At 41.6% G+C, this 144179-nt stretch overlaps 1 protein-coding gene across 4 annotated transcripts; it reads right to left on the reverse strand.

Annotated features, from left to right (window-relative positions):
• Positions 1-15555: 15555 nt before the first annotated feature.
• Positions 15556-94257, reverse strand: FSTL1 (follistatin like 1). 4 transcript variants are annotated; one of them, XM_037836309.1, is made up of 11 exons: positions 94127-94257; positions 93816-93971; positions 34690-34794; positions 32338-32467; positions 31463-31495; positions 30024-30154; positions 25715-25833; positions 24210-24322; positions 23769-23879; positions 21235-21311; positions 15556-18288 (listed from the first exon to the last, which is right to left on the reverse strand). In XM_037836309.1, exons 1-11 carry the CDS (start codon positions 94127-94129, stop codon positions 18241-18243), a joined length of 1026 nt encoding a protein of 341 aa, XP_037692237.1. In that variant the 5' UTR covers positions 94130-94257; the 3' UTR covers positions 15556-18240. The 4 variants fall into 4 exon arrangements, with proteins under 4 accessions (XP_037692237.1, XP_037692231.1, XP_037692221.1 ...); XM_037836303.1 differs by lacking the exons at positions 15556-18288; positions 21235-21311 and having other exon boundaries at positions 21333-23879; positions 93915-93971; XM_037836293.1 differs by lacking the exons at positions 15556-18288; positions 21235-21311 and having other exon boundaries at positions 21333-23879.
• Positions 94258-144179: the final 49922 nt, after the last annotated feature.

A 144179-nucleotide genomic window follows, 5' to 3' on the forward strand; every position in this document is an offset into this window, starting at 1 on the left:
ACAATCAGTGGGTTAAAGAAGAAATAGCAAGAGAAATTGCTAAATATATAGAGACGAATGAAAATGAGAACACAACATACCAAAACCTATGGGATGCAGCAAAAGCAGTGCTAAGGGGGAAATTTATAGCACTAAACGCATATATTAAAAAGGAAGCAAGAGCCAAAATCAAAGAACTAATGGATCAACTGAAGAAGCTAGAAAATGAACAGCAAACCAATCCTAAACCAAGTACAAGAAAAGAAATAACAAGGATTAAAGCAGAAATAAATGACATAGAGAACAAAAAAACAATAGAAAGGATAAATATCACCAAAAGTTGGTTCTTTGAGAAGATCAACAAGATTGACAAGCCCCTAGCTAGACTGACAAAATCAAAAAGAGAGAAGACCCATATAAACAAAATAATGAATGAAAAAGGTGACATAACTGCAGATCCTGAAGAAATTAAAAAAATTATAAGAGGATATTATGAACAACTGTATGGCAACAAACTGGATAATGTAGAAGAAATGGACAATTTCCTGGAAACATATGAACAACCTAGACTGACCAGAGAAGAAATAGAAGACCTCAACCAACCCATCACAAGCAAAGAGATCCAATCAGTCATCAAAAATCTTCCCACAAATAAATGCCCAGGGCCAGATGGCTTCACAGGGGAATTCTACCAAACTTTCCAGAAAGAACTGACACCAATCTTACTCAAACTCTTTCAAAACATTGAAAAAAATGGAACACTACCTAATTCATTTTATGAAGCTAACATCAATCTAATACCAAAACCAGGCAAAGATGCTACAAAAAAGGAAAACTACCGGCCAATCTCCCTAATGAATATAGATGCAAAAATCCTCAACAAAATACTTGCAAATCGAATCCAAAGACACATTAAAAAAATCATACACCATGACCAAGTGGGGTTCATTCCAGGCATGCAAGGATGGTTCAACATAAGAAAAACAATCAATGTATTACAACACATTAAAAACTCGAAACGGAAAAATCAATTGATCATCTCAATAGATGCTGAAAAAGCATTTGACAAAATCCAACATCCGTTTTTGATAAAAACACTTCAAAAGGTAGGAATTGAAGGAAACTTCCTCAACATGATAAAGAGCATATATGAAAAACCCACAGCCAGCATAGTACTCAATAGTGAGAGGCTGAAAGCCTTCCCTCTAAGATCAGGAACAAGACAAGGATGCCCGCTGTCACCACTGTTATTCAACATTGTGCTGGAAGTGCTAGCCAGGGCAATCCGGCAAGACAAAGAAATAAAAGGCATCCAAATTGGAAAAGAAGAAGTAAAACTGTCATTGTTTGCAGATGATATGATCTTATATCTAGAAAACCCTGAGAAATCAACGATACACCTACTAGAGCTAATAAACAAATTTAGCAAAGTAGCGGGATACAAGATTAATGCACATAAGTCAGTAATGTTTCTATATGCTAGAAATGAACAAACTGAAGAGACACTCAAGAAAAAGATACCATTTTCAATAGCAACTAAAAAAATCAAGTACCTAGGAATAAACTTAACCAAAGATGTAAAAGACCTATACAAAGAAAACTACATAACTCTACTAAAAGAAATAGAAGGGGACCTTCAAAGATGGAAAAATATTCCATGTTCATGGATAGGAAGACTAAATGTCATTAAGATGTCAATTCTACCCAAACTCATCTACAGATTCAATGCAATCCCAATCAAAATTCCAACAACCTACTTTGCAGACTTGGAAAAGCTAGTTATCAAATTTATTTGGAAAGGGAAGATGCCTCGAATTGCTAAAGACACTTTAAAAAAGAAAAACGAAGTGGGAGGACTTACACTCCCTGACTTTGAAGCTTATTATAAAGCCACAGTTGCCAAAACAGCATGGTACTGGCACAAAGATAGACATATAGATCAATGGAATCGAATTGAGAATTCAGAGATAGACCCTCAGATCTATGGCCGACTGATCTTTGATAAGGCCCCCAAAGTCACCGAACTGAGCCATAATGGTCTTTTCAACAAATGGGGCTGGGAGAGTTGGATATCCATATCCAAAAGAATGAAAGAGGACCCCTACCTCACCCCCTACACAAAAATTAACTCAAAATGGACCAAAGATCTCAATATAAAAGAAAGTACCATTAAACTCCTAGAAGATAATGTAGGAAAACATCTTCAAGACCTTGTATTAGGAGGCCACTTCCTAGACTTTACACCCAAAGCACAAGCAACAAAAGAGAAAATAGATAAATGGGAACTCCTCAAGCTTAGAAGTTTCTGTACCTCAAAGGAATTTCTCAAAAAGGTAAAGAGGCAGCCAACTCAATGGGAAAAAATTTTTGGAAACCATGTATCTGACAAAAGACTGATATCTTGCATATACAAAGAAATCCTACAACTCAATGACAATAGTACAGACAGCCCAATTATAAAATGGGCAAAAGATATGAAAAGACAGTTCTCTGAAGAGGAAATACAAATGGCCAAGAAACACATGAAAAAATGTTCAGCTTCACTAGCTATTAGAGAGATGCAAATTAAGACCACAATGAGATACCATCTAACACCGGTTAGAATGGCTGCCATTAAACAAACAGGAAACTACAAATGCTGGAGGGGATGTGGAGAAATTGGAACTCTTATTCATTGTTGGTGGGACTGTATAATGGTTCAGCCACTCTGGAAGTCAGTCTGGCAGTTCCTTAGAAAACTAGAGATAGAGCTACCATTCGATCCAGCGATTGCACTTCTCGGGATATACCCGGAAGATCGGAAAGCAGTGACACGAACAGATATCTGCACGCCAATGTTCATAGCAGCATTATTCACAATTGCCAAGAGATGGAAACAACCCAAATGTCCATCAACAGATGAGTGGACAAATAAAATGTGGTATATACACACGATGGAATACTACGCGGCAGTAAGAAGGAACGATCTGGTGAAACATATGACAACATGGATGAACCTTGAAGACATAATGCTGAGCGAAATAAGCCAGGCACAAAAAGAGAAATATTATATGCTACCACTAATGTGAACTTTGAAAAATGTAAAACAAAGGGTTTATAATGTAGAATGTAGGGGAACTAGCAGTAGAGAGCAATTAAGGAAGGGGGAACAATAATCCAAGAAGAACAGATAAGCTATTTAACGTTCTGGGGATGCCCAGAAATGACTATGGTCTGTTAATTTCTGATGGATGTAGTAGGAACAAGTTCACTGAAATGTTGCTATAGTATGTAACTTTCTTGGGGTAAAGTAGGAACATGTTGGAAGTTAAGCAGTTATCTTAGGTTAGTTGTCTTTTTCTTACTCCCTTGCTATGGTCTCTTTGAAATGTTCTTTTATTGTATGTTTGTTTTCTTTTTAACTTTTTTTTTCATACAGTTGATTTGAAAAAAGAAGGGAAAGTTAAAAAAAAAAAAAAAAAGAAAAAAGACAAACAAGGAAAAAAAAAAAAAAAAAAAAAAAACGATGTAGTGCCCCCTTGAGGAGCCTGTGGAGAATGCAGGGGTATTCGCCTACCCCACCTCCATGGTTGCTAACATGACCACAGACATAGGGGACTGGTGGTTTGATGGGTTGAGCCCTCTACCGTAAGTTTTACCCTTGGGAAGACGGTTGCTGCAAAGGAGAGGCTAGGCCTCCCTGTATTTGTGCCTAAGAGTCTCCTCCTGAATGCCTCTTTGTTGCTCAGATGTGGCCCTCTCTCTCTGGCTAAGCCAACTTGAAAGGTGAAATCACTGCCCTCCCCCCTACGTGGGATCAGACACCCAGGGAAGTGAATCTCCCTGGCAACGTGGAATATGACTCCCGGGGAGGAATGTAGACCCGGCATCGTGGGATGGAGAACATCTTCTTGACCAAAAGGGGGATGTGAAAGGAAATGAAATAAGCTTCAGTGGCAGAGAGATTCCAAAATGAGCCGAGAGATCACTCTGGTGGGCACTCTTACGCACACTTTAGACAACCTTTTTTAGGTTCTAAAGAATTGGGGTAGCTGGTGGTGGATACCTGAAACTATTAAACTACAACCCAGAACCCATGAATCTCGAAGACAGTTGTATAAAAATGTAGCTTATGAGGGGTGACAGTGGGATTGGGAAAGCCATAAGGACCAAACTCCACTTTGTCTAGTTTATGGATGGATGTGTAGAAAAGTAGGGGAAGCAAACAAACAGACAAAGGTACCCAGTGTTCTTTTTTACTTCAATTGCTCTTTTTCACTCTAATTATTATTCTTGTTATTTTTGTGTGTGTGCTAATGAAGGTGTCAGGGATTGATTTAGGTGATGAATGTACAACTATGTAATGGTACTGTAAACAATCGAAAGTACAATTTGTTTTGTATGACTGCGTGGTATGTGAATGTATCTCAATAAAATGATGATTAAAAAAAAAAAAAAAAAAAAAAAATGCAAACTATTTCCCCTCCCCAATTAATGACACTGCATAATGTCTTACTTTCAGTGACTGGAGCTCCTGGGTTTCTCCTGGAAAAACAGGAGAATATTATTATAATTGTACTATTAGGGATCACTGGTTGTGTTGTACAGTCCTATGGTTTTTTTGAAAAAAATTTGTGCTAGTAACATACATACAACCTAAAATTTCCCCTTATAACTACACTCAGATATAATTCAGTGGTGTTAATTATATTCACAATGTTGTACTACCATTACTATCATCCATTACCAAAACTTTCTTAACACCTCAAACAGAAATTCTGAACCAATTAAGCATTAACTCCACATTCTCTACCTCCACCCTAGTCCCTGATAACCTGCATTCTAGTTTCTGACTCCATGAGTTTGCTTATTCTAACTACTCCATTATCAGTGAGATCATACAATGCTTGTTCTTTTGTGTCTGGCTTATTTTACTCAACATGAAGTCTTCAAGGCTGTCATGTGCATCAGGACTTCATTCCTTTTTACAGCTGAATAATCGTCCAAAGAATGCATATGGCACATTTTGTTTATCCATTCATCTGTTGATGGACACTTGGGTTGCTTCCATATTTTGGCAATTACGAATAATATTTCTATGAACATCAGCGTGCAAATATCCATTCAAGTCCCTGCTTCCAACTTTTGGGGGTACAGACCTAGAAGTGGGATTACTGGGTCACCCTTGACAAAATCAATTGGCCATAGATGTGAGGAGTTTATTTGTAAACTCTCAATTCAATTCCATTGGTCTATATGTCGGTCCTTTTGCCGTACCATGCTATTTTGATTACTGGAGTTATGTAATTAAATATTTTTTTCCTTAATTTTTTATTGTAGAATATAACATATATACATGGAAGTGATAACTCTCTAAGTGCAATTTAATAAGCAGTTAGAGAGCAAATTTCAAAGAATATCATAGGTCACAGTTCCACAGTTTCAGTCACTTCCCCATTGTGAAATATAACATACATACAAAAAGGCAATTTCTTTCAAAGTGTAATTTAACACGTAGTTATATAGGAAATTTCCAAAGTTGTTAGGAGTTACAGTACCATAGTTTCAGTTATTTCCTTATTGTGAAATATATATACAAGTTGATAGCTTTCAAATTACAATTTTTTTTTTTGCTTTTATCATTACATTTTCTACATTTGCCTTTTTTTTTTTTTAAGTTAAGAAAATATCTTTATTACAATTAAACACCCTGCCCTTGCCAGGGACTGCTTTTCACCATACCTCCCCATGTGGAAATAGAGCTTATATAGAAAAGCAATCCTCAAAGGTGGATTTCCATAAGAGATACTGACTCGGGAAGCCCAGAAGTCAGCATTTGTTTGTTTGTTTGTTTCTTTAATTCATTTTTATGAGATATATTCACATACCATGCAGTCATACAAAGCGTACATTCAGTTGTTCATCTACATTTGCCTTTTGATCCTGCAGGAGGTAAAGAGTAGAGTTACAAACCAAAATTACAATAGTACTGGCATTCGTATTTACCCACATCATTATCTTTACTGGAGCTCTTTATTTCTTCACTTGGCTTCAGTCGATTTAGTGTTCTTTCCTTTCAATCTGCGTAACTCCCTTTAGCATCTCTTGTAGGGCTGGTCTAGTGGTGACAAAGTCCCTCAGTTTTGGTTTATCTGGGAATGTCTTAATTCCTCCCCTATTTTTTTTTCTCCAGAACTTTTATCCCTCTATTTATTTTTTGCATTATACATTATATTCTTTTCTTGTGTGAACTTTAACATATGTACATAACTGATAACTTTGAAAGTACAATTTCACAAGTTGTTAGAGAGCAAATTTCAAAGAATGTCATGAGTCACAGTTCCACAACTTCAGCCATTTCCATTATTGTGAACTATAACATACATAGAGAAAGATGTCAACTCTCGATATGCAGTTCAGCAAGCAGTTAAATAGGTAATTTCAAAAGTTGTTATGAGTTACAGTTCCACAGTCTCAGTCCCTTTCCTATTATGCAATACAAGGTATATACAGAAAGGTGAAGACCTTCAAGGCACAATTCAATGAGCAGCTATGGAGAAAATACCAAAGGATGCTATAGGCTTCAGTTCTACCATGTCATTTACCTCCTTCTAGCCATTCCAACACCCTAGCATCCAAAAATATATATATAATTATACAAAGTTTCGGTATTCATAGACCTTTTGTCAAATCTCATCTTGTCTGTTGCTATCCCTTCCTCTCACTTAATCTCTTTCTCCATCTTCAAGGGTGTGCCGGTTTGAATGTATTGTGTCCCCCAAATGCCATTATCTTTGATGTAGTCTTGTGGGACAGACTTTTGGTGCTGATTAGATTTGCTTGGAATGTGCCCCACCCAGCTGTGGGTGGTGACTCTGGTGGGATAGTCCCATGGAGGCGTGGCCCTGCCCATTCAGGGCGGGCCTTGATCGGGGGAGCCATATAAACGTGCTGACTCAGAGAGACTGGACGGAGTGCAGCTGTGAGTGACGTTTTGAAGAAGAGCAAGCTTGCTAGAGAGGAATGTCCTGGGAGAAAGCCATTTTGAAACCAGAACTTTGGAGCAGACGCCAGCCACGTGCCTTCCCAGCTAACAGAGGTTTTCCGGACGCCATTTGCCATCCTCCAGTGAAGGTACCCGATTACTGATGTGTTACTTTGGATACTTTATGGCCTTAAGACTGTAACTGTATAGCCAAATAAACCCCCTTTTTATAAAAGCCAATCCATCTCTGGTGTTTTGCATTCCGCAGCATTAGCAAACTAGAACAAAGGGTGTCTATGTATTAAGTTTTAAAATTGGGAATTGTGAGCCCTCCACATTTGTCATCTTCTTTCAAGATAGTTTTGGCTGTTTGAGGCCCCTTACCCTTCCATATAAAATGATGATTGGCTTTTCCATTTCTGCAAAGGCGGCTGTTGAAATTCTGATTGGAATTGAGTTAAATCTATAAATCGCTTTAGGTAGAAGGGACATCTTAACAATACTTAGTCTTCCAATCCACGAATATGGAATGTCCTTCTATTTATTTAGGTATTCTTAGATATGTTTTAGCAATATTTTTTAGCTCCTGTGTATAAGTCCTTTGCATCCTTGATTAAATATTCCTAGATATTTTATTCATATAGTTGCTATTGTAAATGGAACTTTTGTCTTGATTTCCACTTCAGATTGTTCATTATTTGCATATCAAAAATTACTGATTTTTGCATGTTGATCTTGTACCCCACCACTCTGTGAATTCATTTATTAGCTCTAGAGGTTGTTGTAGATTTTTCAGGATTTTGTATATATATATATAGGATCATGTCATCTGCAAATAAAGTTTTACTTCTTCCTTCCCAATTTGGATGCCTTTTATTTCTTTTACTAGCTTAATTACTCTAGTGATAACTTCCAGTACAGTGTTGGATGACAGCTGTTAACAGTGGGCATCGTTGTCTTGTCCTGATCTTAGGGGGAAAGCTGATGTTAGCAGTGGGTTTTTCATATATGTCCTTTTTCATGTTTTGGAAATTTCCTTCTATTCCTAGTTTTCTAATTTTTTTTTTTTTTTTTTTTTTTTAAATCAAGAAGAGGGTGCTGGAATTTGTTTAAAAGCCTTTTCAGCATCAATTGAGGGCATCATGTGGGGTTTTTTTTCCTTTGGTCTATTAATGCGATGAATTACATTAATTGATTTTCTTATGTTAAGCCACTCGCATACCATGGATAAATCTCACTTGATTATGGCGTGTAATTATTTTAATGTACTGTTGAATTCTGTTTGCTAGTATTTTGTTGAGGATTGTTACATCTATATTCATAAGTCATATTGATCTGTAGTTTTCTTTTGTGTGGTATCTTTACCTGGCTTTGGGATGAGGATGATGTTGACCTTATAGAATGAATTAGGAAGTGTTCCCTTCCCTTCAATCTTTTGGAAGAGTTTGGGCAGGACTGGTGTTAATTCTTCTTGGAATATTTGGTAAACTTTACCTTTGAAGCCATGTGTTCCTGAGCTTTTCTTTGTTTTTGATTACCGATTCAATCTCTTTACTTGTAATTGGTCTGTTGAGATCTTTTATTTATTTATTTATTTTTAGCCAGGGGAGGTTGTTTATGTGTTTCTAGAAATTTGTCCTTTTCAAATAGGTTATATAATTTCTTGGCATACAGTTGCTCATAGTATCATCTTACAATCCTTTTTATTTCTGTGAAGTAGGTAATGTCCTCCTTTTCATTTCTGATTTTAGTTTTTGTGGTCTCATTTTTCCTTTGTTGATCTAGCTAAAGGTTCAACAATTTTATTGATCTTTTCAAAGAACCAATTTTTGTTCCATTGATTCTGCTTTTTTTAATTCTCTTTCATTTATCTCTGGGTTGATCTTTTATATTTCCTTCCTTCTGCTCATTTTAGGTTTGCACTGGACCTTTTTAGATCCAGTTGTGAAGCTGTGTCTCTGATTTGAGATTTCTTCTTTTTTAAATGTAGGCATTTAGAGCTACACATTTTCCTCTCAGCACTGCCTTGCTGCATTCCATAAGTTTTGGTTTTGTGTTTTCATTTTCATTCACCTCAAGATATTTCCCAATTTCCCTCTTGGTTTCTTCTCTGACCCATTGGTTTTTTTAAGAGTGCATTGTTTAACTTGCACTAATCTGTCAATTTTCTGTTTCTCCCTCTGTTATTGATTTCCAGCTTCATTTGGTTGTGGTCAGAGAAGATACATTTTATGATTTCAATATTTTTTAATCTATTGGAACTTGTTTTGTGACCTAAGATATGGTCTATCCTGGAGAGTGATCCATGTACACTAGGGAAGAATGTGCATTCTGCTGATGTTGGGTGAAGTGTTCTATGTATATCTGTTAGGTTTAGTTGGTTTCATGTATTGTTCCAGTCTTCTATTTCCTTACTGATCTTCTGTCTAGATGTTCTATTATTGAAAGTGATGTACTGAAGTTTCATACTATTAATACATAATTGTCTATTTCTTCCTTCGAATCTGTCAGTATTTGCCTCATATAATTTGTGACTCTCCATTAGTTGCATATATATTTATATTTTTTGTCTTCTTGTTACATTGTTCCCTTTTTCAGTACATAGTGACCTTCTTTGTCCCTCATAACAGTTTTTTACTTAAAGTCTATTTTATCTGATACTGTATAGCTCTGCCCAAGATCTCTTTTGGCTACTACTTGCACGGTACACTTATTTCTGTCCTTTCATTTTTAACCTACTAGTGCCTTTGAATTTAAGGTGAGTCTCTTGTAAACAGCATATAGTTAGGTTATGATTTTTTATCCATTCTGCCAATCTCTGCCTTTTGACTGGAGGGTGTAACCCATTTACATTTAAAGTAACTACCGATAATGCAGGACTTTTTTCTGCCATTTTGCTAATTGGCTTTGTAAGTCTCATACCTTTTTTGACCCTCAATTCTTCCTTTAATGCCTACTTTCATATTTATTTGATTTTTTTTGTATTATACCAATCTGAGTTCCTTCTCATTTCTTTCTGTATGTATTTTTCAGATATTTTCTTTGTAGTTACTATGGGGCTTTAATTTTGCATCCTAAATCTATAACAATCACTTTGATTTGATACCAAGTTAACTTCAATAGCATACAGATGCATTGTTCCTCTACTTCTTCATCCCCCTGCCATTTTATTGTACTTGTTACAAATTATATCTTTATGTATTATATGTCCAAAACCAAAAGTTTGTCATTACTTTTTAGCATTTTCATTTTAGAGCCGTAAGAAGTAAAAGTGGTGTTGTATACCAAATATACAATACGATAGTACTGGCATTTATAATTACCCATATGATACCTTTACCATATTTCTTTCTTTATGTCACTTTGATCTACTGTCTAGTGTCCTTTCCTTTAAATCTGAAGAACTCCCTTTAGTGCTGTTTGTAGGGCAAATGTAGTAGTGATGAGCTCCCTCTGCTTTTGTTTATCTGGAAATGTCTTAATCTCTTCTCATTTTTGAAAGACAGTCTCACTGGATACAAAATTCATGGTTGGCAATTGTTTTCCTTCATCACTTTAAATGTTTTGTTTCACTGCCTTCTTGCCTCCATGGCTTCTGCTGAGACATTGGCCCTTAATCATATTAAGGATCTCTTGTACACAATATATTGCTTTTTTCTTGCAGCTTCAGAATTCACTCCTTGTCCTTGGCATACAATTTGGCTGCTATGTGTCTGGGCATGGTTCTTTTCAAGTTTATCCTGTTTGGGGTTCTCTGGGCTTCTTGAATGTGCATCTTCTTGTCTTTTGTTACATGTGGGAAGGTTTTTTGTTTTGTTTTGTTTTTTACCATTATTTCTTTGAATATTCCTTCTGTCCCCTTCTGTCTCTCTTCTCTTTTTGGAACTCCCATAATATTTTGGCATGCTTGATGCTGTCCCTCAGGTCTCTTAGGCTCTGCTGTTTTTTGTTTTTTTTTTGTTTTGTTTTTGTTGTTGTTTTTAATTCTTTTTTCTTTTTGTTCCTCAGCCTGAATCATTTCAATTGTCTTGCCTTTGAGTTCTCTAATTCTTTCTTCTGTCTGCTGCAATCTGCTGTTGAAACCCTCTAGGGAATTATTCATTTCAGTTATTTCATCTTCATCATTGGTATTTCTATTTAATTCCTTTTAAAATTTCCATCTCTTTATTGAGATTCTCATATTGTTCACTCATTGTGTTCCTGATATCCTTTAGTTCTTTCTCTGTGTTTTGTCTCCTTCAGCATATTGATGATCATTTGTTAAAACATCTTTTTCTGGTATGTCCAAAGTTTAGTCTTTGTTAATGGTTTCTGGATTTTTAACTCGTTCCTTTGGATGGGCCATTATTTTCTGTTTCTTTATCTTGTAAACTCTTGTTGCATATTGTACATCTTAATATTTTGAAGTGTTAAGTCTGGGATTTAGTCCTTGGGCTGTTTGTTCCATAAGTTAGTATTCAGCTAGTGATGTGACAGAGATTTCTTTGAATGCCAGGTGCGAACAAAAACAAACCAAAGCAAAAAACAGTCTTTGCTTTGGCTGGTGGTCTGCTTGAGTTAATCCCTTCAATCAAGATTAACTTGAGGCAAATGTGAAGTGCAGGGTCCTCTCTGTCTTTTCTGAACCTATTTTGTCCTGGGTTTGTACTTGCTGGTGGCCTTAGGAATTCCCCCTCTACTCCTTAGGAAACAGACTTTCTCCCCTGCAGTGTACTCTAAGGTATGACTTAGAGCAGGTAATCCTTTGCCTCAGGCTACTTTGTCTTAATTGTTCCTTACACTGCTTTAGCTGTCTGTGAGCTGCTTCTGCCTACAGAGTAGGGTCTGGGAGGGCAAGCCAGAGATGCATGTCCTGGTCCTCTCTATCTGGATGCCACCAATGATTGACATGAATAAATAGGCGCCCTAGTATGCACATAAGGGTTACTCTGCTCCCTCCAGAACAGGGCCAAGGACCCACAATGGGAGCTCAGGCTGGCTCAGCAACACACTGAGGAGGGGGTGAGGGAGAGACCATGAATTCTACCGTTTTTAGAGCTGCAACCCTTTAACTTCTCTGGAGTTTTGTGGAAGTTGTCTGACAGTTTTTGCCAGTTGTTCAAGGATTCTGTAAAGAACGGCATCCTGGAGTGTCTTACATTGATATCTTGGTTGATTGTCTGGTTAAATATTTTACTATTTCATTAACTATCCCCTTTCTTATTTTTCTTGGCAATACACTCTTTGTACAGGTCTTAACTTCTCGAGTTTCTGCAAGTTTCTTAACTGACCTCAACAGGGCAGACAAGACCTGTATATTCCATTGACAATCATCTGGGCGCATTTCCTGTTCTTTTCTCCTAAATTTAACCTGTTTTCCAGCAAGTTATATTACGCCATTCTGAACATGGACGGTGGTTACTTCTCAGTTTTGTTCCCTCAATAGAATCACTTCCCATCTGAATTCTCTACACAGTATGCCTATGTGAACCCAACCTATTACCATTTTCCATCCCTGTGTATTTTTTTGTTAATGATGCCATGGGGAAACAGGAAAAATACACACACCCAGAGTTTCTCAAATGGGTTTTCTTTATGTTGGACTCACCCAGCTCAACATTCTTTTCTTTTTTCCTAATTCAATGCATTTTCTATGGGCCATCTTGTACCCACACAGGAATATCATCTGCATGCTATCTGTTCTCATTTCTCTGTATCCCAGATGTCTTCTAGAACCCTTTTACCCAACTTCTCATAAGACATCTCCATTTGGGTATCTCATGGCAACTCAGATTCAACCTACACAAAACTGACTTCATCATCTCCTATTCCTTCCTCTCATTTCCAGCCAAGTGGCTTCTCCTTCCCTCTTCCTAGTCTCAGGAAATGGCACCACTAACTAATCTAACAAGTTGTCCAAGAAAGAAACCTCGAGTTTCTGACCTTGACTGCTAACTTCTCCTTCACTCCCATAGCCAGTCAATGGCCACCTCCTGTCAATGTTACCTCCTTAACTTTCTGTCAATCTCCATTGTCATTATCTTAATTCAAATCACCATGATTTCTTGCCCATTTCTGAAAGAGCCTCCTAACTGATCTAATGCTAAATCTTGCCCGTCTATGCTGCATCTCAGATAAAGCATTCTTTTTTTTTTTTTTTTTTTTAAAGCATTCTTTCTTAAACTGAATCTGATCTTGCCTCTTTCTTGTCTTTAAACTTTCATTAGCTTCCCACTGCCCTGGTGATACAGTCTGCACATTTCACATACAAGTACCATCACTATGTCACATCGTCAACAACTACTTTTTATTGAGCAACTACTTTTTATTATTTTTCAAGGTCTTTACGTATTTATTTCATTTAATCTGCTCAGCAACATTATGACATATGATTATTACCTTTATTCTGTAGAAAAGGACAGCAGCAACAACTATGTGTTAACATACACTTAGTGCTTAGCACACTGCAGGCTCTTTCTAAACTCTTCATATATTTTTTCATTTAATCCCCATAACAGCACTAAGAAATACATATTATTATCTTCATTTTACAGATGAGTAAATTTAGGTGCAAAGAAACTAAGTAGTTTGCCCAAGGTACCCAACAATAAAGGACAGAATGCTATTCAGACCCGCAGATGAACTGAAAGCTTATTGACTCTCTCACATCCCCGAATCTCTGCATATGCAATTCCTTCTGTATGGACTTTGACCAGGCTAAATGTACTTGTTCAGATTTCAGTTCAGAAAAATCTTCCATGATTCCTAGACCCCTAGCCTGGTCTTGCTTCTGTAACTTGCTAGTATCTCATCTTTGTTATAGTATGATCACCAAATCTCACACAAACTGCTGATCTTTCTATCTTTCTAAGGGAAGAGACTTGATAACTCATATTTAGCCCCCTTCATAGTGGGAAGCTATGTACAAATCAGTTAGAAAAGGCCAACAACCAATAGACAAATGAGCAAAGGACATGAAAGAAAGGATGAGAATAAGCAAGAATTCATATTCTTTTCATATTCAATCTCAATCTCACCAGAGATTACATGGTTCATAGGACATTAACAGTTAAGACAACTCATCTTGACTTTTCATGAACAGTAAATACAGACCAAACCCAGTTAAGGTAGAAAAAAGCCTTCAATGTTTTCTCTTTAAAGGGATAGTTGCTAGAGCTGTAAAGGCTTGTTCTTATTAACTAAGTATACCTAAAAACCATAAAAGTATGTAAAAATGCAAACATTTTTCTTCCAAAACTCTGACTCTCAGTTCTATAAAAATATTTGTGCCCGGCAAAGTAGTATTCCCAAAAGGCAGTATTTACAGAAGCTGTGTCAGTCAATCCAGGTGTCATTACACTTATACCATCTGAGTATTAACTTTCCTTAAAGCACCTGAAAATGAGAATGATAGTTTATCATAAATAATAATTAACTATATACTTTAAGTGTGTATATGCCCATGTGTACTTGATCTCTTTGGAGTTGTTTGTCACAAGGTGTAGTTCAAAACTCAGACCTCTCAAAGCGCGCAAGCTAGAACACCAAAGAATTTTTTCTACTGGGGTATCCAAGGGTTCAGCCACCTGTTATTTACTCTAATTTTAAATAAAGTTATTATTCATCTTTATTGTTAATCATTTGCACTATAAACAAAACACATTTTATGATGAGTATCATTTTACTCCACTGTGGCCAAGGAGACACAATGGGAAATGGTTTGCATTCAATTGCACAACAGTAATGTTTGCAAATGGGTTAGCTTTTGATGTCAGGAAGACATAGATATTATGCAGAAAATACTGTCAAATTATACTCAGTAACATTTAATCACATTGTCCTAATGCCTTCAGGACAATGAGCTTTTCCCATCGAAAAGGGAAAATGTGATCCCTCTTAACACCCTGAGGGACAAGACAAGTGCTATGTCATTCTTTATTGTGTTTTGCTTTTGTTCATAGCTAATCACATTCTGACTGCTTTTAACCCAGACCCTGCTTTTAGGAAGACAGAATTATTGAGGGTGTGGAATGCATGACACCTATAAAAATGGAAAGCTGAAAGCAAGCATTTGTCATGGGTCTCCAAGATGGAGGAAAACGAGGGTCTTAACATCTCCAAATGTTTATCCCAACGGGGTATGTATCAGCTAAAAACCATTAAGGTTATCCGACCCATTGTTGGTAATGACTCCATGCTACCTGGGCCACTTTCTTAGGTTTTTTGGCTTCTCACAAGCCAGTCTCACCAGATGCCATTGTAATCTCATAAGGCCCAAGTCATTTCTTTAACCTCCTCCAATACAGAATGCTCCCTGCCTGCTCATCACCTTCCATGACAGATTTTCCATTAACTGTCCTTTAAAAGAAACTTGTTCTGACCTTCCATCCCAGGTGTGGACCATAGGTTTTTTTGTTTTTTTTTTAGGAGAAATTCTTCAGGCCCCTTTTAAGGCTCCTGAAACCCAAATCCATTCTTGTGCAGTAAAGGGTCAATGTTTCACAACTTTAACTGGCCTCATTGGGGGAAAGGAAACACATAAAACTATTATTTTAATTTCTTTATTTATCAATAGTATCCAAACAACAACAACAACCAAAAAACCAAAAAAAAAAAAAAAAAAAAAAAACCCAAAAAACAAACAAAACAAAAAAACCAACAAAAAACCAAAAGAATAAGAATCAAGAGTTACAAAAGCAAGTTAAATGCAATATGGAAGCCTACTAAATACAAATACATTTCATACATAGGCGACAGAAGCCTGTTTAACCATTTCTTGAAATCTGACTATTTAAAAAAAAATAGGTATAAAGGAAAGATGTTCAGACCTTGGTCCACACAGGCTTATTAGTAGGTGGAGGAGCCCTGCTTTTCAAAAACAGTATAGTCCAGAGTCAATGACATGTGGGAAGGTTTCCATGGACACTGGATCTCAAAAGACAGTGTAATATGTTTATAAAACCATACACACATACAGAGAAAGCCTGAGGCAGCTTGTAGTCTAAGCCCAGTACTTTCAGAGGGCTGGAGGAACTGGGCCCAATTTAATCCTGTTTATTTGCTCCATGCAAAGCTCTGTGCAAGACTTCCCAAACAAGGCTATTTAGCAGCTTTCCATGAATGGTACTGAGATTACATAATCCTACGGTGCAGACAACAGCTGCCCTATTTACGCAGAAGCAGCAGAGCTCAGGAGGAATGCAGATTTACTTTTAGGAATTCAGTGTTGCAGGGTGGGGATAGTGTTGGGTGGCAACCGCAGTCCTAAATGTGATTGGTGAAGAGACACTCTGCCTTTTCCCTTTAAACAAATTGGTGCTCCTGTTGTCTACCCCCATTGTGTCCAAAGGCTGGCAAAAGGTCTTTTGATTAAGGTGTGCTGCTCTGCATTTTCCCAGGCACTTGGACAGGGAGATACATTTCAGATTGCACAAGTGGGCTTCGAAGAGGGGTTTTAAGTGGGATGATACATAATTGCTCAGACTTCTAAACAAAAGGTTTCTAAACAAAATGGAAACCTATTTAGAAGTAATTCCAATTTAGGCGTTAACAATTTATCACCATGCAGAGCAACCTAAACAATCTCCCCCTGTTTTCTGTACATGAGATCATATGTCAAATTTTTAAAACTTTGTTATTCCAAATGCATCTTAAACATGGTGTGGGAATGGGATTTATAATCAGAGGTCAAAAGATGTAGGAACAACTGACTTCTTGCCAATTCACGGTTTTAAGATTCAATTTTCTTTTTTCTGTCTTGAAATTTGAAACCACTTTTTGTCCTTACCTCTAAAGCAAAAGCTATTTCTGTTTACAAGAAGAGGCTAAACATGAAAGGCAAAAGTGAAGACAAAATGGGGTGGTTCTCTTTCCCACTCTTCCTGGCCAGGCTTTATCCATGAGGGCTCTACATCACAGCACAACCTGCTGAGGTCATACAGACCAAGGTCAAATTTGATCATCTTGTGGTTTGACTGTCTGGCTTGTTACAATAACAAAGTTTCATTTATCCTAAGGAGAAGAGGAAAAATCACAAGAACCTGTTTTCCTCTGGACCGACCAATGACTAGAACTACAGAATGCCTGATTCATCAAATCTAAAGATTAATCAATTCCTACATGTTCACTGAGGAAACTGAGGCCCAGAAATGGGAAGAGATGGCCAAAGTCACTCTCCTAGTTAATGGTGAATCAGTAAGCACACTGGTAGACTGGGGTATCCTAAGCCCTCCTTAGCTGCACATGTCTCTCATCTCCACCTTTTTGGAATAATGACTCACACTGAACTTCTAGGCATACATGAACACAAATTAGCTTTTTGGATCTGAAAATTTTCTATGAAGAATGCTTCTCCCCCCGGCTTCTTTCTGAGGCATCCCCTGCTCCGCTGGCAGTGGTGACCCACTGGAAGGAAGCCAGGGGTAAAACTTGGGGCTGCATCTAATATGTAGCAAATGTGGGGGAGTCCAGGTTATAGGGATTCCTGCACAAGATGCATATCACATGAAGTACCCCAAACTCCTCTCACCTCTGAAATAGTGGGGCTACTGAAAAAAAAGTTACAAAAGCTTAGTTTCTAATAAAGAAAATAAAATATTAAAAGCCACAACAATGATATAATGATAATAATAAAAAATGAAGTTAACCTGCCAAAAAAGAAAGTGTTTTACAGAAAAATAGCACCTTTGGTAAAAAGTATTTTTATAAATTTGGTAAGGTCTCTAAGGGGATTGAAGTATACAAGTATCTGCATCATTTAGGGGGGGACGCTCCCAGAAACTCCATCCAAGCCTAAGGGACACTGGGAAACTAGCAGGATGGATGTGTAACTGGAGGCAGCGGGTGGGGCCATAAGGAGAGGCACAGATGCTGGAGATCTGTCATGCTGATGGCAAAGGGAAGTGACCAGGTGCAGAAGGCATTTCTCTCCATTGACCTTCCCAGGGACAGCCTGGGAAATTCTCTTTGGCATTGCCTGCACTCCCTGCAGCACATTTGTAGCTGCAGTGGACTCAAAAGAGGTTTTTGCACCTGGGTCTGCTCTTCTCCCAACCCTGATGCAGTTGCTTACTCCCCTCTAGCCCCAGACCACCACTTACACATTTTCTCTCAAAGCACTTCTAGAAATGAAGGCTATGGCCCTTCCCCTCTTAGTCAGCCATGCCCATTTCCTTTATTGCCCAAACAAATAAAATTCATTGCTACATAAGTAAAATACTGGTGATTTGGCAATTGTAGCAGACACTTGCATATACTGGATTCAGCGCGTGAGTAGAAGAGAAGGTGCTGGCTTCCAGACACCACTCCCGGATGCCTTCTCATTGTATCTCTTTGGTGCTCATCCTCTTGGTCTTTTCAGCTGTTTCCTTTGAGAAACAAAAGAAAATAAGCATCAGTAAAATATAAAAATTTTTTTGCATTTACCTGGTCCCCAAGACTTTATATTGCACAGACAGGTATGTGCTTATCATGCTGAATTTAGTTCTGTTTATTTGTCTGTCTTCTTCATGGACAATGGAACAACTTCAGGGCAAGGACCATGTCTTATTATTACTCCCCAGTGCTCAGCCAGCACATTGCTTGGCATGTAGGAGCTGTTAAGTGAATTAAGAGGTGACTGTATTGGAACTTCCATGAAACAAGCAGATCAGACATTATTATCCCTATTTTAAGGATGAAGAAAACGATACTAAGTGGAAGTGCTACAAGATATTCAGAATCTAAATCCAGAGAAGTGCTAAGAGCAATGAACTCTGAAGGCAGACGCCTGAGCTTGAATCATGACTGTGTTACATTCAGGGTGATCTTGGGCATATTGTAAACTCTTTTTGTTTCTCGGTGTCCTCAACTATAAAATATATAATAATAATAATATCACCTCTTACAATGGTGCCTGCTTTCTCCAAAGATATACAAATGGTCCATTAGTACATAAAAAGATGCTCAAATCAAAACCACAATGAAAACTACCTCACACCCACTAGAATGGCTAAAATAAAAATTATTGACAATACAAGTATTGGTAAGGAGATATTGGACTCCTAATACATTGCTGGTGGGAATTCTGGAAAACAGTCAGGAATTCCTCAAAAAGTAAAACTAGAGTTACCATAGGATCCAGCAACTCTACTGTTAGGTACATACCCAAAGAGATTGAAAACATATGCCCACACATGTGCACAACTGTCCATTGCAGCATTAATTATAATAGCCCCAAAGTGGAAATAACCCAAAGTCCAACAACCAATGAATGGCAACAAAATGTGGTATATTCGTGATGGAATATTATTCACCCATAAAAAAGGATGAAATACTGATGCATGCTATATCATGTATTAACCCTGAAAACATTATGCTGAGTGAAATAAGCTGGATACAGAGGACAAATATTGTCTGATTCTATTTATATGAAATGTCCAGAATAGGCAAACTAGAGACTCAGAAAATAGATTAGTGGTTGCTAGGGGCTGGGGGTGGGTGGGTAGGAAGAATGGGGAATGATGTTAATGGGTATGGAGTTTCTTCTTGGGGTAATGAAAAGGTTCTGGAATCAGACAGTGGTGACAGTTGCCCAAACTTTGTCGATGTGCTAAAAACCAGTGAATTTTATGGTATGTGAATTATACCTTAACAAAAAACAATTAAATAGGAAAAAAACACCACCATAATGCCTGGCATCTAGCATACACGTAGGTGCTACATCACAGCCCTGACCCTTAATGTTTCAGTGTGCAGCTGGCAGGACTTCTAACTGCCAGCACCTGCGTCTCCGCCTGAGGGCTTTTGCTGGCTGCTGGAGCCTGCTCCACTTCACTCGCAAATGCTGGCAGGCCAGAAATGCCAGCCTGGCAGCAGCTCTCAGCTAATGGCTCTGATGGGAGTTAGTGTATGAATACCCTGGCTCCCTTCCCCCTCAGGCACAGTAACCGTTCCCAGAGTTTCCCAGCAGAATTCAGCTCCCCTTGCTCAGGGTGGTAACTTGCCGGAATACACACTCTTTACTGCTTCCTTGCCTTCTTAGAATCACATCCCAACTCCCCTCTGGTGTTTCCTGGGATTGTCTCCCAAATAAACTATTTGCATGTGAATCCTTGCCTCGGGGTCTCCTTCTGAGGGAACTCACATAAAATAAAGACACTTTAGCCATTGTAAGTCACTTCCTGCTGTCTACTATAATAATTCCTCTACCTTAAAGGAAAGGAATTTCTATTAAGTTTTTCTTTCCCCCTTTTATGGGGTTGTATTCACCTGGAGACTCAAGACTGCCGAAATATGGAAAAACAAAATACACAGAGCTTCTGCTTAAAAAACTGACAATGGGTTTGCACAATATCAGTGCCAATGGCAAAATGCATATAAAGGACAATCAATAAATATGAGTAACATTACTTAGAATAATCAATACATGAGTAACTTATTATTTTAATTGTTAATAGTTATTTACACTTCTGTCAAATATTTCATGTCAATAGTTTAGCAGTTCTTATGACTATTATATTCCTTACAAACTGATATGTCAGAGAGAAGACTTATATTACTAGATCCAGTCTACAGACAGGTTATCTACAGCACAATATCCATTCTTAAAATAATGTGAAAAAGTCAGTGGAAAGATGAGTCCAGGAGTCCAGCACTTCCATGTTTTCTCCAGGTCCTTAGCATAAGATCTCAGCGCGTCATGATTCTTCCAGGAAACTTGTCCCCAAGGAGGCCCTCAACTTAATGACATAGAACTGAACAGAATTTTTATTTATTATCTTCTCAAAAGTCTCTAGGAAAGAGAACCACTAAGTTCCCTGTGGTTGACAATCCCAGGCTATTTTCTGGCCACCCTGGCATTTTACGCAAATCCCTTCTGCTGCAGTCAAAAATCTACAAGTTTCATGCATATGGAATACTAACCATGGTCTAGCCCTGTACTAGGACGGGGGATACAAAGGTGAGTAAGTCACAGAGCCTGTCCTCCAAGAGCTGGCAGTCTTTGGGGCTGGGCACTGGTCCTGACAGGAAACTAGCATTTTTTTAGACCTTGCCCACCTGCAGCCCACCACCTGGCTGATTCTTACTTATGCAGCAACTTGCCAAGTTGTAACCTACATCTGCTGGAGCCTGCCAGACCCCAGAGGACTCCATCAGGGAACTATCTATATCATGGTTTGATACTAATGGTGTGATGGTATCGTTCAGGACCTATTGTATCGAACAGAGCACATCTCCTTGGTCTCCTTGGGTACCAGGAGACCCTTCCCAAGTGGTGGAAGGGCCTGGGTGTCAGCAGCCATACCTGAACTAGCCTGGGGGCTGCCACTCACCTGGTGCTTTTGGAGCTCCTGCACGTATCTGGTCATCTCTTCCTCTGTCTGGGTCTGGAGGCCCTTCTGATTCTTTCCTGCAAAGGAACCAAGGTTCAGAGCAGTAGCAGCAGTGGGAAGTTAATTAGGCATTCCACCAAGATATGCCTTTTAGGTTTTCAATTTCCTGTGGAAGGAAAGGTGAATTACTGAGGCCCATGTTTCTCTGAATAGGAAGGCAGGGAGTGTCCCAGTGCAACTGATACCGCAGAGGTAACATCTGTGAACAAGATAATTTACCCCACCGCTCTCCTCTGGCCTGTTCCTAGTGTGTCATTTAACTGCCCCCAGTGCCTCCAGGCCAGGGCTGGCCCTGCAGAAAAAAACATACTGAAAACCTGGGTCCTGACCCAGGAAATTCCCCTGGGATGTGATTCTCAGCCATTTGCAAGGCCTCAAACATTACAGGGCCTAGAACATTTAAAACAATCAATTGTCTAGCTTCCACCCTCAGATTCTGACTTAATTGATGTGAGGTAGGGCTTGGGCTCTATTATTTTTTAGAGGCTCTTTTGAAGATTCTTATATGCAGCCAAGGTTGATAATCAATGGTTCCCAAACTTACATTGATATAAAAAAAAGTCACCTAGAATATATTTTAAAAACACAGGCTCCCATACTGCCTTTTTTCTTTTTTTGCAAATCCTGAACCAGTAGGTTGGGGATGAAACCCAGGAATCTCTATGTTTATCAAGCATAATTTTTATCATTAGAAAACACTGCGAAGAAATGCCTTCCTGACATTGGCATCAATCTGCCCCGCAGTTTTCCTTGGCTCTAGTGCCACCTGGTTGTACATCCTGATACACCCTTGTTTGCCCTATTTGGATTTGTGACCTGAGACCAGACTGCTAACGTTCAGCTACTGACCTGAAAACCCCTTGGAATGTTGCCTCTGTAACTTCCTCTCATATCCACAGCGTGCAACACCAAGACCTAGTCAGGCTCCCAGGGCACCACCATCTGGATTGCTCTTGATACCCACATACAGAGCTGAACAATCCAGGGAAGGAGGATGAGTGGTTCAGAGCTGTGGGGCTATGGAAATGCACATTGCTCCATGGGGGAGAGCATTTGGCTTTTGCCTGATGCATGGGATAAGGTTTACTACTCATTTATTTATAAACCAGACACCAATTGCCTATATCTTGAAAAGGGAGGGCTACCTTTACAAAGACAGAACAGGAGCAGTTAGGTGTTGAGAGCTACTGCAAGGAGTGTTGGGAAATCAGGCACCAGGCTTTGACATAACAGAAAGAGTACAGGATGCTTCCTAGTTCAAGCAGGCTGGCCCACTGTTTTGAGACATTTTCTGTTGGCTTCATTAGCTGCTGTGTCCTTGGCCTGGCTTCCCTGGCTTGGTCCTATCCTCCAGCAACTTCTAAACGGCCTCTTCCTGCTTCCTCACGTGTACCTGGAACTAGGTTGGCTTCCTATCTCCCTGTACTGAGCACAATCTTGCTCCTGGGCTGTGGGAGACTGGCAAGCCCCTGGTGAGTACTGAGTTCCATTTGTGTTGCTGTGTTCCTTGGGCTCCTTGCTTACAAGAACCTTTTCTTGGGTCCTTGATCTGTCTCCTAGTTAACATCTTACTGGATCTTCCTGAACATCCTGCTCTTTCTTGCCTCAGTTGACTTCTTAAAATATAAATTAATGTTCACCCTGTCTCTCGCATACCTTTTTGGCCTGCTCCCTTCTAATTGACCTTTCTCCACAAATCAAATATGACTCTCCATTCTAGACCTGGCTTCAACACTCTTCTCTGTCTTGCCTCCAATCTGAATGGTCTCCAGTTCTTTGCTGGGGCCCGACTTTGATTCAAGCATCTGTTCTGATCTCTGTCATCACTGTAGCCCCAGGAACCTGATAGGATCCTGAGGTTCCAACATACCCTCAGCCTCTCCACTGGCTCCCCAAATCCCCTCTGACACCTCTATTTCTGTAACCCACCCTTGTCCATGTCCCAACTGCCTCAACTTTCTTTTCTTTTTAGGATTACCCAATTTTGTTAGTTCAAAGAGGTTCTAAGAATATTTTTCCTTTTTCTGCTGGGTATGGCAAGGAAGAGTCACTTGGTCTTCCAATTGTATATTTTATATATAATATTTCCTAAGCTGTCATAAGGATTAAGCGGGTTAATATGCAAAGTGCTTAGAAAAGTGCCTGGCACACAGTCAGCACAAAGTAAGTGTTTGCTTTCATTGTTACCACTCCAATCTCAATCAACATTTTCTCTTGCCCTGGGACTTGGTCTTTCTCATGCCAAGGCTCTGGAGTAAGTTTTGAACTTAATGCATCTGCCATAAGTGCTTTGGCCTCCAGCTGTCCACTGGGAGCTCCGACATTACACGTTTGAGCCCATGACTTGCTCCCCGCGTCCTTCTTCCCAGCCACTGCACTCTTTTCCACCATGCCTGCCCTGGCTTCTCTCATGTTGATTCCATAAAGGACGTTCTCTCCGTGCTGTTCTTTTCTCTGCCGGAGGCACAGCTCACCATCACAGGTCATGGCCGTGCAGACCCAGTTTCCGCAGGCACAGACGCAGCGGTTACAGTCTACCTCGGTCTCAGCTCCATCTGCGTATGTCTCATCCTCCAGGGCACACTCTGTTGGGACCAGAAATAAGGGACAACAGTTTGGGTCTGAGGGTGGAACAGGGGGTCTGTGCTACAGTCTGTGCTCCTTACTCTTTTTTTCCAGACAAAATCTGCCTGTCCCTCAGAGGCACTGTATCTGAGCACACCCCACCAACAACCCAAAGGATTACAGATCCTATCCTCACTGAGGATATGAGGGCTGGGGCCAAGTATAGGGTTATGAAAGGGGATTTTCTCAGCAAGCTCTGCAGAGTACCACCAATCCTCTCTCTCATGGCCCACCTAATGTCTCCACCCCTACAAGCCCCTATTTCTTAGGTTAAGGTGAGGGAATCATACTCTTCTCCGGAGGGTTGAAAGACGGGTTGAGGCACTTCAGGAACTCTTGGAAGCTGAGTTTCCAGTCAGCATTTTCATCAGACAGTTCAATGAGAGCATCGATACAGAGTCCTCTGAAATGAAAGACCGGAGAAATGTGTCAGCAAGACCTTGGCTCTACTTCTGAAGCAAAGGAATTAAGCAACGGGATGCACTTGCTAGCTTATACACTGGAGCCTTTGTAGAAAGTCAAGAAAGTGATTGAGAAAGTTTCTCTCTACACTGACCTCCCACTACCATCATCCATCATGAACACTGGAAGTGTCCAACCTTTATTCTGTTATTCTGGATACTGGATCACTCAAATGTTCCTCCCAAGACAACTAACATTTGCTGAATGATTTTATTCACCTTGACTGATGTGTTCACTACCTGTACACCTTCCACTAACAACTGACTTTCCCCATTGTGTAAGTGTCAAGTCTACCAAACTAGGAACACCAAAATAGAAGAGATATGAAGACATGACATAAAAGGAATATGGGATTGGAAGGAATGTAGAGTCCAAGCAATTATCACCATTATGATCAATCTAGAAAGGGGCTAAAGAGATCTTTCAGGAACTGGGATCTCTTTGTTCTGTCCCTACTGCCTTGGCCTGGATTTGAGTGTGGCTTCCATCACTTACTACCTACATGGCCTTGAACTAGTTATTCAATCTTTCTGAGCCTGTTTCCTCATCTGTAAAATGAGGACAAGGAGCCCTCCTTCCCTGGGATGCTATAAGGATCAAACGCTGCAACTGTTAAAAAAAAAAAAACAATTTTTACAATTACTTTGGGTTATCAAAATAGGAAGGATTTGCAAATCTGATACTTAAAGTCATGGACTTACATTTTACAATAATCCTTTCAGGAGGTGGGCTCTGTGCTTTGATGTCTTTTGAACATAAAAGGTGCTTTCCCTATTTTTAATTTTTATCAATGTATTGGAACCACATCAGAAGTTTCTTAGGGAATTTTATTAATATTTAAAATTAATTAAATTTTATTCATTTTTATTAATAGTCACTCTAGAATAATATCAGAAAAGGGAAGGCACATACATACTCATATTTTAGCAATTAGGGCTCTCTATATGAAATAGCATCTTAAAATCAGAATTAAAGCTATTTTGGACCTAGAGTTAAATAAGTACATTAAGATAATTTGTTCAGAAAATTATCTCTAAAACATCAGTGCAACACTAAGAAATTAACTTTGCTCTCTCGTGACCTTGATAATTTACTTTAAAATTTCATTCTTTCTGCTTTTTAGAGTTTGGGCCAAAAACAATACTTGTTTAATCACTGATGTTCAATACATTAATTCACAATATGAACAGAAAAGGACAGAAGAGAACTCCTATTTTGTTTCTTACTTCACTTTGGCACTGCTAGGTCTTTTGCAGAGAGGAAGGGGTTCACACCCCCTCTTCTATCTGCCCCCCCCTTGTGGATTACTTCCTGACCCCCAGACCCCACCCACCTAAGCAGCTTGTTGTTCTCCTGGTCGGCATAGGTGGTGATGTTGATGGCTGTTTCATTCTGCTCCACAAATTTCAGGAATTCGCTGGAGTCCAAGCGAGAGTCACCATTATCAAAGTTCTAGAAAGAGGACGAAGTGAACTTTAAGGAAAGTTTTGTAGCACCCCAGTTCCATCACCTGCCCCTTGGCCTGACCTGCCTCTGGTTCATCTTACACTTGTCAGGTTCCAAGCTGCCCTGGTCTGGCCTCAGAGAACCACAGAGACAAAGGCTCAAATCCCCGGGACATCCAGAGAAGGTATCTGTGTCTCAAGATGAGAGCGTGAGAGTGCCTGGTCAGAGACCACCGCGGACTTTCCAAATGCAGGAGGGAAGCCTGAACAGAAGCCTGAGCTGCCCAAGAAGCCCGGAGTGTCCAAGCACGCATGGCCCCATCTCTGGCACTGTCCTGCAGACATCCTCAACTTTACTCTTGGATTCAGAGCAGCTACCACACCATGTTCTGAAGCTCTGATGAACATGTAATGGCAGAGTCTAAGGTTGCAAGCTGTGAATGAGAATCTCTGCAGTAGAGACCAGGATGTGCATTTTTAACAAGCACCTCAGAAACGATGCAGATGACAACCTCAGAGCTCACTTTAGGAATCAAAGAACCATTTCTCGCTGCTTGCCTTCCTGTCTCCCTGCCTTGCTCCCAGTGCCTAACTTTGACACTGACAGCCCTTACCAACCACATCAAGAAACCCTAGGCAAAGCCCCAAAATCAATAACCTGCACATGGAGGTAGCACAAAGCCCCCAAGACTCTGTCCTGTGCTGTAGGCCCCACTGGGGATGTGTGCATAGTCCTAAGATGACCCTGTGCAGGCTGTCCCCGGTGGGTGAGCCGATACTCCATGAATGTGAGGCGAGGCGGTAGTGAGCTTGGCTCTTGTTCCCTCTTTGGCCAGAAGCTAAACCAAGACCATAGCCATCCAGGACCATTCAAGATGCCCAGCCCCTATCTACCCTACCCTATCAACAGAAGGAGGATGCTAATTTCAAGGTTTTGATCAAGTTCCAAGTTGGATACTACTCCTCTCCTAATAGCACTAACAGCATTTTCCCTGTCAAATTTTTTCCCTAGGCTGTCTCATACTGCTATCCTGGAGAATGAGCAGCATTTCATGTCACTTTCAAAGTGGCTCCCCAGATGCTATAAGGGGTTATTCTGGAGAAAAATTCCATCCAGATTTCCCGTTAGAAGGGACTCTCTCCTTACATGTCTCACCTAAATTCCACTCTAACAGTGTACATTTTCCCAAGGCCTGTATGGCAGGCATTTATAAAACAACTGCAGAGGCCCTTGTTTAGTACTTATTTATCATTCTCATCCTAATTCCTAGGAACAGGTCTCAGATGTTCTCTATTTACTGTATGTTTACCTGAAGAAACTTCCCTAAGTGTCCACCTTGTGTGGTCTTGATTAATTAAAGGAGGGTAACTGACTAAGGAAGCTCATCCAGGTGCCATTATTAACAGCACAGGACTTTCTTGAGTTCAAGTGTTCCTCGGGCTGGGCAGCCCAGAGACCCCAACACCATTGGGCCCTGATGACAGAGTCAGTGCAGGGAGAAGAGTCTAGCAATATCCACAGGCCTAGTTCAGAGGGCACCAGTGAGCAGCTGGAATCTGGGATACGCAACTATAGCCCAGGCACCTTTCAAAGCCCACAGCAGCGCTGCATGCACACACTTCAAATTCAGTGGGACCAACAATCCAGGAAAGGCCTGGAGCTTACGCGAGGTCCCAGCCTGCATTCTCATAAATGAATTCTTTAACAAAATAAGGGCTCAAATGGGGCTCCAAAGGCCAGATCTGCATGTAGAATCTACAAGAGCACAGAGGTCAGGCACTTGCCCCAGAACCAGCCTGGAATGCCCAGACCTGCCTGTGATGTTATGATCTTGGACTATGAATTCACTTGGCCTCTGTACAGCCAACCAGTTACAAAGGCATTATGATTCTACTTACCAGCTCTGCATTTGAGGTAGCAACACTTTTCTTGCATGACATCATAGGGCTATGGAAAGGTAGGAAGGTGTGTGTTATAAAACCCATGCTGGGTCTTATTGTGTGTTTGGAGGCTTCCAGAGATGGGCTGAGCCAGGCTGGGCTCCACTCATGCAAAGCAGCTGGGGAAATGGGATGTGATGCCAGGAAAAGGGAGAAGTCTGGCTCCAGCTTCAGCCCTGGTCACCAGAGTCACACAGTGTATGTCTGACATGGCCATGAAGGACTCTTTCTTCCTGGGGTCTTCCCTTCTTTATTCTGTTATACTTTCATCTAAGAGATAGTGACTGAATCTCCAGTTGAGGTGAAAGTCATATTTTGGCCTTATCCAAATTTGGGTTAGATTTGCTTTTCTACTAATTTTGATGTAAGGAAATGAAAGCTGGGCCAGAGAACAATTCACTGTTCCAGGAACAGTCTCTTTGAGTGATCAGATCTCTTCCCGATAGCTGTTTCACATGGCGGGAGGGAGTCTTCCTTTGAAGACAGAACCATGTAGGCCCATGATAACCATCAAAGTAGAGAGTGAACCCTCCAGTTTTCTTCTGGAAGACACTGCCAGGGAGTCTGGGAAGAGCAAGCTTTGTGTTTGTCAGTCATTATAAGTTTTCCTAGTTTGAAGTGAGAATGCCATAGAGAAAAGCCACTTTCTAGAGGGGACTTGCAGCCTGTTAGAGTGAGTTACTGAAGGAGGAGGTGAAGATGTATTGACGGGGAGCATGGCCCAGGTACTTGGGAATTAAATCTAATAGCCTGTGTCAGTGATACCAGAGGCAAGTTGCCACCAAAAGGGCCACTACAAATGGATACAAGATCTCAAGTGTCCCCTCGAAAGAGTGGCCTGGGCTCCAGCACCCCTGCTATGATCGCCAAGACAAAGTCGCTGCTCACAACAGACCCTGCAGGGGACATTTCCTCAGCTTTTGAAAAATTATTTTCTTTATGTTACTTTCTGTTCCTGTCTGACTCTCAGTTTGGTAATATGAAGTGTTTTTCTGTGGAAAAGGAACCACGCCCTCCCCCCACCCCAACCCCTGCTCAAAGGCTCTGTAATGTGGGAGTGGTAGAGACAAGAGGACAGGGAAGGACTGAGTTTTCTCAGGCAGGTGTGACCTAGAAAACTTGGAATCCTGAGACACGCTTTCTGCCAGAGGAGAGAAATCTCTATCTAAGGACAATGAAACAAGCGAAGTCTTAACTGACCAAATACCCTTTTCCAACCTAACCCAGTATTTCTCCATCTGTGGGTCCATAATCAAGTGAGTTAGAAAGAGGAGTCCACAGACTAGAGTGGTGTTGACCATAGCTGGTGGCCTCAAAGCTGCCCAGATGCCTCTCACGTGTCTGGAGCTGCTCCTGGCCAGCTGGGTCCTGGGGCGTCAGGCACTGAAAGCGTGTGGGGGAGTGTGTGTCTACTGACAGGGGTCTGAGGTCATCTACCGAGAGATGTGTGTCTGTAAGTGAAGGGGACTTGGGTGTCCACGTGGGTATGTGGGTATCTGAGTGTGTGTCTGTGTGATGGCTGTGTCTCTGTGGGGGTGAGGGTGTCCTATGTGGGGTATGAATAGCTGTGATGTACAATATGTGTGCTCCTGTGTGTGTATGTTTATCTCCGTGTACAATGTACAGATGTGTGTGTCTGTGCTCTTGTCAATTGGCTGGCAGGTCTTCTAACAACTGTCTTAAGCTCCATGAAAGATCGTGATGCCACAATGGCCCTACCTATCTAAGTTGCTAGATACTATTTCCTCCTTCATCTCCCTTTTTGAAAGCAGCATCTTGCCTGCCCCAATTGGACTGATGTATCTCTTCAACTAAATACGATGGAGGCAGCAACAACTGGCTCATGAAGAATCTCTGGTCCAATGAAATGCCAGTCCACTGACTCATCTCTATTGAAGGGGAGCTCTGCAGGCCATGGATGTCAACCTGATGACTTACTGAAATGTCAAACTGGGTGGGAAAGAGCTGAAAGGGCTTGGGTCCAGGTGAGATTAGAAGGTATTTTCTATCAGCAGCTTTTATGGCTTTAACTGCCCAAAGGCAGCTGCAGGTGTAGTTAGGCCCCAGAGGCTCGAATGATCAAACTGGTCAGAAGGCAACAATGGTAGCTTCAGGGACCGATCTGTGCTGAGGGAATATTCAGGGGACTCGCAGTGTCTGAACTTCCCTGTGGCCTGGGAAGATGTGATCAAGCAATGGGAGGAAGAAATCCTCCTTTCTGGGGCTGGACAGTTTTGACCCCCAACTCTGAATTACCTTAAAGTACTTGTCTAGGATTTCACTGTAGTTGCTGCCTTTAGAGAACCAGCCATCCGGAACGATCTCGGCTTCCAGCCACTGGATGATTCGACGTCGGAGTTCATCGCGGTTGGACTGGTAGCAAACGACTGCAGGAGAGGGAAAGAGGTCAGCTGAGTGGTGAGAGGACCCCAATGTCACGAGCACCTATTGCAAGGGTCTCACTAACCCTTCATTGCACTCCAGGGAGATAAGATTATCACACATTTTACAGAGTTAAAGTAAACCCAGCCCAGAGAACACAAGTGGAACAAGTCTAACCCAGGATTCCAGCTCATGTCTCTATAAAATCTATCAAGATTGAGAAGATTGAAACTGAGGAATTAGGTTGCCTAGGTGAGAAAAATAAAGGACACTTACATTAACTTCAGGAAGCTGGAGATAAAAAAAAAATCAGTTCCTCAAAAGAACAGCTCTCTTGGCTCAAAGATGAGCTGAAATAATACACATGGCTAAATGAGACTATTACAACTCTTTATGCCACTGGATTTCTGCCTTTCTACATATAGCATTTTCCTCCCTCACCAACCGCGTCTATCAAACCTTTTTCCCACTTAAAATTTTACATCTGCATCATCCTTTATTACAAACAACAGAAAACTAGGCCATGTTTAAGCGCTGCTCTGCAGAACTGCTACAAGCCACACTGAAACGAAGGCTGGGCCTGCGAGTCAGGTGGATGGAGAAGCAGAGAAGTGAAAGCCTTGGCAGAAGGGAGTTCCTGGAAGAGAACACGTTGGCTGATGAAAAGGGCACTGGGCCAGGAGAATAAAAATCTGGGGACTCTTCTCCACTCGGCTCTTTCCCAGCTGTGTGATTTGGGGAAATTCACTTAACCCCATGAGCCTCAATTACCATATCTATAATATCTATATATTAATATAATATTGATATATTATGTATATTAGTAATAAAAATATATATAATATCTATAATAAAAGCTACCTCACAAGGTTGTTGTGAGGATCTATGGAAAAAGTACAAGGAGCCTGTCACTATAAACCACAACAGCATTTAAATTTTTATTAAGAGAAGGAGTCTCACTGGCATCTCCAATGATCTCCCGGTTCATACGGGGTTGTGCTTTCCAATTCTTCTGGCTCCGTTACAGCAACACGTCTTACAGGCTTTCCTGTCCTTGCAGTTCAATCACAACTCAGGAAAAATGGAAAACACAGCCAACATTCTGACCCCAGCAGCTGCTTCAATTGGCAGCACAAAGAAATGCAGTTTTGCAGCTTTTCTGAACTGTGCAGAGAAGTGACCAGTTCAGGGTTACAAGTTCTGATACACGGAAGATCCTTTGAGCTCTGGGAGGGATTACAGAATGCAAAATGTCCATCATGAAAAGAATTTTCTCCCTTAGGTGCAATTTGTTAGCAAAAACAGGCACTCACCTGGGCTGGCAGACGGACTTACGGGTTTCTTCTCTGTAAGACGAAAGGAGAAAATATGTAAACAGTGAAGAAAAAAGAAAATGTCTGGGTATTATACTAGGATTAAAACTGCCCAATTTGTAACTTTTTCATCATTTTGTCTTGAGCTGGTCTTCTCTCCTTCTTCTAGGGCTTCAGTATGGGGATCTTTTATTTCCTGATTTGTCTGACATTTTAGGCTGAGGGGTGGAAGGGTCACTGGGATTTTGTGAGTTCACATAAAGAATCATTATATAAGGACAGGGAAACAGAGTGGAGACCAACGCTGGGGAAACAGTTTCTTGTTTCTCCAGGAAAGTTCAAGGCTGAGAGAGGGTGGGTGGGGCAGGGGCTTGGCAGTGAACTTGTGTCTAATTAGCAACAAGCTCAGGGGGGCCGAAAAGGCTTGGGACCCCTTTCCTCTTATCCTAATGATAGTGGTTTAAGTTCAAAATAAACACATAATATTACCAGTGCTGAGTGGTGCCTAAATTTAAAAAAACATGGAAAAAGTGAAAATTACATGTTTTCTTAAAAGGTACAGAATTCATTTATGGACTTCCTTATTATTCTTGATTATTGATGTGGTCCCCTTTTCTACTATCCTGTTGCAAACAGTTCTGGAAGGCCTCTAGGAGTCTGACTGCTGGAAGCCCTGGGAAGAAGCCTGGGCCGCCCAGAGCAAACCTAGTATCTCATGAGCGACAAGAGGACGTATCTCCAAACAACCAGGTGGTCTCCATGACTTTGGGCTGCTGAGGTCAGGGTAGAAAGGACTCCAGGAGGCCGGGTTGCACTCTTCTGTTCCTTGGCTCCCCATGGCTGGGCTGCGATGCAGTGACGAGAGCACATCTTACCTTTGCAGTGTCCATCGTAATCAACCTGGATTTTGGATCCAGTGAGGCAGGCGTCTCGATGCAGCTCACAGTGGTTGAGGTAGGTCTTGCCGTTGCTGCCACACACAGGCCGCTTGTGAGGTTTGCATTGCTGAAAGAGACCCGCCGGGGATGTTCATGCAGTCACAGACGGCAAAACACACAGGCACACGGATACAGAGCCATCTGTGAGGGAGTCTCCACCAACAGAGACAGAGCCTCTGTTCCACCAGGGCATGGGGAACCATTGGGGAACAACCCCACCCCAGTGCCCCCTAGTTCCCCCAGAGCCCTCTGTGTTGATCACAGTACAGGATCATCTCTTCTACTCAGCGAAGAAACATACCCCCCCATCTCATCAAATTAGCAGGAAGGGTATTTAATTGGGAGTCAGGAATCTGGACCGTCTGCCACTGGGAAAAGTCTTTGGATGATCTAAGATCCCTTAAAATTCCAATGTTCTGTGACACAAAACAGCCAGAACTGAGAGCTGGGAATGTGAGGACTGAAAGACTGGCAAACAGACACACACACACACACAGACACACACACACACACAGACACACAGACACACACACACACACAGACACACACACACACAGACACACACTCCCTCTCCCTCTTTCTCTCTCTCTCTCCTGGAGCCTAACTATAGGGATCTTTGCTCCTTTGCTCTCACGCTTTTTTGAGGCCATTTTGTTTTCTTCCTATTCTCACAACTCCTGTTGTGAGGCTCAGGGTGAGGGGTAGGGGGTGCTTGGGTCTTTGTAAAGTAGAACAAAGAATCATTAGGGACAAGGAAATGGGATAAAGTTCACTTGGCAACTAGGTTCTGCCTTGGCTATTTCAAGTGCCAAGGTCACAGGCAAGCTCAGTTTCTTTAGACTTTTGTAATTTCTAAAAGGGAATGGGGGAAGTAATTTCAGCTCAGACCTAATAAAGAGACCGACACAAGAAAGAGCAATGGAAGGGTTTCCAATGGAAATGGAAAGGTTTTCTAGCCCAACCTCTCCAGTTTATAGATGACAATACTAAAGCCCAGGAAGACAAACTTTTATTCATTTAACCAATATTTATTATTGAGTGTCTACCATGTGCTGCATGCTGAGCACCCAGTGGAAACGGATTTGCTCAAAATCACACAACTCATATGCAGCTTAAAACTAAATGTCAGGTCTTCAGACCCCAAGCCCAGGCTCAGGCCACCCTAGTGGCCAGGTATACCTCTAGTGGGGTCCTCCCAGCAGGACCTGGTTCTCAGGTTTCTGGGCTAGAGGCTCTCTTTCTGTGGCAATGGATCAGGAGCCTTAACCTGAGAACTAAGATGAGAGTAATCATTTACAAAGAGATGTGTGCTTCTAGGCCATAGGTTAGTTTCACAGGAGGGGAAAAGGAATAAGCATATATCCAGGGTACTTATGAACCTATCAGAATCCTGCCTACAAAAGAGGCAAACAAGGGATTTCTCAAAAGCTCACATTACTTTTAAGTTTCATTTTTTAAAAACTTGCAAAACCTGTATTCTGTCTACTTTTTAAAATAAGGATGCATATCCTTTGACATGGCAAGCCTATTTATAGCAAGCAATCCTACAGAAATTAAAGCAACAGCATGTAAGGATTTTTTACATAAAGTGTGTTATTGTTTGCAGTGGTAGAAAAACATCCAAGAAATAACCTAATGTCCATCTATAGGAAAACAGTTGAATAAATAGGGTTCTTTTATATTGTTAAATATTATGCAGCTGTTAAAAAACGAGTTAGAACTATATGTACTGACCTGGAGGGTTATCCATGGTATATTAATGAGTGAAAAAAACGCATGTTACACATATCTATATATCTTACTGTGACCCCATTTTTGTAAAAATTAGAGAGAAATTACGTTTCTATTAGCATAGGGTAAAAAAAATATGTGAAACAATATATAACAAACTGTTTAATACTGGTTGCCTCAGACTAATGGGACTGGAGGGTTGTGGAGAAAGATTATTTATTTTATCCTTATAAATATCTGTACTATTTGACTTATATAAAACAATCGTTAATTTCGTAATTAAAAAAAATCTTATAAGGCAAAACATTTTAAAAACAAACAAACAAACAAAATACTCACATTCACATCTGATGTTTAACCCCTGGGATAAAAATTCCACGTGTCTTATGGTTGGTTTTACAGAAAGGGGGGTGGTGGTGCTGGGAAGCACACATGGAGGGTACTTGTGCTTTTACAAAGAGAATGAAACAGTTGGCATTGCCTTGCTGACTTACAGCTCCAGCAAGGTAAAGCTACCCGTGCTCTGCCATTGTCTGCTGTCCTTGACCTCCGGCTTACCTCAATGCAGAGGCAGGTGGGTTCTCCCTTTTCTGTGACCGCACACTCCCGGCCGGCTCCACAAAATACATTGGCACAGATCTTGGATTTGCTCCTGAGTTCTTCCTGAAACAAAATCATAAAGGAAACCATATCACTGAGATAAGCCCATCACAGATGAGCCAATGTTAGCGATTATCTTTCAGGCTTGGGCTGTGGCTTGAGGTCGTGGCTTGTGGTGGTTGAGAGGCTCTTGAAGAGCCAGAAGCTTTCCCCAGTAGCCTGTACCACACTCTCTGGCACTGTTCTAGCCCAGGTACAGGTAGCTCTGAGTCACTAAGATTGTTTCTTGAAGAGCAAGAGCTCCTTTTGCTGGCTTCCTTTCTTCTACTAACATTTACTGAGTGCCAATTATAGGCCAACACTTCACTAAAGGCTGGAGATATAAAGGCACAGTCTCTATCCACAAGAAATTCCATGTCTCTTAGAGGACACTCACAAATAAAGAGCAACATGGAAGTAATATGCAAATGCAACAACAGGAGCACCAAGGAGCCAGAAAGGAGGAAGGTGAGGATCAAATAAGACTTTCTAAAGATAAGATGCCTTAACTGTTTCTTAAAGGACAAGCAAGAGTAAGCCAGGCAGCAATGGAAACACCTGAGAGAAAGAACAGTATCTGAAGGACCAAAACTTCAGAGTGGTGTTCAAGGCAGCGTCATCTCAAAGGGCTACAGAAAGATAGTGGCTAAACCACTGGAAACATGCTGTTATTCACTCAGCCACCTGTCCACCTCTGCCTCTGGCTTTAAGACCCAAAGAGATAACCACCTGACAGTAGAATGATCCTCAAGCTACTTGCTGGACAGAATTCTTGTTCAGGTGTATGAACCAGCTAGGCAGAGAACGGTCTCAGTCTGAATATTTGTAAGCATATATTTGTAGGTGACACACTCATTCCCCCACATTAATTGGTGACAAAAAGCCAGCCCTGCCTCAATTGCCATTCAGTCTGCAGTAGTGGTGGTTAACAATGGAGAATGTGCATTTTCCAGCCCCCCTCCCAGACTGACTGAGCAGGCATAGTTACTGAAGGCCTACAGGCCCAAGCCCCAGGGCTGTCATTCACTGTGACAAAACCAACAAAGATGTCAGGAGCTGTGAGGATATCATGTGACTGGCTGTGGTAAAGGCAGGGATGGAGCCTAAGAGTCCCCCATCCAGGCCATGTCTACTATATTATACTAAGAACTCACACCCACAAAGCTTTTAACAGTAAAATTTTTGCAATCAGTAAATATTTTATATCCAGGATTAGCTCAAAAAAGCAAAAACAAAGTAGATGCTTGAGCACTGAGGACCTGTGTCCAATAAAGCTGGTCTGCTGCCACCTGGAGGCTGCTTTGGGAACTCCAGGTTATTATTTTCTCAAATAAGCCATCTTGTCTGTCATGCAGGGCTTCTATTGGTCTAAAAGCCAGCCCATGCTTACATTTCATTGGTTCACATGCTGTTGCTAAACCAATTCTTTTTTTGGATGTTGCTAAGGAAAATTCAATAAAGCTGGCAGGCAGGGAAGAAAAGAGGAAGTAATTCCCAGAAGGCTGGGGGACCGGAGAGCTGTTGTTTCCTAAACAGGGAGTAGAGATTAAAAATCAAGCATACTCTCCAGGCAGGGCCCTCCTGTGGAAACTGTGCCTGGCAATGTAAAGTAAGGTTAAAACGGCAGAGGAAAAGGCTATCGCTGATCTATATGAAAGTCTTAGATGAGATTATCTTTCCCCTCCCCTCCACGAAACAACATTCTAGGTGAGGTATACGGACAAATACAGAAATATACAGTGAAGAAAATTTTCTCCAGAAAGGATGCCTCTTTGTGCCATGTGAGCGTTTCACATGAATCACAGACACACAATTGCATGTAAGTGTTTGCTCATTTGCCTAAACTCTAAGCCACACAGCCTGCTGCTCCAGACACCATTTACTAGCTCTCTGACCAGAAACAGGTCATTTTAATTCTTTGAGCCTCAGTTTCTTCATCTGTAAAATAGAGGTAAATACCAGTCCTGCTCTGTGAAGATGAAATACTTGGAAGTGCATCATAAACTGTAAAGCAAGCTGTCAGTGAAAAGTGTTATTAATTTAACTGTCTTATACAGCTTCCTGCAGAGTAGCCTGTGGCACTTATAGTCTTTTTTCTTATGTTGCTGTTTTTAGTCAGAGTATTAAAAAAAAAGAAAAGCTTCATACTTATAAGTTGAATTCAACCCAAATCATTTTTCAGAAATGGTTGTCAAAAATCCATTTAAAGAAACAAAGACTTTTTTAACTTAAAATATAACTAATATGTGAATAGCACAATTAAAATTTAAAAAGTCTTTTGATACACAATTTTATCTTACTGTGTGAAGAAAACCCTGTAAGAACAGGTCTATTATTATTAACCCCACTTTACAGATAAGGAAATTGAAGATCAGTAAGGTCTGGCCCACAGTCCCAAAGTGAAAAATCAGAGGAAGTAGCAAGTGTTCAAAAAATGGATTGATAAATAGACACATAGATGGATAGATATAGATAGAATGATGTGGTAAATGTGCCAAAATGTTAAAATTGGTGCATCTGGGTATCTGGGACGTGGTAGGGGGAGGTTGGCATTCTATGTATGGGGGTTTGTATTATTTCTGTAACTGTCCTGTAAATTTGAAATTATTTTAAAATAAAGTTAAAAAAAGGTTAGAGGAGTTTAGAATCCCAACCCAGAGCTTCAGACAGTAGGTAATTAAGCTCCAATTTATAAATACCTGGCACCAGCTAAGTGATTTTTATTATACGTTATTGTACTTAAGCTCTACAACTCCATAAATTAGACATCATTATCTCCATTTTACAGATGAGAGAACTGAGCCTTAGAGTTTAAATAACTAAAGTGGAAGCGCTAGGAATCAACCCATTCTAAGGAAAAAATAGTTTTTTCAGATTTGATTTATTTTTATATCCAGATGATTTAAGGTAAGGAAAGTCCCCCAAAACATCAGCATTATGAGGGGTGAGATATGCATAATTAGGGAATGTCTGGAGAAAGTGGTGAAGAGTGGATCTGAGATTTAGATTTTAATTCCCAGGCTCTCACTTCTACTACTGACTTGCCAACACTGAAGGCAGGTACTAGCTATGAAACCTCAGTCTCCTCATGTGTAAAATGGGTACACCAATCCTTTACTGGGTTGTTTTGAGGATAAAATGAGATGTGTTGCCTGCAGCAGAGTACCTGCTGCACAGCAGAAGGTGGTTATAATTAAGAGTGTGCAATTCATTTTCAAACAAATTTTCCACTGGGGTGCTGCCTTGTCCCTGTTTTTCCCCTTTAAAAACCCTAACACTGGAATGATAATACTGGGAGCATGAGAACTGACTGAATGGGAAAAGCTCCCTAAGGCCCCAGTTTGAGAGAGAGGGTGAGCCCCTAGCTCCAGCAGCATTCTTCTTTGCAGGTGGCATGCCTGTCAATAGGTGGCAATCGCTCTCTGTCTCAGCAGAGCCCAGAGCCGCAATGCAGAAGTGCTGTCTCGGCTCCTGCAGCTCCACCCTCCCAGTGAGATGGGGTGGGGGAGGTGTGGGAAGAGGGCACCCCACAGGCACAGGCATCAGGTACTGGGAACTGGGGATTTGCTAACCTGGGAAACAGTGATATGCAGCCCTCAGCTCTCCCCAGTTCTTCCCATTCACAGGCATGCTTTAATACAGAAATCAACAAGGAAGATCTTCTCCAGAGAGGAGGCCTCTTTGTGCCACTGAAACCCCTTCTCCAAGCCCCGTCTTTATCTGGGAGTGGGAGTGGTAGTCTGCATCCTGCAGCTGCCAGTCAAGTTCCTTGGGGTGGTAGGTGGTGTTACCTGTCCCTGAGTGACGATTCTGAGTTGGGGATTAGAACGTCCGGAGAGGGGACGAACATGGCATGAAAATGCTCATGAGCCTGGGGGATGGCTGGGCCACCCGGGTGCAGAGGGTGGTGGGGGTGCTGGGGCAGCCTTGCCTGCTGATCTGAGGGCTGGCCAGGGATCTGATGGGCAGTGAGGGCCTTGGAAGGCTTGGGCTTTGGCAGGTGACATTATGAATGTGGGGCCTGAAATGCTCATTTGCATTGGGTCCACTCCAGCTCTGAAATTCTGACTCAAAGTGCAGCACCCTGTTAGGGCTGAGGCAGCAATTCAGTCAGGCTGACAAGGTTACAGGGCCCAGTGCTAATATGAATTACAGCACTTACCACTGAGTGAGGCTCTTCACAGATTCCTCTGTCCTCACAACCTCCATGCAAGTTTCTGTATTTTTAGTTCCATAGAACAGATAAGAAATCTGAGACTCAGAAAAGTGCCATTGTCTGAGACTCAGAAAAGTGCCATGCCATACAAAGGCCATAGAAGAGCTGAGTTGGGACTGGAACACAAGTCAGCCCAACTCCAGAGCCTTAGTGTTCCCGGAGTGGCAGGGAGAGGGCTGGCATGGGGGCACTCCCAGTTCTTGCAAATTAAATGGATTTGTTTGTTTTATCACTATAAACATTTTAGGAAATAGGTGCCAAGGCTGTATGAGAATTGCAACTCTGTATAGACAACCACATTAGCACATGGATATTCTTTAGGAATACGAGGTCAAAGGCAAGTCATTATTACATAAGTATGACCTTTTATATAATAAGTCTGAATGTCCCTGTGAGAGTGGGAGGGATTGAGTTGGGGGAGGGGGTGAGTTCTGGAAGTGTGGGCCCTCTGATATACAGACTAAAATCAACAGTGCTCCTGCCCCCAAATGGAGAAGCATCCAGTTTCCTGCTTTATCCTTCTGTATCATCTGCTTGGCTTGCCTCCGTGTTGTTTTCATTATGTGTTGCAAACCATGCTCTGAGAGTTTGGTCTCGTTAAATTTTCACAATGCAAACTCCCCTTGGTAAAGGGGACCAAGAACATTCGTGACTCTTACCAGGTAAAAATTTTCTCTCTGAGCAAGTATCAGCCATTACATGGTAATACTGTTACTTCATACTTGTACAGCAATCTCCATTAATCTATAATCTTTACTATCATTTTTGCTTCTCAAAACCTTTGAAGATAGGCAGGCAGGGGTTAACATTAACCCTAAGGCCCTTCCAGATTTAACATCCTAGGATGTAGAGGAAACAGTGGCTCCCAGCCACACCTGACTCGTCCAAGCTTTCCCAATGGCAGAGCTGTTTCTCAGCCCCAGGTCTCCAGCTTTAATTCCACTAAAACACTCAGCCTCTTTATGAATCAAAGCCAGGAAAGGTGTTGTCTCAGATCCAAGGTGCTGAGCAGATGGGAATTATTTTTGCAATCGAAAAAGATTCTTTGCAAGCAAATGACTAATAGACTGAAGACGAAACCACCAGAGAGATGATAGCGTGTCTGAGTTTCTGGGCCCACCAGCGTTAAGTCCAAACATAAAATACACTTTGAATGTTTAAAAAAAAAATCCTCTGAAGTAAAACAATTTCTGGAAGAACAGTGTGCTTTGGCAGGAGGGGATGCTTATAAGCAAAGCTATAAAACTGTCGGCTTAATATACCATCATCATTCCACCAAAGTGAACTGGCTTGGTTCTGTTCCCCTCCATCCTTTTTCTCCTTCCCGAATTTCTCTGTAAAAAACAGTCTTACTTTTGCCAAGGTGGAATTTGGCTCTACTTGCCATCATTCTGTGACAGAGCTACTTTGTTGACGTGAGAACTGCTTTCCTTGCGTTGCCAGAATTAGTCATGGAAACTTCACAGGAACACCCGGGCCCCTCAAGAAACACAGAACACCAGGGAGCTTAGGACAAAGGAATTCACTGAGCTAGGGAGAGCAGGGGGAGCTCTGGGGTGGGATGTGTAGCGTGGGATGCTGGCTGCTCCCAGGCAGCCGACCTGGAATGGAACCCAGTAGCACAGGCCTGGGAAACCCAAGGAGAAAGAGTAAAGCTGCTTTAGGACCTTGAAATCTACCCAGGGCGCTGATTTGACCTTGTTCAAGTCTCTCTGATTCCTTTTCTCTAAAAAGGAAGGTGTTGGTGAGCCCTCCATATTCTAGGGAAAGAGAAAGGAGTGGTGATTTCTAGCAGATGCTCTGCTGTGCTGGGCAGGAGGCATGGCTTTTGCAGAGAATGCCCCTCCCTTTAGTGCTCACAGATAATCCCTCATTTCAACATTAATGCAGCAGGGCCAGATCCAGGTTTTGTGGGGCCTGAGGCTTAAAAACTTGGGGATTCTCCTTAAGAAGAAGAATACACAATTTTGAATGCAGAATTGGGCACAGGGCCTTGAAAGTGGAGGGTCTGAAACTTAAGCTTAAACAACTTCACCATAAATCTGACTCTCTATCCACCCTATTATTTTTTCATAAACAAGATCTTTTCAATAATGGCTTCTGGGCCTTTCAACTATTAGTCAGACACTATTTAATATTTTATGTGCCTACAGCTTATCTCAGGAAGATGCTAAGCATCTTGCACATTTTGGCTTTCCACAGACCCACTGCAGTGTCCTAAGAAAATGCTCAATAAACATTTTTTACATTAAATGTCACTTGGGGTCTATTCAGGTCAGTGTCAGTGTCCAGGGGGATTCAGGATGTTTTGGGGAAGGCATGGCTGGGTTCCATGACATCAAAATAAGGGATACACCATCCCAAGAGGATTCGTTTAAAGATAAAAATATCTAGTATGAACCTGTCGTTCAAGAACTATTTAATCCTCTCTTGAATTAATTTCTATGTTCAGCCCATATCACAGTTTATGGGATAACAAGTTCCTGACATGTTTCTACTAATTTTGTGATGATGTGTGTGTGTGTCTGGAAATGTCTACTTTGAAATTTCAGTTGGGACAACATTGTTTGCCATAATCATATTACTTTACAGATTTTACAGATGTTTTCCTGTTCAGACTGGCCGTCTTCTTTCACCTTCCCAGCTGCTTATATGCCATCTCTGGAATGCCTCCTGTTCCATACACTTAGGACTTTCTTGAGGCGGTCCAGGCACAGTACAGCAAGCCAGATGCTTAGTCTCTTCTAGTCATGGCAGAAGTATAGCAGGCATTTATTAAGCACCTACAGATTTGGGAACATGTTGGGCCCTTTTATGCAGAATAAAATAGCCTATAAGGTCAGAGGTATCATCCCAGTGTGCAGCGAGGAGCCTGGGGCTCTGGAAGTTGGGCTGTGATTGGGGTAAGATTCAAACCCAGATGGGTCCTTCTCCAGAACCCGAGCAGGACCTTGTCCACAGGTCATGTCCAAGGTGACGAGGTGAGGTGTCTCCCTGGGAAGTTGCACACTGCCTCCCCAGCACAGGCAGAGTCCAACAGGGCTACCCAATAGGAAAGCAAGGTTTATCTGTGTTTCTCAGTGCCATCCTTGGGCGTTCCCAAGATTTCCTGTCAGTTTAAAAAAGAATGTTTTTTTAAGGCCCCTAGTTTCACAATTTCACCCTTCTGTTTCTTCAGAATGTTTGGCAGGATACCTTCTAATCCAGACCACTTATCTACCCTGCGATAGTCTGTTAGGTCTAAGCACAGTCTTAATTTTCTGCTCTCCAGCTGTCTGAGACTTGACTACCTCAAAGGACCACGTGGGGAACATGCTATTCCTCTACAGTCTTCTTCAGTATGGGCTAAGGCAAATAATTTAAACCCATAGAAACACAAATTTGATGAATGCTTATAACAAGTAAATAACAATGATAACAGTTTGTGATCAGCCCAGTGGCATAAATCCAAAAGGAGTATTGATAGGATGTGGCCCCTCCCTTCACTGAAGTTTCTCACCTAGTTGGGGTGATGAAACTAACATGGCTAGACCAATGCAGCCCTGAAGTAAATGAGGCTGACCCCAAGGGATGAGGCTTCATGGAAGAGAGGGGCCTTGAGCTGAACCCTGAAGAATGGAAAGTTAAGATCTGGATGGAAAACCTGTAGGTCTTGGAGCAGGAGAGTTTTAAGAACAACAATCTGACAGTGGTACGTAAGTAGAAATGGGTGAGGAGTAATTGGGGGAGCAAGGAAACCAGCTAGAAATGGCCGGGGTGGAAAGAGTCTCATGTAAAGTGGTGGTGGTGTGGGTGCAGAGACAGGAAGGAATCCAAGAGAAATTTCTAAAGAATGAGATATGGCCATGTGCTGGGTAGAGGAGAGGAAGGGGGGAATCCAGATTGCTCCCAAGAACAACTGGAAGGTCAGTGGTGTCTCTGTTGGAGACGGAGCCCTGGGAAGGCGGCTGAGTGTGGGTGGGGCAGATGATGAGTCAGTTATGGAAACGAGCCTAAGAGGACAGCAAAACATCCCACTGACAGTTGAAAATAAAGGACTCAGAAACGTCCATCTGGACATCATCCATGCAGGGGTGAGAAATGAGGCACGGGAAACAAATGAGCTTATGAGGAAAGGGCGGGAGTGGAGGGCTGAGAGCAGATGAGGAGAGGAAGGGAGGGGTTGAGCAGAGGGAAGAGCCGGAAGGGGAAAAGGCTGCCCCCAACCCACATGGGGTCTCTTTGCAAATCAGAAAAAGGCACCTCTCCTCTCCCACGCCTCCCCATAGATACAGACCTGGGCCAGGGTGAAGGGTTTGGTAAGCAGGGAACCCTCTATTCCCGTAGAATGCTACTTGTGTTTTTTATTCTAGTTGTGTTTGCCCTGCAAGAAAAAAAGGGAAGAAAAGAAGGAAGAGAAAGGCTAAAGGAAATTCACAAGATTCACAATTCTTTATTCTTGCCAAGAACCTGTCACTGAAGTATGTCCGGGTTGCCAGGGTTCACATTTACTCATCATTCATGCTCTAATTATTTCCATATGTAGTTCAAGGAAAATGGTTGATTAAAAGTTGGGTTTTTTAAAAAAACAAAACAAAAACAAAACAACAAAAAGCACAAGCACCTAAATCCCAAAGTCCTCAATTTAAAGAAGGGAAAACTCTAGGGCAGCTGTGGGAGAGTTCCTGCACATTCCTGCCTATCAATTCTTAGCAAGCCAACCCTCCACCTCCCCAAGCTCTTAAGCTCCGAACCAAGTAGGATTCACATTCTTTAGAATTGTAAGTGGAATGTAGGATTTATTCCCTTGATTTGGTGGAAGGCAGATGAAATATGGTTATAGCCTGATAGTTACCACGTTCTTTTGCCCTCGGCTCATTGAACATAGGTAGCCCCCGGCTAGTTCCTGATACCAGATATCTACTAGAGAAGGAGGCCACTGTGGCAGAGAACATGGGTAGCTTCCCTGAGCTGTGGAACAGTCCCCCCACCACATCTGCATGTCATTCCATTACCCAATCTGTACACAGCTCCCTGCAAAACTGAAAGCTAACCCACCATTCTCCAAGGTGATCGCACAACCTGGCACCAAGTTGGATGCCCAACACTGTCATCTCCTGACATCTACTTGGCCATATTTAACAAGGTCTTTGGCATGAGGCTCAGAGTCTTCTTTCTCTTCCCTGAGTAACTTGGCCTCAAGATCCTTGGTCTCCTCACCTCAAGTAACCTCCATCTTCCCTCCACTTCTCAGGTTCTCTGGCTCCAGGGAGCCTCCGGAGATGTCTGTGAATAGGAGGTAGCCACAGCAGATTTAAATCATGAGTAGACTAAAATGAAATATATAGGATTCTTGGGGTTCTCCATTTTGAAATGAGACTTTATTACCCTTTGAAAATGTCAGCACCATGAGGAACTGTTAGATGCTTCTCTAACTTGAAAAAAAGGACATCACCATCTGGGAAGTCTGATTTACTGTCTGGCTTGTCCAAATTCTTCCCTTTCTTCAAGGCTTAGCTCGTCACACGACTCCATCTCTGGGTATCTTTTCCTTTTGGTTTGTATGAACTCCTTACTTCTCTGAACAGGGTTTGATTCCCGTTTGTAGAAACTCATGTTGATCATGTTTTTCTTTAAATTTAATTGTTCATGTGGATTTTATCTTCCTAGCTGAACTACAAGCTCCTAGAGGACAAAGATTATGCTTTAGAGTTCTTTTGTAGATGCTAGCATAGCATCCTGCACCAGCTACTCAATCAACCTTTACTGAAGGCAGGAAAGGGTGGACTGAATCCCACTGCCCCGGGGATGTGGGGTAGGGGCAGTGCTAACTCCTTTCCTGGGGCTACTCCTTCCCCAAGAAGTGGTCATTTTGGGGAAATAGGCTCCAGACCATAAATATTCAGCCTGGAATTTCACTAATTAGAAATTGTCTTAAACCCAAAGAAAGACATTGGTGTGTGTGTGTCGGCAAGGGGGATGGGAGTAATGGGGGAGTTGGAATAGCTTTCAATCATTTCCTTTGCCACAATTAATGTATAACCTAGCTGAGACATGCTGAGAAAATGAGAATTTGGTGGAGGGGAAAAAAGGGTGGAAGATGAGGTAATGTGGGAATATGAGGTACCTCAAAGGAAGGCAAAATTGGGTGGGACTTCAGAGAGCAGTATGAGGCAGCCAAAGAGCAGCCTGACACCTCGGGGCCCAAACAAGGGAGAAACAGAGATGAAGAAAGTAAGTGCAAAGAGGCCAAGAAAAATTGTGAAAATGGGCTTGCTATCCAAGGCAGCTGTTTTTTGTTAACTCTTGTCAGGAACCCTGACCCCTACAGTGTCCCATGAGGTAGAAGAGAAGCAGGTTGGTCAGTTTCCCTTGACCAGAAAAAGAAGCTTCTTGCCTTGCCCTTACCTTATCATACCCCCAGAATATTCTGGGTGTTTCCATCCACTCCCCGCTAGGCTGACCTTGCAGTGGTCTGGAATGTACCGAAACCTGGGTTTCCAGGGAAGGGCAAGGCCTGAGGTGTGCTGAGATGGTTTATTCCCCCTGGGGTTGGGAGTCTTAGAAGGAACTGTGATGCCCAACCAAAAGCTGAGACCATTTGACGAAAGATTGAGGTGGGATGGGTATAGGAGGGAGGTCAGGGTTGACTGGAACAAAATGGCTCAGAAGACCCCACACAGCAAGTCAGCATGAGCCTCCACTTTAAAGACAGGAACAAAGCCCTGGGAATCCTTTGGGGGCAGTGTGGCTGCAAAGCAGCTGTCAAGTTTCCAACATCCCTGGTAATTATTCTCCAGCCCAAGGAATGCAGAAGGGGTTAAAACCCAGCAAGAAACTCTGGGCTAAATGAAGTCTCCATATGTGTGGCTTTGTAGGGTTCTAGGAGAGGCAGACAGATGTAATTAGAAGTTCCCAGACACTGGTTGCCATGGCAACTGCTGGCTGGGAGAAAAGTGGGGGAAAACCTGGAGTCCCAGGAATATAGTCTTCCAAGGAAATGCCAGCGGCAGGTGGTGTTTTCCACCCTCAGGCTTCACAGGCAGGGTGTGTTCCTAACTACCCCCACCACCCCACCCTGCAAATATACACCTGGAGCATTTCCACATGCAAATGAACGGCTTTTTTCTGGATAGCATCCAAAGAAGGAATTCGGGGGGAGTAGATTCTTGCAGGAGGGCTGGCAGGAGACACTGTTCTCTGGGCAGTCTCAGGTCCCAGAGACTTTCTGGATCTGAGTCTGAAGGACACTGAGGGAATCTGTGAGCTTCAATTGCCCATCACTATGGAGCCAGCTCCTTTATGAGGAGGGGGGAGGCACTGGATGGGTCCCACAGGATGAGCAGGAGTATGTGAACTTGAGCGAGGGAGTATCTGCTTTTAGCAGGACAGCCATATATATTTTATCATCCAAACTGGGCTCTTTTTCAGAGTAAAAGGAGAGCTTTTGAACAGAAACACTTGGACAACTGGCAGAAACTGGGCCACATGGTTGCCTTAATGATTATTTTTATTTTAGAGAATGGAAATTCTAACCTGGTGCCCAAGGATCCACAGAAACCCAGTTATAGATTTTGGGACTGGATTTTCAAGGGGGGCATATATATTCAGATACTCACAAACTGAAAACCTAACTCAATAACCCAGGAATGATTAGAAATCCAAAGAAATTATTACTCTGGGGATGGACTGCTTCTTGGAACCTTATCTCCTTTGATTCAAAAGCCACATTGAGATTTCCAAGGGGTTCTGCTACTGGGAAGCTGGAGAATATGGGCAGATGGGACCACCTTTGCTTCTGAATCTTGGTCATTACGAATCCTTCCAACTACTTCTCTAAACAGACCATCAGCCATTCATTTCATGTGTTGTCGTCCAAGGAGATAGTTTCTATGAAATGTTTATGGCAGTAATGTGGTCAGTGGAGTAGGCATTCCACAGCAGTGAGGCCTAATAAATTCCCCCCCAAATAGGGGAGGCTTCCAGGAGTGCATTCTTACACATGCTTTAACAACTGAAGTAAAACCAGTGGTTCAGGAATCCTGTGGTCATGAAACCCAGGGAAAGTGAGCTCAAAGGTCAGACCTCTCCTACGGAATGAGCAGAAATGGCTGTATTTTAGGCATAACATATCCAGCATAGAAATTACGAGCATGTGGTTCAGCCACAAGTTCAGTTACAAAACTGTAGGATGCTTAAAGGAAAAGGCCCACCCAGGGTGCATCCCTTAGTACTTTTTCAGAGACTTTGTGAATCACAGCCTTCTGGTAGGAGTTCCTGGCAGTTACTTGGCAACCATGGCTGGTAGTGACCCTCTTCTCTCAATCTTGAGTTAAGGTTGGGAATTGCTGGCACATACATGACTTATTTGCCTGCACTTTTACAGAGACAGGTCACAGAAAATGGGCACAAATCTCTGAGTGGAACTGAAACTTCTCCAAGATTTCTGGAGTGGCAACTAGAGGCTCCTTTGCATCAAATAACACCACCACTCTCAGCTGGGCACATGTGTCAGGAAGTTCTGGCCTCCCCTGCAGGTCCCCTGGATTTAATAGTCCAGTTTAGAGGAACATTAATCTTTCTGAAACAAATTAAGAGCTACATAAAACCATTCCCTCTGAAAAAGCAATGCTCCAAACAAATTAATCTGCATTTTCTTGTCATTCTCCAAAGTAGAATTGGACAAAACTTGTTTCCAGGCAAGTAAGCAACATATGGGACAAGCAAACAACAGAACACCAAACATCAGGCTGGATGCTGGGCTCTCAAGGAAGAATAAAGCACAGACCACATTCCCAAGAAGCTTACGTTTAGACGAGGAGATAGGGCATAAATACATGGAATTTTAAATAATAGAATGGCACAACCTATTAAGAGATAAGTCAAGGCAACGTATTGTCAAGTGCAACATATAGTTAAGCGACAAGTGTCTAGAGCAGCACTGTCCAGTAGAAATATGATGCAAATTTCACATGTACTTTAAAATTTTCTAGTAGCCACATTTTTAAAATTCAAAAGAAACAGGCAAAATTAATTTTAATAATCTATTTTATTTAAGCCAATACATCCAAAATACTATCATTTCAGCACGTAATCAATATTATTGAAACAGCTGACATTCTCTTTTTCTTCTAAGTCTTTGAAATCCAGCATATATTCTATACTTACAGCCCATCTTAATTGGACTGGCCACATTTCAAATGCTTAATAGCCACTTGTGGCTAGTGGGTAACCATACCGGACGATGCAGCTGTAAACAAAACGTTCTGAGTTTAGACATTACTGAGGTCTGGATCGAAGAGAAGATCTTTTAGAAGTGATACATATAATTCAATTCAACAGGTATTATCTGTACACAGGGCAAGGCAGCATGTTGGGCTGAATCTGGGACTTGGATACTTAAGCAATAAAGACCTAGTCCTTTGAAAATGGGCAGGGGTCATGGGCACTGCAGACACACTTCAACTTAATCCTGGCTCTGCTTTCAAGGCCCGTGGACAAGTCACTGTACTCTCTGGTCTCCCCTATAAGAAAGATAAATGTTTGCCACCTCCTGTCTTTAGGACTTTATATTTTAGCTTATACAATGACAAAGGCTAATTAAACTACATATATTGAGCCTTCTCCTAACCATTTAAATACTTTTTTGCATAAAAAACCGTGGACAAATTTGGCAGGATATGTCTTTTTCGAAACATTTAAAAAACTCTTCTTGGCTCAACTGCTACACTGTCTTGCCTCCAGCTTTTAATCTCTCTCTCTCTCACAGGCATGCAAACGCGCATGCACAATTTCAGTGCCTTGAGATTAAAGTCAATGAAAACATGCACATTCTATCCTTTTTGAGACATTCCTGCCTTGCATTCTTTCCTTGGAGCAATTGGGAAGTCACAGCTGGGGGAAAGGAGCTAGAAAACCTACTTGTGCTGGCCAATCAGGCCTTAGCTGACTGGAAGCCTACCAATGGGAGACTGCCAGGCGTTCTGTTCTATTGTGGCAAAACCCCCTATTTGTACAGAGACAAAAATCCTGTGAGACCCTCAAGCGGTCCAGCAATGCACAAAGACTTCCTTTTCTGTTCATTTTGTTTCTCCACAAGGACAGCATTAGAAATTCCACACAAAAACCTATTAACTTAGTTGCTAAGGACAGATGATCATTTGCAGCAAAAGCACTTGGAAAAATTATGTAGTGGTATAATTCTCAAAACTCTTTTATCCTTCATTTTTAACAGACTAACCACAGGAGAAATGTCACATGTCCAACTGACTCGGGTTGTGACAAAGGACCCCTCAACACCACTGCAAAGTGGAGCAATATGCTATGGTAAGTCAGGGAAGTTGGTCTATGGGTCAAGTGTAGGAACCAGCGTTTGGAGAGCAAGGTGGCAGATAAGTGTGGTGGGCTGCTCCCTGGGATCCCCCTAATGCTGATGACTGTGCCGTTGGTGGGACTTTCCCCAGGATAAGACTTCACCTCGGAGACTTTAACCTGTAAACCCAACAACATTGAGCACCTTTTCTTGTTATTTTCTTTGTTATTTGTTTTACTTACACTGGGCCTATCACAATTGTCATTCAAATGAAGAAGCAGAAAGGATGCCAAAAAGCAAAGGTCTGAGCAAAAGGTGCAGTCAGAAGACAAAGTGACCACTAGCTTTGAGGCAAAGAATCACCAACATAAAATTTAATTTATATTTTTATTTTATATTTCTTGGGACATTAGCTTCCTCTGGGAATGGTGCCCAGTTGTATCAAAATTGCTGATCTAGAAGGAAAGATCAGGTTAAATTCCAACTTAACCTGGAGCTGAGGGAATCAGAATCTAGGTGTCTGACTTAGCAAGCCCAGCATTACCATGTGGCCAAGGTTAAGCAAAACATTGATGGGCAAGTGCTGTCAACCACCTTCCCGGGTGTACAAGATAACTGCAGAATCTGGCACAGAGATAGGACACAAAGATTATAAGCAGACAACTACGGACCTTCTCAGGGATAACCATTTGGCCAATGGATTAATCAAACAACTATTTAGTGAACACCTACTATATGCTAAGCAGAGTTCTAGGTGCTGGGGATTGACTGTGAATGAGACAGACAAGGGCTCTGCCCTGAAGGAGTACACATCCTAGAGGGTGGACAGTGAACAAACAAAAAAAGTAGCAGGATCATTTCAGATTGTGATGATTATTTGGAAGAAAGTAAGAGTACTTACGACAGAGAAATTTGGAAGAGAGGCCCCCACTTAAACGGAGTTCTCTTGAGCTGAGACCTGAAGGATGAGAGGAGCAGTTCAGACAAAAAGAAAAAAGTGCAAACGCCAGAAGCAGCATGGAACAGAAAGGAGGCCAACGTGGCTGCCCACACAGGATCCAACAGGAATCAAGGTGGGAAGTAAGCTGAGAAAAGGAGGCAAGGGCTAGACCATGGAGGACCTTGTGGGTGCTGATACGAAGTCTGTATTTTATTCTTAACACAATGGGGTCACTGGAGGGCTTTACACTAGGGAGTGACATGATGATTTGTGCTGCTATGCAGAGGCACAGAGAGGAGAGAAGCAAGAGGGAAAAGGCAAGCACACTGAGGATGCTGCTGCAATAGTCCAGGCAGAAAAAATGAGGCCTAGACGAAAGTAGTGGCAATGGAGACAAAGTAGTCAATGGAGAGGTGATCTATTTCAACAGTAAAGCCAAGAGGACTTGCTGATGGACTGGATATGGGGATGAGGGAAAGTAAAGAATTAAAGGGAAGATTCCTGGGCACTTCAAGTTGGTACCCAAACCCTGGCCAGTTTCAGGTAGGTATGGACATACTCATGCCAATGGTCCAGCCTGGAGTCACTCTTCCCTCAGACCTGCCCTGGAATCTACAGGAGCCCCACACCCTCTGATGAAACTGAATTAGTTTACGAAGTGAGTTCAGGAAGCCCACCAAGCACCGGGGCCAGATGTAAATAGACTCTGCTCCTGGATATTTGTCCAGAATTGATCCAAATTCTTCTACAAAATACCAGACTTCAAAATGTGGTGAAATATTTTGGAAACATGTTTATTATGCTATCCTCTGGGAAAGTCATAAATAATGCACAGGGACATAGTAAGGCTCTGAAAAGTCCCACAATTAAAAAATCATTTAGGGAGGCGGGGCAAGATGGCAGACTGGTGAGCTGTATGTTTTAGTTACTCCTCCAGGAAAGTAGGTAAAAAGCCAGGAACTGCGTGGACTGGACACCACAGAGCAATCTGTCTTTGGGCATACTTCATACAACACTCATGAAAACGTGGAACTGCTGAGATCAGCGAAATCTGTAAGTTTTTGCGGCCAGGGGACCCGCGCCCCTCCCTGCCAGGCTCAGTCCCGGGGGAGGAGGGGCTGTCAGCTCCAGGAAGGAGAAGGGAGAATTGCAGTGGCTGCTCTTATCGGAAACTCATTCTACTGATTCAAACTCCAACCATAGATAGACTGAGGCCAGACACCAGAGACTCTGAGAGCAGCCAGCCCAGCAGAGAGGAGACAGGCATAGAAAAAAAACAACACGAAAAACTCCAAAATAAAAGCAGAGGATTTTTGGAGTTCTGGTGAACACAGAAAGGGGAAGGGCGGAGCTCAGGCCTTGAGGCGCATATGCAAATCCCGAAGCAAGGCTGATCTCTCTGCCCTGGGCACCTTTCCTTAATGGCCCTGGTTGCTTTGTCTATTAGCATTTCAATAACCCATTAGATCTCTGAGGAGGGCCGTTTTTTTTTTTTTTTTTTTTAAATCCTTTTTGCTTTTTCTAAAACAATTACTCTAAGAAGCTCAATACAGAAAGCTTCAAAGAATTGCAATTTGGGCACGTCAAGTCAAGAGCAGAACTAAGAGAGCTCTGAGACAAAAGGCAATAATCCAGTGGCTGAGAAAATTCACTAAACAACACAACTTCCCAAGAAAAGGGGGGTGTCCGCTCACAGCCACCATCCTGGTGGACAGGAAACATTCCTGCCCATCGCCAGCCCCATAGCCCAGAGCTGCCCCAGACAACCCAGTGTGACGGAAGTGCTTCAAATAACAGGCACACACCACAAAACTGGGCGTGGACATTAGCCTTCCCTGCAACCTCAGCTGAATGTCCCAGAGCTGGGAAGGGGGAGCAGTGTGAATTAACAGAGCCCCATTCAGCCATCATTTGAGCAGACTGGGAGCCTCCCAACACAGCCCAGCAGCCCAGAACTGCCCTGGGGGGACGGCACTCACCTGTGACATAGCACAGTCATCCCTCAACAGAGGACCCGGGGTGCACAGCCTGGAAGAGGGGCCCACTTGCAAGTCTCAGGAGCCATACGCCAATACCAAAGACTTGTGGGTCAGTGGCAGAGACAAACTGTGGTAGGACTGAACTGAAGGATTAGACTATTGCAGTAGCTTTAAAACTCTAGGATCATCAGGGAGATTTGATTGTTAGGGCCACCCCCCCTCCCCGACTGCCCAGAAACACGCCCCACATACAGGGCAGGCAACACCAACTACACACGCAAGCTTGGGACACCAATTGGGCCCCACAAGACTCACTCCCCCACTCACCAAAAAGGCTAAGCAGGGGAGATCTGGCTTGTGGAGAACAGGTGGCTCGTGGACGCCACCTGCTGGTTAGTTAGAGAAAGTGTACTCCACGAAGCTGTAGATCTGATAAATTAGAGATAAGGACTTCAACTGGTCTACAAACCCAAAAAGAACCCTATCAAGGTCAGCAAATGCCACGAGGCCAAAAACAACAGAAAATTATAAAGCATATGAAAAAACCAGACGATATGGATAACCCAAGCCCAAGCACCCAAATCAAAAGACCAGAAGAGACACACCTAGAGCAGCTACTCAAAGAACTAAAGATGAACAATGAGACCATAGTACGGGATATGAAGGAAATCAAGAAGACCCTAGAAGAGCATAAAGAAGACATTGCAAGACTAAATAAAAAATGGATGATCTTATGGAAATTAAAGAAACTGTTGACCAAATTAAAAAGATTCTGGACACTCATAGTACAAGACTAGAGGAAGTTGAACAACGAATCAGTGACCTGGAAGATGACAGAATGGAAAATGAAAGCATAAAAGAAAGAATGGGGAAAAAAATTGAAAAACTCGAAATGGACCTCAGGGATATGATAGATAATATGAAACGTCCGAATATAAGACTCATTGGTGTCCCAGAAGGGGAAGAAAAGGGTAAAGGTCTAGGAAGAGTATTCAAAGAAATTGTTGGGGAAAACTTCCCAAATCTTCTAAACAACATAAATACACAAATCATAAATGCTCAGCGAACTCCAAATAGAATAAATCCAAAAAAACCCACTCCGAGACATATACTGATCACACTGTCAAACATAGAAGAGAAGGAGCAAGTTCTGAAAGCAGCAAGAGAAAAGCAATTCACCACATACAAAGGAAACAGCATAAGACTAAGTAGTGACTACTCAGCAGCCACCATGGAGGCGAGAAGGCAGTGGCACGATATATTTAAAATTCTGAGTGAGAGGAATTTCCAGCCAAGAATACTTTACCCAGCAAAGCTCTCCTTCAAATTTGAGGGAGAGCTTAAATTTTTCACAGACAAAGAAATGCTGAGAGAATTTGCTAACAAGAGACCTGCCCTACTGGAGATACTAAAGGGAGCCCTACAGACAGAGAAACAAAGACAGGACAGAGAGACTTGGAGAAAGGTTCAGTACTAAAGAGATTCGGTATGGGTACAATAAAGGATATTAATAGACAGAGGGGAAAAATATGACAAACATAAACCAAAGGATAAGATGGCTGATTCAAGAAATGCCTTCACGGTTATAACGTTGAATGTAAATGGATTAAACTCCCCAATTAAAAGATATAGATTCGCAGAATGGATCAAAAAAAATGAACCATCAATATGTTGCATACAAGAGACTCATCTTAGACACAGGGACACAAAGAAACTGAAAGTGAAAGGATGGAAAAAAATATTTCATGCAAGCTACAGCCAAAAGAAAGCAGGTGTAGCAAAATTAATCTCAGATAAAATAGACTTCAAATGCAGGGATGTTTTGAGAGACAAAGAAGGCCACTACATACTAATAAAAGGGGCAATTCAGCAAGAAGAAATAACAATCGTAAATGTCTATGCACCCAATCAAGGTGCCACAAAATACATGAGAGAAACATTGACAAAACTAAAGGAAGCAATTGATGTTTCCACAATAATTGTGGGAGACTTCAACACATCACTCTCTCCTATAGATAGATCAACCAGACAGAAGACCAATAAGGAAATTGAAAACCTAAACAATCTGATAAATGAATTAGATTTAACAGACATCTACAGGACATTACATCCCAAATCACCAGGATACACATACTTTTCTAGTGCTCACGGAACTTTCTCCAGAATAGATCATATGCTGGGACATAAAACAAGCCTCAATAAATTTAAAAAGATTGAAATTATTCAAAGCACATTCTCTGACCACAATGGAATACAATTAGAAGTCAATAACCATCAGAGACTTAGAAAATTCACAAATACCTGGAGGTTAAACAACACACTCCTAAACAATCAGTGGGTTAAAGAAGAAATAGCAAGAGAAATTGCTAAATATATAGAGACGAATGAAAATGAGAACACAACATACCAAAACCTATGGGATGCAGCAAAAGCAGTGCTAAGGGGGAAATTTATAGCACTAAACGCATATATTAAAAAGGAAGAAAGAGCCAAAATCAAAGAACTAATGGATCAACTGAAGAAGCTAGAAAATGAACAGCAAACCAATCCTAAACCAAGTACAAGAAAAGAAATAACAAGGATTAAAGCAGAAATAAATGACATAGAGAACAAAAAAACAATAGAAAGGATAAATATCACCAAAAGTTGGTTCTTTGAGAAGATCAACAAGATTGACAAGCCCCTAGCTAGACTGACAAAATCAAAAAGAGAGAAGACCCATATCAACAAAATAATGAATGAAAAAGGTGACATAACTGCAGATCCTGAAGAAATTAAAAAAATTATAAGAGGATATTATGAACAACTGTATGGCAACAAACTGGATAATGTAGAAGAAATGGACAATTTCCTGGAAACATATGAACAACCTAGACTGACCAGAGAAGAAATAGAAGACCTCAACCAACCCATCACAAGCAAAGAGATCCAATCAGTCATCAAAATCTTCCCACAAATAAATGCCCAGGGCCAGATGGCTTCACAGGGGAATTCTACCAAACTTTCCAGAAAGAACTGACACCAATCTTACTCAAACTCTTTCAAAACATTGAAAAAAATGGAACACTACCTAACTCATTTTATGAAGCTAACATCAATCTAATACCAAAACCAGGCAAAGATGCTACAAAAAAGGAAAACTACCAGCCAATCTCCCTAATGAATATAGATGCAAAAATCCTCAACAAAATACTTGCAAATCGAATCCAAAGACACATTAAAAAAATCATACACCATGACCAAGTGGGGTTCATTCCAGGCATGCAAGGATGGTTCAACATAAGAAAAACAATCAATGTATTACAACACATTAAAAACTCGAAAGGGAAAAATCAATTGATCATCTCAATAGATGCTGAAAAAGCATTTGACAAAATCCAACATCTGTTTTTGATAAAAACACTTCAAAAGGTAGGAATTGAAGGAAACTTCCTCAACATGATAAAGAGCATATATGAAAAACCCACAGCCAGCATAGTACTCAATGGTGAGAGACTGAAAGCCTTCCCTCTAAGATCGGGAACAAGACAAGGATGCCCGCTGTCACCACTGTTATTCAACATTGTGCTGGAAGTGCTAGCCAGGGCAATCCGGCAAGACAAAGAAATAAAAGGCATCCAAATTGGAAAAGAAGAAGTAAAACTGTCATTGTTTGCAGATGATATGATCTTATATCTAGAAAACCCTGAGAAATCAACGATACACCTACTAGAGCTAATAAACAAATTTAGCAAAGTAGCGGGATACAAGATTAATGCACATAAGTCAGTAATGTTTCTATATGCTAGAAATGAACAAACTGAAGAGACACTCAAGAAAAAGATACCATTTTCAATAGCAACTAAAAAAATCAAGTACCTAGGAATAAACTTAACCAAAGATGTAAAAGACCTATACAAAGAAAACTACATAACTCTACTAAAAGAAATAGAAGGGGACCTTAAAAGATGGAAAAATATTCCATGTTCATGGATAGGAAGGCTAAATGTCATTAAGATGTCAATTCTACCCAAACTCATCTACAGATTCAATGCAATCCCAATCAAAATTCCAACAACCTACTTTGCAGACTTGGAAAAGCTAGTTATCAAATTTATTTGGAAAGGGAAGATGCCTCGAATTGCTAAAGACACTCTAAAAAAGAAAAACGAAGTGGGAGGACTTACACTCCCTGACTTTGAAGCCTATTATAAAGCCACATTTGCCAAAACAGCATGGTACTGGCACAAAGATAGACATATAGATCAATGGAATCGAATTGAGAATTCAGAGATAGACCCTCAGATCTATGGCCGACTGATCTTTGATAAGGCCCCCAAAGCCACCGAACTGAGCCATAATGGTCTTTTCAACAAATGGGGCTGGGAGAGTTGGATATCCATATCCAAAAGAATGAAAGAGGACCCCTACCTCACCCCCTACACAAAAATTAACTCAAAATGGACCAAAGATCTCAATATAAAAGAAAGTACCATAAAACTCCTAGAAGATAATGTAGGAAAACATCTTCAAGACCTTGTATTAGGAGGCCACTTCCTAGACTTTACACCCAAAGCACAAGCAACAAAAGAGAAAATAGATAAATGGGAACTCCTCAAGCTTAGAAGTTTCTGCACCTCAAAGGAATTTCTCAAAAAGGTAAAGAGGCAGCCAACTCAATGGGAAAAAATTTTTGGAAACCATGTATCTGACAAAAGACTGATATCTTGCATATACAAAGAAATCCTACAACTCAATGACAATAGTACAGACAGCCCAATTATAAAATGGGCAAAAGATATGAAAAGACAGTTCTCTGAAGAGGAAATACAAATGGCCAAGAAACACATGAAAAAATGTTCAGCTTCACTAGCTATTAGAGAGATGCAAATTAAGACCACAATGAGATACCATCTAACACCGGTTAGAATGGCTGCCATTAAACAAACAGGAAACTACAAATGCTGGAGGGGATGTGGAGAAATTGGAACTCTTATTCATTGTTGGTGGGACTGTATAATGGTTCAGCCACTCTGGAAGTCAGTCTGGCAGTTCCTTAGAAAACTAGATATAGAGCTACCATTCGATCCAGCGATTGCACTTCTCGGGATATACCCGGAAGATCGGAAAGCAGTGACACGAACAGATATCTGCACGCCAATGTTCATAGCAGCATTATTCACAATTGCCAAGAGATGGAAACAACCCAAATGTCCTTCAACAGATGAGTGGATAAATAAAATGTGGTATATACACACGATGGAATACTACGCGGCAGTAAGAAGGAACGATCTGGTGAAACATATGACAACATGGATGAACCTTGAAGACATAATGCTGAGCGAAATAAGCCAGGCACAAAAAGAGAAATATTATATGCTACCACTAATGTGAACTTTGAAAAATGTAAAACAAATGGTTTATAATGTAGAATGTAGGGGAACTAGCAGTAGAGAGCAATTAAGGAAGGGGGGAACAATAATCCAAGAAGAACAGATAAGCTATTTAACGTTCTGGGGATGCCCAGAAATGACTATGGTCTGTTAATTTCTGATGGATGTAGTAGGAACAAGTTCACTGAAATGTTGCTATAGTATGTAACTTTCTTGGGGTAAAGTAGGAACATGTTGGAAGTTAAGCAGTTATCTTAGGTTAGTTGTCTTTTTCTTACTCCCTTGCTATGGTCTCTTTGAAATGTTCTTTTATTGTATGTTTGTTTTCTTTTTAACTTTTTTTTTCATACAGTTGATTTGAAAAAAGAAGGGAAAGTTAAAAAAAAAAAAAAAGAAAAAAAAGAAAAAAGACAAACAAGGAAAAAAAAAAAAAAAAGATGTAGTGCCCCCTTGAGGAGCCTGTGGAGAATGCAGGGGTATTCGCCTACCCCACCTCCATGGTTGCTAGCATGACCACAGACATAGGGGACTGGTGGTTTGATGGGTTGAGCCCTCTACCATAAGTTTTACCCTTGGGAAGACGGTTGCTGCAAAGGAGAGGCTAGGCCTCCCTGTATTTGTGCCTAAGAGTCTCCTCCTGAATGCCTCTTTGTTGCTCAGATGTGGCCCTCTCTCTCTAGCTAAGCCAACTTGAAAGGTGAAATCACTGCCCTCCCCCCTACGTGGGATCAGACACCCAGGGAAGTGAATCTCCCTGGCAACGTGGAATATGACTCCCGGGGAGGAATGTAGACCCGGCATCGTGGGATGGAGAACATCTTCTTGACCAAAAGGGGGATGTGAAAGGAAATGAAATAAGCTTCAGTGGCAGAGAGATTCCAAAACGAGCCGAGAGATCACTCTGGTGGGCACTCTTACGCACACTTTAGACAACCTTTTTTAGGTTCTAAAGAATTGGGGTAGCTGGTGGTGGATACCTGAAACTATTAAACTACAACCCAGAACCCATGAATCTCGAAGACAGTTGTATAAAAATGTAGCTTATGAGGGGTGACAGTGGGATTGGGAATGCCATAAGGACCAAACTCCACTTTGTCTAGTTTATGGATCGATGTGTAGAAAAGTAGGGGAAGCAAACAAACAGACAAAGGTACCTAGTGTTCTTTTTTACTTCAATTGCTCTTTTTCACTCTAATTATTATTCTTGTTATTTTTGTGTGTGTGCTAATGAAGGTGTCAGGGATTGATTTAGGTGATGAATGTACAACTATGTAATGGTACTGTAAACAATCGAAAGTACAATTTGTTTTGTATGACTGCGTGGTATGTGAATGTATCTCAATAAAATGATGATTAAAAAAAAAAAAAAAATCATTTAACCTAGCAAATATATTAACATCATTCAATTCACAGTTTGAACATAGGCCTAGGCTCAGTGTATCTCTCCCTGTAGTTCTAATATTCCCTGGCAATCAAGCAATAATAAGAACAGTAATAAGAGATTACTCGTTATTGAGTACTTGTTTTGTGTAAGGCATTTCATATACATCATCTCTCTTGGTACATATTATATATAGGTGCTGTTTTAATTTATAGCTTCTACATCCTGTCTTACTCTTAAGGAACATACATTCACTTAGTAAAAAGTCATATATCTTTTCTGATCATATATGTCAGCAGTGTCCGCTCATAGTGTTTCCTCATGAAGCATTTAAGAAAAAGACCAGAAAATCTTCATTTAATCACCCCATCGTCATTTGCTTGCCCTTCTATCATCCACAGTGAGTTTCTTTTCCATCAGTGTCTCCCTTCCCTTCCTCCAATCCTCCTCATCACTATTTCCTTCTTCCTATTTGCTCCACCCATTTCTAGGACAAGAAGCATTTGGGGACAGTTCATCATATACTTTGAACACCCCTGGGCTTGGAATCCATAACTTTTGTTTCTTCCTCAATAAGATTATCATGACTCTCTGAACCTGGCTATTGTCACATCTGAGCCTACAGACTGGTGGGTCCAGAGCTTGCAACAGCCTTCAGGTATCTGGGAGACACACACACACACACACACACACACACACACACACACACACACACACACACACACACACACACACACTTCGCCAACCTAGGCAGAGAAGACTTTTACATGGAGTTAAGCAACAAATGAGTGGGGGAATGGAGAGGTTTTTATATTCTAGGTCTCTATAACATAAGTAATAATGGTTACAAAATGGCAATGCCATTTACACCAGGCAAAAAAATGATAGCATTAGCTGGAGGAATAATCCAATCCACCAACTGAAATATAGTCCCTGGGGAGGAACCCAGCTTGCTCGCTAATGCACACAGCAATTCAATAGCAACATAAGCAGGAAATGAAGAGCCTTTTATTTGGTTAAATATGCAAGGGAAATTTGGAGGGAAAATGCAATTTCCTAAGCTATAAAACGACCAACACAGTGGGGTTAATAATACCCAAACACTGCTTATTCTTACAGGAGTTCACAATATTACCATGTTTTCTTTATTTTGTCCTAAAAAAAAAAAAAAAAAAAAGACAGAATGCCTAATATAAGGAACTTACACACACACACAATCTCAACTTTTATAGTTTATATTATACATGTCTTTTGTAGAAAATTAAGATAATTTTCCAAGTGTACCTCTTGGAGAGATAAAGCTGTTAACTTTTTAAATGTCTTTTAAACAATATAGCCCACAAATAGCTTAGAAAATTGTATTAAGAAACATGTCTGCAGTGACTACTGAATTTATTCTATGCAATGTTCAGTAAAGACTTAAATGCCTGGCCTCTGCTCAAAACACTTCCCAATCCCATCCTCCCTTCTAATGCCATTCCCCAGGAAAGGAAACAGAGAAACCCAAAGTGAACTCACACCTGAAGTGGGTGTTCATTGGGCTGGGGTTTTCTTTGATCATTAGCCAGCCAGCCCTTGGTGCCATGCAGAAAATGACTCATCTGTTGAACATGATACAGACAGCAATTAAAGCGCAAAGTGAAAGTCTTTACCCTTAAATAGCTAAAGGAGGACGTCTGCTTCTCCGTGTGTGGCTGTAGGCAAGGCCAAGGCCACACAGGATAAGAAAGGAAGGTAATAGAGAATGGCAGGGATAAAAGACTAGAGGAGCAAGAAGCAAAGCATAAATGGATACATTCCTGAAAAAAATCCTGGGACTAAGGAGAAGCTTGGTCAATTTCCAGCCTGCCCCCATGAATTAAAGCATCACTGCCCAGTAGGGAGCCTGGGCTGGGAATGCCCTTGGAGAAGTGAAACTGAGCATTCTGAGCATTTGTGAAAGACTGACTAGCATACATCTGTCTTTACCCCAAAGCAGCTATCCTGAGCAGGGCTGGGCCACCCAGAAGCCTTCTCAGCCCTCCTGATTGGGATGCTGACAGTAAGGGGAACTCAGGCTGTGAGTGTGTGCTCAGCTGGACATCTGTATTTCTCCAATAGATTTTAGACACTCTGATTGAAATTCCACATGTATCAGTTTCACACTAAGATGAGCCAGGGATCTTGGTGTGAGTCCCAGGAATTTCTCTGGACTGTTTTTGAGTTCCTTACCCATTTTATTTTTCTCTGTTGAAAATGTAAGGCCACAACCTTGGGTCCTGCTCCATAACTGAAAATATGCTTAGTTAGCCTAATCCTTAGAGAAGCTAATAGGACATACTGGCCAAGGGATTTGGGAGGAAAGACATACCTCTCATTTTTGGAATGAGGAAGGGAATGCATGATTGAACAACAAACACTTACTAAGTTAATGTTCATTAGCAGATTAACCTCACAACAATAAAATCAAGCACTTGTTTATGTGCTGCGGCTCAGAAAGAAGTCAGGGCAATATTGCAGAACTCAAATACTAAGCTAAACTAAACTAAAACAGTCAAATGAAAGGAAACTTAATAACATTTTTTGTTGTTGTTGTTTCTCTTCATTGTTTCCATAGGAATTTGTTTTCATGAGGGAAATAGGTAGATGGCCACATTCTCCAAGTAGTAAAATTGAAGTCAGTGTCCGTATGTTGGTATGTTTGTATTATGTATGTATATAGATTAAACTCTGACACATGTAAGTAGCTGTATGAGGAGAGCCACATACACTAGGCTGGTACCCCATTCATGACCCACAGTCAGCACAGTTTATCACACTGGGATTATCAGAGGGGATTTAGGAACCAGAGTGCAGGCAAGGGGCTGGATGGTAAGCAGGAACAAAACATCTGCATTAGCTCTGCTTCATCACTGAGTTCACAAGGCAAGTTACTTGATTTAACCTCTGAGGTCAAGGCCGAAGATCTATGCCCAAGGCTGTAATACCTGCCCAGAGTTGACTGAGGAGCAGGGCATGAGGACAAGGCGGTGGGGGGGGGACTTCATTGGTACCTGTTCAGGAGACCCAGGATCCTGGTCACAGGCCTGACAAGCAGGGTGAGAAGGCACAGACGTGTTCTGGAAAACTGATTAGGGTTCCTGCAACATTTTCAGAGGACTTTTCTGGTCGGCCCTTTGCAAAATTGCATTAGGTTTTAAAAGAAAATGTGAACATTTACAAAGCATCAGAAGAAAACTTTGTTTTTATTGTTTTAAAATACGTCCTATTCATGGAGGACTGGTGGTTTGATGGGTTGAGCCCTCTACCACAGGACTTGCCCTTGGGAAGACGGTTGCTGCAAAGGAGAGGCTAGGCCTCCCTATAATTGTGCCTAAGAGCCTCCTCCTGAATGCCTTTGTTGCTCAGATGTGGCCCTCTTTCTCTAGCTAAGCCAACTTGAAAGGTGAAATCACTGCCTTCCCCCCTACATGGGATCAGACACCCAGGGGAGTGAATCTCCCTGACAACATGGAATATGACTCCCGGGGAGGAATGTAGACCCGGCATCGTGGGATGGAGAACATCTTCTTGACCAAAAGGAGGTAATGAAAGGAAATGAAATAAGTTTCAGTGGCAGAGAGATTCCAAAAGGAGCCGAGAGGTCACTATGGTGGGCACTCTTACGCAAAATATAGACAACCCTTTTTAGGTTCTAATGATTTGGGGTAGCTGGTGGTAGATACCTGAAACTGTCAAACTACAACCCAGAACCCATGAATCTCGAAGACGATTGTATAAAAATGTAGCTTATGAGGGGTGACAATGGGATTGGGAAAGCCATAAGGACCACAGCCCCCTTTGTCTAGTTTATGGATGGATGAGTAGAAAAATGGGGGAAGGAAACAAACAAACAAACAAACAAAGGCACCCAGTGTTCTTTTTCACTTTAATTGCTCTTTTTCACTTTAATTATTATTGTTATTTTTGTGTGTGTGGTAATGAAGGTGTCAGGGATTGATTTTGGTGACGAATGCACAACTATGTAATGGTACTGTGAACAACTGAATGTGTGATTTGTTTTGTATGACTGCATGGTATGTGAATATATCTCAGTAAAATGAATATAAAAAAATACATCCTATTAAAAGGTCAGGTTGCATACTTTGGAACTTTAGTTTCTTTTGTTTTAAATGATTCTTTGCTCAAACCTAAGGGACCCATTACCTTTCATTTCTTGCCCTGTGTTGTTGGGCAGCTGGTTTTTCAAGTGGAAGATAAAGCGATTCCCTTCTGTAGGGTGAACTGCATTTGGGATTCCTTGGCATGAAGACTACTCGAGGGCCACTTGCTTAATTGTTTATATCGCACTCAATGCACACAGGCGTAAGTAAGGGACACAAGGTGCCTCTTGCTTTTATTCATTTCTCTTTTCCCATTCCCAGGCCAGCCTCTCTTTCCAACAGCTCCCCCCTGGGCTGTAAATTAAGAGAGCTAATCAAATATCCTAACTACAATAAGTATAACATTCTAACCACCCAACTTCAAACATCTGCCTCCTTTCACATGGACAGAATTTCAGAGTGGGGTTTTAGAGCACACTTAATCTAAACCCCCATATTTTGTAGATGAGGGGACCACTGACTTGCCCAAGTTCACACTATCAGCAGAAGACTGGGGTGCCTCTCTCTGTCCTGGGCTGTTCTCCCAGCCCATCTCCAGCAAATAAACGGAGGCATGTTTGAAGCCAGTTCACATCAGGGACGTCTGTAAGCTCAGCCACAGCTTCAGCCAGCACTGCTGCTATTTTCTTAACTCTGAACCTCTCAAAGCAGCTGAATCCTGACAGTCTCATAAATTTATTCACCTGCTTATGTGTGCGGCTCATGTCGGTCCCCAGAGACAGTTCAAGGCTGACTAAGAAACCCAGGGAAATGAGTGAGGAGAAGCAACCAGAGCCAGAGCTGCAGAACTGTGCGGATTGTGCTGAAGAGGCGCGGTGCCAAGCAGACACTGTCTAGACTTTACCCGGCCTCTCCCAGCGGAGGGGAATGTGGGGAGGGGGGAGTAAGGCAGAATGCCTGCCTGCTTTTTGTTCAGCTAATGCTAACACATGGCACAACCTCCGATGGGCTCCAGGGTGGGGTTCACTCTGTCTAAGACATTTCTTCCCTGGGCTGGAATTCAGTTGTGGGGCTGAGGAAGCTGGGAATGCATTTCTTAATTCCTGGGAAAACACAGTTCCCAAGCTAGACTGGGTTGGGCAACAGCCAAAAGTAGCACACTTTGGATGCAGAACAGATTTTAAAAATTTCCATTTGTATCTCTATAGCTTATCCATGAAAGAAAATCCACAAAAACATAGAATGGGCTTTGATGGAGGCCTGTTGTGAAAAAGTTTATAAGACTCTGAATGAAATAAATTTTTAAAACACACAGAAGTAGGCCACCATAGCCCAATATGCAGCATATGACTCAGAGATAATGTTGGGTGTGGAGAGCCCTGCACATCAGAGTTCAGGAATAAGGTGCCCCTTTCTCTGGTGGGCAGATGAGCCCCATGCCAGGACCTGTGGCTCGGTGAGCAAAGTGCAGGATGAATTCATTCCCCCTTTCCCCTCTTAGCTGGGTACAACTGTGCAGTGAGCAACTGGTACGACCACCCTAGCAACTCTGCTGGAGTTTTACAGCTGTCTTGCAATGTGATCTTACTTAATGTTGGACAGTTGTGAATACATCTGAAGGACAAAGAAACTACCTTGAAACATTTCCTGAGTCACTGAACATTATGCTGCAAATGTGCTCTGATGCAACAACTGCACACCATTGTGGGCCACAGAGAGCAGCTGGACCTGACTCCAAGTCGAAACCTTGCCCATGTCTATGTGGCCAGAATGACCAGGCCTGAAGAGTCAATCCAGGCAGTTTAGTCATTTAAAAATGGATAAAACTTAAAGAGCTAAACGACCAGGCCCATTGGCTGAGTGCTGAGTTCATGTTATCTAGCCAAAAATGTCTTTGGCTTGTTTTCAAAGTTGCTTTCTTAAACAAGGCATGGTGGGCCTAGAACCCTGAGCATTTGCCTTGGGGTTTTAAGTCCTGGGTTTGCAACCTGGCTTTGCCACCTACTAGGTGATTGATTTTGGTAACTAGCTAAATTCTCTGAGCTATGATTTCTTCATAGATAGAATGAAGATTATGATAACTACATCATCAGGTTGTAAGAATTAAGAAAGTCTCTTTCCCTCTCCTCTCTCTTCTGATCAGGCTAACTACTGCTCATTTTTCAGGGCTCAGCCTGTGGGCCACTTCCTTTTGGAGAACTTGCTGGACTTCAAGGATGGGTTACCTTCTGAGTCCTATCCTAGCACATAACACACCGTGTGACTCGCTGCTATGTCCTTGCCTGTCTACCCCCGGATTCCAAGCTCCTTGAGGACAGCGTCTACATGTTATTCACCAGCACTTACTGAGTGCCTGACAGAGAGTAGTTTACTTTGAGAAACTTTACTTTGTCTCAGATGGGTGAAGTAAAATAATACATTAAGACTTGGTGCAGCTTTATCCCTTCATAAAATATGAACATGGGGCTCCTAATGCAGGCTCAGAACTTCAGGATGACCTCTTCATAATAGCAGGAGGAAGAAGAGGAGAAAGAGAAGCACAGACAAGCAGGGACTGGAGATGAAGAGGAGAGTTGTGCCGGTTTGAATGTATTGTGTCCCCCAAATGCCATTATCTTTGTGGTCTTGTGGGACAGACGTTTTGGTGCTGGTTAGATTTGCTTGGAATGTGCCCCACCCAGCTGTGGGTGGTGACTTTGGTGGGATACTCCCATGGAGGTGTGATCCCACCCATTCAGGGTGGGCCTTGATCAGTGGCGCCATATAAAATATGCTGACTCAAGAGACTGAACGGAGTGCAGCTGTGAGTGATGTTTTGAAGAGAAGCAAGCTTGCTAGAGAGGAGCGTCCTGGGAGAAAGCCATTTTTTGAAACCAGAGCTTTGGAGCAGACACCAGCCACGTGCCTTCCCAGCTAGCAGAGGTTTTCCGGACACCATTGGCCATCTTCCGGTGAAGGTACCCGATTGCTGATGTGTTACCTTGGACGTTTTGTGGCCTTAAGACTGTAACTGTGTAGCAAAATAAACCCCCGTTTTATAAAAGCCTATCCATCTCTGGTGTTTTGCATTCTGCAGCATTAGCAAACTAGAACAAGAGTAAAGACCAACAAATGGAGCAACAAAGAGACTTGGTTCCAGGGCCTGGGAAAGGGTGGTCCTGCAAGGCTAGAGTGGGAATGGCCTTCAGACACAGCAGGGCATTCCCAGCAAAGGACTCAAAGTTTGTGTGCAAAACACCAGACGCTGTGGCCTTGGTTCCCAAAGGGCAAATCCCAGCCTGCTCCAGGAATATTTTCTAACCAGCCTTTGAGAATAGTTAGCATTCATTTTTTAAGCAATTAAAGCAAAGGGCCCTGTTCCTTTGTGCGAGCATATTTTTCAACCCCCAGATTTAGAATTTGTGGCCTCATAGCAGGCTGTGCCGCGTGGACTACAGAATGCATTAAAGTGACCACTCCGGAATAATCCAAGCTATCTGGCGACCACCTCTACAGGTATAAAGAAGGGGCACAAGAGAGAGAAAAATTAAGTGTAGAAATATCCCAAAGGAGTTCTTTTAATCCTCTCCTTTTGCCTTCTCTCACTCTGTTCTCTTTCTAGTCCTTCCCCTCATTCATTGTATCTTTGGGGAGAACCTATGCTGGGTGCACAGAGGGCTCAATGAGTACTTAATTCTTTTCCCAGATGAACAGCAGAGTTGTGACTTTGCAGAGGAAACACTATATAGAAATCTGAAAGGGAGACTGGCTTAATAGAAGCAAGGGTTCTGATATAATTCTGGGTTTCAAAAGGTCTAATGACCCTATTTAACTACCAAATAAATACTCCCAGCTCTCTTTTTAAAAAAGAAAGTGATACTTAAATGTCTGGATAGAGAAAAAGAGGCAAGGGAAGGCATGCATGTAATAAGCACATACATACATGCATGCATACACATGTGTGCAAGCACACAACTCCCCAGCACTGGCTTTTGGAGCTCTTCCTATAAATAGCAACACCACAACAATGATAATAATAGCTAATACTAACTGAGCACCATATGCCAAAACACTCTGCTAACTGCTTTGCATGAATTAGCTTATTTGATTCTCACAGCTAACCTATGGGAGGGTAGATACTTTGAATTAGGCCCATTTTATAGATGGGGAAACAGGCCCAGTAAGGTTAAGTAACTTTCTCAACATCGAATGGCCGGTAAAGGAAGAGCTAGGATTTAAACTCAGGTAATCTAGTTTCAAGGCCTGAGCTCCTAAGCACTATGCTATAGTTCCTCTCAAAGATCAATTGGTTTAACAGAGCAACCTGAGCCAGTGCACAGGCTGTGCAAAAACAACCTCTAGTGGATGTTTACATGTAAACTGAGAATTCTCCTGTTGGAATAATTATAGAATCAAAGACATTTCTTGTCAGTGCCTAGTAGAAACTGGTAAAGGGCACGTCATCTCTTGTGGTCTGGATCCCTCAAACTCTTGTAGGTTGTCTGCTTGTTTGTTTGCTTTGGATATTGATTATAAGCCATGATCAGGTGACACCTTTTCCATTATCTAAATTGGATCTTGAGGAAAGGCATTATTCCTGTTTTAAAGATGAGGAATGAAAGGTCAGGGAGGTTAAGAAATTTGCCCAAGGTCTTGTTGCTAAACAAAGTCAGAATTCAAACCCAATCCATATCCCAAAGTCCCTGTTCTTAGCTAAAGCTGCAAATCATAGATTATCTGGTAACTTTTAAAAGGTCACAGCAGCTAGAAGGGGCAAAACAGAAGACAGGAACTCAGGAGAAGTCTTGAGTGACATGAAAATAGGGAATAAAGAGAAAAACACCAGCACCCCAGGAACAGACACAATTTCAGATGAAGTTACATGTGAAAAAGCTACCACCTACCAGACATAACAATCAGGTAGACAAGGTGGAAAGGCTGGAAATGGCCTCTGCTGGCCAAGAGGAGCTCCTCAAATTCTGAGTAAGCAGCAGCCATCCATCCCACTGCCTCATCTCATGGTTTTCTGAACCAGTGACAAGAGGGGAGGAAGGCGGCAGTAATTTCTGCTGAAGTCATAGATTTAGCCTCCTAATGAGCAGGCCCATTTGAGCTTATGGTAGCTATGGTGGTAGGAGTTCCTTAAGAATAGGGACCTAAGGTACCACTTAGTCCCATACTATTCTTAATAGCATATGTGCAAAGTGACCAGCACAGTGTACTTCTGTGGGAGATCAATTAATTAGCTTTTGTTATATTATTACTAATATAGTTAAAAACACTAAATATAGTGAACACTATCTGTAATTAAGGATAAAATGAAAAACTATGGGGAAAGATAAATTTTACCTCATACACAAAGATTTTAAATCTTGAAAACTATAAAAAGTAAAGAAAAAGGAAGGCTTATGGGAAGATGGAAGAGTAGAAAGCCCCAGGAATCAATCACTCCACCAAAACAACTACTGAACTGGGAGGAACCGTCTGAATCAACTATTTTGAATCTCTGGAGTCTAGTGGAACATTGTGGCATCCAGGGAGGAGTGGAAGGAAGAGACTGGTAAATGGCGGTAAATACCAGTTAGTTCTACCTCTCTGCAGTGGCTATGATCTCCCAACCCCCAGCCTTGTGGCAGGTAGCAGTGGGGACTTCAGCTCCGGCTCCTGGCACAGCTTGCTCATGACAGGGTGGGACACAAAGACCTAGTCCTCTAATCTCTGGGTGTGTGTGATCTGAAGGCTGAGCACTGCTTTTGATCAGCTACTGCAGATTGCTGGGGGCTGCTCTGAATGTGGCCAGTGTTCTACCTGCCCCGCTCTAGCAAAGGTGGCTGCAGAATCTCAAAGACAGTAACCTTCCTCAAAACTACAAAAAAAAAAAACAGTTAAAGGGCTACATTAACTGGGCAAGTGCTGAATCCAGAGCAGCTTCAAAAGCCAGGGAAGAAGCTCCTGGAGCCGTTACTCTCCCTTCCCTCATCCCCTTTAAATGCGGGGTAGACCCAGCTTGTGATCCCACTGTGGGTCCCTGGCCATGATCCAGAGGGAGCAGAGTGACCCCTGTGTGTATACTGGGGTGCATGTATGCCAGTGACAATCTGTTGGGTAGAAGTCTAAAGGACTGAGCCTGGGAACTTGTCTCAGGTTCATCCTCACAGAGTTTGTCCTGAGGGCAGAGAAGCAGCTTGCAGACAGACAGTTGGGACAGTGTAAGAAATTATTAATTCAAAGTGGCCTGGGGAAAGGACTACCTGCATTAAGTCACAGAAGAGAGCACACAGGAGGGCATTCACTCAAACTCCCATAAATTGTAAAGTGGGAAATTCCTAAAGCCACAGGCAAGCACAAGCCCAGGAAAAGCAGCAGGCTCCAAGGCTCCAGGCAGGCTCAGAAAAGACAGAGAGGACTCTGTACTTCACATGTACCTTGGACTGAACTTCTTGATAGAAGAGATAAACTCTGAAGGAGACCACCACCAAAGCAGAGCCAATTTGCAAAGACTGTGAGAGGGACTTTTTGCTTTGGTTTGTTATATAATTAGCTCTTGACATTCAAGAAGATCTCTGTGATATCACTAGCAGGATACAAACTAATGGAACAGACAGCTGAAAGATTAAATCCCAGAGTTAACACCTTAAAATATTAAAATGTAATCATTTGCTGCACACTGTACAAGACAAAGAAAGAAACAGGAAATACTGGTCCATCAAAAGGAACAAGATAAAAATCCAGAAATCATCAATAAAGAGGACAATGCTTTGAACTTACTGGACAAAGACTTCTGAAAAAGTAATCCTCAATATGCTCAAGGAGATAAAGGAAAATACAGAGAAAGGACTAAAGGATATGAGGAAAACAATGAATGGACAATATGGGGATCTCCTTGAGAGTCTCAATAGGAACTAAACAGAGCATGAGTTGAAGGGTATAATAACTGAAATAAAAACTTCCTAGATGATTTCAACAGAAGATTGGAGGTGGCAGAAGAAAGAATCAGTGATCTCCAAGACAAGACAATGACAGGCTAAGAAGCAGAAAGACAAAAATAAGAGAGTAAACAGGACCTAAGAGATCTGCGGCACAACACCAAATGTACTAATATATGCATTATGGGATCCCAGAAGAAGAAAGAGAAAGGAGCAGAAGGAATAGTCAAAGAAATAATGGTAGAAAACTTCCCAAATTTAATAAAAGATGTGAATACGCACATTCAAGAAGCCCAACAAACACTACACAGGATAAACTCAAAGAGAACCACGCCCCGGCACATACTAATCAAACTGTCTAACGCCAAGGACAAGGAGAGAGTTTTGAAAGCTGCAAGAGAAAAGCAATGAATTATGTACAAGGAAATTCCAATAAGATTAAATGCCAATTCAATTTATCATCAGAAACCATGGAGGCAAGAAGGCAGTGGAACAATATATTTAAAGTGTTGAAAAAGACAATTGCCAACCAAGAATTATATATCCAGCAAGACTTTCTTTCAAAAATGAGGGAGAGATTAAGACATTCTCAGATAAATAAAAACTGAGGGAGCTCACTACCATTAGACCTGCCCCACAACAATGATAAAGGACATTTCCTTTCAGACTGAAAGAAAATAGAGGCTTCCAGTAAAGTTAACCACATGGGAAAGTATAAATGCCATACTACTGTATTGCATGTTTTGGTATATAATTCCATTCTTATTTCTTACAGGTGCTAATAAGCAAATATATAAAAAGTAATGATAAAGCTATGGTTTGGAACATACAATGTACAAAAATTTAATGTGTAACAAGTACAAAACAAAATGTAGTGGGAGGCGGGGCAAGATGGCAGACTGGTGAGCTGTATGTTTTAGTTACTCCTCCAGGAAAGTAGGTAAAAAGCCAGGAACTGCGTGGACTGGACACCACAGAGCAATCTGTCTTTGGGCATACTTCATACAACACTCATGAAAACGTGGAACTGCTGAGATCAGCGAAATCTGTAAGTTTTTGCGGCCAGGGGACCCGCGCCCCTCCCTGCCAGGCTCAGTCCCGGGGGAGGAGGGGCTGTCAGCTCCAGGAAGGAGAAGGAAGAATTGCAGTGGCTGCTCTTATCGGAAACTCATTCTACTGATTCAAACTCCAACCATAGATAGACTGAGACCAGACACCAGAGACTCTGAGAGCAGCCAGCCCAGCAGAGAGGAGACAGGCATAGAAAAAAAACAACACGAAAAACTCCAAAATAAAAGCAGAGGATTTTTGGAGTTCTGGTGAACACAGAAAGGGGAAGGGCGGAGATCAGACCTTGAGGCGCATATGCAAATCCCGAAGCAAGGCTGATCTCTCTTCCCTGTGCACCTTTCCTTAATGGCCCTGGTTGCATTGTCTATTAGCATTTCAATAACCCATTAGATCTCTGAGGAGGGCTGTTTTTTTTTTTTTTTTTTTTTTAAATCCTTTTTGCTTTTTCTGAAACAATTACTCTAAGAAGCTCAATACAGAAAGCTTCAAAGAATTGAAATTTGGGCACGTCAAGTCAAGAGCAGAACTAAGAGAGCTCTGAGACAAAAGGCAATAATCCAGTGGCTGAGAAAATTCACTAAACAACACAACTTCCCAAGAAAAGGGGGGTGTCCGCTCACAGCCACCATCCTGGTGGACAGGAAACACTCCTGCCCATCGCCAGCCCCATAGCCCAGAGCTGCCCCAGACAACCCAGTGTGACGGAAGTGCTTCAAATAACAGGCACACACCACAAAACAGGGCGTGGACATTAGCCTTCCCTGCAACCTCAGCTGAATGTCCCAGAGCTGGGAAGGGGGAGCAGTGTGAATTAACAGAGCCCCATTCAGCCATCATTTGAGCAGACTGGGAGCCTCCCAACACAGCCCAGCAGCCCAGAACTGCCCTGGGGGGACGGCACTCACCTGTGACATAGCACAGTCATCCCTCAACAGAGGACCCGGGGTGCACAGCCTGGAAGAGGGGCCCACTTGCAAGTCTCAGGAGCCATACGCCAATACCAAAGACTTGTGGGTCAGTGGCAGAGACAAACTGTGGCAGGACTGAACTGAAGGATTAGACTATTGCAGTAGCTTTAAAACTCTAGGATCATCAGGGAGATTTGATTGTTAGGGCCACCCCCCCTCCCCGACTGCCCAGAAACACGCCCCACATACAGGGCAGGCAACACCAACTACACACGCAAGCTTGGTACACCAATTGGGCCCCACAAGACTCACTCCCCCACTCACCAAAAAGGCTAAGCAGGGGAGATCTGGCTTGTGGAGAACAGGTGGCTCGTGGACGCCACCTGCTGGTTAGTTAGAGAAAGTGTACTCCACGAAGCTGTAGATCTGATAAATTAGAGATAAGGACTTCAACTGGTCTACAAACCCTAAAAGAACCCTATCAAGGTCAGCAAATGCCACGAGGCCAAAAACAACAGAAAATTATAAAGCATATGAAAAAACCAGACGATATGGATAACCCAAGCCCAAGCACCCAAATCAAAAGACCAGAAGAGACACACCTAGAGCAGCTACTCAAAGAACTAAAGATGAACAATGAGACCATAGTACGGGATATGAAGGAAATCAAGAAGACCCTAGAAGAGCATAAAGAAGACATTGCAAGACTAAATAAAAAAATGGATGATCTTATGGAAATTAAAGAAACTGTTGACCAAATTAAAAAGATTCTGGACACTCATAGTACAAGACTAGAGGAAGTTGAACAACGAATCAGTGACCTGGAAGATGACAGAATGGAAAATGAAAGCATAAAAGAAAGAATGGGGAAAAAAATTGAAAAACTCGAAATGGACCTCAGGGATATGATAGATAATATGAAACGTCCGAATATAAGACTCATTGGTGTCCCAGAAGGGGAAGAAAAGGGTAAAGGTCTAGGAAGAGTATTCAAAGAAATTGTTGGGGAAAACTTCCCAAATCTTCTAAACAACATAAATACACAAATCATAAATGCTCAGCGAACTCCAAATAGAATAAATCCAAAAAAACCCACTCCGAGACATATACTGATCACACTGTCAAACATAGAAGAGGAGGAGCAAGTTCTGAAAGCAGCAAGAGAAAAGCAATTCACCACATACAAAGGAAACAGCATAAGACTAAGTAGTGACTACTCAGCAGCCACCATGGAGGCGAGAAGGCAGTGGCACGATATATTTAAAATTCTGAGTGAGAGGAATTTCCAGCCAAGAATACTTTACCCAGCAAAGCTCTCCTTCAAATTTGAGGGAGAGCTTAAATTTTTCACAGACAAAGAAATGCTGAGAGAATTTGCTAACAAGAGACCTGCCCTACTGGAGATACTAAAGGGAGCCCTACAGACAGAGAAACAAAGACAGGACAGAGAGACTTGGAGAAAGGTTCAGTACTAAAGAGATTCGGTATGGGTACAATAAAGGATATTAATAGAGAGAGGGAAAAATATGGCAAACATAATCCAAAGGATAAGATGGCCGATTCAAGAAATGCCTTCACGGTTATAACGTTGAATGTAAATGGATTAAACTCCCCAATTAAAAGATATAGATTCGCAGAATGGATCAAAAAAAATGAACCATCAATATGTTGCATACAAGAGACTCATCTTAGACACAGGGACACAAAGAAACTGAAAGTGAAAGGATGGAAAAAAATATTTCATGCAAGCTACAGCCAAAAGAAAGCAGGTGTAGCAATATTAATCTCAGATAAAATAGACTTCAAATGCAGGGATGTTTTGAGAGACAAAGAAGGCCACTACATACTAATAAAAGGGGCAATTCAGCAAGAAGAAATAACAATCGTAAATGTCTATGCACCCAATCAAGGTGCCACAAAATACATGAGAGAAACATTGGCAAAACTAAAGGAAGCAATTGATGTTTCCACAATAATTGTGGGAGACTTCAACACATCACTCTCTCCTATAGATAGATCAACCAGACAGAAGACCAATAAGGAAATTGAAAACCTAAACAATCTGATAAATGAATTAGATTTAACAGACATCTACAGGACATTACATCCCAAATCACCAGGATACACATACTTTTCTAGTGCTCACGGACCTTTCTCCAGAATAGATCATATGCTGGGACATAAAACAAGCCTCAATAAATTTAAAAAGATTGAAATTATTCAAAGCACATTCTCTGACCACAATGGAATACAATTAGAAGTCAATAACCATCAGAGACTTAGAAAATTCACAAATACCTGGAGGTTAAACAACACACTCCTAAACAATCAGTGGGTTAAAGAAGAAATAGCAAGAGAAATTGCTAAATATATAGAGACGAATGAAAATGAGAACACAACATACCAAAACCTATGGGATGCAGCAAAAGCAGTGCTAAGGGGGAAATTTATAGCACTAAACGCATATATTAAAAAGGAAGAAAGAGCCAAAATCAAAGAACTAATGGATCAACTGAAGAAGCTAGAAAATGAACAGCAAACCAATCCTAAACCAAGTACAAGAAAAGAAATAACAAGGATTAAAGCAGAAATAAATGACATAGAGAACAAAAAAACAATAGAAAGGATAAATATCACCAAAAGTTGGTTCTTTGAGAAGATCAACAAGATTGACAAGCCCCTAGCTAGACTGACAAAATCAAAAAGAGAGAAGACCCATATCAACAAAATAATGAATGAAAAAGGTGACATAACTGCAGATCCTGAAGAAATTAAAAAAATTATAAGAGGATATTATGAACAACTGTATGGCAACAAACTGGATAATGTAGAAGAAATGGACAATTTCCTGGAAACATATGAACAACCTAGACTGACCAGAGAAGAAATAGAAGACCTCAACCAACCCATCACAAGCAAAGAGATCCAATCAGTCATCAAAAATCTTCCCACAAATAAATGCCCAGGGCCAGATGGCTTCACAGAGGAATTCTACCAAACTTTCCAGAAAGAACTGACACCAATCTTACTCAAACTCTTTCAAAACATTGAAAAAAATGGAACACTACCTAACTCATTTTATGAAGCTAACATCAATCTAATACCAAAACCAGGCAAAGATGCTACAAAAAAGGAAAACTACCGGCCAATCTCCCTAATGAATATAGATGCAAAAATCCTCAACAAAATACTTGCAAATCGAATCCAAAGACACATTAAAAAAATCATACACCATGACCAAGTGGGGTTCATTCCAGGCATGCAAGGATGGTTCAACATAAGAAAAACAATCAATGTATTACAACACATTAAAAACTCGAAAGGGAAAAATCAATTGATCATCTCAATAGATGCTGAAAAAGCATTTGACAAAATCCAACATCCCTTTTTGATAAAAACACTTCAAAAGGTAGGAATTGAAGGAAACTTCCTCAACATGATAAAGAGCATATATGAAAAACCCACAGCCAGCATAGTACTCAATGGTGAGAGACTGAAAGCCTTCCCTCTAAGATCAGGAACAAGACAAGGATGCCCGCTGTCACCACTGTTATTCAACATTGTGCTGGAAGTGCTAGCCAGGGCAATCCGGCAAGACAAAGAAATAAAAGGCATCCAAATTGGAAAAGAAGAAGTAAAACTGTCATTGTTTGCAGATGATATGATCTTATATCTAGAAAACCCTGAGAAATCAACGATACACCTACTAGAGCTAATAAACAAATTTAGCAAAGTAGCGGGATACAAGATTAATGCACATAAGTCAGTAATGTTTCTATATGCTAGAAATGAACAAACTGAAGAGACACTCAAGAAAAAGATACCATTTTCAATAGCAACTAAAAAAATCAAGTACCTAGGAATAAACTTAACCAAAGATGTAAAAGACCTATACAAAGAAAACTACATAACTCTACTAAAAGAAATAGAAGGGGACCTTAAAAGATGGAAAAATATTCCATGTTCATGGATAGGAAGGCTAAATGTCATTAAGATGTCAATTCTACCCAAACTCATCTACAGATTCAATGCAATCCCAATCAAAATTCCAACAACCTACTTTGCAGACTTGGAAAAGCTAGTTATCAAATTTATTTGGAAAGGGAAGATGCCTCGAATTGCTAAAGACACTCTAAAAAAGAAAAACGAAGTGGGAGGACTTACACTCCCTGACTTTGAAGCTTATTATAAAGCCACAGTTGCCAAAACAGCATGGTACTGGCACAAAGATAGACATATAGATCAATGGAATCGAATTGAGAATTCAGAGATAGACCCTCAGATCTATGGCCGACTGATCTTTGATAAGGCCCCCAAAGCCACCGAACTGAGCCATAATGGTCTTTTCAACAAATGGGGCTGGGAGAGTTGGATATCCATATCCAAAAGAATGAAAGAGGACCCCTACCTCACCCCCTACACAAAAATTAACTCAAAATGGACCAAAGATCTCAATATAAAAGAAAGTACCATAAAACTCCTAGAAGATAATGTAGGAAAACATCTTCAAGACCTTGTATTAGGAGGCCACTTCCTAGACTTTACACCCAAAGCACAAGCAACAAAAGAGAAAATAGATAAATGGGAACTCCTCAAGCTTAGAAGTTTCTGCACCTCAAAGGAATTTCTCAAAAAGGTAAAGAGGCAGCCAACTCAATGGGAAAAAATTTTTGGAAACCATGTATCTGACAAAAGACTGATATCTTGCATATACAAAGAAATCCTACAACTCAATGACAATAGTACAGACAGCCCAATTATAAAATGGGCAAAAGATATGAAAAGACAGTTCTCTGAAGTGGAAATACAAATGGCCAAGAAACACATGAAAAAATGTTCAGCTTCACTAGCTATTAGAGAGATGCAAATTAAGACCACAATGAGATACCATCTAACACCGGTTAGAATGGCTGCCATTAAACAAATAGGAAACTACAAATGCTGGAGGGGATGTGGAGAAATTGGAACTCTTATTCATTGTTGGTGGGACTGTATAATGGTTCAGCCACTCTGGAAGTCAGTCTGGCAGTTCCTTAGAAAACTAGATATAGAGCTACCATTTGATCCAGCGATTGCACTTCTCGGTATATACCCGGAAGATCGGAAAGCAGTGACACGAACAGATATCTGCACGCCAATGTTCATAGCAGCATTATTCACAATTGCCAAGAGATGGAAACAACCCAAATGTCCTTCAACAGATGAGTGGATAAATAAAATGTGGTATATACACACGGTGGAATACTACGCGGCAGTAAGAAGGAACGATCTGGTGAAACATATGACAACATGGATGAACCTTGAAGACATAATGCTGAGCGAAATAAGCCAGGCACAAAAAGAGAAATATTATATGCTACCACTAATGTGAACTTTGAAAAATGTAAAACAAATGGTTTATAATGTAGAATGTAGGGGAACTAGCAGTAGAGAGCAATTAAGGAAGGGGGAACAATAATCCAAGAAGAACAGATAAGCTATTTAACGTTCTGGGGATGCCCAGAAATGACTATGGTCTGTTAATTTCTGATGGATGTAGTAGGAACAAGTTCACTGAAATGTTGCTATAGTATGTAACTTTCTTGGGGTAAAGTAGGAACATGTTGGAAGTTAAGCAGTTATCTTAGGTTAGTTGTCTTTTTCTTACTCCCTTGCTATGGTCTCTTTGAAATGTTCTTTTATTGTATGTTTGTTTTCTTTTTAACTTTTTTTTTCATACAGTTGATTTGAAAAAAGAAGGGAAAGTTAAAAAAAAAAAAAAAAGAAAGAAAAAAGACAAACAAGGAAAAAAAAAAAAAAAAGATGTAGTGCCCCCTTGAGGAGCCTGTGGAGAATGCAGGGGTATTCGCCTACCCCACCTCCATGGTGGCTAACATGACCACAGACATAGGGGACTGGTGGTTTGATGGGTTGAGCCCTCTACCATAAGTTTTACCCTTGGGAAGACGGTTGCTGCAAAGGAGAGGCTAGGCCTCCCTGTATTTGTGCCTAAGAGTCTCCTCCTGAATGCCTCTTTGTTGCTCAGATGTGGCCCTCTCTCTCTGGCTAAGCCAACTTGAAAGGTGAAATCACTGCCCTCCCCCCTACGTGGGATCAGACACCCAGGGAAGTGAATCTCCCTGGCAACGTGGAATATGACTCCCGGGGAGGAATGTAGACCCGGCATCGTGGGATGGAGAACATCTTCTTGACCAAAAGGGGGATGTGAAAGGAAATGAGATAAGCTTCAGTGGCAGAGAGATTCCAAAACGAGCCGAGAGATCACTCTGGTGGGCACTCTTACGCACACTTTAGACAACCTTTTTTAGGTTCTAAAGAATTGGGGTAGCTGGTGGTGGATACCTGAAACTATTAAACTACAACCCAGAACCCATGAATCTCGAAGACAGTTGTATAAAAATGTAGCTTATGAGGGGTGACAGTGGGATTGGGAATGCCATAAGGACCAAACTCCACTTTGTCTAGTTTATGGATCGATGTGTAGAAAAGTAGGGGAAGCAAACAAACAGACAAAGGTACCTAGTGTTCTTTTTTACTTCAATTGCTCTTTTTCACTCTAATTATTATTCTTGTTATTTTTGTGTGTGTGCTAATGAAGGTGTCAGGGATTGATTTAGGTGATGAATGTACAAGTATGTAATGGTACTGTAAACAATCGAAAGTACAATTTGTTTTGTATGACTGCGTGGTATGTGAATATATCTCAATAAAATGATGATTAAAAAAAAAAAAGAAAAAAAAAAAAAACAAAATGTAGTGGGGGCGGAGGGTACAGGAAAAGTGTATGTGTATCTTATCGAAGTTAAGCTGGTATCAAATCAAATATGACTGTTATACATTTAGGATGTTAAATTTTAACCCCATGGTAACCATAAGGAAAATACATGAAAAATATATTCAGAAAGAAATGAGAAGAGACTCAAAATGGCATATACAAAAAAATCAAATAAATATGAAAGTATGCATTGATGAAAGAATTGAGGGTCAAAAGGGTAAAAGATTTACAAAGACAAATGAGCAAAATAATAGAAGAAAGTTCTACATTATCAGTTGTTACTGTAAATGTGAATTGATTGAACTCTCTAGTCAAAAGGCACAGACTGGGAGAATGGAGTAAAGAGCATGACCCAACTATATGCTGTCCGCAAGAAACTCACCCTAAATTTAAAGAAATAAGTAGGTTGAAAGTGAAAGGATGGAAAAATTCGGCCATGTAGTAGTAACTAAGGAGAGCTGGGCAGCTATACAAATATCAGATAAAACAGACTTTGGGTCAAAAACTGTTATAAGGGACAATGAAGGTCATTATATACAGAAAAAGAGGTCAATCCAACAAGGATACAGAAAAATTATAAATATAAATGAACCTAACAGCAGACATCCAAAATATATGAAGCAACTATTGACAGAATTGCAAGAACAGACACTTCTACTTTAATAGTAGGAGCTACAATACATCACTTTCAATAACGGGCAGAACATCTAGACAGAAGATCAATAAAGACAGAGAAGAACCGAACAATACTCTAAACCACCCAGACCTAACAGATTTATATAGAACACTTCACCCAACAAGAGCAGAATACACATTCTTCTCTAGTGTACATGGATCATTCTTCCAGGATAGACTATATGTTGGGTCAGAAAAAGAAGCCTCAATAGATTAAAAAATATTGAAATCATACAATGTATCTTCTATGACCACAATGGAATGAAGCCAGAAATCAATAACAGAGGAAGAAATGGAAAATTGACAAACAGGTGCTAATTAAACAATGCACTAGTAAACAACCAAAAGGTCAAAGAAGTAACCAAGAGGGAAATTAGGAAACATCTTGAGGCAAACTAAAATGAAAACACAGCAACAAAACTTATGGGATGTAGCAAAAGTAATGCTGATAGGAAAATTTATAGCTCCTAATGCTTACATTAAATAAGAAGAAATATTTCAAATCAAAGACCTAACCTCAAAACAGGAGGAACTAGAAAAAGAAGAGCAAACTAAACCCAAAGTGGGCAAAAGGAAGGAAATAACAAAATGGAGATAAGTGCAATACAGAATAAAAAAAAAAATCATAGAATCAAACACAACTGCAAGTTGTTTCTTTGAAAAGATCAATAAAACTGGTGAACCTTTAGCTAGACAAAGAAAAAAGAGAGTAGATACAAAAAACTACTATCAGAGATGAAGGGTACCCTACTACTGACTATAAGAAGATACTATGAACAACTGAATGAGTACAAATTACAGATAACCTAGATGAAACAGACCGATTCCTAGAAAGACACAAACTATCTAAACTGACAAAGAAGAAATAGATGTCAACAAACCAATAACTAGTAAACAGATTAAATCAGTAAACAGAAACCTCCCGACAAAGAAAAGTCCAGGACCAGAGGGCTTCACTGGTGAATTTTACCAAACATTCCAAGAATTAACACCAATCCTTCTTCAACTCTTTCCAAAAACAGAAAAGGAGGGAACATTCCCTAAGTCACTGTTTGAGGTCAACATCATCCTCTTACCAAAGCCAGATCAAGATACCACAACATAAGAAAATTATGAATCTAGATGCAAAAATCCTCAACAAACTAATACCAAACAGAATCCAACAGCATGTTAAAAAATTATACACCATAATCAAGTGGGATTTATCCCAGGTAAGCAAGGGTGATTCAACATAAGAAAATAAATTAATGTAATACAGAATGAAGGGAAAATAAAAAGGGATCATGTCAACTGATACAGAAAAGGCATTTGACAAAATCCTGCACCCCTTCTTAATAAAAACACATAGAAAACTAGGAACAGAAGGAAACATGATAAAGGGCATATATGAAAACCCACCACTAACATCACACTAAATGGTGAAAGACTGAAAGTTTTTCCTCTTAGATCAGGAACAAGGCAAAAATGCCCACTGCCATTACTGTTATTCAACATTGTACAGGAAGCTCTAGCCAGGGCAATTAGGCAAGAGAAGGAAATTAAATGCCTCCAAACTGGAAAGGAATAATGAAACTTCCTCTACTTGCAGTAGCTAGAATCATCTATACAGAAAATCCCAAAATATCCACTAAAAAGCTACTAGAACTAATAAATGAATTCAGCAAAGTGGTGGGCTACAAGAATAACAAGCAAAAATCAGTAGTTTCTATATGCTAGTAATGAACAGGCTAAAGAAGAAGTCAAGAAAAAATTCCATTTACAAAAGCAACAACAAGAATCAAATATCACAGAATAATTCTAACCAAGGATGTAAAGGACATGTACACAGAAAACTACAAAATATTGCTGAAAGAAATCAAAGAATACTTAAAAAAAATGGAAGGACATAAAGAATACTTAAACAAATGGAAGGACATTCCCTGTTCATAGATTGGAAGACTATAAATATTGTTAAGATGTCCAATTTACCCAAAGGGATTTACAGATTCAATGCAATCCCAATCAAAATTCCAACAGCCTTTCTTGCAGAAATAGAAAAGCCAATCATCATATTAACATGGAAGAATGAGGAGCCCTAAATAGACAAAACCATCTTGACATAAGTGAACAAAGTTGGAGGACTCACATTTCCTTTTTTAAAAATTATAAAGCTATAGTAATCAACAGAGCATGGTACTGGACAGATATATAGATCAATGGAATCAAATTGGGAGTTCAGAAATAAACCTCATATCTATGGCAAGTTGATATTTGTCAAGGGTGCCAAGTGTACTCAATGAGGAAAGAATTGTTTTTTCAACAGATAGTGCTGGGTATACTGGATATCTATGCACAAAAGAATGAAGGTAGACCCCTAACTCACACCGTATACAAAAAATTAACTCAAAATGTATCAAACACTTAAATATAAGAAACAAATCTATAAAATTCCTAGAAGAAAACATAGGGAAGCACCTTTAGGACCTTGTGTTAGGTGACAGTTTCTTATACTGTACACCCAAAGCACAAGCAAAACAAGAAAAAACAGATAAACGGAACTTCAACAAAATGAAAAACTTTTGTGTATCACCAGACTTTATCATGAAAGTAAAATGACAATACTCAATGGGAGAAAATGCTTGGAAACCGCATATCTGACAAGGGTTTAATATCCAGAATATATAAAGAAATCCTTCAATACAACACATAATTAAAAACAACCCAATTAAAAAATGAGCAAAAGACTTGAATAAACATCTCTCTAAAGAAGATATGCAAATGGCCAAAAAGCACATGAAGAGATGTTCAGCATCATTAGCCATCAGGGAAATGCAAATCAAAACCACAATGAGATACCATTTCACACCCACTAGAACGGCTACTATTTTTAAAATGGAAAGCATGTGGAGAAACAGGAACACTTTTGCATTGCTGGTGAGAATGTAACATGGTGCAGTCACTGTGGAAGACAGCTTGGCAGTTCCTCAGAAAGTACAGAATTACCATATGACTAGGCAATTGTAGGTACATACAAAAAATAATTGAAAGCAGGACTTGAGCAGATATTTGCACATTGATGCTCATAGCAGCGAGATTCACAGTTGCCAAAAGATTGAACCAACCCAAGTATCCATCAACCAATGAATGGATAAACAAATGTGGGATATACATCCAATGGAACATTTTTCAGCCATAAAAAGGAATAAAGTCCTGATACATAAGACAACTTGCATGAGCCTTGAAGACATCATATTGAGTGAAATAAGCCAGACACTAAAAGACAAACATTGTCTGATGCCACTGAAATGAAATAATTAGAGTAAGCAAAACTTAGAGTCAGAAACTATAGGCTACCAGGAGCCAGGGTGAGGGTAGGGAATGGGCTGTTAATGCTTAACTCGTACAGAGTTTCTGTTTGGGGTGATGGAAAAGTTTGGTAATGGATGGTGGTGATGGGGGCGCAAAACTGTGAATGTAATTAACAGCGCTGAATTATATATTTGAATGTGGTTAACAGAGGAAATTTTAGGTTGCATATATGTTAGTATAATAAAATATTTAAAAAACCATGGTGCTGTGTAACACAAACAGTGAACTCTTAATTCAAACCATGGACCACGGTTAAGACTATGATTATAAATGTGTTCTTTCATAAATTGTAACAAATGTACCACAATAATGCAAGGTGTTAATAATGGGGTGGTATATGGTAATCCTGCATGTTATGCATGATTGTTCTGTAAACCCACAACTTCTCTAATTAAAAAGAAAATAAGTAAAGAGAAAAAAGAGACACTTTCCCCACATCAAATCAAGTCAATATCCCATGATGCATGTGCACACACATATATCTCCGATTGCAACATTTCATGGCTTTTGCTGTGTGTCACATGACTTGCTTTGCCAATAGCTTGGTCACAACAGTGTCTAGGATTATTCAAGGGATCTATTGGATGTCGTAATTTCAGACAATTCTGGAAATGACTTATTGTTGATGGCTTTCAAATGAGCATATAAAACATCTATGAAGAGATTACACATAAATCTTCCAAAACAGCAGAAAATGCAGATTATAGGATATAGTTTGTACTCCACCCACCCATAGAGCTTTCTATTATCAAATTATTGTCAGATAGTTGCTAATGCAGAAACTATTTTCTAACAGCAACAGCTTTAGAGCCTTAGCAAGACCAACTGTTTACTCCATCAGAAAATCCAAGAAAATTCTCATTATCATATTTTTGTCAAAGGCCAACATTAGAGGGTTTTGGCTTACTTTAAGGTGTTTGGATTCATCTTAAGAACTTAAGATACCTAGGTTAGAAACTATTAAGTGCTGGTTTCCTGACATTTTCATCCATTTGTGATCCTGGTTCTATCACCTATTATCCCATGTTGTCTTTGTTTCACACAGTCCCAAATCCTGCTTTCTCATCACCTTAATTTTGGCTAAAGATATGCCAGTGTTTGTCTAAGTGACTTTTCCAACAGGAATTGCTTTCATCTCATATATAGACACTAAATTTTTGCTAGTGGCTACCTAGAACAATGCTGAGAAGTATTTTCAAACCTCACCCAGGTTCAGCAGGAAAGAATTCCATGACTGATTAGCAGGGTCTGTCATGGGTAGGGGATAGGATAGTGGTGACATGCATGCCAGGTCTGAGCCATCCCTGCAGTCCATTTATCTCATAGTATTGGCACGTGTATTCTCTACAGGATCTAGTAAGCACATCACACTTTCTAGATTTTGATAATTTTTCTGAAATGATGGCTAGCTATAGAACCTGACCCCCCACCTTCCTCTCATTAGGCAATGCAAAGGGTCCCCAATCCTTGGAAGTCCTACTCCTGGGACATTGCATACAGTACCTTGAGAAGAGGAATTTACCATCCCAACACATGCCTTCTTACTTTATTTAAAAATTAATAGGCATATAAGTTTGCTAAAATGGATTCATGTCAATAAAAAGTCTGTAAATATCATTATTTGACCATGTTTGCTCTACGTCCTTGCAGCTACCAAGGGAAAACATTTTCTACTGCAAGTACCATTAGCAACAAGATAAAATGCTTAAAATTTAACATGCAAATTGCAAGACTCATATGGAGAGGATTAATTTATTATTAAAACATGGATTAAAAACTTGCCAAATGTTACTAAAGCTAGACAGTAAGAGACTGGACCGTTAAAAAAATAATTTTCGGAAAGAGTTATGAAATGCAACCCAGGTCATGCTGAACCTATGCACACTTTTGCACCCATTCCTCTGGTCTTGATTACTGGGTTGGGGCTACATGGGTGCATTAATACTTAATTTATCAAACTGCATATTACTGATTGATGTATTTTAGTGATGTGATTTTTTTTTTAAATCAAGGAAGGCCCTAGGTTAATGTAAAAATAAAAATTGTAAAGATACTTGTTCAGCATGTAGTTATAATAGTACATCTTCCAGCTGCCAAGATTTAAAGCAACTGCCCTGCTACTAGATTGTAAATGACCTGAGGGCTGAGACCAGTCTTGCACCTCATCCATGACTCTGCCCCGAGTGCAGGGCATATCCGCCCTGCAGCAGGCCTCAGAGAATGCTGAGAGGCACAGCACCAAAGACCCAGGAGTCAGAAAAAAGCATCACAGAGAAAAAACATGCATTTATTAATCCCCTGGCTTCACAAAATGAACCCACACAATCAAAAAGCCCCCCCACACACACACACACGCCTACGCTATCTGATGTCATTAAGCTAATACTCGTATCTGCTAGAAACTTTGTCTGATGTCCAGTTTTTTGAAAGGCAGAAGGAAAAAGAAACCGTGATCTTTTCAATTCTCATGCGTGATCACTGGTATTTACAGCTTGGCTTTTACCTTCTCCTGGAAACATGAAGTTCTGCCTCGCTGACTTTGGAGACTTGATTTTCCTCTTCCTCGGGACATTTCCTCTGGGGTCATTATCTTCACCAGAGCCCACGTCCTCCTCTCTGCTCACCTCACAGCTCCTCTCCAACTCACTCCTGTGAGCCTGGGAGCTCACTGCTACTTTCCATCGCCCAAGCCAGAGACTTACAGGATTTGTAACATGCACCTTGAATGGTCAGGACCTCAATTTTCTAGGTGTGTGCCCATCTGTTTTGGTTATTCAACAGAGTCCCTGCTATGTTTTAACATCCCAATTTCCAATGATGGTCCTTAGAATCACAGCAAATAGTTTACTTTCCAGAGGACAAACACACAAGAGATTATTTTCATGGTCAAAAGTACAAGGTGGACATTAAAATTCTAGTTTCACTGCAGCTCCAAGAAGCAGCAGTCAGGGGATGTGGCTGGGACTCCAGGCCTCCCTGAGGCCACCATCAGAACAGTTCTAAAGAATGCAGAGATGATCCAGTATCAGCCAATAAAACTCCTTGTGTCTTACCCATATGTTGATAAAAGGGTGTAAACAAGGTTAAGAAATGTGGCTTCAGAGGGAAATTCCCTAATAATCTCATTTCTAATATCGCATCCCCAGAACTAAGTGGCGGTATGTCTGCCTGTATAATTATTGTTCTTGTTATTGTTATCTTAAGTGACTCACAGCTCATGGTTCAGGAGTGAGCCCTTTCTGGAATGAGTATTCTGATTAGTACATAGGTCCCCTGTACATGTGACTTACAATGATGAATTCCTAGATCTGGAATGCTAGACATGAGCACACCAGAAGGGACAACCACCAAGGAGGAGGGGTGCTTGGGCACTGCCAAGGCCGACTTCTGAAGCAGGCAGGTGGGCCACAGTCCCCTCCAGCTTGCCATGTTGGAGTGACTGAGAGCCACCCATTGGACTCAAGGGGCACACACACTAACATACGCCTGGGTTCTGGACCTTTTCCCAGATTCCATACCATGCCTCCCATCACCCACCCTTCTAACAAACTTCAGTAATTCCCAATGGGAGGAGAATGGGTGGGGAAGGGAGAGTGAGCAGGGGCACACAAGTCCCCTCCCAACAGAACCTAGCAAAGGGGTAGCTGTATAATTGGTAGCTGAAGCACACCCTCTGCTGCTGCCCCCATCTCACTCACCCCCATTTGCGGGACACTGATTACGTGCTTCAACTTGGCGGGCCTGGGCTGGGGGACCTGATCAGCCCCTGGGGAGGGTGGTGGGCACGGGCGACAGCGCCCTCCGCAGCCCCCCGGGCCTGGGAAAGTGAGGCCGGAGGCAGGCCCCATTTCCTCACCCAAAATACCACTGTTAGGGGAGGCTTGCCGGAGGGAACCGCCTTTTCCCCACCCCCTTATCTTGCCCGGACACTCCCCGTTGCCAGTGCAACTCCCATTACCACCAGTGCGCATACATTGTTGCCAGACACCGTTACCGGAGCAACTCTCGCCCCTTTTCAATCAACCTCCGCGCCCTCTCAGAACCAATCCAAGCCTTTAACCTCTACAGCTACCCCGCCCTCTAAACGCCCGATATAAGCTTGTACTCTCCCCTAATAAAGCTCTCTCTCTCTCTTGGCTTCTTCACCCTAAAAGAACCGTGTCCCGCTTGTTCCTTTCTCGCCGCCCTCCATACTTTGCACGCCACCCCGCCGGGGACCTGGCCAAGTCCCCCGCCTCGCCCTCGCCTCCAGGAAAGAGCCCCCGCCGCCGGTACCCTCCAAGCAATCCTGAGAGCCTAGGATTTAGCAACCGGCCGCCACCCCCCCCCCCCCGACGAATCAACTGCGACCGCAACTGGCGCCCAACGTGGGGCCCCTGGAATTAAAGGTCCTCTCCACGCAGCAGTCCAGTAAACCACCCGCTCGCCCGGACGCCTCTCCAGCTCCCCTTCTCCTCGCCTGCAAAGTAAGGGCCGCCTCTCCCTCGCCGCCCCGCGGAGCCGCCTCTCCCTCGCCGCTCCACGTCCGGAGCCGCCTCTCCCACGCCGCTCCGCGCCCGGGCCGCTCTTCCTTTCCCTCATTAACCTGGCTTTTGCCCCCGACTACCTTTCGTCTTCTCTTCCTATGTCCCCCCATTCCTCCTAACACTCTTCCTCCAGTAGCTTTCCCTTTTCCCCTCCATTACTTTGCTGTGGTCCTTTGTGTCTTTGTTTCTTTGTTTCGCGCGGTGTGCCTCTTTGCGACCGCCCCCCCCCCAAACTGCTCTCGCTACTAGAGGCTCCTGCCTTCTATTCTCGCCGTCTCCTTCGGCCTCGCGACCACGGTTTACCTCATTTTCTTTACTCAATAATCAACCCCCCTTTTTCTTTTCTCACTCCGCTATGGGTAATCATCTATCTGCACACCAAGCACCCCAAGTTCGTGCTCTGGCTGGTCTCCTAGACACACATCGCTGTAAGGTGTCTGTCCGGCAGCTGCAAGTATACTGGAACCTCCTGCTGCCCTTTAACCCATGGCTCACCACTTGCCATCTTTGGGACCCTATTACTTATGATCGCCTTATTGATCGGGTCACCAACGCCATGGAACATGAGAGCAAGCGCTTCCCTCCCGGCTTGCTCCCCACCTTAATAACCGTCCGCTCCTGCCTTCAAGGCTCCCTCCCCCCTGATCGAGGCCCCATTAAATCCAAGGAGGCCCTATCAACCCAGTCAACAGATTCAGACAGCGATACTAATGTAGACCATGATTCGGACACAGAGTCCTTAGTCGAGCAGATTAACAACGCGCTCGAAGTAACTCCCAAAAAACAAAATAACACTGAGCCTCGCCAAGATGGCGAACTTCCTCCTCCTCCTTCTTCTTCCATCGAGGGGAGGAAGTGCTCCGGCGATGACGTCAGCCCTAAGCTGGGCCGGAAACCGCAAGCGCTTTACCCCACCCTTTCACAGGGTGGAGCTAGTCCACCATCTTATGCCTTAGCCACTCCCACCGCGCCGCCTTCTTGCGACGCTTGGGGCCTCCCACTTCCGCCTCCCCCTCCGGCGAGCTCCCCCTCGGAGCCGCTACCGGCAGCTGCCGCCGCTCCTCCCACCCTGCCGACTAACAACCCCTGGCTGCCTTCTACACCTCAAGGCAACCCTTGGGGCAACGCTCCCCCTACCCCCACTCCCGCGCCAAGCCCTCTGCAAGCGCGTCCTCCTTTCTCTCGTGCTTTTCGCTGCTTTCCTCTTAACCTTACCCCCACACCACAGAAACCGTATGACTGGTATCCCATTGACTCTGATACTATTAAGCAGCTTCGCAGGGCCGTCAAGGAGGACGGGTTAGGTAGCCCATACGCTTCCCAAATACTGCAGGATCTCAGCATGGACTTTTGCATCCCCCAAGACTGGGCCTCGCTTGCCCGTTCCATTCTTAACCCCGGCCAGTTTGTTGATTGGCGTGCCCACTTCCAGGCAGAAGCAGCTAGGCAAAGCGAGCAAGACGCAGCCACTGGGGCCACTCATCCCCCCGAGGCTTACCTGGGCACGGAAGCGTTTATAAATGCATCCGCCTATATTAATGCGCCTGCCACCTTTTGGCCTATCCTTCGGGGAATCGCCTTGCGAGCTTTTGCCAACTGCTCTGCCTGTCGGCCTAATAAATTCACCAAGCTCTTCCAGGAGCCGAGTGAGCCTTTCGCCACCTTTGTCTCCAGAGTCGAAGAAACCTGCGCCAGGAAGCTCTCACCTTAAGACCCTGCATTATCCGCAGAATTGCCCAGCTTGTAAGGAAACAAACGGATGCTATTTTCTCCTCGTTCGTGCAAGTCCAGTACCAGCGACTCGCCACCTCTGACGCTCCCTACTCCAAGATGACAACCAACCCTCCACGACCTCACCGCCACCGGTCAACCCGCCGACCGCGAGGCCCTTCTCGATCGCCTGAACATCGCACCAACCTCGAGCTCCAGCTTCTCTGAACCTCCAACTTTAAACCCCCCACCCTCGTCCATCCCGCAAGCAGCAAGGCCCCTGTCGAGCGCCCGGGCGCCACACCAACGCCGAGCTCCAGCCTCGCTGAGCCACCGTCAACCCCTTTTCCCCTCCCCGGCCTCCCCCTTCCCTCATCCCTTAGCGGGCCTCTCCGGTAAGCTTCTTCCTTTAATTAAAAAAGAAGGGGGAAATGCGGGACACTGATTACGTGCTTCAACTTGGCGGGCCTGGGCTGGGGGACCTGATCAGCCCCTGGGGAGGGTGGTGGGCACGGGCGACAGCGCCCTCCGCAGCCCCCCGGGCCTGGGAAAGTGAGGCCGGAGGCAGGCCCCATTTCCTCACCCAAAATACCACTGTTAGGGGAGGCTTGCCGGAGGGAACTGCCTTTTCCCCACCCCCTTATCTTGCCCGGACACTCCCCGTTGCCAGTGCAACTCCCATTACCACCAGTGCGCATACATTGTTGCCAGACACCGTTACCGGAGCAACTCTCGCCCCTTTTCAATCAACCTCCGCGCCCTCTCAGAACCAATCCAAGCCTTTAACCTCTACAGCTACCCCGCCCTCTAAACGCCCGATATAAGCTTGTACTCTCCCCTAATAAAGCTCTCTCTCTCTCTTGGCTTCTTCACCCTAAAAGAACCGTGTTCCGCTTGTTCCTTTCTCGCCGCCCTCCATACTTTGCACGCCACCCCGCCGGAGACCTGGCCAAGTCCCCCGCCTCGCCCTCGCCTCCAGGAAAGAGCCCCCGCCGCCGGTACCCTCCAAGCAATCCTGAGAGCCTAGGATTTAGCAACCGGCCGCCACCCCCCCCCCCCGACGAATCAACTGCGACCGCACCCATTCCTCCTTCCAGCCAGATTCTAATATATGTCCCTCTAGAGACATGTATGCCACCCAACACCCCTTCCAAGCTGAGACTTTCTGCTCTAAAGAGTCCATGGATGTGAGCACAGGTGGATGGAGGCTGGTTAACAGAACACAATGGTGATGAGTAGTAAGAGAACGAGGAGGTAAGAAAGAGGGCAAGCAATCAAAAAACAAAACAAAAAACAACTCTGAGGTGCAGAGTAAAAGTCACGGAAAACATTCAGAACAATATAACACTTTTCTTAATGAGATGTTAATAGTTTTGGGATTTGCATAGACTGGCAGCCTTAATAATGATGACAATCACCTTTTCCCAAGGTTGAGACATCTCTGATTCCAGAGATCTACTATTCCAAAGGCTTTGGCTTCTTCACGTATTAGCACTTTTTTTTCATACAATCAGCATAAAAAAATATGCTGAATTATTTGAAAACATGTTCAAACAAAAACTTGTACACTGAACACAGAAGCATTATTCGTAATAGTCAAAAAGTAGAAACAACCCAACTGTCCATCAACTGATGAATAAACAAAATGTAGTATATCCAACAGAATATTATTCACTCATAAAAAGGAATGAAGCACTCATACATGCTACAACATAGGTGAACCTTGAAAACATTATGCTAAGTGAAAGGAGCCAGACACAAAAGGTCACATATCATATGATTCCATTTATAGGAAATGTCTGGAATAGGCAAATTCACAGGAACACAGTAGAGTAGTGGTTGATTTTGCCAGAGATTAAGGGAGAGGAGGCAGGAAGAATGGAGAATGACTGCTTAATGGGTATGGTATATCTTTTTGAGGTGATGAAAATGTTCCGGAATTAGATTGTGGTGGTGGTTGCACAACATTGTAAATATAAAAGTCATTCAATTGTGTACTTTAAAATTGTTAAAACAGTGAATTCTATGTTATGTGATTCTTACCTCAATGAAAAAAATATGCCAAATTAAATCTTTGTGCTTGTATGAAAGCAAAAAACACCAAGAAACCTGTTTATTTTCTAAATTTCACTTTTTAAATAAGTTCACATAGCTTATACTGTGTGACTGTGTGATTGTGAAAACCTTAGGCTCACACTCCCTTTATCCAGTGTATGGGCAGATGAATAGAAAAATTGGGACAAAAAGTAAATGAATAATAGGGAGGGACAGAGGGGATGGGATGTTTTGAGTCTTCTTTTTTACTTTAATTTTTATTTTATTTTTTTCAGTAATGAACATGTTCAAAAACTGTGGTGATGAATTCACAACTATATAATGGTACTGTGAACAACTGATTGTACACTTTGGATGACTATGGCATGTGAATATATCTTAAAAAATTGAATTTTTGAAAAGTTCATCAATGTTTGTACATTTTCAGCTGACCTAAAGTTTGCTAAAATGGACTCATGTCAATAAAGATTGTAAATATCATTATTTGACTGTGTTTGCTATATGTCCTTGTAGCTAACAAAGGAAAAATTTTCTACTGCAAGTACCCATTAACTACAAGATAAAATGCTCAAAATAATATCAAAATTGCAAGTCTCATACAGAGAGGGTTAATTTATCCATTCATGAGTTATTAAAGGTTTATTATTAAAACATGGATTTAAAATTTGCCAAATGTCTTTAGGACCAGACACCGAGAAGTTGGGCTGATTAAAAAATAATAATCCTTAACAATCTGGAGTCACAAATTGTAGCCTAGATCATTACCTGCCCCTCTCTTGTTTCGTTGTAACTGTTTTCCCACCCCGAGTTCACAGCCACTTTTCTGCACCAACTCCTTCAGTTTTCATGCCTCAGCACTTTTCTATTTTGCCTCATTCCCCATGGATTTTGCTTGGGAATTCTGTTAGAGTGCTGGATGCTCTTCTACCTCAAGCAGGAAATTGCTGCTGTGGGAACTTCCTCTGAGAGCTAAGCTTTTCTCTGCTATGTATTTGTGGGGGCAGGGATGTAGGCTGCCTAGAATAGATCCCAGACCTTGGGCCACACAGCCTGGCACTGGGTGAATCAAAAGCCTCCTCACACCTCATATGTGCATTCCAGTTCACAGAGCAATTTCACACACTGGCTAGCAATTGTTAAGCCTGGTGTAAAACCAACTAGGGATTCCACCTCATCCATCACTGGACTGCAGCTGACTTTTGAGGGCCACAGCAGGGAATGGAGGAGTGTTCCCTAACTAGTACAAACTTCAGACAGAGATGGGGATCCCTCCCTCAAATTCAAACCCTGGAAAACAGAGTAGATGAGAAGCAGAACAGGGGTTCAAGATGGGCTCTCCAAAGGACAGGGAGCTGGATTCAGATCTTTCTTTGGAACTAATTAGCATTCTACTCTGGCCAAGTTAGTTAATCTCCCTAGACCTGTCTTCTTCCGCTGTAAGACCGAGATAATACCTACTTTACAAGGCTTGGGGGAGGGGAGCTTTAGAAGAATGAAGCTTGTAATACATGCAGCCTGATGCCTGCTATACAAGTAGTACTTGGTAAATGCCCTTGTGTATGGAAGTGCTGTGGGCTAGTGGTTAGTAGTCTGGGGTCTGGAGCTCTAATCTCAGCCCCACCATTTAACAGCTGAGAGCATTGGATAAATTATGTAACCTCTCTGAGCCACAGTTTCCCCATCAGTCAAGTGTATTTTTATTACATACACAGGAGATACTTAATAATTAGTTATTTTTACTTCACTGGGAGTAAAAACAACTTGTGTTTCCACCTCAACCAACAATGTAGTAGTGAATTAAATGACAGTTCAGTGTAATGTGTCTTTTAAAGAAAATTTTGAGTACCTTATATGCTGTTATGATTTTTCCGAGCAGAGTTAAGCTGTGATGCTAAGGGTGAGACTAAACTGTAACATGAAGAAAAAAAAAATTCCAAGTGGGAGAATAAACCACCCAACAGGGAGAGATTTCTTTTGTAATGTACATTCCATTTCTTCTCCCTCATGCTTTTTAATTCCTTCCACATTTCCTGCCATAATTATCAAATGTTTGGTTTCTGACCTCACTTTACCGGAGACTAGAGCCCAGGGAATTTAGAATCGTTTGTTTTCTGTCCATAAACGTTTGAGTTAATGGAGGGGCCTGTGAGCAAAGGGTTTGTTGGTTTGTTTGCAATGTCTCAGGAAGGTCACTGGAGTTGCAAAAAGAAAAAAAAAAAAAGATTACACACACAAAAAACAAAAAACCTCTGAACTTTTAACTGGAAACGCTGAGCCACCAAAGAGCAGAGAAACGGATCTCACACTTGCGCAACGATAGTTTAGAGGAAAATTTAGATTTTAAAAGGCCCAGATAATAACACAATACCAGAGGGCACTTCACAAAGAGAACAAGTATCAGGAATATTATCATCGCACTTTATAAGAGAGAAAGAAAATTTTATTTCGCCCCCCAAAGAAGAAATCTCTGGAGATTTCTGCCTTTTCTTTCTTTTTTCTTTCCGAGGAGGCAGACTTGGTGGTGGTGGTGGGGGGAGCCCCCAACTATTCTCAATTTCCTCTTCAGGGAAGGAAAGAACTCGAGACGCCTTGTTTTACTCGGCTGCTGCTCTTGCCGCCGCCTCTGTCCCAATCCGCCCAGCTCGTCCTCTCCCCCTCCTCACTTTCCCTCCATATTAGCTGCGCTGGGGCTCCCGCTTACGGCCCAAACTACTCTTCCTGATTTTGAGATTCAAGTTTCCTAAGTAGCATTTCTGCACCGAGCGCGCCCCATCCCCGCCCCACCCCAAGTAGGGAAACTACCCGTCCCACCTCGGGGGGAGCAACCCCGGGACCCACGCACGGTCCGCCGTCCCGCAGACTCAAGGGGCCGCGGGGCCCGAGTGCGGACCTCCTTAGGTGCTCACCGACCTCGGCGTGGACCCAGGCGACGGCCACCAGCGCGAGCGCGAGCCAGCGTTTCCACATCTGCCGGAGAGAAAAGAGCGAGACTGAAGGCGCCGGGCCCCGCGCCGACCCGGGAAACTTCCTGGGGTCCCGCAGGCTCGTCCCCTCCGCCCCGGCACCCCTGGCCCCTCAGGGTAGCTGGCCACTGCGCTCCGCTCCGCGCGCCCCGCGCTCACCATGGTCCCGTCCCGGTTTCCAAAGGGCGCGCGGCACGGCGGCTGCAGCGAGCTCTACGCGAAGGTGTGAGCTTCGCTTTCCGCCAGCCTCCGAGGAGATCCGACCTGGGCTCGCGGCCCCTTAAGACCCCTCCTTTCTCGAGTGCCGGCCCCCCAGCTCCTCCCCATTCTCCTCCCCCTCCTGCAGCAGCAGCCCCCGCGGCTCCCGCGCCCTCCCTCCTCCCCGTCCCCCGCTCCGGGAAGCCCGCGGGCGTCCTGGCGCCGCCCGAACCTCGCTTCCTGCCCGGCGCCTCGCCCGTCACCCTCCGGCTCCGAGGACGTGGAGGCGAAGCAGAGAACGGGGCGTCCCGGGGGGCAACTGCAACAAAGACCGAGGGGATGGAAAGCCGGAGAAAGAACCGAAACCCCACTCGGGGGAGGGGCGCCGGCTGCGGCGGTGGCCAGGTGGGCGGTACCGCTGGGGGCCCCCGGGCCGGCTCTGGGGCGGGAACCTGGAGGAAAAGGCGCCCGGCGGCCTGGGGAGCCGGAATCTGCCCCGCAGCTGAAGGAATGAGGGCCGGGGATGCAGAGGGGTCCCCGCAGCCCGGGGTTGAGGGTGTCACCATAGCCGGAGCGCTGAGAAATGGGCGCAGGGGCATGAAGACCAGCCGGCATGGGGAAGGCTGCTTTGGGTTCAGATGGATTTCTCAGCTCAGCTGAGAAGATCTTGACTCCAGCGTTTATTGGCAGCCTCATCCGGTCCCTTTCCTGGGATCCAGGACGGTGTCCCCCTCTTCTCCTCGGACCTGTGTCCTTGCTGCCACCGCTTTCACCCCAACTATCCTCCAACTTCATGCTTCCCATCTCCACCCACTTCTTTCCAGCCACCTTCCAATGTGTGCTCCTCTTTGATGATGTTGACTCTCCAAATGGCTCTCAACTCCTTCCTCTGGCTTACCTTCAGTCCCCTGTCCTCGGTGCCTAGTGAGTAAATCCACTTGGCACCTCAGATTTAAGGTGCCCAAGGCTGTGCGCCGTTTCCTACCAGCTCCCATGGCCTGCTCACCTTTCACTTCCGGAGCGGTACCCCCCCCACCCCATTTTACCAGTATTGGCCTCCAAAGCATATCTCCATCTTCCAGCTCTAGGTGGTCACCATATGCTTTCCGTTTTCCATTTGAGACCTCATACCCATCTCTTCAGCCCCATTCAAATTTCACCACTTCCCTAGGTCAGACCCTCATCCTCTCACTCAGGGATTCTGAAACCACCTTTGGTGGCCGTCCATCTCCAGGCTCTCCCACTCATAGTCTCCACTGCAGACCAATGCCACATTCTCTCACTACCTGATTTAAACGTTGTCTTCCTCATGCTCTTCCCCTGCTCAGAAACCTTCAGTGCTCTTGTTCCCACATCTTGTAAGTCCCCCATTACTGAGGTCACCCTATTTAACTTTACCTCAACTACTTCAGCATACTCCCTCTGCTTGAATCACGCCAGCTTTCTCACTGTCCTCTGAACTTGTCATATTCATTCTTCTACCAAGCTTTGTTGACTGCCTATTGTTGAGGTTTAGGGGGACCTCAAAATAGCACCCATGTTCCCCATGTGAGTTCAGAGTAAATTGGTGTAGCTACAGGAGTCACACTGTCAGAGAGCAAAATGTCACCTATGACCCTGGTAAAAGCTGGAATGGTGGTCATGACTTTAGATCTGTAGGGACAGTGTTATTACTTCTCTCTGGAATTAGACATACCCATCCAGTTACAAGCAGAGCTCGAAAACCTGACTGCATGGAAAAGCAGAAAACACATCTCTTGGGCCAGGACTGCTCCCCCAAACCAAGGGATTGAGCCACATGCGTGGTTCCTCTTTCAAGGTCACTAGTTAGACAACACACTCCTATCACGGAAATCAGAGGAGTAGGCAATAGATACCGCCCATCAGCTACTCTGTGCCAGGCACTGTGCTCTAGCAGGGAGCTATGATGTACAAGATTTTGTTCCTGCCCTCTAAAAACACAAAACGTTGCATCCCTTGCACATGTACTGTACCTCCCCCCTCAGAATATTCATGTTTTTTTGTTTTTTTTTTAATTTTTCAGTTCCCAATTCAAGTTTCATTGCTTCTCTAGCACCTTTTCTGATGGTAGTTAGGCATAGCAGAAAGTGCATGAGGTTTGAGGTCAAATGGACCTGGATTTCAACCCTGTCACTGCCATTTACTAGCTGTGTGACCTCTGTCAAGTTACTTAGCCTCTCTGAACCTAGGTTTCTGCATCTGAAAAATGCAGTAATAATGCTTTGCAGGAGTGTGTGAAATTTAAGTCCAATAAGGTATATAAAGTACCTGGTGAGTAGTAGACCCTCTATAAGGTACCCATAATTACTTCATTGATCTGCTACACATCTAAATTGTATTGGTGCCTTACAACTTGGCATTTTATTGCATACTGTTATAAAATACTTGTTTAAGTGTTTGTTTTAGATTTTCCAGCTCAACTTTAAATTGCTTAGGGAATAGACAATATTTTTCATCTATTCTCCAGAGCATTTGGGGCACACTTGATAGCTTTAATTCCATCAAAATTAAAGATTTTTGTTCAATCAAGGGCACTATTGGGGATTGAATCATCACATCACCCACGAAGGAGTGTTTAGGTTTCAACCCCTCCTGTGGCTGTGAACCCATTTGTAAATAGGACCTTGGAAGACGTTATTTGTTAAGGTGTACCCATACTGGATGAGGTTGGACCTTAATCCAATATGACTAAAGTCTTTATGAGCAAAGGAAATTGGACACAGAGAAAGAAGCCGTGGGGAGAAGCCAGAAGTTGGAAGTCAACGGAACCCAGAAGAGAAAGGAGAAGCTGCTACCATGTCATTGCCATGTGACAGAAAAGCCAAGGACCAAGGATCACTGGCAGCCAGCCCCAGAAGACTACAGTCTTTGGGGAGAAAGCAATGTCTTTCTGATGCCTTGATTTGGGACTTCTCCTAGGCTCAAAACTGTAAGCCAATAAACTCCCATTATTTAAGCCAACCCATTGTCTGGTATATGTTTTAGGAGCTAGGAAGCTAATACAGGACTATAAACAAAATGATAGATTAGAAGGAGAATCTGTAATATCTAAAACTGACGTGAACTCATAACTGCAGTATATTTGTGACCCCTGCAAGTCAATTTTAAAAAGACAGGAAACCCAATAGAAAAACGGGCAAAGGGCATGAGCAAGTAATTCACAAAAGGGGAATCCCAAGTGGCTTACCAGTATAGAAAAGATGCTCAAAGTCATTGGTATTATTTAAACTGCACAACAACCTTATGAAATCAGTATTATTATAACCTGCATTTTACAGGGGAGGAAACTGAGGTTCAGAGATGTTAAGTAATTTGTCCAAGGTTGACAATAAGTGGCAGATATCTCTTCACACTCATCATAGTAGCAAAAATTAGGCATTTGTACAATGCTAAATGTTACTCTGTGAATAGTGCAGCCTTTCTGGTGTAACATAGCAATTAAGACTATGGGTTTACAAGCCAGATTGCCTTGGTTCAAATTGCCTTAATAGTAAGTCTTGGCTTTCCTTCTTACTATGTAATCTTGGGGATGTTACTTAATCTCCGTGTCTCACTTTCCTCTTCTCTAAAACAGGGATAATAATTGTACTGATTTCATAGAGTTATTGTGCAGATTAAATTTGTTAATAGATGTGAAGTGCCTGGTACATACTAAGCATATAATAAAAGTGCTACTAAGGATATAATTTTAAAAAGAGACCTTGCAAGTATTGGTGATCATAGAGAATATGATTAACTCAACTCTCAACAATAAGTTACAAAAAAACAAAACAAAGGAAACAAACAGATAATAACAAAACAAGCTGCGTAAAGCAGTTAACAGTTATATCAATGAGGAGTTTGGGGTTGCAGGTGACAGAAAAGCCAATTTAAATGGGTTTAAGCAATCAAATGGAATTTATTGGCCCTTATAACAAGTCTGGGGATAGGACTGGCTTTAGATATGCTTTCATCCCAAAGCTCAAATTAAGTCACCAAAGATCCAATTTCTTGCTGCCTTTCCCCTCTTCTATCAGCAGTCTCATTCCATCCCCAGGTTCCACCAGGTGGCTCCTGGGAGTTCAGGGTTGTGTTCTCAGGGCCCTAAACTGGCTGCAGTGCCAGCCTCACCATACCCTTACACTTCAACATCTGGCAGAGAGAGAGAGCCTCTTCCCATAGGAACAAAAGCCCTAGGATTCACTTATTTTAAAAGCCCAAATTGAGCCTTTTGTCATCCCCAAAGTGATCTCTGTCACTGGGGAGAGGGATGGGCTGACTAGCTTAAGCCAATGAGGACTCACTCCTGGACCTACCTCCACCCCCAAATTAGGCTAATGTTGGCAGGAGAAGCAGGAAATAGATGCTGAGAGCAACCAACCACTGCAGCAACTTATCAGCCAACTTATACTGTGAAATCAGTGCTCTCCAAAGTGGGGTACATGCTTCTCAGAGGGCATGGGAAAAGAATATTAGAACTTCTATTTTTATTTATTTTTTTATCTAAAATTAGAAATTGACTTTTGCAAATACGTAGATTTACTCAGCACCCATATTTGGTCCATATGTCGGACAGTCATGAGTTAGACACCATTTGCCAAGAACCATGGGGAGAGTGGGCATTCTCCTGCACAAAGGGACTGACAGCGGCTTGTTCCCTTTAATGTATTGTGACACGTGCAGTTTGCCCAGTTGAATGGATTGACATATTATACTGTCTAGTATAAACTATACTAGATTAAAAATGTTTCTGCTACAAAACCACAAATTGAAGGTAGAATTTTTTTCTCTTGTTAATAGGAAAAGGATAGAGCAGACATGTTTCCTGCTTCTGAAAAGAGCTCATTATCTGCCACATTAATAGGATTAAAAACAATGATTTATTCAGATATGACAATGTCAGTCAAAAAATTTCAAGAGTAACAAAAAGACTATTTGAAATACTGATTCATGTCTATTATTATTAGGGATATCCTCATCCCATGTGCATATTGTGCCTTGAGACGGTTAAAAATACTTAGGAGTAGGAAGACCTTTAGAAACCAGTATAAGGAACATAAAAAAAAAATCCCTACTTAATTTTTTTAAAATGACCTAAATAACCTGGTTCATATTATTCCCTTAGTCCAGTGCACAACAGTTAGCATGACTCAAGAAAAGGCAGCTACTATTTTTGAGGAGGTGGGAGTTTCAGTATTTCAGCAGGCTCTTGCACATGGAGGTGCTGGTAGGTCAGGGACAGAGACAGCAAAAGAGGAGCAGAGACAGGTCTCAGGCATGTCCCACCCCCATCTTGCTGGTGACTCTTTGCCCAACCTCTGAGATGCAGCCTCCATAATTCTGCCTCAATGCAGCCTTCCTTGCCCCCATGCCACTCCACCCCAGTTAGGTTAAGGCCCTCTTCTCTTTTCCCCCACAGAACCTTAAATGGGCTTCTATAATGGCACTTACCAGAGCGCTGCAGATTATTTTTATTTTTTAACCTGCTAAGTACCCCACCTGCTATGAGCTCATCTTGGTGTCCCAGAACTTAGCACAGTTTATAGCACACAATAGGACTTAATATATATTTATTAAATATTTGCAGGTGAATTAATGTTGCACAGAGCCATAAACTATTGCCCCAAGAAAGAGAGGATTCCACCCAGTTACCCACGTTGCCAGTATATTAAACACCTTTGGTAGCCCAAAACCCATTCCACCTGGCTGTACTCAGTGGCCCAATAACAGGGAAAATGAGGGGACAACAAACTCTTTGTTTTTTTCCTTTTCTTTTCTTTCTTTCTTTCCCTTTCCTTCCTTCCTTCCTTCCTTCCTTCCTTCCTTCCTTCCTTCCTTCCTTCCTTCCTTCCTTCTTTCTTTCTTTCTTTCTTTCTTTCTTTCTTTCTTTCTTTCTTTCTTTCTTTCTTTCCTTCCTGATGTTTAAAAACATGCAATACTCAATTTACTACTTTAGAAAACTGCATTCAATTTACTGGTAAATGTTTAAAATCCACTTAAATTTCTTACTTAATGGCAAAACATATACCTTTGGAGAAACAATTGTCTTCTTGCTCTAATCAGTTATAGTAGAAACAGTACATGAAAACAAAATGAAGATAAGCTACAATGTATTCTTTTGTCAGCCATTGGAATTGACACAAAAAAATTTGCCAAAGATTATCAAGAAAAACATACATTAGAGCAAATAACATGTGGGAGATTTTCTCTGTAGTGAATGAAAATATAGATGTTTTGAATATTTCTCAGCTTATTGCATTAGCTAGATTCTGTTTCAATAATGACATACACAAAGAATTGCTTTTCTGTGAGCAACTCAGGAAGCTATTCTGGAAAAGACACATTCTTAATAATAAATGACTTCTTTAATGAAAACAGTATCTTCTGGAAGAACTGTGTAAGAGGAGCCACAGAGGAGTGGCTGCTTTGAAGGGAGTGGAAGACAGTTGACTGGGTCAGGTTCCACAGCCACCCTCACCCATGAAATCCCTTCATTGCACCATTCATAGATGAGCTACTGCAGCAAAGACACTAGGGTGAATTTTGTAAAAAATAAGACCTTTAAAATATTGCAGAATATTTGTAATACTTAGTAATAATGTGAAAATAGTGACTGTAGAGTTTCACTGATTAACCTGAAACAGGACTTAAATATTTCTGAACTTAAAAAGACACATCTTTCTTTGACATAAACACAACTGGTCCAAATTTGTTGTTTTTTTTTCTGTAAAAACAAGCAGAATGTTACCTAGCATATTAAAACATGCATGCGCATGCACACACAGTCTTTTACTTCAGGGTAAAATATGATGTTAATAATGAATGAAAAAGTAATTGTTTTGTAAAAGAAACTTGTGCTATGGAGAGAAGATTTTGAAATTGGATATTTGGAAACATTTCATCATTAGGTGATTTCATTGCTAAAAAAAATGGTGGCACTCATAAAAGCTCCTATATATGCACATTTTAAAAATTTGAGACAAAATTTTCTAACCTGTTTAAAAATCTTCCAATAAAGAGTTTCAGTAGTTTATTTACTCATTTGTTAAAAATATAAAAATGCAACGATGTTCAGTTAGTTTGAAGGACAAATAAGTTCCAGGGAAAATGGAAATTTATTAGCGAAATGTCAACAAAAACTTTCACATGATTGGTTTCTAGGATTAAAAGTGAGTGTTGTAATTTGGTGAGTGAGCCAGTGGTGCACATCATCTCTCTGGATCTTTTTCAGCTCTGACAGCTATAAACCCAAATAGCAGGATAAACTGAATATAGAACCAAACCTTCACATCTGTCACAAAATGTTCAGCAAATGTTTTTTAATAAGGTGAAAACATCACTCTTACCAAATATATTATTATTACTATTTTTTTTTCAGTGAGTAAAAAGGTTTTGGGGACATTAATAAGTAAAATAAAGAGGTATCAAAAATGTTGATTATTTTATCTTTAACTCGTCTTGTTGTTTTATATTTTTGTATGTTTTTAAGTGTATATAATATATTAGCACATTTTTATTGCTTAGGGGGAGTGTTCATAAAATTTTGAGACCACTGCTATGGAAAACCAAACCTCATAAGAAAACAATGTTTCTAGAGTTGAATCACAATATTAATTATGGTTAATTAATCATATTCATATGACATTTTGTTTAATTATTGAGAAGACCTGTGACAAGTTGCTTTCATCAGCAACTTGGAAAAAGAAACTATTTGTTAAATATTTATATACTTATTGCCTTATTCAGAGCAATGCATAATTTAAATATATGTCTATTTTACCCTGTCTAAAGGTACTAGATCCACACAACCTCCTCCAAGTTAATTTATAGAAAATTCTGTTTTATAAATTGGTGGCATAAATTTTCATATTAAATTCACAAAATTGTGACTCGTGGTAATCAATCTATTCATCACAAACCTGGCAGGTTTATTAATTTGGGTAAAGAAAGAGACTTTGTAGAATTTTTAAGTGTCATGATATTTGGTGCACATCCATTCCTTCACCCAGCATACTTTCACCTTGCTTTAAGCCACCATACTCAGTTTCTTCTAGGCTGCTATTCCTCCACCACTCTCCATCCATGTGCTCTACACCACTCTAGACACAAAGCAATTACACAGGATAAGCCAATCGGTGCATTTCATCTTCCTGGCCCAAAGTGATTGTTTCAATCAGGAGGTATTTGACTGAAGTCAAGCCAACCAGGCCCACTGAGGTCCAATTTAAACACTTTTGTTCTATCAGGAACACAAATTCTCTCTTCTGCTGGTCTAGGTACTAGATTATGTGAGCCTGAAGCAGCAGGGGGTACTACCTGAGTCCTGAGATATAGCCAACCTCGAGGAGGCAGAGCCAAGAGATGGGACCCAAGAGCATCATCAGAGCCCCAAACTGAGCTATACCTGATCTAGCCCTAGACTTTTAAGATTAGTTGTTTGCTTGGTTTTGCTCAAGCTTCTCAGGCTGGATTTTTTGGTCATAATTGGAAAAATCCCGAATGATCATCAGGCCATAAATGTAATTAAAGAGTGGCTCAGTTTGCCAGGGCTGCCATAACAAATATTTGTTTGGCTTAAATGACAGGAATTTATTGTCTCATAATTTTGGAGGCTAGATGTCCAAAGTCAAGCTGTTGGCAAGATAACTTTCTCTGAAGACGTAGTGTTCTGGCAGTGCCTTGTCAGTAAGCTGTAACTCCATCTCTACCGCTGAGACTTAGCCTTCTGTCTCCTATTACTATTATGTCTGATTTCCTCTGCTTATAAGGTCTCCAGTCACATTGGATTCAGTTTGGCATCATCTTAGCTAATAATATCTTCAAAGACCCTAATTACAAATGGGTTCCTATACACAGGATGGGGGGTTAGGACTTGAGTACGTCTTTCTCAGGAACATGATTCAATCCAAAAAAACAGACTGTTTAAAGCAATTAGCATAAAAGGTACAACAGTCCTTAAGCCTAATATTTGGAAGGGTCATGAAACATCAGAACTGGAAAAGAGAGGTGATTTTCCCAAACATTTGAGGAGAGCCGGTGTTCTGTCTGTTGCACCAGGCTGCTCCTCCACTGCCTAGCACTGCTGCAGACATGAGGATGTGTGTTATTTAAGGCTTCTTCAGTGCATGTGACTGAACCCAACACGTGCTAGCCTAAGCCAAGAGGGAACTTATAGGATGTGGAGAATATGGGGGTCGCTCACAGGGCTGAAGGAAGAGCTATAGGAACTAATGTGTCAGAAACTTGAATGGGACTTGTGGTAAGCTGGAAAAATGCCCCTCCCCCTTCCAAAGTTATGTTCCTTCCTGATCTCTAGAAACTATAAAGGTTATCTTTTTTTTTTTTTTTTCTTAAGTCCCTAATTGTTTTTTTTTTTAATCATTTTATTGAGATATATTCACATACCACGCAGTCATACAAAACAAATCGTACTTTCTATTGTTTACAGTACCATTACATAGTTGTACATTCATCACCTAAATCAATCCCTGACACCTTCATTAGCACACACACAAAAATAACAAGAATACTAGTTAGAGTGAAAAAGAGCAATTGAAGTAAAAAAGAACACTGGGTACCTTTGTCTGTTTGTTTCCTACCCCTATTTTTCTACTCATCCATCCATAAACTAGACAAAGTGGAGTGTGGTCCTTATGGCTTTCCCAATCCCATTGTCACCCCTCATAAGCTACATTTTTATACATCTGTCTTCGAGATTCAGGGGTTCTGGGTTGTAGTTTGATAGTTTCAGGTATCCACCACCAGCTACCCCAATTCTTTAGAACCTAAAAAGGGTTGTCTAAAGTGTGCGTAAGAGTGCCCACCAGAGTGACCTCTTGGCTCGTTTTGGAATCTCTCTGCCACTGAAGCTTATTTCATTTCCTTTCACATCCCCCTTTTGGTCAAGAAGATGTTCTCTGTCCCACGATGCCGGGTCTACATTCCTCCCCGGGAGTCATATTCCACGTTGCCAGGGAGATTCACTCCCCTGGGTGTCTGATCCCACGTAGGGGGGAGGGCAGTGATTTCACCTTTCAAGTTGGCTTAGCCAGAGAGAGAGGGCCACATCTGAGCAACAAAGAGGCATTCAGGAGGAGACTCTTAGGCACAAATATAGGGAGGCCTAGCCTCTCCTTTGCAGCAACCGTCTTCCCAAGGGTAAAACTTATGGTAGAGGGCTCAACCCATCAAACCACCAGTCCCCTATGTCTGTGGTCATGTTAGCAACCATGGAGGTGGGGTAGGCGAATACCCCTGCATTCTCCACAGGCTCCTCAAGGGGGCACTACATCATTTTTTTTTCCTTGTTTTTCTTTCTTTCTTTTATTTTTTTTTTAACTTTCCCTTCTTTTTTAAATCAACTGTATGAAAAAAAAAGTTAAAAAGAAAACAAACATACAATAAAAGAACATTTCAAAGAGACCATAACAAGGGAGTAAGAAAAAGACAACTAACCTAAGATAACTGCTTAACTTCCAACATGTTCCTACTTTACCCCAAGAAAGTTACATAATATAGCAACCTTTCTGTAAACTTGTTCCTACTATATCCATCAGAAATTAACAGACCATAGTCATTTCTGGGCATCCCCAGAACGTTAAAAAGCTTATCTGTTCTTCTTGGATTATTGTTCCCCCTTCCTTAATTACTCTCTACTGCTAGTTCCCTTATATTCTACATTATAAACCATTTGTTTTACATTTTTGAAAGTTCACATTAGTGGTAGCATATAATATTTCTCTTTTTGTGCCTGGCTTATTTCACTCAGCATTATGTCTTCAAGGTTCATCCATGTTGTCATATGTTTCACGAGATTGTTCCTTCTTACTGCCGCGTAGTATTCCATCGTGTGTATATACCACATTTTATTTATCCACTCATCTGTTGAAGGACATTTGGGTTGTTTCCATCTCTTGGCAATTGTGAATAATGCTGCTATGAACATTGGCGTGCAGATATCTGTTCGTGTCACTGCTTTCCGATCTTCCGGGTATATACCGAGAAGTGCAATCGCCGGATCGAATGGTAGCTCTATATCTAGTTTTCTAAGGAACTGCCAGACTGACTTCCAGAGTGGCTGAACCATTATACAGTCCCACCAACAGTGAATAAGAGTTCCAATTTCTCCACATCCCCTCCAGCATTTGTAGTTTCCTGTTTGTTTAATGGCAGCCATTCTAACCGGTGTTAGATGGTATCTCATTGTGGTCTTAATTTGCATCTCTCTAATAGCTAGTGAAGCTGAACATTTTTTCATGTGTTTCTTGGCCATTTGTATTTCCTCTTCAGAGAACTGTCTTTTCATATCTTTTGCCCATTTTATAATTGGGCTGTCTGTACTATTGTCATTGAGTTGTAGGATTTCTTTGTATATGCAAGATATCAGTCTTTTGTCAGATACATGGTTTCCAAAAATTTTTTCCCATTGAGTTGGCTGCCTCTTTACCTTTTTGAGAAATTCCTTTGAGGTGCAGAAACTTCTAAGCTTGAGGAGTTCCCATTTATCTATTTTCTCTTTTGTTGCTTGTGCTTTGGGTGTAAAGTCTAGGAACTGGCGGCCTAATACAAGGTCTTGAAGATGTTTTCCTACATTATCTTCTAGGAGTTTTATGGTACTTTCTTTTATATTGAGATCTTTGGTCCATTTTGAGTTAATTTTTGTGTAGGGGGTGAGGTAGGGGTCCTCTTTCATTCTTTTGGATATGGATATCCAACTCTCCCAGCCCCATTTGTTGAAAAGACCATTATGGCTCAGTTCAGTGACTTTGGGGGCCTTATCAAAGATCAGTCGGCCATAGATCTGAGGGTCTATCTCTGAATTCTCAATTCGATTCCATTGATCTATATGTCTATCTTTGTGCCAGTACCATGCTGTTTTGGCAACTGTGGCTTTATAATAAGCTTCAAAGTCAGGGAGTGTAAGTCCTCCCACTTCGTTTTCTTTTTTAGAGTGTCTTTAGCAATTCGAGGCATCTTCCCTTTCCAAATAAATTTGATAACTAGCTTTTCCAAGTCTGCAAAGTAGGTTGTTGGAATTTTGATTGGGATTGCATTGAATCTGTAGATGAGTTTGGGTAGAATTGACATCTTAATGACATTTAGCCTTCCTATCCATGAACATGGAATATTTTTCCATCTTTTAAGGTCCCCTTCTATTTCTTTTAGTAGAGTTATGTAGTTTTCTTTGTATAGGTCTTTTACATCTTTGGTTAAGTTTATTCCTAGGTACTTGATTTTTTTAGTTGCTATTGAAAAGGGTATCTTTTTCTTGAGTGTCTCTTCAGTTTGTTCATTTCTAGCATATAGAAACATTACTGACTTATGTGCATTAACCTTGTATCCCGCTACTTTGCTAAATTTGTTTATTAGCTCTAGTAGCTGTATCCTCGATTTCTCAGGGTTTTCTAGATATAAGATCATATCGTCTGCAAACAATGACAGTTTTACTTCTTCTTTTCCAATTTGGATGCCTTTTATTTCTTTGTCTTGCCGGATTGCCCTGGCTAGCACTTCCAGCACAATGTTGAATAACAGTGGTGACAGCGGGCATCCTTGGCTTGTTCCTGATCTTAGAGGGAAGGCTTTCAGTCTCTCACCATTGAGTACTATGCTGGCTGTGGGTTTTTCATATATGCTCTTTATCATGTTGAGGAAGTTTCCTTCAATTCCTACCTTTTGAAGTGTTTTTATCAAAAAGGGATGTTGGATTTTGTCAAATGCTTTTTCAGCATCTATTGAGATGATCAATTGATTTTTCCCTTTCGAGTTTTTAATGTGTTGTAATACATTGATTGTTTTTCTGATGTTGAACCATCCTTGCATGCCTGGAATGAACCCCACTTGGTCATGGTGTATGATTTTTTTAATGTGTCTTTGGATTCGATTTGCAAGTATTTTGTTGAGGATTTTTGCATCTATATTCATTAGGGAGATTGGCCGGTAGTTTTCCTTTTTTGTAGCATCTTTTCCTGGTTTTGGTATTAGATTGATGTTAGCTTCATAAAATGAGTTAGGTAGTGTTCCATTTTCTTCAATGTTTTGAAACAGTTTGAGTAAGATTGGTGTCAGTTCTTTCTGGAAAGTTTGGTAGAATTCCCCTGTGAAGCCATCTGGCCCTGGGCATTTATTTGTGGGAAGATTTTTGATGACTGATTGGATCTCTTTGCTTGTGATGGGTTGGTTGAGGTCTTCTATTTCTTCTCTGGTCAGTCTAGGTTGTTCATATGTTTCCAGGAAATTGTCCATTTCTTCTACATTGTCCAGTTTATTGCCATACAGTTGTTCATAATATCCTCTTATAATTTTTTTAATTTCTTCAGGATCTGCAGTTACGTCACCTTTTTCATTCATTATTTTGTTTATATGGGTCTTCTCTCTTTTTGATTTTGTCAGTCTAGCTAGGGGCTTGTCAATCTTGTTGATCTTCTCAAAGAACCAACTTTTGGTGATATTTATCCTCTCTATTGTTTTTTTTGTTCTCTATGTCATTTATTTCTGCTTTAATCCTTGTTATTTCTTTTCTTGTACTTGGTTTAGGATTGGTTTGCTGTTCATTTTCTAGCTTCTTCAGTTGATCCATTAGTTCTTTGATTTTGACTCTTTCTTCCTTTTTAATATATGCGTTTAGTGCTATAAATTTCCCCCTTAGCACTGCTTTTGCTGCATCCCATAGGTTTTGGTATGTTGTGTTCTCATTTTCGTTCATCTCTATATATTTAGCAATTTCTCTTGCTATTTCTTCTTTAACCCACTGATTGTTTAGGAGTGTGTTGTTTAACCTCCAGGTATTTGTGAATTTTCTAAGTCTCTGATGGTTATTGACTTCTAATTGTATTCCATTGTGGTCAGAGAATGTGCTTTGAATAATTTCAATCTTTTTAAATTTATTGAGGCTTGTTTTATGTCCCAGCATATGATCTATTCTGGAGAAAGTTCCGTGAGCACTAGAAAAGTATGTGTATCCTGGTGATTTGGGATGTAATGTCCTGTATATGTCTGTTAAATCTAATTCATTTATCAGATTGTTTAGGTTTTCAGTTTCCTTATTGGTCTTCTGTCTGGTTGATCTATCTATAGGAGAGAGTGATGTGTTGAAGTCTCCCACAATTATTGTGGAAACATCAATTGCTTCCTTTAGTTTTCCCAGTGTTTCTCTCATGTATTTTGTGGCACCTTGATTGGGTGCATAGACATTTACGATTGTTATTTCTTCTTGCTGAATTGCCCCTTTTATTAGTATGTAGTGGCCTTCTTTGTCTCTCAAAACATCCCTGCATTTGAAGTCTATTTTATCTGAGATTAATATTGCTACACCTGCTTTCTTTTGGCTGTAGCTTGCATGAAATATTTTTTTCCATCCTTTCACTTTCAGTTTCTTTGTGTCCCTGTGTCTAAGATGAGTCTCTTGTATGCAACATATTGATGGTTCATTTTTTTTGATCCATTCTGCGAATCTATATCTTTTAATTGGGGAGTTTAATCCATTTACATTCAACGTTATAACCGTGAAGGCATTTCTTGAATCAGCCATCTTATCCTTTGGTTTATGTTTGCCATATTTTTCCCCTCTCTCTATTAATATCCTTTATTGTACCCATACTGAATCTCTTTAGTACTGAACCTTTCTCCAAATCTCTCTGTCCTGTCTTTGTTTCTCTGTCTGTAGGGCTCCCTTTAGTATCTCCAGTAGGGCAGGTCTCTTGTTAGCAAATTCTCTCAGCATTTGTTTCTCTGTGAAAAATTTAAGCTCTCCGTCAAATTTGAAGGAGAGCTTTGCTGGATAAAGTATTCTTGGCTGGAAATTTTTCTCACTCAGAATTTTAAATATATCGTGCCACTGCCTTCTTGCCTCCATGGTGGCTGCTGAGTTGCCTCCATGGTGGCTGCTGAGTAGTCACTACTTAGGCTTATGCTGTTTCCTTTGTATGTGGTGAATTGCTTTTCTCTTGCTGCTTTCAGAACTTGCTCCTTCTCTTCTGTGTTTGACAGTGTGATCAGTATATGTCTTGGAGTGGGTTTATTTGGATTTATTCTATTTGGAGTTCGCTGAGCATTTATGATTTGTGTATTTATGTTGTTTAGAAGATTTGGGAAGTTTTCCCCAACAATTTCTTTGAATACTCTTCCTAGACCTTTACCCTTTTCTTCCCCTTCTGGGACACCAATGAGTCTTATATTTGGACGTTTCATATTATCTATCATATCCCTGAGGTCCATTTCGATTTTTTCAATTTTTTTCCCCATTCTTTCTTTTATGCTTTCATTTTCCATTCTGTCATCTTCCAGGTCACTGATTCGTTGTTCAACTTCCTCTAGTCTTGTACTATGAGTGTCCAGAATCTTTTTAATTTGGTCAACAGTTTCTTTAATTTCCATAAGATCATCCATTTTTTTATTTAGTCTTGCAATGTCTTCTTTATGCTCTTCTAGAGTCTTCTTGATTTCCTTCATATCCCGTACTATGGTCTCTTTGTTCATCTTTAGTTCTTTGAGTAGCTGCTCTAGGTGCTGTGTCTCTTCTGATCTTTTGATTTGGGTGCTTGGGCTTGGGTTATCCATATCGTCTGGTTTTTTCATATGCTTTATAATTTTCTGTTGTTTTTGGCCTCGTGGCATTTGCTGAACTTGATAGGGTTCTTTTAGGGTTTGTAGACCTATTGAAGTCCTTATCTCTAATTTATCAGATCTACAGCTTCATGGAGTACACTTTCTCTAACTAACCAGCAGGTGGCGTCCACGAGCCACCTGTTCTCCACAAGCCAGTTCTCCCCTGCTTAGCCTTTTTGGTGAGTGGGGGAGTGAGTCTTGTGGGGCCCAATTGGTGTACCAAGCTTGCGTGTGTAGTTGGTGTTGCCTGCCCTGTATGTGGGTTGTGTTTCTGGGCAGTCGGGGAGGGGGGGGGTGGCCCTAAAAATCAAATCTCCCTGGTGATCCTAGAGTTTTAAAGCTGGTGCAATAGTCTAATCCTTCAGTTCAGTCCTGCCACAGTTTGTCTCTGCCACTGACCCACAAGTCCTTGGTATTGGCGTATGGCTCCTGAGACTTGCAAGTGGGCCCCTCTTCCAGGCTGTGCACCCCGGGTCCTCTGTTGAGGGATGACTATGCTATGTCACAGGTGAGTGCCGTCCCCTCAGGGCAGTTCTGGGCTGCTGGGCTGTGTAGGGAGGCTCCCAGTCTGCTCAAATGATGGCTGAAAGGGGCTTTGTTAATTCACACTGCTCCACCTTCCCAACTCTGGGACAATCAGCTGAGGTTGCAGGGAAGGCTAATGTCCACGCCCAGTTTTGTGGTGTGTGCCTGTTATTTGAAGCCCTTCCGTCACACTGGGTTGTCTGGGGCAGCTCTGGGCTATGGGGCTGGCGATGGGCAGGAGTGTTTCCTGTCCACCAGGATGGTGGCTGTGAGCGGACACCCCCGTTTTCTTGGGAAGTTGTGGTGTTTAGTGAATTTTCTCAGCCACTGAATTATTGCCTTTTGTCTCAGAGCTCTCTTAGTTCTGCTCTTGACTTGACGTGCCCAAATTGAAAGTCTTTGAAGCTTTCTGTATTGGGCTTCTTAGAGTAATTGTTTTAGAAAAAGAAAAAAGGATTAAAAAAAAAAAAAACAAAAGGGTCCTCCTCAGAGATCTAATGGGTTATTGAAATGCTAAGAGACAAAGCAACCAGGGCCATTAAGGAAAGGTCCACAGGGCAGAGAGATGGGCTTTTCTTCGGGATTTGCATATGCGCCTTAGGGCCTGAGCTCCGCCCTTCCCCTTTCTGTGTTCACCAGAACTCTAAAAATCCTCTGCTTTTATTTTGGAGTTTTTCGTGTTGTTTTTTTTTTTTCTATGCCTGTCTCCTCTCTGCTGGGCTGGCTGCTCACAGATTCTCTGGTGTCTGGTCTCTGTCTATCTATGGTTGGAGTCTGGATCAGTAGAATGAGTTTCAGATAAGAGCATCCACTGCAGTTCTCCCTTCTCCTTCCCGGAGCTGACAGCCCCTCCTCCCACGGGACTGAGCCGGGCAGGGAGGGGCGCGGGTCCCCTGGCCGCAAAAACTTACAGATTTCGCTGATCTCAGCAGTTCGACATTCTCATGAGTGTTGTATGAAGTATGCCCAAAGACAGATTGCTCTGTGGTGTCCAGTCCACGCAGTTCCTGGCTTTCTACCTACTTTCCTGGAGGAGTAACTAAAACATACAGCTCACCAGTCTTCCATCTTGCCCCGCCCAAAGGTTATCTTTTATAGCAAAGGGTGAATACTATCTTATATGGCAAAGATGTGATTAAGTTAAAGATCTTGAGAGGAAGAGTTTATCCTGGATCATCTGGTGGGCCCTAAATGCAATCATATACATCCTTATTAGAGAGAGGTACAGAGAGACTAGACACAGACAGAAGAGGAGAAGAAACCCACATAGAGGAGCAGGCAATGTGATGACAGAGGCAGTTTGGAGTGATGTGGCCCCAAGCCAAGGAATGCTGAGGAATTCCAGGCAGCCACCAGAAACTAGAAAAGGTAAGGAATGGATTCTCTCCCAGAGCCTCTGGAGGGAGCTCGGCCCTGTCAACACCTTGATTTTGGACTTCTGGTCTCTGCTACTGTAAGAGAATAAATTTCTCTTGTTTTATGCCACCCAGGTCATGATAATTTGCTATGGCAGCCCTAGGAAACTAATACAGGACTCAATTCTATTAGTGCATGCTCATTCTCTCTCCCTCTCTCCCTCCCTCCCTCCCTCCCTCTCTCTCTCTCTCTCTTCCCCCATAAGACTCTTACCTTATTCTGCATTTTAATATCTCCATATGACTGGGGAGATGGATGACACAAGTCCTAAATTTACATCCTCCTGGCTTGGGAACACCAGCAGAAAGAGAACAATTTTTCTTCCAAGGTCCATATATCCAACCTAGGGAATCTGGAAGGTCCCGTTTGTGACACACGTCCACCTCTTGGACAAAGCATATTGCCACAGGGAGAGGTCCTGTGGTGGCCATGTTTGGCCCATGTTACCATCCCTCCTGCAGGCCAGACACACTAATTGAGAGCTTCACCAAACCAGATGGTATGGAGAGAGGTGGTTTCTCCAAAGGAAGGGACACTGGGCAGACTAAAACAGCAAATATCCACTGCAAATCAGATTCCTGGGTTCTTCTCCAGCTTGAGACACTCTGAGGACATGTAGGATTGGGCACAGGAGAACAATAGACTTGTCCCTGGAACACGGGACATGGGATAGTCCATCCTCTAGATTCAGAGATGGGAGTGAACAACTGCTTTTAGAATTGATGTGAAGACTGGAAAAGCTGCTTGTTTGGTCAAAATGTTGGGACTGTAAGTTTCAGTCAGAGTGGGACTAGTCTAGGCCAGATGAGAGGGTGGCCTCAGCAGCACCACGAAGTGAATTGGCTGTATCAAGTAATGGGTAGGATTGGTCTCTCTGGCTAAGGCCCTTGGGGATAGGGATTTTCACGGCAGAGGCCCAAGGCTGAAGAGATCCTCTTCTCATTCTTTGCCCTCTTCGTTTCCGTCTCTTACCCTGCTTTTCGTCTTCCTCCCTCGAATGTTCTCCCTCCCTCTTCTTTCTCTCTCTCCTCTTGCCTCCCAACTCCTACTCTTATGTGGGAGAAGCAGCAGAATGCTAATTCACCAGCCATGGGCTTTATAGAAAGAGGTTTATGCCTCCCCCCAAAAAACAGAAAACACCTTCCCTTGCCTAGTTTGGGTGGAAGGAATACTGTATTATCAGCATTATCATTCACATTTATCATAAAACATCACTGACTAATATTCTCTCTAGCCTGGGCTGCTCTGTAGGAGTAAATCAGGCACTTTTGGACAATGACAGTGCTTTTTTCAGGCCCTTTGGTGTTATTTTTAATGTACCAGTAAAACCTAAAAGTGGAAGAGAATAAACGCTCAAAGGAACTGACTTGCAAACAAAAGCTGTACAGTAGAAGAATTTGGCTCTTTGAGAATGTGGGGACATGGCAGAAAATGCTTATTTTTACTGGCCATTCATTGCAAATAGAAATGCGTCTATTAACCTGATGAATAACCACGTAGAGTGAGGAGACCAGAGATGTTGCCTGGCCGCCACCTCCAGCTGGGTGAGGCCCCTTGATGTCTCCCCTTTGTCTTCATTAAAATTTTAGTTGCTTATGGCTACTTCCAAAGAAAGCAGACTCTTTCAAGTTATGACTGAAATAGCTATAATGGGTGCATGTAATATCTCTGCAAGGGAGACTTACAGTTCTTGTTTTAATGTAAAGAAATAATGCTATTCCAATATGAATGAAAATCTATGGACCCAATTGACAGTGTTTATCCAGGGTCCCCAAGATCACCCTCAGGTTCAGTGATTCACTAGGAGGACTCAAAGTACTCACGTATAATTGTATATACATAGCGATGATTTATTACAGCAAAAAGATACAAATCAACATCAGCAAAGAGAAATGGTGCACGGGACAAAGGTCCAAGAGGAACTGGCACAAGCTTCCGAGAGTCCTCTCCCAGTGATGTTACACAAGATGCACATAATTCCTCCAGTGACTTGTGACAACATATGTGAAGTGTTGTCTACCAGGAAAACTCATTAGAGATTCAGTACTCAAGGTTGCTACTGGGTCCTGGCCATCTAGGCACCCTCTGCCTAGCATGTACCCAAATTCCAGTCTCCCAGAAGGAAAGAAGGTATTCAGCATAAACCATATTGTTTGCACAGTGAGTCACTCTTATCAGTTCTAGGAAAGGTGGAACCCCTTCTAAGATTTAAGTTTTCAGATGGCAGTCAAGGACCAACTTTGCAATCAGGCCTTCTATGTTAATTCTTCTGCACACAGTGACAATGGAAACTTTTCAATTCTTATATCTCCACAATTTACCAATGGCCATGCATCTCTTATTAAGGAGACCCTGAAGTTATAAAACAGAGTTTACTAAATATAAATTAGGAGATACACCATGAAGCCTCAAATGTTTGTCATGCTCCCAGCTTGCTTCTGACTGGTACTCACATGCCATGTTCCTATCCTACTATCTTGTCTATAAGTGATTAAACCAGGGATCTTTTCTCAAGTCATAAGCTAATTGGTATAAACTGGACATGATAGAGACCCAAAAATCACAGATTTTGACCTATAGGGTGAGCTTCATATTGAATGGTGTTAAACTAATCCAATCCACTGTCTTTGGAAGTACAAATGCACATGGAGAAAGCAAAAGAGGATAATTCGAGCTCAGACTGAGTGAAGACAGTGCTGAGTTACTGTCCCAAGTCTCTCTGAAGCCTGTTGAGCTCCCCAATCCTGGAACGCTAAGGTTAAGATGGAGATGATGGCTTCTGACTCACATCCACGTGTATTCTTACCATGTACCCACTTTCTTCACTGATTTAAGTGTGTTTCTTCCAAGCAGCACAAACAAGCCTAACTAATACAGGGGTAAATATTCTTGTTACAAAGAAATTAGGCAATTAAAATGAGACTGGTTTTACTAGAGGACATCAGGGAAACTTAAAAGAGTATAGTTTGGGTTAATAACAAGAAGTGGTACCTTCTAGTGGAAAAAGGAAGTTTTTGGAACAGATTCCATTCCCTCAAAAATAGAAAACGTAAGAAGGCTTATGAAAGCTTTAAAAATTATCTGTGTGGTTGAATCATAAGGCATTTTGTGGAAAAGCTCAATGTGTTGGGGGCTATTTCCTCCCCTATGAGGTGGATGTCAGTAAAGAGAGTGATATCTTCTTACAACATAGCTCTGTGTTCCTTGTCACACCCAGGCAGGTCCTTGTCACACCAGGATGGTCTGAAGCAAGGCTCCTTGGATGCTTCGGTTGCTGCCCTGTCAATAAGGTTGACAGCAGGGCTGTGAAGTTGAGAATATCTTCTGAGGTTTTTGAGTTCCAGAAGCCCCAGACTGGATTCAAACAGTGAGCTGAAGTATCCTGATGGAGCTGATAATTGACTCCGGCCTGTGAGTTTAAGGAAGGAGAAGAGCGTATATGTCAACTTGGCTATGGAATAAATATTTAAATATATCTCAAGTGAGTATCTTGGGACTCTGCAAGGATAAGGATAATTTAAAGTGTATTCCGTGGATACTGCTCACCTTTCTTGTGAGAGGACCCTCAGAACACGCTGATGGTGTGTGGGAACGTATCACCTGCCATCTAACTAAGCACTTACAGAGACTCCCACTGATCTGCTGTTGGCTGAGGCAGGAATGTGACTAGACAGGATGATTTCATTCCAATTCCATCTCCTTCTTAAGGAAAGGATAACCTTTCTTTATCTGGCATGTGACCTTTTAGTTGAACTTTGAGTATTTTGGAATCTGTTCAAAGATAGTGCTAATGGCACAAGAATACTTACTATGTGATGATTGTTCCCTAGTGAGCTTCCTGTGTGAAATTGATAACAGTTGTTTGAGACTATTTGGTTTTAGTATTGGGGCTTGTTTTAGTTTCTCAGCTGCTAAAACAAATATCATATGTGGGTTGGCTTAACAACAGGAATTTATTGACTCACGGTTTTACAGACAAGAAGGCTTGCTTTCTCCCTTGGTTGGTATCTTCTGGCCGGCAATCTTTGGCGTGCCTTCACTTTTCCATCACATGGAAATGCACGAAGTGGTGTCTTTTCCTTTTTCTTCCAGGTTCTGTTGACTTCCAGCTTGTAGCTATTCCCCATGGCTTCTTTCCCTTTGTCCAATTTCCTTTGCTTATAAGGACTTTAGCCATATTGGATTAAGGTCCACCCTTATTTAGATTGGGCACACCTTAACTAACAGCATCTTCAAAGGTCCTGTTTACAAACAGCTTTACTCAGGACCAGGGGTTAGGACCTGAACATACCTTTTGTGGGGACATGATTCATCCCTATCAGGGCTATTTCCATTCTTTCTTTTTTTTTTTTTTTTTTTTTTTTTTTAATCATCATTTTATTGAGATATATTCACATACCACGCAGTCATACAAAACAAATTGTACTTTCGATTGTTTACAGTACCATTACATACTTGTACATTCATCACCTAAATCAATCCCTGACACCTTCATTAGCACACACACAAAAATAACAAGAATAATAATTAGAGTGAAAAAGAGCAATTGAAGTAAAAAAGAACACTAGGTACCTTTGTCTGTTTGTTTGCTTCCCCTACTTTTCTACACATCGATCCATAAACTAGACAAAGTGGAGTTTGGTCCTTATGGCATTCCCAATCCCACTGTCACCCCTCATAAGCTACATTTTTACACAACTGTCTTCGAGATTCATGGGTTCTGGGTTGTAGTTTAATAGTTTCAGGTATCCACCACCAGCTACCCCAATTCTTTAGAACCTAAAAAAGGTTGTCTAAAGTGTGCGTAAGAGTGCCCACCAGAGTGATCTCTCGGCTCGTTTTGGAATCTCTCTGCCACTGAAGCTTATTTCATTTCCTTTCACATCCCCCTTTTGGTCAAGAAGATGTTCTCCATCCCACGATGCCGGGTCTACATTCCTCCCCGGGAGTCATATTCCACGTTGCCAGGGAGATTCACTTCCCTGGGTGTCTGATCCCACGTAGGGGGGAGGGCAGTGATTTCACCTTTCAAGTTGGCTTAGCCAGAGAGAGAGGGCCACATCTGAGCAACAAAGAGGCATTCAGGAGGAGACTCTTAGGCACAAATACAGGGAGGCCTAGCCTCTCCTTTGCAGCAACCGTCTTCCCAAGGGTAAAACTTATGGTAGAGGGCTCAACCCATCAAACCACCAGTCCCCTATGTCTGTGGTCATGTTAGCAACCATGGAGGTGGGGTAGGCGAATACCCCTGCATTCTCCACAGGCTCCTCAAGGGGGCACTACATCGTTTTTTTTTTTTTTTTTTTTTTTTCCTTGTTTGTCTTTTTTCTTTTTTTTTTTTTTTTTAACTTTCCCTTCTTTTTTCAAATCAACTGTATGAAAAAAAAAGTTAAAAAGAAAACAAACATACAATAAAAGAACATTTCAAAGAGACCATAGCAAGGGAGTAAGAAAAAGACAACTAACCTAAGATAACTGCTTAACTTCCAACATGTTCCTACTTTACCCCAAGAAAGTTACATACTATAGCAACATTTCAGTGAACTTGTTCCTACTACATCCATCAGAAATTAACAGACCATAGTCATTTCTGGGCATCCCCAGAACGTTAAATAGCTTATCTGTTCTTCTTGGATTATTGTTCCCCCTTCCTTAATTGCTCTCTACTGCTAGTTCCCCTACATTCTACATTATAAACCATTTGTTTTACATTTTTCAAAGTTCACATTAGTGGTAGCATATAATATTTCTCTTTTTGTGCCTGGCTTATTTCGCTCAGCATTATGTCTTCAAGGTTCATCCATGTTGTCATATGTTTCACCAGATCGTTCCTTCTTACTGCCGCGTAGTATTCCATCGTGTGTATATACCACATTTTATTTATCCACTCATCTGTTGATGGACATTTGGGTTGTTTCCATCTCTTGGCAATTGTGAATAATGCTGCTATGAACATTGGCGTGCAGATATCTGTTCGTGTCACTGCTTTCCGATCTTCCGGGTATATCCCGAGAAGTGCAATCGCTGGATCGAATGGTAGCTCTATCTCTAGTTTTCTAAGGAACTGCCAGACTGACTTCCAGAGTGGCTGAACCATTATACAGTCCCACCAACAGTGAATAAGAGTTCCAATTTCTCCACATCCCCTCCAGCATTTGTAGTTTCCTGTTTGTTTAATGGCAGCCATTCTAACCGGTGTTAGATGGTATCTCATTGTGGTCTTAATTTGCATCTCTCTAATAGCTAGTGAAGCTGAACATTTTTTCATGTGTTTCTTGGCCATTTGTATTTCCTCTTCAGAGAACTGTCTTTTCATATCTTTTGCCCATTTTATAATTGGGCTGTCTGTACTATTGTCATTGAGTTGTAGGATTTCTTTGTATATGCAAGATATCAGTCTTTTGTCAGATACATGGTTTCCAAAAATTTTTTCCCATTGAGTTGGCTGCCTCTTTACCTTTTTGAGAAATTCCTTTGAGGTGCAGAAACTTCTAAGCTTGAGGAGTTCCCATTTATCTATTTTCTCTTTTGTTGCTTGTGCTTTGGGTGTAAAGTCTAGGAAGTGGCCTCCTAATACAAGGTCTTGAAGATGTTTTCCTACATTATCTTCTAGGAGTTTAATGGTACTTTCTTTTATATTGAGATCTTTGGTCCATTTTGAGTTAATTTTTGTGTAGGGGGTGAGGTAGGGGTCCTCTTTCATTCTTTTGGATATGGATATCCAACTCTCCCAGCCCCATTTGTTGAAAAGACCATTATGGCTCAGTTCGGTGACTTTGGGGGCCTTATCAAAGATCAGTCGGCCATAGATCTGAGGGTCTATCTCTGAATTCTCAATTCGATTCCATTGATCTATATGTCTATCTTTGTGCCAGTACCATGCTGTTTTGGCAACTGTGGCTTTATAATAAGCTTCAAAGTCAGGGAGTGTAAGTCCTCCCACTTCGTTTTTCTTTTTTAGAGTGTCTTTAGCAATTCGAGGCATCTTCCCTTTCCAAATAAATTTGATAACTAGCTTTTCCAAGTCTGCAAAGTAGGTTGTTGGAATTTTGATTGGGATTGCATTGAATCTGTAGATGAGTTTGGGTAGAATTGACATCTTAATGACATTTAGCCTTCCTATCCATGAACATGGAATATTTTTCCATCTTTTAAGGTCCCCTTCTATTTCTTTTAGTAGAGTTATGTAGTTTTCTTTGTATAGGTCTTTTACATCTTTGGTTAAGTTTATTCCTAGGTACTTGATTTTTTTAGTTGCTATTGAAAATGGTGTCTTTTTCTTGAGTGTCTCTTCAGTTTGTTCATTTCTAGCATATAGAAACATTACTGACTTATGTGCATTAATCTTGTATCCCGCTACTTTGCTAAATTTGTTTATTAGCTCTAGTAGGTGTATCGTTGATTTCTCAGGGTTTTCTAGATATAAGATCATATCATCTGCAAACAATGACAGTTTTACTTCTTCTTTTCCAATTTGGATGCCTTTTATTTCTTTGTCTTGCCGGATTGCCCTGGCTAGCACTTCCAGCACAATGTTGAATAACAGTGGTGACAGCGGGCATCCTTGGCTTGTTCCTGATCTTAGAGGGAAGGCTTTCAGTCTCTCACCATTGAGTACTATGCTGGCTGTGGGTTTTTCATATATGCTCTTTATCATGTTGAGGAAGTTTCCTTCAATTCCTACCTTTTGAAGTGTTTTTATCAAAAACGGATGTTGGATTTTGTCAAATGCTTTTTCAGCATCTATTGAGATGATCAATTGATTTTTCCCTTTCGAGTTTTTAATGTGTTGTAATACATTGATTGTTTTTCTGATGTTGAACCATCCTTGCATGCCTGGAATGAACCCCACTTGGTCATGGTGTATGATTTTTTTAATGTGTCTTTGGATTCGATTTTCAAGTATTTTGTTGAGGATTTTTGCATCTATATTCATTAGGGAGATTGGCCGGTAGTTTTCCTTTTTTGTAGCATCTTTGCCTGGTTTTGGTATTAGATTGATGTTAGCTTCATAAAATGAGTTAGGTAGTGTTCCATTTTTTTCAATGTTTTGAAAGAGTTTGAGTAAGATTGGTGTCAGTTCTTTCTGGAAAGTTTGGTAGAATTCCCCTGTGAAGCCATCTGGCCCTGGGCATTTATTTGTGGGAAGATTTTTGATGACTGATTGGATCTCTTTGCTTGTGATGGGTTGGTTGAGGTCTTCTATTTCTTCTCTGGTCAGTCTAGGTTGTTCATATGTTTCCAGGAAATTGTCCATTTCTTCTACATTATCCAGTTTGTTGCCATACAGTTGTTCATAATATCCTCTTATAATTTTTTTAATTTCTTCAGGATCTGCAGTTATGTCACCTTTTTCATTCATTATTTTGTTTATATGGGTCTTCTCTCTTTTTGATTTTGTCAGTCTAGCTAGGGGCTTGTCAATCTTGTTGATCTTCTCAAAGAACCAACTTTTGGTGATATTTATCCTTTCTATTGTTTTTTTGTTCTCTATGTCATTTATTTCTGCTTTAATCCTTGTTATTTCTTTTCTTGTACTTGGTTTAGGATTGGTTTGCTGTTCATTTTCTAGCTTCTTCAGTTGATCCATTAGTTCTTTGATTTTGGCTCTTTCTTCCTTTTTAATATATGCGTTTAGTGCTATAAATTTCCCCCTTAGCACTGCTTTTGCTGCATCCCATAGGTTTTGGTATGTTGTGTTCTCATTTTCATTTGTCTCTACATATTTAGCAATTTCTCTTGCTATTTCTTCTTTAACCCACTGATTGTTTAGGAGTGTGTTGTTTAACCTCCAGGTATTTGTGAATTTTCTAAGTCTCTGATGGTTATTGACTTCTAATTGTATTCCATTGTGGTCAGAGAATGTGCTTTGAATAATTTCAATCTTTTTAAATTTATTGAGGCTTGTTTATGTCCCAGCATATGATCTATTCTGGAGAAAGTTCCGTGAGCACTAGAAAAGTATGTGTATCCTGTTGATTTGGGATGTAATGTCCTGTAGATGTCTGTTAAATCTAATTCATTTATCAGATTGTTTAGGTTTTCAATTTCCTTATTGGTCTTCTGTCTGGTTGATCTATCTATAGGAGAGAGTGATGTGTTGAAGTCTCCCACAATTATTGTGGAAACATCAATTGCTTCCTTTAGTTTTGCCAATGTTTCTCTCATGTATTTTGTGGCACCTTGATTGGGTGCATAGACATTTATGATTGTTATTTCTTCTTGCTGAATTGCCCCTTTTAATAGTATGTAGTGGCCTTCTTTGTCTCTCAAAACATCCCTGCATTTGAAGTCTATTTTATCTGAGATTAATATTGCTACACCTGCTTTCTTTTGGCTGTAGCTTGCATGAAATATTTTTTTCCATCCTTTCACTTTCAGTTTCTTTGTGTCCCTGTGTCTAAGATGAGTCTCTTGTATGCAACATATTGATGGTTCATTTTTTTTGATCCATTCTGCGAATCTATATCTTTTAATTGGGGAGTTTAATCCATTTACATTCAACGTTAAAACCGTGAAGGCATTTCTTGAATCGGCCATCTTATCCTTTGGATTATGTTTGCCATATTTTTCCCTCTCTCTATTAATATCCTTTATTGTACCCATACCGAATCTCTTTAGTACTGAACCTTTCTCCAAGTCTCTCTGTCCTGTCTTTGTTTCTCTGTCTGTAGGGCTCCCTTTAGTATCTCCAGTAGGGCAGGTCTCTTGTTAGCAAATTCTCTCAGCATTTCTTTGTCTGTGAAAAATTTAAGCTCTCCCTCAAATTTGAAGGAGAGCTTTGCTGGATAAAGTATTCTTGGCTGGAAATTCCTCTCACTCAGAATTTTAAATATATCGTGCCACTGCCTTCTCGCCTCCATGGTGGCTGCTGAGTAGTCACTACTTAGTCTTATGCTGTTTCCTTTGTATGTGGTGAATTGCTTTTCTCTTGCTGCTTTCAGAACTTGCTCCTTCTCTTCTATGTTTGACAGTGTGATCAGTATATGTCTCGGAGTGGGTTTTTTGGATTTATTCTATTTGGAGTTCGCTGAGCATTTATGATTTGTGTATTTATGTTGTTTAGAAGATTTGGGAAGTTTTCCCCAACAATTTCTTTGAATACTCTTCCTAGACCTTACCCTTTTCTTCCCCTTCTGGGACACCAATGAGTCTTATATTCGGACGTTTCATATTATCTATCATATCCCTGAGGTCCATTTCGAGTTTTTCAATTTTTTTCCCCATTCTTTCTTTTATGTTTTCATTTTCCATTCTGTCATCTTCCAGGTCACTGATTCGTTGTTCAACTTCCTCTAGTCTTGTACTATGAGTGTCCAGAGTCTTTTTAATTTGGTCAACAGTTTCTTTAATTTCCATAAGATCATCCATTTTTTTATTTAGTCTTGCAATGTCTTCTTTATGCTCTTCTAGGGTCTTCTTGATTTCCTTCATATCCCGTACTAGGGTCTCATTGTTCATCTTTAGTTCTTTGAGTAGCTGCTCTAGGTGTGTCTCTTCTGGTCTTTTGATTTGGGTGCTTGGGCTTGGGTTATCCATATCGTCTGGTTTTTTCATATGCTTTATAATTTTCTGTTGTTTTTGGCCTCGTGGCATTTGCTGACCTTGATAGGGTTCTTTTAGGGTTTGTAGACCAGTTGAAGTCCTTATCTCTAATTTATCAGATCTACAGCTTCGTGGAGTACACTTTCTCTAACTAACCAGCAGGTGGCGTCCACGAGCCACCTGTTCTCCACAAGCCAGATCTCCCCTGCTTAGCCTTTTTGGTGAGTGGGGGAGTGAGTCTTGTGGGGCCCAATTGGTGTCCCAAGCTTGCGTGTGTAGTTGGTGTTGCCTGCCCTGTATGTGGGGCGTGTTTCTGGGCAGTCGGGGAGGGGGGGGTGGCCCCTAACAATCAAATCTCCCTGATGATCCTAGAGTTTTAAAGCTACTGCAATAGTCTAATCCTTCAGTTCAGTCCTGCCACAGTTTGTCTCTGCCACTGACCCACAAGTCTTTGGTATTGGCATATGGCTCCTGAGACTTGCAAGTGGGCCCCTCTTCCAGGCTGTGCACCCCGGGTCCTCTGTTGAGGGATGACTGTGCTATGTCGCAGGTGAGTGCCGTCCCCCCAGGGCAGTTCTGGGCTGCTGGGCTGTGTTGGGAGGCTCCCAGTCTGCTCAAATGATGGCTGAATGGGGCTCTGTTAATTCACACTGCTCCCCCTTCCCAGCTCTGGGACATTCAGCTGAGGTTGCAGGGAAGGCTAATGTCCACGCCCAGTTTTGTGGTGTGTGCCTGTTATTTGAAGCACTTCCATCACACTGGGTTGTCTGGGGCAGCTCTGGGCTATGGGGCTGGCGATGGGCAGGAGTGTTTCCTGTCCACCAGGATGGTGGCTGTGAGCGGACACCCCCCTTTTCTTGGGAAGTTGTGTTGTTTAGTGAATTTTCTCAGCCACTGGATTATTGCCTTTTGTCTCAGAGCTCTCTTAGTTCTGCTCTTGACTTGACGTGCCCAAATTTCAATTCTTTGAAGCTTTCTGTATTGAGCTTCTTAGAGTAATTGTTTTAGAAAAAGCAAAAAGGATTTAAAAAAAAAAAAAAAAAAAACGGCCCTCCTCAGAGATCTAATGGGTTATTGAAATGCTAATAGACAAAGCAACCAGGGCCATTAAGGAAAGGTGCCCAGGGCAGAGAGATCAGCCTTGCTTCGGGATTGCATATGCGCCTCAAGGCCTGATCTCCGCCCTTCCCCTTTCTGTGTTCACCAGAACTCCAAAAATCCTCTGCTTTTATTTTGGAGTTTTTCGTGTTGTTTTTTTTCTATGCCTGTCTCCTCTCTGCTGGGCTGGCTGCTCTCAGAGTCTCTGGTGTCTGGCCTCAGTCTATCTATGGTTGGAGTTTGAATCAGTAGAATGAGTTTCTGGTAAGAGCAGCCACTGCAATTCTCCCTTCTCCTTCCTGGAGCTGACAGCCCCTCCTCCCCCGGGACTGAGCCTGGCAGGGAGGGGCGCGGGTCCCCTGGCCGCAAAAACTTACAGATTTCGCTGATCTCAGCAGTTCCACGTTTTCATGAGTGTTGTATGAAGTATGCCCAAAGACAGATTGCTCTGTGGTGTCCAGTCCACGCAGTTCCTGGCTTTTTACCTACTTTCCTGGAGGAGTAACTAAAACATACAGCTCACCAGTCTGCCATCTTGCCCCGCCTCCTCTATTTCCATTCTTTGTTATTAAAATGGACCCAAACTTTTGTTCTCTATAGGGAAAGGGAAAAATGAATAACGTCTTTAAGCATTCAGGATATAGTTATGCTTTTTAATAGATGGTAGTGTTTGAGACTATAGATTCTGGAGTATTAAAGACCTGCAACTTAGTAGCTGCTTGGACAAATTACCTAACCTCTTTGTGCCTTAATTTATTCTGTAAAATATGAACAATAACAATATCACACAGGGGTTTTGTGAGGATGGAATGGGATAATGCATGAGAAAACATTTAGCCTAGTGCCCAGAACAGAGTGCACATTCAGTTACTATTAGCTGTGTGACCATTTTATTTGTCCATTGATAATGAATTATACATATGATATTTTATTCCTAAAGTTTCCAAGATCAAAATTCCATCACTGGAAGTAGCCAAAAGTAGAAAGTTTCATAGATGTTTAACAGGTATAAGTTTGGGTCATTTGTAAAATATACTAAACCTTTGGCATTTGTGGATCTAAGTTTTGTGGTTTCAGCTATTCACAGACAACTTCAAGCATATGTGACATGGTACATTTTATTTATTTGTATCTTACCTTAATCTAAAAAGGGTAAAAAGTGGTCAGGATGCAGTAGAAACATTTTGAAAGCCTTCCCAGTCTCTGTCCTCTGAGAACTGAATTGCACCCCTAATCAGAGAGATGGATGCCTGGGACTGGGATTATGTCTCGTGACTCCATCCCTTTCACCAGAGCTGATCCAACCAGGGGCGGACACCTGACCCAGGAAGAGCCAATTTGGTGTTAGAGGCAACCAGTGTTTCTCTCCTGAACTCTTCTTGTTTCCACGAGACACGTGAAGAAGAAATTGGGGATTAGCATCTTATGATGTTTGCAATTTATTTTCAAATGGTTCAGAGAAAAAAGTATGTAATATAAAGATAGATATGTTATACGGTTTTAGTTTCCTAAGCTGCTTAGGCAAATGCCATGAAATGGTGCTGCTTAAACAATGGGAATTTTTTTTTAATTCATTTTATTGAGATATATTCACATACCACGCAGTCATAAAAAACAAATCATACATTCGATTGTTCACAGTACCATTTACATAGTTGTGCATTCATTACCAAAATCAATCCCTGATACCTGCATTACCACACACACAAAAATAACAAGAATAATAATTAAAGTGAAAAAGAGCAATTAAAGTAAAAAAAGAACACTGGGTGCCTTTGTTTATTTGTTTGTTTTTTTCCTTCCCCCATTTTTCTACTCATCCATCCATAAACTAGACAAAGGGGAATGTGGTCCATATGGCTTTCCCAATCACAACAATGGGAATTTATTCAGTCACAGTCTGAGGCTGGGAAGATGTCCGAATCAAGGTGTGATCAAGGTGATGCTTTCTTCCTGAACACCAGCTGCTGGAGATCCTTGGCTCCTCTGTCACATGGCAAGGCACATGGCAGCAGCTGGTCTCTCCCTTCTCTTCCAGGTTTTGTTGATTTAAGCTTCTTGCTTCCATGGCTTTCTCTCTCTCTGTCTGAACTCCATTCTCTTATCAAGGACTCCAGTAATAGGATGAATATCCATACTGATTGAGGTGGAACACACTTTAACTGAAGTAGCCTCATCAAAACATCCTACTTACAATGGGTTCACACCCACAGGAATGGATTAAACTTAAGAACATGTGTTTCTGGAGTACATACAGCTTCAAACCACCACAGGGAACCCTGGGGTCTCACCATTCCCAGGGCTCAGATTTCCCCAACAGATTCAGAGAGTTCCATCCACCATCCTCCTATGGCTTACCTTGTGAGGGAAAGGCACAAGGTCCTTCCTCAAGTCAGTAATGTGACATTCCCTTCCCTCTTGTGCAACCTTGGCATGGGGGACTGGCTTATAGACCACCTGAAATCCTTCTCAGTCTACTGTTTATGCCACATATTCTTTTAAAACTTAGTTGTTTTGTTCTTACTAGAGTAGCTACACTGAAATAGCACATTTTATTGCTTTTTTAAAATTACAAAATAACTAGAACTAGCAAAGAGAGACTCTCTGTATTGCCCTTTTAGAAACATGAGATTCATAATTTAATAGTAATAGCATTCATTATTTTACACTATGTGTTTTTTGGGGCAGTAGCTTTTAGGAAATAAAAGCAAAGCTTTTGGATCTCAAAACCCTTTTTCCTTGGAAAGCCTACTTTAAAACCTGAAAGTTTTAATCTATTGGCCTCTGGGTTATGAGCCCAGCACTTTTCTAGTGCACCACTATGCTGCTATTTGGGGTGATGGAAAAGTTTCAGGTATGGATGGTGGTGATAGTAGCACAACATTGTGAACATAATTAACAGCACTGAATTATATACTTGACTGTGGTTGAAAGGGGAAATTTTAGGTTTTATATATGTTACTAAAAAAAAACCCCATAGGACTATACAACACAGTGAACCCTATTGTAAATGATAGACTATAGTTAATAGTAAATTTATAAAAATGAATTGTAACAAGTGTACCACACAAATGTAAGTTGTTAATAACAGGGGGTGGTTTGAAGCTGTATGTACCCCAGAAAAATATGCTCTTAAATTTAATCCATTCCTGTTGGTGTGGACCCATTGTAAGTAGGAATTTTAATGAGGTTACTTCAGTTAAGAAGGTGTGGCCCAGCCCAGTTGGGATGGGTCTTAATCCTATTACTAGAGTACTTTATAAGCAGAGTGAAATTCAGATGGAAAGAGAAAGCCATGGAAGCAAGAAGCTGAAATCAACAGAACCTGGAAGAGAAGGGAGAGGCCAGGAGGAGCCACCATGTGCCTTGCCATGTGACAGAGGAGCCCAGGATCATCGGCAGCCAACCCCAGAATTCCAGTCTTTGGGAAGAAAGCAATGCCTTGATGCGTTGATTTGTACTTTCTTTTAGCCTCAAAACTGTGAACAAATAAATTCCCATTGCTTAACCAGACCCATTTCATGTTATTTGCTTGAGCAGACAAGGATACTAAAATTGGAGTATATGGGAACCCTGCGGTTGCTGCATGAAATTTGTTTTGTAAGTTTTCAACTTCTCACAAAGAGAAGAACTGACTTCTTTGTTATTTGCATTTTGTTGGAACAAGCCTACCCTGTGGCAATGAATACCTCAGGTCTAAGTCAGATGGAGACTGGGGAAGCAGAAGGAAGTGTGGGTGTGTCTGGGGGTGGGGCGTGGTACTTAGGAGGACTACACATTGAGTTATATGCTACTATATATGCCAGTGTGATATTTATAAATTTGGGGATTTAATAGGTCCCAGATTTTCTCTTGCCAATGTCAAGGTTTTTTTCTTGGGGAAGGTAAAAGATTTCTCCTTGCCAAGATTCTACTAAATGGGGACATCTCATCTACCTGAAACTTGGATCAGATGGACCAATCTTATTAAATCCGAATACAGCTGGAGATGGGAGGTTGCAAGAAAAGTCTCTAAGTTACTAAAACGAGTTTCACAGAAACTATACACCAAAGAGCTCATCCATAGGAGAGCCCTTTAAACCCTTAAATAAAGCCTTTTTATTTGTATTTACATATTATTCAAACACATTCAGTTATCAAGTTTCTAGGTTGGAACAGTGTTAGTAAATCACAGAAGGAACTGGATGCATATTACAAACAATAAGGAAAACCCTGATAGCATGAGAGCAGTGGAGGAGTTGGAAATACAACCAACAATCAGGTATAAACATTTAAAAAAATCAATGCTGTCTAGGGACTTCAGTGTAATTACAATGCATCTCAAATTCCTCATTTGTTCCTATACCCGATGCTGTAATTGATCATAGTGTCTCAGAGCTCTGTGGGAATTTAGAGAAATCTAGTCTAATTAAGAAACACGGATTCTTAATTTAATAATATATAGCATGGCATGATTTCATGTCCTGATTCTTTTGGGGCATTAGCTATTGATAACTAAAAAGTCAAGCTTTTGGATCTGAAAACACTTTTACCTTGCAAAGACTATTTTGATAATACCCAAAGCTAAGAACTGCTTTCTTTTCCTGCATTTTGCTGTAAGAAACATACCTGAGGACTTATAATCTAGTTGCGGAGCAGTCAAGTGGTTTTTCCAAAGTTTCTAGGAAGACACAGAATTGAACCCAGTGCTTTTCCCCTGGGTGTGCTGCTTGGTGTAACCAGAAAGGACAAAGGCTTTAGGTTCAGAGTTAGACCTCATCATGTAGCAGATGGGGTACAGTTTATAAGCTCCTTAACTTCTCTGAGCCTCAGTTTGCTCATTTATGAAATACAGATGAGCTGTATGAATTACATGAGATTACATTCAGGTTATATGTGTAAAATACCTAGCACAGTCCTGGGATTTAATGGACAAATAACAAATATTGTTCTACTGTTATTTTTACTATACCACATCACGACGTTAAGCCATCAATAAAAGGTTAGATTCTGTTTGGTACTCTCTGTTAAAGAAGGTGGGGAGGTATGTTCTTTATAAAATAGGTTTTAAGAAGATTTTAGCCTTATTTAATGAGGTTCAAATGCCTTGGTGATTAAAGGCACGGGCATTAGGTATTTAGAATGCTGGATTATACAGATCTACTCATTCTCCAAAGATTGTCCCTAGTTGAGATTTCAGTGTAAACATATTGTGCCTTCTGAACTGTTTTTGATTTTTGTTCTCCTTTTTCAGTTTTTTTCTCCAAAGACCCAGTTCTCTCATATATGCCCTACAGCTTCTCAAAGCTCCTCACTGAGAATTTTTTTTACTATATTTTATTCTTTTCTGTGTTTCCTCAAATATCTATTATGAATATGTGTTGCTTTTAAACCAAGAAAAAAATTTCATAAAATCTACCAAGAAGTCAGGTAAGAGAAGTAAGTGGTGAATTTTGTCATTAGGTCATTGTTGACCTTAACAGAAGGCATTTAATTGAGTGATGGTGATAGAAGCCAGACTTCACAATGGAACAGAAAATGAAAAGGGAGGAAGTGAAGATATGTGTGGAAGATAGCATGAAAAGAGAGGCTGGATTTGGGGCTGCCTTTTTTAGGATGAGGGGGATATATTTAGAGGTGGAGTGAAAGTAGCTCCTGGAGAGGGTGAGATTAAAAATGCAGATAAGGCAGCAAGGCCTGGGAAGAGGCAGGAGAGATCGGGTTTGCAGCACACACAGGTGAAGGGGTTACCCTACAAGCTCTTCTCTGGGATAGGCAGGAGGGAGGAAAGGTAGGACCGTGGCAGGTAAGCTTAGGGGGAAAAAAGACAGCAGTGGAGGTATTGCTGTCTGAGAGCTGATTTTCTTTGTGACAAATGATCTCATCTGTTGAGCTTGATGGGGATAGACAGAGAGAAAGGGTGTAAGAGGAGTGCGTGGAGCTGCTAACAAGGAGAATGAGAAAGGGCATTCAATAGGAACGAGTGAAATTATTGCTGCTCAGGGCTGAGGGCTTTGCAAGGTTGAGAGGAAATTGGGAAATAGACAACTGTGAGCTTCTAAAGGGTTTTGAGGCCAGGAGTAATGTGATGGCAAAGGTATTTTAGGAAGCTTTTTAAAGTAGTGGTATGCCAGATGATGCAAGGAAGCTTTGCCAAATTCCAGGGTGACTGGCAATGGGGCCAGAGAAGGGTTGGCGAGTAGAGTCCTCTCACAGGAAGACCACCTAGGCCTTGATGATAAGGGAGAAGTCACCAAACCACAATTCTCCTTGGCCACTTGGATCCTTGTGATGTTCTATTATAGGGGATGCTTTGGGAAACTGGAAGGCATTCTGTTCCTTTCCATGTCACCTGAGCAAATGTTCTTCACCCTGACAATGGCAATTGGTTCTGCTTTCCATTTTTTTTTTCACACTGCCAGTGCTTGCCTCATAGCATTTCCTTGGAGATACCAGGACTAATCAGCTGGCACCCTCTCCTCAGAGATCTGTGTTCCAGCCTGGTGGGATCCCTCCTCTGAGCTCTGGAGGCACCAGAAACAGACAAACAGTCCCAAAGCCTGGTGTGCCAGTTTGGATATATTATGTCCCCCCAAAAGCCATATTCTGTAATGCAGTCTTGTGTGGGGGCAGATTATTAGTGTTGATTAGGTTGGAGTCTTTTGATTGAGTGTTTCCATGGAGATGTGACTCAATCAACTGTGGGTGAAACATTAGATTAAGTTATTTCCATGGAGATATGGGCCCCGCCCATTCAGGGTGGGTCTTAATTTAATCACTGGAGTCCTATAAAAGAGCTCACAAACAGAAGGAGCTCTGAGCATCTGAGAGGGACATTTTAAATAGAAGCTAAGAGCTGACACTGAGGCTGACACTTGGACATGCTTGGAGACGTTTGGAGATGCTAGCCCAGAGTTTGCACCAGAGAAGCTAAGAGAGGACCCTGATGTTTAGATGCACAGGAGCTGAAGAAGCTAGGAGAGACCCAGTGACATTTTGGAGAAAGCCATTTTGAAACCCAACCTGGGAGCAAAGGAACAGCAGACGTCAGCCACATGACTCCTCAGCTGACAGAGGTGTTCCAGATGCCATCGGCCATTCTTCAGTGAAGGTATCATCTGTGGATGCCTTACTTTGGACACTTTTATGGCCATAGGACTATAAACTTGTAACCAAATATAAGCCCCCTGTTTTTGGTATTTTGCATGACGGTAGCATTAGCAAACTGGAACACCTGGGTTCCTGCTCAGCAGGGACTTTCCTCCAAGCTTCTAGATTCTGATAAGACCAAACTCTTCCCTTTGTTCCATCAGCTCTAGAGATGGTACCTGCTTCCTGCAATTACGTGCTACCTCATTCTTTCCACCTTTGCCTTCTCAGACCTCCAATATCTGTTTAAACAGTTCAAGTTAAATTCTTCCTACAAAAAGTAACTGGTGTGTTTTTTGTTTTCTTTACTGAACTCTTACCACAAAATTACCTTTGGCATAATGAACAGAAAATAGGGAATAGAGTTTAAATTGTGGCTGTTCCACATCTAGTTGGGTATCCTTGGGCAAGTAGTTTAATCACTCAAAGCCTCGATAATTATCTTTTGTAAAAAGGATACAGTAATTCCTACCTCAAAGACTTAGTTAGGTACTATAAATGTCTTAGTTTGCCAGGTCTGCAATAACAATTACCACAGACTGGTTGGTTTAAACAACAGGAATTTATGGTCTCACAGTTTTGGAGACTAGGTATCTAAAATCAAGATATTAGCAGGATATGCTTTCTCTGAAGTCTGCAGTGTCCTGGTGGGGGTGTGCCAGCAATCATAACTCAATCTCTGCCTTCAGCACACAGCCATTGCTGTCTTCCTCCTCCTTTGTCCAAATTTCTTTCACACAAAAGGACTGCAGTCATATTGGGTCAGGCCCACCCTGATTCAGTTTGGCCTCATCTTAACTAATAACAGTTTCAAAGATCCTATTTGCAAATGGGTTCACACCCACAGGACCGGGGGTAGGACCTGAACATGCCTTTTGTGGGGAACACGATTTAATCTGTAACAATAAAGAATTCCCAATTCTCCCCCATGCTCTCTTTTATTTTGTTGGAGAATATGAAAAATATTGCATCAACTTTCTTCTCTTGCTTGATAATTTTCTTACCTTGTTTACATAAAAAAGTGGAGTTTGGTTTCTCACGACTCACTTCAAGACTTGACTGACAAGGGCTGGATTCACTATTGTAAATTCATACCTTGACTTCAGAGCTCCAGCTGCCTGCAACCTTTTGCGCTGGCTTAAGTGCTGTAGAGTTTCCTTCCAGCCTCCCTTTCCTCTGTATCTCATCTCTTCCCTCCCTGTGCCATTATCTGGGTGTGCCTCTGTTAGAGACCCCACTTTCCCAAACGAGTCTTGGCCAAGTTTCTTGCTGCTAACCGCACCCCTGCTTCCCAGGGGAGAGTGCTTTTCCACGTACTGCTTTGTTTATAAAACCTTGCTCCTGGAAGCTGACAAGCTGCGAGCTGCTTGAAATGTAATGGTTATCTATGAACAACACAACTAAATATAGTCACGCAATATGCAGTATTTTGGAGCAGGGGAGCGTTGTTTAAACAAGATTTTTATGTTTCCTCCAAGTAGGGATAAAGTAAGTGGCTTTAGCAAAGCCTGTTTTATATAATATTTTGAAAAGAAATGGGCTTTTAGGGTGGGTAAGAAACTTTCAGCAGTGCTTCTCAAACTTTAATGTGAATACAAATCTGGCATCTTGTTAAAATGCAGATTCTGATTCAGGAGGTCTGGGATGGAGCCTGAGTTTCTGCATTTCTGCAATGAAAAGATTCTAAGTCCCATCAAGGCTGCTAGTCCATGAACCACAACCTCAGCACTATTTGATTATTCGGGCTGGATAATTCTTTGTTTTGAGGGACTGTCCTGTGCATTGTAAGACATTGCCTTACATTGCCTCTACGCTCTAGATGCTGGTAGCATCACTCCCCCCACCAGTTGTGACAATCAAAAATGTCTCCAGATATTGTCAAATGTCCCCTGGGAACAAAATCATACCACTCTCTCATGTTGTAAACCATTGGTTTAATCCAACCTTCTTTCTATATTGGGAAGCAAGTCTAGAAAGTTCAAGTGACTTTAGCAATGTTACAATGTCCCCATCTAGGGATTGCAGAACTTCATGATATTAGAAAGCTGACAGATTACAAAGCTGACAACTGCCTTAAACCCCCCCACCCCCAAATCCATATCCCAATTCCCAAAAGCTGGCTAAAGGAACATTTCAGATGTGATTAAATTAAAGATTTTGAGATGGGAGATTATTCAGGATTATCTGGGCAAGACCAATGTTATCACAAGGGTCCTTATAAGAGGGAGACAGGAGTATGAATCAGAGATGTGATGACAAAAGCAGAGGTGTGTGTGTGTGTGTGTGTGTGTGTGTGTGAGAGAGAGAGAGAGAGAGAGAGAGAGAGAGAGAGAGAGAGAGAGAGGGAAATGCTATGCCTCTGGCTTTGAAGATAGAGGAAGAAGCCAAGAGCCAAGGAATGTAGGTGGCTTCTAGAAAGCTGAAAACACAAGGCAATGGATTCTCTTCTAGGGCCTCCAGAAGGAAGGCAGCCTGCCTACACCTTGACTTTAGTCCAGTGAAACTGACTTTGGGCTTCTGAACTCCAGAACTGTAAGAGAATAAATACATGCTGTTTTAAGCCATTAAATTTGTGGTAAATTGCTACAGTAGCAATCCAGTTTAAAGCCGACCAAATTTAGTTGGGCCATACCTGATTTCGTCGGGCCACAGCTTAATGGAAGAAACATCAAGAAATCCTATTTACAACAGGTCCACACTCACCAGAAGGTGGACCAAGACAAGAACATGTCCAAACCTGGGTAGACAATTCAGTCCACCACAGAAAGTAATGCCCAGGGGAGCTAGATAAGCAATCTATTTTTGTTGGGGGAAGTAGAAGTAAGGCTGCACTTGGGTAGAATGGAGTGAATAGGAAGATGACTGAGGGAAGTAAACAGACTGAATTGGGAGGAAGAATCTGTAACATTGTTCCAAGTTGAAATTAATGAATGGGCAATTTATTGTGAGCTGAGGCAAGGGCAGTAGGAACAGCTGGCCAAGGCATGTACCTGGCAGCCTTAGGGAGTTGCAGATGGCTCACGTGTGGGGCCACAGGTCATCTGCCCACTGCTTCTGTGTTGTGGGCCCAGCATACGTGGACAGGGCTTTGTGGTTCTCAAACTTTGATGCATATTAGAACCATCGGAGAGAATTTAAAAATGCTCAGACTGCATCTCATACCAATTAAGTCAGAATCTCTGTGGACATCAGTAGTTTTTTAAAAAACCTTAAGGTGATTTCAGTGTGAGGTCACATTTGAGAATTAGTGATTTAGAAGGTAAACAGGTGAGGGACAGACTAATGCATTCAATTCTAATGAACTTATTTCTGGAACAACAGTCCTTTGGTGCTTTAAGGTGGCTACATTCTTGGGGGGAATGATTCAGGTGGGAACCTTGGTACTACCTGATGTCCCACAGCTGGTAAATGGTGGAATAAGGATTAGGGCTCAAAAAGGTTATATGTAGGGTGGGTCCAATCACAAAGCAGTAGGGACCTCAGCAGCAGGACAGGACAACAGGGAAGGGAAGAAAGCTGGGAATACTGGGGACTAGGGCTAAGGATGGGGCTAGTTGTCTGAATCATGGAATTCAGAGAAGTCTGGAGAATTTACACTGTTCTGTTCTGAGGTCAATGTTATGGAAGCAAGGGAAGGTCTCCAGGTACCCATGACCACCATGGCCTTCATCTGATTAACTCTTACTGGTATTTCAGGGCATAGCTTAGACACACTTCTGAGAGGCCTTTCCTAAACACAAGATTGAGTTAGATCCTCCCTTCTGAAGCACTTTTTAACAGCCTGTTACTTTTAGTCCTTCTAGGTATTGAGTGCAGTAGGGAAATGATCCACTGTGCTGTTAGGCTAAATATGGTTATGTAGTAGCTGTGTTAAGGACCATGTATCAAATATACTTATTATTATACAGCCTCTGGGTAATGCAAAGACCTGGGATTTGTGGCAAAGTAAGAAATTATACCTTGACACTTAATGTTAAAAAATATAAAATAAAACAGAGTAATCGCAGCCAATGCAGACAATTAAACTAGATTTTCAGGGTAATATGTCTAGGGGCTTCAGTTCATAGCTTCCTAAATTTGGCAGGACCCCACTTCATGACTCTTATCCCATGCAGGTTGACCATTGCACCACCAAGGTGTGCCAGGAGGAGACCAGAGCTTACCAAGCACCTCTGGTTGATATGATCTCTTCTCCATTTGCTGAGACCTGTTCCTTTAAGCAAACAACACTACGGCAACATTTGTATACAATTTATGTATTTGAACATTCATTCTCATCAATTCTAACACAGCCCTTTGTTGGGCTAATTCCCACTTCTCACTCAATGTTATAATCGGCTGTTTAGCTGCCTAGACTCTCCACTAAACCAAATTTTTTTAAGGTGGCAGAGTCTCTATCTTCTTTACTTCTGTATTTTCATCATGAGTCTAATGCTTATCACATAGTAAGTACTTATTTCTGTTTGTTGAATGATTGAGAAAGAAGTTAAGTTTGTGGCATGTTGAGTTTGAGGAGACATTATGACCTCTAGGTAAAGACACCTGGTAAGCAGCTGGTTGTACCAGGCAAAAATTCAGGTACTTGTTTGGGGCTGGAGCCACTGCAAGGATGAAGTCAGCAGGGCAAAGTCTCTAGAGCAGGATTTGCAATTTTGGCAGTATTGAAATTTTGGGCCAGATAATTCTTTGTTGTGGGGAGCTGTCCTGCTTATTGTAGGATTATAGCAGCATCCCTGGCCTCTACTCCACTAGATGCCAGTAGTTCTCCCAAGTTATGACAACCTAGACTGTCTCCAGACATTGCTATGTCCCCTGTGGGCAAATTCTCCCAGTTGAGGGCCACTGGTCCAGAGTGCAAGAATTACTGGAAGGACAGCTCATGCAAATGTGTAAAAGTCTGCCTTCGTTTGGCTCCATAGAACCAATGAGGGGTTCTTCCTCATTCTGCAAAACTGGGTTTCTTTCCCTGGCCTTACTCCCCTTCCTGAGTGGGAGCCCCTCCTTGAGGTGCCTCCTGGATCCTCTAAATTCTAAGGCCCCTGCACAGGAGCTGGGATGTCTCAGAGAGATGGGTCTGCCTGGGGCTGGGGTGGTTCTGAGGAAGAGCTGAAGCAGGCACCAATAGGATATTTCTCTTCAGGCTCCACTCAACAACCCATTCCTCTCGTATTTAGAAAATATGTACTGGTCTAACCACATAATAGCCTCGGTTAGGCCAATGAGTGATGTTTCTCAAGAAGGATTTAATCATTGGGATGCTGTAAACAAGCAGAGTCCAAAAATGAATTCACTCTGCTTTCCAAACTGTAGGAGGATGAGAAATAAAGCCACAAGGGGAACTAGGAGGGTGTGAATGTATGTCATCCTTTAACAATGCTGGGAAGATGTTTCGAAGCCCTCCCTTCAGGGTCCAAGTTGGGATACAGGAAAGGCTAGATTCCCTCCATCTATCCCTTTCTGTATCTCCCAGAATATCTGCCATATTTGGAAAAACCTCATATAGGTCTTTCTAGATGAAAAGCAGGTTCATCTAATAAAATATTGCCTCTTTTTTATTGAGGGTGCTAAGCACCTTGATTTTCACTATGCCTCATGATGAAATATTCATTATAACATGAAAGGGATCACAGCTTGAAAGTGTGAAATATCGAAAGAATTAGTGGTCTCTGTAAGTAACAAAGGTGGGTAAATAAAGCACTTGACCCTTTCATTATTCAACATTTATAGGGCTTCTGTCATGTTCCAGACTCGGTGCTAGACACAGGAAATGTAGGTAGAAAGCATGCAGTTTCAGGCGAGTTGGTAGAGAGAGACAAAAATGTGAACAACTGATTGACAGCCAGGGTGATAAGCTTAATGACAAGCGAGGGGTGCTGTGATACATAAGGGTCACCTGAAGTGAAATGGGGTCAGAGAAAGGGTCCCAGAGGAGGTGTCATGTAGGCAGATGAGTTATCCAGGTGAAGGGCATGATGGGTGGGATGGATGATGGGAAGTGGGCATTCCAGACAAAGGGTAGTTCAGAGGCCCTGAGGGGAGACAGATCATAGCCTGGAAGCAATTTAGACTGTACAGAGTAGAAAGTATCAAGTGGAGGGTACGAGAAGAGGAGACTGGAAAGGCATGCATGGAGGAATCGATGTAAGTAATTTGGCTATTTTCTTTCATCAGATGCAGGGGCCAGCTTGAGTCCAGGTCTAGAGACAGATATCCCTACCTTGGAGGCCAGCTTGGCCTTAGAGGAAAGCCCCTGGGGCATCTCGATGACTTCAAACTTAAAGAACTAGCAGGCCCAGGGTGGGGTTTTGTGCCAGGGCAGGTCATGGAGTTGTAATTCTTGGACTCTGCACAGATGTGTCTGGAATATTACGTTTCAACAGTCAGACTGAACTACCCCCAAGGGCTAGTAGGAAGTGCTCTGAGGGAATATATGTGTAGGGTGGGGCAGTATGACTTATCTTCATTAAAAAAAATAAAGTTCTTCCTACCAAAATAGGGAAGGAATGCATAAATAATCGATGGCAATTAGAGGTTGAAAATGACCAAGCTGGAATTTCTGTCAGCCATTAGGGGTAAGTGCCATCTTAAAGGTACAGAGTCATGGTGGGCTCTTCCCGATGCCACATGTCAACGTCTCTTCTCCGGTTTCATGAAGCCCATGATCACTTGGGCCCAGTAAGAAATTCCCAACTCCATACTCTTGAGACTCAGACCACAGCATCTTCCCTGTAGTGCTTCTGCTCCCTGGCACGTACCATAGTCTGCCCTGCACTATTAAGGACTCCTAATAGAATTCCATCAAATTCCAGAGCTGGAAGGAGCTTACAGAGCATATGATGCAACTTTTCCATTTAACAGCTGAGAAAACACAGTTACAGTTGAGAGCTGTTGGTGGAAGCCATTATCTGCTATGTGGGCTGACTAATGCAGAAAGCCTGGCTGCAGCTGGTGAGGCCAGAAAGGAAATAGATGCTCAGAAAGAAGCAGAGATGAGAGATTATGAAAGAAGATTCCCAGGTAACCTCTATTCTTGAGGTCCTGCCGCATCCCTGCCTCAGGCTCCATGAGACTTGCCTGTATCCTCATTACAAATTCCCTTTTTTGCTTATGGTAGCTAAAGTCAGTGTCTGTTACTTGTATGTATGTTACTTTATAGGCATAATGAATCAGAATTCAGGTATGTAAACCCACCTGTAAAAGAAAGGGTGGCTCCCAGGCTGAAGCCATAGGTATTGGTGTATTAGTTTCTTGTGGCTGCTGAAACAAATTACCACAAACTTGGTGGCTTAAAAAATAGAATTTTAGTCTCTCATAGTTGTGGAGGCCAGAAGTCTGAATCAGCATCACTGGGCTGAAATCAAGATATTGGCAGGGCCATGCTCCTTCCAGAGGCTTTAGGGGAGAATCCATTGTATTTCTCTTTCAATTCCTTATGGCCGCTGGCATTCCTTGGCTTGTGGCCAAATTACTCCAAAATCTGCCTTCATGGTCACACTGCCTCCTCCTTGTTTGTGTATCAGGTCACTCTCTCCCTCTCTTTCATAAGGAGACTTGTGATTGCATTTAGGGTCTATCCAGATAATCCTGGATAGTCCCCCATCTTAAGATCTTAAGGTACACCTTACAAGGTAACATTCTCAGGTTTGAGGGATTAGGGTGTGGACATCTTTTGGGGGGGGTGCATTATTTACCCTACAACAATTGGAATATTTTTTAAAAAAGTGTCAATTAAAAAGAGGGTTAGCTGCAAACTAAGGATAAACAGAAGTAGAGCCAATGAGTGTTTTCAGCACAGGGTTGAGTAAAAGGCACCCAGACCCAAAGAACACAAGGATCTGAGCCTGAAGGCTGGCATACCCCCTGGAGGAGACGGATACATCATGTTATCACAGTTCAGGCACCAGCCATTATGGTCACGCAGCTAACATCCCTTATTCTGATTTCAAGGAACTTTCTGATAATTTATCTGCTCATGTAGATTAACCTACAGTGCCACCAATGTATCTAGTTTGTTAGATTATTATATTTCTCATTATAAATTTAAAATTAGAATATTGGCTTTTTGCTAATTCATTTCTATAAGTTCGGGTTAAACGTATCAGACTTTGAGATGAGCGCTATACTCTTCAGAAGCTCAGAAATGTAATTTGCCCATAGCAAACCTATCCCTGAACAGGGCAGTTACACTGAGTCTTAATCTTTTGGTCCTAATTCCAAATTCCCAAGGGAAGAAGTCTAATTAGCTAAATCCAGGTCAATTTCCCACCCTTAGACCAACCAACTGTGGCTAGGGAATGAGATTCTTTGAATGTCCTGCTTTTATTTTACATTCATTTGGGAGGGATGGGTCAGTTTCCATATACATTGGAGAACATGGCAAACAATGGAAATAATTGTCTACTGCAGTATGTGCTATAGTTTGAGTCTCAGAATGCACTATTTCCAAGTGCTGCCTGTACCATCTACTAAATCTTCTTCATGATTGTATATTTGTGTTTTGGGGATTCATGGCAAAACTACAGTTTTCCTCCCTCCAATGTATTCTCAGTTCTACCAAATTAATCTCCATAAAATGCCTTTGATTTACAATCTATGATGACTACTATTCATATACCATCTCTGTTTTTAGCTATATTCATATAACTCTTGTATTTTATTATTTAGTATTTTTCCTTAACTTAACTCACTCTATAATTAAACACATTAATTTTAAAAGTAAACTCTCTCTACCATAAATGAAAAACTGATATCACTTTTCTTAAATAAAAGGTGTTCATACAAATAAATACAGCAGGATGTTAGAATGGGATTCTTCCGATCACAGTTTTGACTAAAGGTCCAAACCATAGCTATATAATACCAAAGTTGGTGTGAGATAAACCCCTCACATGCAAATTTATGAAGGAAATTGTGTAGAAACTGGTTCCATGATCCTAGGACCCCCCTCTGCCAGATCAAAAATATTTAAAAGGAATCAGAGTGTTGAAAGAGAAGAGGATTTGTAGAGAATCTTTTAGGAGGGAACTGGTGCTATGTCAGAGACCCATTGGAGGAGGTACTGCTTTCTTCTCAAATCTAGCTTGAGAAGCTTCCTTGGGACTGAATTGAGAGCTGTGGAAACTGTTCCTGGCACCCATCTTCCATCTGAGAAAAGGCAGAAGTGGCTGTGTTAGGATTGAACTGCACTCCCAGTGTTTTGGGAGGCAAAGAATGTGTGACTGTTTCCAATGGACCACATGTGTGGCAAACTGGAGAAAGAGTGGGGTCAGATCATCTTGGGTCCTTCTAATTGAGAGGAGTGGAAGGACTACAGCAAGAAGTACAGGTGAATACTGAAGGAGTTATCAGTGACTACCCACACTAGAAATGCTTGCGTTAAGCACCCTGCAACAGGAAGTGATGGAAATATCCAGAGTGCATGAAGATGGGATTGGCTTTTTTTTTCCCCACAAGCATAATTCTCTGGAGATTCATCCAGGTTGTTGCATATATTGTTAGTTGTTCCTTTTTACTGCTGGGTAGAATTCCATGGAATGGATGTACTACAGTTTGTTCAACCATTCACCTATAGAAGGACATCTGGGCTGTTTCTAGTCGTGGCTATTATGAATAAAGCTTCTTTGTGTATAGGTTTTCATGTGAATGTAGGTTTTCATTTCTCTGGGATAAATGCCCAGGAGTACAATTGCTGGGTCATAAGGTTTAGTTTCTAAAGAAATTGTGAAACTGTTTTCCAGAGTGGCTGTACCATTTTACATCCCCACCAGCAATGTATGAATTCTCCAGTTAATCCACATCTCACCATAGTAGTAATAACTCATTGTGATTTTAATTTGCATTTTCCTAACGGCTAATGATGTTGAATGTTTTTTTCATGTGCTTATTTGCCATCTGTATATCCTCTTTGGTGAAATGTCTTTTCATGTCTTTTGCCCATTTTCTAATTGGATAATCTGTGTGTGTGTTCTTTTTGCTGCTGGGGTTTTACAGTTCTTTCTATATTCTGAATACTAGTCCTTTGTTAGACAGGTGGTTTGCAAATATTTTCTTCCACCCTGTAGCTGGACTTTTCATCCTCTTAACTTTTTGCAGAGCAAAAGTTTTTAATTTTGATCAAGTCAAATTTACCAATTTTTCATTTCCCATTAAAGATGGTAAAGACACTATTTTTGTGTCAAGTCTAAGAACTCTTTACCTAACCCCAGAGAAGATTTCCTCCTGTTTTAAGGTAAGAGTTTTATAGTTTTACCTTTTACATTTAAGTCTGTGATCCATTTTGAGTTAATTTTTGTGTAGGGTATGACACTTAGGTTGAGGTTCTTTTTGGCCTATGGCTGTCCAATCCCTTCAGTACCACTTGTTGAAAAGGTCGTCTTTCCTCCATTGAATTGCTTTTGAAACTTGATCAAAATCAATTGGGCATATTTGTGTGGATCTATTCCTTGGTAATCTTGTCCATTCCATTGATCCCTCCACCAATTCCGCAATCTTAATTACTATAGCTGTATCATAAATCTTGAAATCAGGTAGACTAATTCTTTCCACTGTATTCTTCTTTTTCAAAATTGCCTTCTATTTTAGTGCACTCTTATCTATATCTACAAAACATTTTTATGGGATTTTTATAGGAATTGCATTAAACCCATATGACAGTTTGGGGAGTATATTAATTTCCTGTTGCATCTGTAACAAATTACCACAAACAGTGATTTAAAACAACATTTTTTAACTTATGGAAGTCCAAAATGGGTCTCACTGAGCCCAAATCAAGGTGCCAGCAGGGCCGCAATCCTTCTGTATGTTGTAGGGGAGGATCCATTTCCTTGCTTTTTCCAGCTTCTTGAGGCTGCATGTGTTCCTTGGCTCCTGACGCCATTCCTGCATCTTCAAAGCCAGCAACATCTGGCCGAGTCTTTCTCGCGCTGCCATCTCTCTGGTTTTCTCTCTTTGTCTCCCTCTTCCACTTTTTTTTTTTCAAATTTTATTGAGATTGTTCACATATCATACAATTATCCAAAGATCCAAAGTGTACAATCAGTTGCCCCTGGTACCATTATACAGCTGTGCATCCATCACCACAATTAATTTTTGTTCAATTTTTAGAACATTTACATTACTCCAGACAAGAAATAAAGACAAAGGAGAAAAAAAAAAAGAAAAAAAAGAAAAGGAAACTCAAATCCTCCCATATCCCTAACCACCCCCCCCTCCATTGTTGACTCGTATTGGTATAGTACATTTGTTCCTGTTTATGCAAGGACACTGAAATACTACTAACTGTAGTATTTGGTTTGCAATAGGTATACATTTTCTCCCTATATGCCCCTCTATTATTAACTTCTAGTTGTAGTGTCATACATTTGTTCTGGTTCATGAAAGAGATTTCTAATATTTGTACAGTTAATCATGGACATTGCCCACCACAGGATTCAGTTTTATACATTCCCATCTTTTGACCTCCAACTTTCCTTCTAGTGACATACATGACTCTGAGCTTCCCCTTTCCACCACAATCACACACCATTCAGCACTGTTAGTTATTCTCACAATGTGCTACCATCACCTCTGTTCATTTCCAAACATTTAAGTTTATCCTAGTTGAACATTCTGCTCATACTAAGCAACTGCTCCTCATTCTTTAGCCTTATTCTGTATCTTGGTAACCTATATTTCATGTCTACGAGTTTACATATTATAATTAGTTCATGTTGGTGAGAGCCTGCAATATTTGTCCTTATGTGTCTGGCTTATTTCACTCAGAATATTGCCCTCAAGGTTTCATCATCAACCCATTTTTTTTTAAAGATGGTTTTGTTCACATGCCATACATTCCATCCTAAGTAAACAATTGATGGTTCCCTGTATAGTCACATATTTATGTGATCACCACCCTCACCACTGTCTATATAAGGGCATATACATTTCTTCCACAAAGCAGGAGGAAGAATCAAAGGAGGTAGAGAGACAAAAGAAAAAGACAAAAGAAAGAAAAAAACACGACAGCTAGGAAACAGCAAAAGGAAAGATAACCTTAAATCAAAATAGAATAGAGTCGACAACACCACCAATGCCAAGTGTCTCACACCCCTCCCCTATGCCCCCCTCTTATCTGCATTTACATTGGTATATTGCCTTTGTTACATTAAAGGAAGCATAATACAATGATTCTGTTAATTATTGTCTCTAGTTTACGTTGATTGTATTTTTCCCGCAATGCCTCCCTATTTTTAACACCTTGCAAGTTGACATTCATTTGTTCTCCCTCGTGAAAAAACATACTTGTACATTTTATCACAATTGTTGAATACTCTAGGTTCCACTGAGTCACACAGTCCCTGTCTTTATCTTTCCTCTTTTCTTCCGGTGTCCCACATGATCCTAACCTTCCTCTTTCAACCATATTCATAGCTATCTTTGTTCAGCGTACTTACATTGCTGTGTGACCATCACCCAAAATTGTGTTCCAAACCTCTCACTTCTGTCTTCTCCTATCAGTCTGTAGTGTTCCCTTTAGTATTTCCTGTAGGGCAGGTGTCTTGTTCACAAAGTCTCTCACTGTCTGTTTGTCAGAGAATATTTTGAACTCTCCCTCATATTTGAAGGACAGTTTTACTGGATATAGGATTCTTGGTTGGTGGTTTTTCTCTTTCCGTATCTTAAATATATCACACCACTTCCTTCTTGCCTCCATGGATTCTGCTGAGAAATCCACACATAGTCTTATCAAGCTTCCTTTGTATGTGATGGATTGCTTTTCTCTTCCTGCTTTCAGGATCCTCTCTTTGTCTTTGACGTTTGATAATCTGATTATTAAATGTCTTGGCGTAGGCCTATTCAGGTTATTCTGCTTGAAGTATGCTGTACTTCTTGGATCTGTAATTTTATGTCTTTCATAAGAGATGGGAAATTTTTATTGATTATTTCCTCTATTATTGCTTCTGCCCCTTTTCTCTTCTCCTTCTGGGACACCAATGATACATACATTCTTGTATTTCATTTCATCCTTAAATTCCTGGAGACGATGCTCATATTTTTCCATTCTTTCCTCTATCTGTTCTTTGGTGTGTAGGCTTTCAGGTGTTTTGTTCTCCAGTTCCTGAGTGTTTTCTTCTGCCTCTTGAGATCTGCTGTTGTATGTTTCCATTGTGTCTTTTGTCTCTTGTGTTGTGCCTTTCATTTCCATAGATTCTGCTAGTTCTTTTTTTGAACTTTCAATTTCTGCCTATGTATGCCCAGTGTTTTCTTTATAGCCTTTATCTATTTTGCCATATCTTCTCTAAACTTTTTGAATTGATTTAGCATTAGTTGTTTAAATTCCTGTATCTCAGTTGAAGTGTAAGTTTATTCCTTTGACTGGGCCATAACTTCATTTTTCTTAGTGTAGACTGTAGTTTTCTATTGTCTAGGCATCTGACCTCCCAGACCAACCCAATCAGGTTTTCCCAGTGGAGAACAAGCTCAGGTCACAGAAGGAGGGAATATTCAGTATCCGGTTTCCCTGATGGTGTATCTTAGAGGATTGACACACCCTGTGCTTTTATGCCCAGCAGGTGGTGCCTGTCAGCCTGTCACTCCAGACTGGTGTAAGGAGGTGTGGCCCGTGGCTGTTTTCCCCCAGGCTCTGGGGTCTGTTTCTGAATGTAAGGCAGGTAATAGAGCTGGGCCCCTCCTCTTTCCTCTTGGGAAGCTATGCCCC

Source organism: Choloepus didactylus, chromosome 1, assembly GCF_015220235.1.
Source record: "Choloepus didactylus isolate mChoDid1 chromosome 1, mChoDid1.pri, whole genome shotgun sequence".
Lineage (NCBI taxonomy): Eukaryota > Metazoa > Chordata > Mammalia > Pilosa > Megalonychidae > Choloepus > Choloepus didactylus.

Excerpts from the sequence above, each read along its gene's own strand:
- FSTL1 (XM_037836293.1), bottom strand. Across the intron at positions 31,496-32,337 it reads TTACGATGGACACTGCAAAG|AGAAGAAACCCGTAAGTCCG; the intron begins GTAAGATGTGCT and ends TTCGTCTTACAG. Across the intron at positions 25,834-30,023 it reads TCCTAGACAAGTACTTTAAG|AACTTTGATAATGGTGACTC; the intron begins GTAATTCAGAGT and ends TCCTCTTTCTAG.